General features: G+C 60.5%; 1 protein-coding gene and 2 long non-coding RNA genes across 5 annotated transcripts; 2 read left to right on the top strand and 1 right to left on the bottom strand.

Annotated features, from left to right (window-relative positions):
• The first annotated feature begins 7,278 nt into the window (after positions 1-7,278).
• SPSB1 (splA/ryanodine receptor domain and SOCS box containing 1) lies at positions 7,279-68,081 on the top strand. 3 transcript variants are annotated; one of them, XM_051858125.3, is made up of 3 exons: positions 7,279-7,462; positions 59,423-60,261; positions 66,108-68,081. In XM_051858125.3, exons 2-3 carry the CDS (start codon positions 59,568-59,570, stop codon positions 66,233-66,235), a joined length of 822 nt encoding a protein of 273 aa, XP_051714085.1. In that variant the 5' UTR covers positions 7,279-7,462; positions 59,423-59,567; the 3' UTR covers positions 66,236-68,081. The 3 variants fall into 3 exon arrangements, with proteins under 3 accessions (XP_051714085.1, XP_089157657.1, XP_089157656.1); XM_089301531.1 differs by lacking the exon at positions 7,279-7,462 and adding an exon at positions 15,815-15,961; XM_089301530.1 differs by lacking the exon at positions 7,279-7,462 and adding an exon at positions 45,402-45,557.
• Positions 68,082-85,022: 16,941 nt separating this feature from the next.
• Positions 85,023-94,162, top strand: LOC149125846 (uncharacterized). Its single transcript, XR_016236784.1, has 3 exons — positions 85,023-85,207; positions 89,309-89,455; positions 93,817-94,162. It is a non-coding gene; the product is annotated as an uncharacterized LOC149125846 (long non-coding RNA).
• Positions 94,163-119,062: 24,900 nt separating this feature from the next.
• On the bottom strand, positions 119,063-123,331 carry LOC149125845 (uncharacterized). The gene is made up of 2 exons (XR_016236783.1): positions 123,060-123,331; positions 119,063-120,978 (listed from the first exon to the last, which is right to left on the bottom strand). It is a non-coding gene; the product is annotated as an uncharacterized LOC149125845 (long non-coding RNA).
• Between the last annotated feature and the right edge of the window lie 4,093 nt (positions 123,332-127,424).

The raw sequence follows: 127,424 nt of genomic DNA, 5'->3' as shown, positions 1-127,424 counted from the left end.
GGCAGCAGAGACGGACAGTAATGGGTTTCTCAGGGGGCCGGGGACTGAGCCCGGATCCCACTGCCGGGAATGGGGTGTCCACGGCACCACTTCCGAGTTTGCTTGGGGTCAGGGGGCAGAGAGGTTTTACACACAGCCTTCTGCTTCCAGACTTGGAAGTCAAAACCAAGGAGAGTTTCTGGCACTTGTTGCCAGCTAATTTTGATGCCTTGAGCCAGGCGTTCACCTCCGTGTGCCTTGGTTTCCACACTCGGTTGTCACCGGGCTTTCTGGGCCATTGCCTCCCACCAGTGCGACACTGGACGGCCCGTGATTTGAAAGCTGCTCAGCCTGTGTTTCCAGCGGGTGAGGAAAGTGCTGATCCACTCCTGCCTGCCTCTGGGGAGGGGCCTGGGTCCATTCCAGAACCTGGGGACAGGTGGCTCTTTCTCCACAGGGACAAAGGGGGAGAATGGGTCGCTGCTGGGGAGCCCAGCTGGCCTAGGAACACGCTACTGTTGCCTTCCTGCCCTTCCGGCACCCAGGGCTGACGGAGCAGCAGTGGGGAAGTGGGGACATCAGCAGGCCGGCTGGTGAGGGGAGAAACCACCAGGGCTGCTTGGGGCGCTGGCAGGGAGAGAGCCCCACACCGGAGTCCCCTCTGGGGCCACTGGCAGGGCCAGCGTTTCTCATCCTGGGAAGCCGGGCACCTCCTGTCTTTCCACAGGAGCCTACCTCTGACCTTGACAAACCCCCAGGAGACCCCGTCCTGAAGACACCCCCCCCCACAGGATGTGGGGCCTGGGGGCGTCCACCCGCAATGCTCCCACCACTTCCCTCCCTGCTTCGCTCCTTGCTGTAGCTTTGTTTCAGAAGTTTGCTCAAGCAAATGTCTGCATTGATTCAGCAAATATTGATTGAGGACAGCGGGAGATTATATTACTACTAAGAAAATATTTACCGCTGCCCTCCCCTACCCGGCCAATTCCACACAGCGGATCTGTGTCCTTCTCTGTCCCGTGGCCTGGAGCTCAGACACATGACCTGGCCACTGCCAGGGTAAGAGCTCCCCTGTGTTACCATCACCCCCTACCTCCCGCCCAAGCCCCAAGATGAACATCGGCAGAGCTGATCTGTGAGTGGAGCCCAGGCAGTCCCACAGCCCAAGGCCAGGGTCACCGGCGGACCGGTGATTGCAGCTTGGAGCCCCTGAGTTTGGAAGTGGCTTGTCGGGCAGAGATGGCTGATGCCAGGGCCTCCGGTGTGCCAAGTCCAAGCTGAGCCTTGGGGAGTCCAGGGAAGCAAAGAGCCCCTCCTGGAATGCGCAGCGTGGGGAGCTGCAGATTCATGGAGGAGTCAGAGGAGGGAGGGAGAACTCGCCCAGGTCTGTGGGAGAGCTTGCAACAGACACTGATCAGGCTGGGAGGGACGAAAGCCAGAGCAGGAGCGGAGACAGGAGCAGGGATGGCCAGGGAAAGCAGGTAAGGAGATGGGTGGAGCCAGGAGAGGCGGGAGAAGGTATCCTGGGAGGCGGGAGGGGCCGCCGCAGAAGCCATTCCACTGAGAGCCTTGTGGGCTTCTTGCGACTTCTGGACTCTGTTTTAGGAGCAGTGGGTGGGGGTCCATGTTGCACAGATTCCCTCTGTGCTGAGCAGGAAACAGATGGGAGGGGCCAGGAACCCTGCTAGGGGATGGGGTGGGGAGGCTGGGCAGCCACTCGAGTGAGAGGCGAAGGTGGCTTGTCTGTGTTTCCTGGGGCTGCCAAGGTCAAGACCAAGGTATGTGCAGGGCCATGTTCTCTCCAAAGGCGCTGGGGGAGGGGTCCCTCCAGGGAGCCCCCAGTGTCCACAGCAGCCAACAGCCTGTGCTTGGCATCCGTCCCCTGCCCAGGATTTCTCTGGGCATCTGTGTCTAAATCCCCCCCGACTCAGGACGACTCCTGTGGTCAGATTGGGGCCCACGCTCTCCAGTGTGACCGCACCTTAACTTGAGTACAAGGTCACACCGCCAGGTTCCTAGTGGACAGGAATTCTGGAGGTGCACTATTTAGCCCAGCACAGCGTGGAGAGATCTTAGGGGGCCCCAGCTGGGGCCGTCGGGCACCCACACTTCTCTCAAGCTCCCTGTCTGACCACAGAGCAGCTCCCTGGGGCTGCTGTCTGCGCCTTCCCCTGTCCTGGGGCAGCCGGGCCATTGTCCCCTCAGGGGCTGGGATGGCGCACCCTCCCTTGTCTTTGCCACTCGATGCTGCTGATAGCGGGATTTCCAGTAACCCTGGGTGCAAGTCCTTGTTCTGCCACTCACTGGTTGGGCAGCTCTGGATGAGCTCCCCCTGCGTAACTGGAGAGAATGACAGCACCACCCAGGGAGGGTCGTATAGACGGCACGGACAAGCACAGAGCAGCAGGGCGCCTGGCACCTGGGAAGTGTGGGTTTGAAAAGGTTCTGTGTTCGTCACACGGGTTTGGCACCTTCATTCTTCCTGCTTCAATCTGAACTCCCCTTAAAGGAAGAGTCAGGATGACCCGGGCGGGGCGGGGGGGGGGTGGGGGGAGCCACCACCAGCTTCCCGGCCACAGGTGCCAGGCTCCATGCAGAAGCGGGCGGGATGGCTGCTCGGAGCGCCCAGGGGTGAAACAGCATGGGAGCTGACCTGGCGTCTGTCTCCACACTGATCCCTCTGTCCTGTGGGGTCACAGCTAACTCTATAGGACACAGGCAGGCATGAGATTGGTGCCCTGCGCATGCTCACCGAGTAAGGGGGCAGCGGTCCGCTGGCTGGGCACTGGGGCAGATCCAGAGGTGAGGGCGGCACAGAGGTCAGACCTGTGAATCCAGATCCATGTCATAGTGTCCACCCAGCACAGCCATGGTGTCCACCCAGCACGGCCACAGTGTCCACCCAACACGGCCATGGTGTCCACTTAACAGTCACAGTGTCCACCCAACACAGTCACGATGTCCACCCAACACAGCCATGGGGTTCACCCAACATGGTCACAGTGTCCACCCAACACAGCCATGGTGTCCACCCAACACGGCCACGGTGTCCACCCAACATAGCCACAGTGTCCACCCAACATGGCCATGGTGTCCATCCAACACAGCCATGGGGTTCACCCAACATGGTCACAGTGTCCACCCAACACGGCCACGGTGTCCACCCAACACGGCCACGGTGTCCACCCAACATGGCCACGATGTCCACCCAACACAGCCATGGTGTCCACTCAATGCAGACATGGTGTCCACCCAACATGGCCACGGTATCCACCCAACATGGCCACAGTGTCCACCCAACACAGCCATGGTATCCACCCAACACGCCCTGGTGTCCACCCAACACGGCCACGGTGTCCACCCAACGCAGCCATGGTGTCCGCCTAACACAGTCACGGTGTCCACCCAGCACAGCCAGTCCTGCAGTGGGGGAGCGAGCAAAGTGAGGTCACATTGTCAGAGGTTTCAGAGCCACAACTTGAAACAGAACAGTGACCCCAAAACAGGCTGCAGAGAGCATTCACATAACGATGATTCTTTCCCTCTAAAACTGTCTTGCTTGCTGTTGACCCCAGTGTCTCCCACCTGTATGGGAGCCCCCAAGCCTGGGCCCCTGGTCCACTGTGTTTACCACCCCCAGGCCTGCAGAACAGTACAAGGCTATGCATTGGGCTCCTCTGGTTTAACACAAAGCAAATACCCAGGGAACAAGTGAACGCATACTTGCAGGGGTGTCTTTGTGGACTTTCTATAGTAGTCAAGATTTTGTCCCATGGCGGGAAGTATACACTGGATGACTGAAGAGCTAAGGAAGGCTCCTAGGTCACAGCCTGCTCATTGCTAATCGTGTTAGGAATGTTTTCGAAGAACTTTGCAGTAATTTTTGTCACAAGCCCAAGATCATCTCCTTATTCACTTCTTCTCAGAGTCCTAGGAATTTTTCCCAAGACTGTTTATCACCCAGCGCCACATTTAAAACTACGAAATTGTCTTCGGAATCTGTTCACGCAAGTGTCTGATAGAGCTTTACTGCAATTTCAAATTTGGTCAGCAGGTGTCACCACCTAATAACGCAAAGGCACATTAGTCACCGGAAATGGAACTCAAAGATGTGTATTTTGGTGCAAAAATTTGAAATGCATGCAGTTTCTTCATAGTATGCATTTGGGAAACTACCTGAAGGCCACTTGTATGCATAGGTTTCCATTTCCTAGTACCAAAATAAACATCTTTTTTTTTTTTAATTTTTTTGACAGAGTGGACAGTGAGAGAGAGACAGAGAGAAAGGTCTTCCTTTGCCGTTGGTTCACCCTCCAATGGCCGCCGTGGCCGGCGCGCTGCGGCCGGTGCACCGCGCTGATCCGATGGCAGGAGCCAGGAGCCAGGTGCTTTTCCTGGTCTCCCATGGAGTGCAGGGCCCAAGCACCTGGGCCATCCTCCACTGCACTCCCTGGCCACAGCAGAGGGCTGGCCTGGAAGAGGGGCAACCGGGACAGAATCCGGCGCCCCGACCGGGACTAGAACCCGGTGTGCCGGCGCTGCAAGGCGGAGGATTAGCCTAGTGAGCCACGTCGCCGGCCTCTTGCTGTGCTTTTGCGTTACGCATCCCATGACTTTTCTAGAAAACAATTTGGAAATGACTCAAAACCCTGGATTTCCCCGTAACACTGTACTCGACGCCTGTTGGAGGGTTGCACGTCTCCCCCGGATCCTGGGAAATGTGGCACAATCGCACAGGTGAGAAACGGAAGCTGAGCAAGGCTAAGCAGCTTGCTCAGCTGGGGAAGGGCAGAGCTGGGGTTTGCATGAAGCCTGTCTATACCAAACCCTTCAGCCATTCCCAGGGAGTCTGCAAAAGGGTCTCAGAGAAGATGAGCCCCCGACAACCCCTGTGAGGGCAGCAGGATCCCCTAAGGGCCCCCAAGGACATCCGTGGACACACTCAGGGCACCCTCAGGGAAAGGAAGCGCTATCAAACAGTCCCTCTGTGTCATCTTCCCAGGACAGATGAAGAAGTGAGCAAATCGTACCAAGTGCATCAGTGATGCATGTGGGGGCGGGAGCAGAGCTGGGGGCTCGGGGCCCCACCACGGAGAGCCCAGGGCCACCCCTCCCTTACTCATCCCCAGTGAAACACAGATCTGTGGTTGAAGACTTGAGTCAGGCTTCAAATTCCTGGATAGCGTGTATCGGCTGATGTCACAGAATTGCAGGATCTGTATTGTTTTAATAAACAATCGCTCAGCTCTGATAAGAAGACTCAACACCTCTTTCACGCTCACGCTGGCCTCTGGGATTGCTCAACACGGGTCCATGCTTCAGGGTCACTGCCGGAGGACCAGCCTGCAGCACCTGCCCTACCTGCCCGGTGTCCTGGAGGGCAGGAAGCCCCCCCACCCCGCATTGCTTTGCAGGTCAGCGGGATCTGACTGCACAACTGAGAGTTCAAGACTAAACTGAAGGGGGTAGGGCCCGGATGCTGGGGCCTTTGCCACGGGAGCTTTTTCAGGCCCCTTGCATCAGAGGGATGGCTGTGGGGGAGGTGTCTCAGGCCCAGATGAGCAGACACTACAAGGACCTCTCCCCCACCCACACCCCCGTCTGTCCTGGAAACTCTGCCCACCCACCAAGCCCCAGAATGAGGGGCCAGGCCCCAGGAAAGCTGCCAGCCCTGGTCTCTGGCCGAGATGCTGCTGCACCAGGCCTGCGGGATCACAGACAGCACCCGGCAAGAGACACCCGCTTCCTGAATGACACGCAGAGCTGGGCCCCTTGCCTGCTGGCTTTTTTGTTTTCGTTTTTTTTAGATTTTATTTGAAGGTCTGAGTTAGAAAGAGAGAGGGATATTAAGGGGGGGGTATCTTTCATCTGCTGGTTCATTCCCCAAATGGCTGCAGCAGCTGGGGCTGGGCCAGGCCAAAGCCCGGAGCCAGAAGCTTCTTCCAGGTCTCCCACGTGGGTGCAGGGGCCCAAGGACTGGGGCCATTTTTCGCTGCTTTCCCAGACCATTAGCAGGGAGCTGGATCAGAAGTGGAGCAGCTGGGACTTGAACCACTGCCCATATAGGATGCCAGTGTCACAATGCCAGCTACCTGGACCCCTTTCCAAGTGAGAGACATGAGCCCAGCAGTGGCCAGCTGGGATTTGCAGCTGCTGGACTGCGTGGGGTCCACCAGCAGCCCCGGAAGGCCGTTGGCTATCCCTGATCTTCTCCCGGTGCCCCCATGGCCGGACCGTCCACAACCATTCTCACATTGCTAAGCTGTTGAAGGGAGCCTCTGGGGGACCCCCAGGCTGCCCACAGCGGCTGCCGCCACGGGCCAGGGCCCAGCTTGCCCAGACAACACTGTGGAAGGGCCACTGAAGCCACCCTGTCCCCCCGCACTCGGTGGAGCCTCTGCATGTTGACCCTGGGTCAAAACCACAGGGGGCTGCAGCCCAGTGGCGTGAGAAGACCTCCAGCTTTGGAATCCGGCCACGGCAGCCGGTTCCAGGCTCCGTCTCTGGCCCATCACCGTGTCCTCAGCCTCACAACAGCGGCTGCCGGCACGGGGCTATGGTGAGGATTAACCAGGGAAACACCTGGCTCATCACCATCACGGCTGTTCCAGGAAGGCCAAGCTACACACCGTGAGGGGCGGGGGTGTAAGGAGATTTTGCTCTTAAAACAGTAATTTCTGTAAGACCTGCCCAGTCCCGTGCCTCTGGGCTGGAGCAGGGCAGGACAGCTTCCTGTGGGTCCAGAGCCACAGTCCAGGCCGGGGGTGAGAAGTCCTCCGAGGCAGCACCATCATTCATTCATTCATTCATTCCACAAGCACTCAGGGAGCTGCCAGGCGCGCCTAGCGGTCTAGCACAGCGGGTGCCCAGGCGCCCGGGGGCCCTCGGGGTCTGGCGGTCCTGAGCCCCCAAACAGAGCAGCGGGAGGCTCCCCTGCGCCCCAAAACCGCAGAAACCCGCTGGGAATTTCAGACAAGGCAAGCGAGGTCTTGCACTTGAAACAACTTCCCATTCTCCCCGAAGACGTTTAAATTAGGAAGGCCTGCCCCCACCCCCCGGGCCTGGCACGGCCGCGCCCCTCGCGTTATTGCAACCCAGGCCTCCCTCCGGCCTCCGGAGAGACAGACGCCGCGGGCGGACAGCGCCAAGGCCGTGGCCTCGCTCGCCCGGGCGGCCTCCGGGAGGGGGCGAGCGAGCGCTGGGCCCCGCGCGTCCGAGGCCGGGGGCGGGGGCGGGGCCTGGGCGGGCCGGGCCCGCCCACGGGAGCCTTTCCTTTTTTTTTTTTTTTTTTTTTTTTGCACTTTAAAGCCCGCGGCTGCTTTCTCTTCCCGCACAGTCCGCGCGCTCGCAGCAGCGGCCAGGCTCCTGCGCTGGCGCCGGGGCCGCGGGGAGGAGGCGGCTTCGCTCCCTGCGGCGGGCGCGGCCCGGGCGCCCGAGCTCCTCGGCCCGGGAGAGCGGCGGCGGCGCCGGACACCGAGCACCGGTGGGTGGAGGAGCGTGAAGGGCACCGGGGACCCGGGAGGGGCGGGACGCAGGGAGGCGGCGCCCGGGGCCCGGTGGGGGTCCGGGCTGGGGACCTGGCGGGGCGCGGAGGCCCCGGGCGCCCTTCGCTCGCCGCGCGTCCCGGAGCGGGGCCGGGCGCCGCCCAGCGCCGCTGCCCGCTGCGGCCGCCCGGGTCCCACCTGCGGGGCCGAGGCCGGGCGGGGACCGCCGGCCGGGGGTGGAGCCGCGGAGTCCGTGCGCCCGGGCGCCCCGGGGCCTCCGAGCCCGCGACCGTGCCCGCCGCCTCCCGCACGGGGGGCAGCGCGACCCCGCTCGGAGAAGTTGGTTTCGCTTTTCCCGCCAGTTCGGGCCCGAGTTTGCAGAGCGGCCCGACTGCCCCTCAGGGCGCCTCCGGCCGGCCCTCAGCGCCTCCCCTGGGGAGCCCTCCGGGCGGCGCCGTCCTCCCGCGCCCCGGAGCCGCTGTGGCCTCTCTCGGCCGCAGAGGGCGAGCCCGAGGTTGTGTCAGGAAATCGATTAAAACAGAAAAGCAAGGGGAGCCTGGCTCTGTCGGTGGAGCCTCGGGATGGGTCGCTCGTGCGGGGCTTGGTCCCTGTCCCGCTCAAGTTCAGGGCTCCGAACCAAGTGGACCGGGGCGGCCGGGGACTGCGGAAGTGGGTGTGAGAGAGAGAGTGCGTGCGGGAGAGTGTGAGTGTGTATGGGTGTGTGTATGTGGGAGAGTGTGAGTGGGGGGGAGGATCGTGAGAGTGTATGTGCGTGTGTGGGAGAGTGTATGTGTGTGTGGGGGTGGGGGGAGTATCGAGAGTGTGTGGGGAAGTGTGAGTGTGTGAGTGTATGTGTGTGAGTGTGTGGAGGGAATATCGTGAGGGTGTGTATAGGTGTGTGTATGTATGTGGGAGAGTGTGAGTGTATGTGTGAGAGTGTGGGGGGGAGTATCGTGAGAGTGGGTGTGTGTATATATGTGGGAGAGTGTGAGTGTGTGTGAGTGTGTATGGGTGTGTGTATGTGGGAGAGTGTGAGTGTGTGCGTGAGTGTGGGTGGGAGAGTGTGTGCATGTGGGGGGAGTATCATGAGTGTGTATGGGTGTGTGTGAGTGAATCTGAGTGTGTGGGAGTGTGAGTATGTGTATGTGAGAGTGGGGGGAGTATTGTGAGAGTGCATATGGGTGTGTGCGGGAGAGTGTGAGTGTGTATAGGTGTGTGTATGTATGTGGGAGAGTGTGTGTGTGAGTGTGTATGTGCATGAGTGTGTGTGTATGTGCGTGTGTGTGAGTGGGGGGAGTATCGTGAGAGTGTGTGGGGGAGTGTGTGTTTGTGTATGTGTGAGAATGTGTGGAGGGAGTATCGTGAGTGTGTGGGGGAGTGTGTATGTATGTGGGAGAGTGAGTGTATGTGTGAGAGTGTGAGTGGGAAGGGAGTATTGTGAGTGTGTGTGGAACAGTGTGAGTGAGTCTGGGGGAGTATCGTGAGAGTGTGTGTGGGAGTGGGAGTGTGCATGACTGTGAATGTGGGTGGGAGAGTGAGTGTGTACATGTGGGGGGAGTATCATGAGTGTGTATGGGCGTGTGTGAGTGAATCTGAGTGTGTGGGAGTGTGTGTATATGAGAGTGGGGGAGTATCGTGAGAGTGTGTATGGGTGTGTGTGAGTGTGTGTGTGGGAGAGTGAGAGTGAGTATGTGTGTGACTGTGAGTGTGTAAAAGTGAGTCTATGAGTGTGTGTTGTGTGAATATGAAAGTATGAGTGACCCTGTGTGTCTGAGTGTGTGTGTGTGTCTTGGTCAGAATGTGTGTAAGTGTGAGTGCATGTGTCTTGGGAGTGTGTGTATGTTGTGTGTATATGAGTGTGTGTGTCTTGATGGGAATGTGTGTGTGTGTGTATGTGAGGCTGTGAGTGTGTGTCTGGTGTGTGTATGTGAGGCTGTGAGTGTGTCTGGGGTGAGTGCGTGTGTGTTTGCCAGTGCCGTGGGGGAGTGTGTGCACGTGTGTGCTTTGAGTGTCGCTTAGCCTGCCTTTTCCTGGTTGTTCTGGAAAGTGGGGCGCCGGCACCCCGGGGCAGCAGGCTCTCTCCTCCCCTCTCTTTTTCTCTGAAAGTGAACCCTGCCGTTTGGGGGTGAGTTGGCAGGGTTGCTTCCTGCATGAGTAATATTTAATTAAACACTCCCGGGGCAGCATCAGACACTGGTCATAAGCTGAGTTTTAACAGGTGTTCATGGTAAAAGCACCATCCGGGTGAGTAAGGGTTGGTGGCCTAGGAAGAATTTTCTCTGGGGTAGGAGGGTCGCGGAGGGGGAGCCCCAGCCTCAGCCCTGGCGGTGGGCGCGGGAGGGGTTGGCAAGTGCTAGGTGGAGGCTAGCCCTGCGTGCTCATTCCCCACCCCACCTCCACCCCCACCCCCACCGCTGAGGAACCAGAGCTAAGGAAGCCCTGTCTTGCTTCCAAGGCTTTCCTAGAATGGCCCTTTTCCTGGAGCTCAGAGAGGGTGGCTCCCTTAGCCAAACTGCACAGCCGGGGCTGCGACCGAGACCCCCAAGTCCTGGCTGTGACTGCTGTCGCCGTCCCTGGCACTGAGATCACAGCTGGGCAGCTGCACAGATCGTCCGGGGCCCTCCTCACCTTCCTCCTCCTCCTGTCTCTGAACCCCCTTCCTTCTCCAGGGAGTACTTGCCTTGGTGGATGGAGTGTGTGCGTGTGTGTGTGTGTGTGTGTGTGTGTGTGAATTTTTGCAGATGGGGAGATGTGTAGTTACCGAGTGTAAGAACTTTACAAGTCTCCCTTTTCCTGCCCAGCCTGGCCACCATCCCAGGAGCAGAGCAAGGGAAAAGCAGTTGCACGTTGGCCCGGGGCAGTGGGGCCTGGTGGTTGGAACTGGACGCGTCAGTGGGGGTTCAGAGCGCCTAGGCAGGAGTGGCCTTGCCTGGGGCTCTGGGTGATGTCACTTTGGAGCTGGGTGAGGCCATGCTTCGGCCCGGGGAAGGCTGGATCCGCCCTTCAGTGGGTTCTCAGGGCTCTTGCGAAAAACTTACCCCCTTGGAATCGGCACAGATGTTTAATTTGCTGGTGGAGCTGGAGAGCAGGGCGGGGCCCAGCTCGGGGAGGCCCCGCTGCCCCCCGAGGCTCACCGAGGAGCTGTGCCACACCAGCGCCAGCTCCCTTCTTGCACCTACTCCTCCCCCCAGGTGGATGGGAGCTGGTGTGCGGATGCATTTGCAGAGTTGGCAAAGCCTCTGATTCTTACCGGTGTTCGTGAGCTGGTTCTCGAGGGCTAGGCTGTGGCTGCTCGTGCGGGGACCCCTCGATCTTTTTGTTCTGCAGAGTTGTAGCCGATGGAAACGCGAGGGCAGGTGCGGGTCTGCCTCGGCCTGCCTGGGGTACGTCATCCCCTGCTCCCCCCACACCAGATAGATGAGTCCAGGCTTAAAGGGATTTAAGGCCAGGCGTGCCCTCCCCACCAGGAGTCAAGTTCAAGTTCTACTGGGAGACAGGCGCCAGGCTCGTGCTGCTGAGAGTGCCGTGTGCACTTGTCCCGGTGTGAGCCCTACTGATAATAATAGAGGAAAGCATTGTTTTTAAAAGGTTTGTTTATTATTTGAAAGGCAGAGTTGAGAGAGAGAGAAAATCTTGCATCTGCTGCTTCGCTCCCCAAAGTGGCTACGATGGTTGGGGCTGAAGCCAGAGGCCGGGAACTCTATCCAGGTCTCCCACGTGGGTGCAGGGACCCAAGCACTGGGGCCGACTGCAGCAGCAGGGAGCTGGATGGGAAGTGGAGCAGCCGGGACTTGAACCAGAGCCCGTATGGGATGCCAGTGTCTCAGACTATGGCTCAACCCTCTGGGCCACAGCGCCAGCTTGAGAAACAATTTCATGGCACATGCTTATACCAGGTTCTAGCTTGAGTCCTAGACCCGTCAACTCGGCGTGCATCCCGAGAATCCCGGGTGAGAGATTCTCCTCCATCCGGGTCCTCCAGGCGCTCTGGGCAAGCAGGTGATTGACTTGGCCAAGGTCTCCCTGCTCCAGATGGTGGACTGCAAACTCTAATCCACACTGTGGCACCTTTGACCCGAGTCAGCATCGTCTCCACCTCCATAGCCTTTCCTCCGAGAAGCACATGTTAGTTTCTAACAGGAGTTTTTTGTTATGGAATGTTGCAAACATGTACCAAAGATGAGCCCCTGGATTCCTTCACCAGCCTCGTATGTCACCACGTGCACACATGCACACAGATACATACATGTGTGCCATGTTTACACATGCATGATTATTCTAGAGCAAGCACACCGTGTCAGGCCATCTGTAGCTGCTTCCTACGAAGCATTTAAGGGAAGACCGGAGCCTGAGAGAGGCTGACTGCTCCTCCATGTGGGGGCGGGGGCAGAGGAAGCCCAGCCGTCCTGACTTAGAGACAGGACGGGCGGCAAAGCCTGTGGCTCTTGGAGGATCTGTCTGGTCGCCGTGCCTGGGAGCCTTTGGCAAGCTTCTTGCTTGTTTGTGTTCTGTTCGTTGCCCAACATTAAAAATAAATGAGTCTGCCGATCCCGAGGCCAAGCACACCCACAGCAGGCTCAGGCTCTGTGGCCTTGTCCTGGAGCCGGGAGGGAATCCGCCAGGGCCCGCCTGGCTTTGCCTGTCCTTGAGGCCTGGGCCTGTGTGGTGCAGGGCTGGGGACCCGCGGCCGGCCAGGCAGCTGGTGATGAGGGAAGGGTTTCTCACGATCTGCTGCACCAGGCCCAAGCCCACGCCTTAGCCTCCTGGGTTTCCCATGCAGAGACGGGTGAGAGGGTCTCGAGCTTCTGCCCCTCACAAGGTGCCTCTTGGAAGATGAGGGAGTTGGTGGGGGACTTGGGGGTTGGGAGGTGACCCCCAACTTGACAAAGGACTGCTGAGTAGGAGGGGCTCAGCATTGTGGGGTTGGAAGGCCCACTTGAGATGAGGCCCTGGCTGTGACCACACTTTTTTTTTTTTTTAAAGATTTATTTATTTGAAAGGCAGAGAGAGAAAGGGAGGGAGGGCTTCCCTCTGCTGGTTCATTCCCCAGATGGCCGCATGGCTGGAGCTGAGCTAATCTGAAGCCAGGAGCCAGGAGCTTCTTCCAGGTCTCCACAATGGGTGCAAGGGCCCAAGGACTTGGGCCATCTTTTACTGCTTTCCCAGGCCACAGCCGAGAGCTGGATCGCAAGTGGAGCTGGACCGGGACTCGAACCGGCACCCACATGGCATGCCGGCACTGCAGGCAGCAGCTTTACCCACTACGCCACAGCGCTGGGCCCTGTGACCACGCTTTTCCCTCTGTTCGGGGCCACCTTGTTCGTGGCAGGTGCAACCGCGTGTGGTCCGCCGCCTGTCCGTGCGGTCTGGCTGTGCCCCCCGTGAGGAGCAAGGCTGCTTTGCCTGAAGGTGAGGTGTGAAGTGTGGCCCTGAGGAGGGCGCGGTGCTCCACAGAGCCGCTTGCCATCTGGAACCTAGGGAAGCAGCAAGCTGGGAACCGGAGTGGCGCGGACCCGGGGGTGTGGCTATTGGCCGGAGGGTCAGAACGTTGGGTCAGGCTGCATTTGTTGCCCTGGGCACACTAGGCAGAGAGTCTGCGTTTACTGGTGCTCTCGGGGACCGTGAGGGGCCCCACAGTTTGGTTGGGTAGCTGGTAAGCGTGCATCGAGAGATGGCTGCCGTCAGTATGCTGGGGACGCCCAGCTCCCTGGGTTTCATGGAGGGGAAAGGGTTTAGAGGCTCGGGCAGCCTGGTGTTCTGGAGTGGGGTGGGGGTCGGAGATGCACTCTCCGTTCCACTTGGGAGGGGGTCCCAGCAGTGGGAAAGCTACGTGCACGGGGAATCCTTGGGTCCTGGGGCGGCCGTGGCAGCACGGAGCCTCCACGGCCAGGCGGGCCGAGTTACTGTAATGACGGCAGAGGCAAGGCCTCAATCAGCAGTCTGATTTCTGATCCGTGCGGACTCACGCGCCAGCCGGTTAATCATGGTGTTCTGGAAGTGGGAGAGAGAGGAAGGCTACTGGATTATTATACTTGGTAAAAGCAGGAAAACTTCCGGGTCAGTTGAGCAAAAATCTAACTCAGATGATGAGAACAGAGGATCAGGCCCTTCCATCAATGCCCAGAGCAGATCGATTTACAGTCCCGGATCCAAAGGGCCCAGGAGGTGTCATGCCTCCATCTGATTACAGGAGCAGCCAGATGGAGCGCTCATGCCCCACTTTGGAGCTGGTGGCACTCTGGCCCCCGCAAGGCTGCTGGGTTTGACTGGCGCCTGGAGCTGCGGGAGGCTCTGCATTGGCTCCAGGCTGCTCTGCGCTTGGGCTGAACGACCCAGCAGATGCATCCGTGGCGGGGCGGGAGACCCCGGGAGCCTCTGGCGAGTCCCTGGGGGTGAAATGGCAGGGCAGACACTGGGGATTTTGGAGCAGGGCCCTGCCATCACTGCAGGTGGTGCCTCTCCTTTTGAGAGCCTGCTCTTGGCCTGCCGCTAGGTCTTAGTAGAGACAGTATTTGAGCATGAGCTACCAAGTCCGCATGTGGCCTGAGCTGCCGGTCATGGGTGGTGTCTGACCCACTGAACCAAACAGCTGGGCGTGGAAGTGTATGTGTGCGATCGGCCCAAGTAGGTCCCGAGGCACAAGGAAGTCACGTGGGGAGTGGCCAAGATGCCCGTGACCCCCACCCTGCCCGCAGCCTGCACCTGTGGTCCCGTGGGCACGCCCCGTGATCGGTGGACAAAGAGCAGACTCAGGCCTGGCTGGCAGGCAGTTTTGTACCCCCTGAAGGGGGCAGCCACAGCCCCCCTGGGGGACGTCAGCGAATGGAGATCTCGGTGGACCGAACTTGGGGCAGTGCAGTGCAGTCGGCTTGGAAGGAGACCGGCTGTGTGGTTAGGTGTGGGTCGTGGACTGTAGCCGGGGCTTTGGCTGGGTGGTTGGGGTCTTGGAGAGAACATGACGGAAAAATCGATGACAAAGCCATTTGGAGAAGAGGTCTGTGGGTAGACTTCGCGGGGTGGACAAAAGATGTGAGGACATTCCTGTTCCAAGCGAGTGTTCATCCAAGTGTGGCATTGGCAGAGGAAGATCCTCGTTCTCTGGTCTGTGGTACCGGCCGGCCTGTTCCCCCAGCCACCCCGTCAGAGGCCGTGGCCGTGGCGGCAGGGATGGAGGTTCCACGTGGCTGGCCAGTGTCGACCAGCATGGCCACTGCTGACTGCTCAGTGCGCCAGCAGCAGAGGCACCGTTGCCTGGCGTGGCAGGCTGGTCACAGGGCATCGCTTCCATCATGGAGGGGCTGTGTTTTTTTTTTTTTTTAAAGATTTATTTGTTTATTTATTTGAAAGTCAGAGTTACACAGAAAGAAGGAGAGGCAGAGGGAGGGTTCTTCCATTTGATGGTTCACTCTCCAATTGGTCACAATGGCCAGAGCTGTGCCAATCCGAAGCCAGGAGCCAGGAGCCAGGAGCTTCTTCCAGGTCTCCCACGCTGGTGCAGGGGCCCAAGGGCTTGGGCCATCTTCTACTGCTTTCCCAGGCCATAGCAGAGAGCAGGATCAAAACTGGAGCAGCCAGGTCTTGAAACGGCCCCCAGGGCATTAACCCACTGTGCCACAGCACTGGCCTCTGTGTTTTGTTCTTTCTGGAACAGGCCCCTGCTCTGGGTGGCGATGCAGTGCTTCCGTCCAAACCGCCGTCCATGGTGCCCACTTCTGACCAAGGACTCATTTCACTGCCCAAGAAGTATGGCCGTGGGCCCATGCCCGTGAGCTCGCTGGTCTTGCCAGCTCCCCTGTTCTCCAGAACGGGGAGATGGTCACGGCGGCAGCACCAGCTAGGGGACACACTCTGCAGGGCTGCCGAGGTTCTCCGGCAGGCTGTGCCGGCTCTGCATCTGCCTCCGGTTCCTGGGGCCATTTCTCCCACACCCAGGAGCCTCAGGTCCAGGAGTCCGGGGTGGGGCCGGGAGGGGCGCCCCTCGCTGTCATCCCCAGTGACCTGCTGGCAAGATGCTGGCTTCCTGTTGCTGGGACTATATGCTCTGCTGGCCTGGAGGTCTTAGTTCCAGAGTGGGGGGTGTACCCCGCTGGAGACCCAACAATGATCCCATTGAACTGGAAGTCACGGCTGCCCCGTGGCTGCCGAGGCCCACGAGCCTCTGAGTCAGGGGTTGATTCAGACTCCCCGGGAGGAGGCCGGATGACCGCCACCCCCTAAAGGGGGCGTGCGAGGAGCGGGTCTGGAATACGGCTCTCAGTGTATCAGGCCCTGTGACTGTGGTCATCGGGTGGCTACAGCAGCCCAATCTAAGCAGCACCCCGCGTGGCCCAGACCCTGAGGAGTGGAGGTGTGGGTCACCCTCTGGCCAAAGAACCAGGACGAGCTGGGTGGCGAAAGACGGAGCAGGTGGTGGGAGAACGTGGTTACGAATGCCAGCCACGGTCCGGGACCAGTGGCAGAGCCAGGCTGCGGCGGCTGGAGGGTTCCTGCTCATTTTGGTAAGCGTGTGTTTGGGTGTGTTGTGCACCTGCATTTCTTTCTTGGGCCTTGTCGTGGAGTGTGACATTTCTGTCAGTAGGTCAGCCTTGTTCACTTCCATCATGGTGTTCCCGGCCTGGATGCCGGGCAGCAGACACCGGCAAGGGTTCACGTCCTCTTAGGGGAGGGATCAGTGCGTTCAGTCGTATCACGCTGGGTGCGACCGTGACCCTGCCACTGTCTGACTTTGGAGGTGAAGTGTGGTTTAAGGAGATGTGTGTGGATGCCAGGTTGGCAGGGGTGGACTGGGGTGGGCTGACTTTGGTGTTCTCTTGACTGGATTAAGGGATGCCCAGGGAGCCGGGGGAACGCCCGGCCTGCCCTGGTACTAGAGAGAAGCTCAGGGGTTGGTGTTGGATTAGAGCCGTTGGGTGGCACAGGTGTGTTCGTTAGTGGTGAGGATGGGTGGGCCTGGCGGGGACCCCGGCAGAAACACAGACGGAGGAAGGTGTCTTAGTCCATTCTGTGCTGCAGCGGTAGAATACTGAGACGGCTTCACTTCCCAAGGACAGAGGCTTACTGGGGTCAGTGTTCTGGAGCCGGCCTCTGGGGAGGGCCTCTCGCTGCTCCGGACGTGGCGGGGAGGGGTGTCGCGTGCTGGGACAGAGCGGGTGCACTGCCTCGGCCCTCCGCCCCTCCTCGTATGGAGTCTCGCTGTCATGACCCCGTCTAGTCCTGGTTGCACCCCAGGGCCGCGCCTCCAGACTGGAGACTGTTCGCATGCAGAGCTTGTGGTTTAAGCTTCCAGCAGGTGAACTTTTGGGGACCCCAGAAACTGCAGCAAAGGGTCATTCTGCTGTTTCCTGGAGCTGAGACCCCCTTTTCCCGCCCTGGGATACACCCGAACTCCAGGCTCTCCCGCCTGTCAGTGACCCCCGGCCTCGCAGGTCTCTGGCTTTGCACTGAGAGTCGCACTGGGGGCTTCTGTGGCTCTGAGGCCTTTGAACTTAGACGGACGCGGACTTCCAGCTTCTCTGGGTCTCGCGCTCACAGATGGCCCGCTCTGGGCCTTCTCAGCCTCCGTAAGCCCCCCTCCAGGGCTCCGTGTGCAGCTGCCCTGGCAGCCCTGACTCTCTGGAGAACCCTCACTAGAAAAGTCACGGGTGCCGGAAGAATCCAATGAGGGGTTGCAACTGGAGGGGGTCGTTGGGGAGAACACAGCCCCCCACGGCTGGAGCTGGGAGGATGGGTAGGCTTGCGTTGCCAGCTGCATGGGAGGTGGGAAAGAGGGTGGAGAATGGCAGACGCCACCCAGGTCCCTGGCTGGTTGGGGGTCATAGTGGCCGAGGGCCCCGCACACAGGACTGCGGGACCAGATCCATGGAGGTGCTTTGAGCCTGTGCAGGTGGGGGTGCCCCTGGCAGTCGTGTCCAGATGGCAGCCAGACTTGGGTGCAGGGCAGAAGCCTGGGCTGGAGACAGGAACTGGAACCTTCTGCAGAGGCTGTGTGGTGTGAGATGCAGTACGCCTGGGCGATGGGGGGGGGGGTCTCTTTCCTGGCACCTTCCTCTGGATGTACCCACCTCCCCCAACCCCCACCCCAGCAACTCGCTGACACTGCTGGGTGCCCCCGAGCAGTCTGGGAAGGAGGCCTCTCTTGGTTTAGGGGATTTGTGCTTCTCTTTGTTTAAAAAAGTTGCAGTAAAATACAAATAATATAAAACTTACCTCCTAGCTGCTTTTAAGTCTGTTGCTGTTATTTTTAAAGATTTATTTATTTCAGAGGCAGAGTTAGAGAGAGACAGGGAGAGAGAGCTGCCATCCGCGGTGCATTCTCAAATGGCCACGATGGCCAGGTTGAGACTGGCCAGACCAGAGCAAGGACCCAGGAGCTTCTTCTGGGTCTGCCGTGTGGACTTGGGCATCCTCTGCTGCTTTCCCAGGTGCATCAGCAGGGAGCTGGATCGGAATTGGAGCAGCCGGGAGTTGAACCAGTGTGGGATGCTGGCGCTGCAGGTGGTGGCTTTACCCACTACGCATGGCGCCGACCCTGGTTTTAGTCTTAAGCACATTCATGGTGTCATCCACCATCACCACCATCCATCCCCAGAGCCCTTTCATCTCCCGAACGGCGCTCTGTCCTCCCCAGAGCCCAGGCCGCTGCTGCCATCTGACTCACTCCTGTGCGAGGGGACACTCCCAGACTCGGACTCGTCCTTTTGTGGCACGCATCACCCTGAGTGCCTTGTCCTCAAGCCTCACCCTGCTGTCGCTGGCGTGGCATCTGGGCAGACCACATGTCGGCACCTTACAAATGGGACATCCCTTCCTTTCCCCGCAGCTGTCGAGGTTTTTTTACGATTTATTTATTTATTTGAAAGAGTTACACAGAGAGAGAAGAAGCAGAGAGAGAGAGAGAGGTCTTCCATCCGCTGGTTCACTCCCCACTTGGCTGCAACGGCCGGAGCTGCACTGATCCAAAGCCAGGAGCTTCCTCCTGGTCTCCCGCGTGGGTGCCGGGACCAAAGGACTTGGGCCATTTTCTGCCACAGCAGAGAGCTAGATCGTAAGTAGAGTGGCCGGGACTTGAACTGGCGCCTGTATGGAATGCCGGCACTGCAGGAGGCGGCTTTACCCGCCACACCACAGCGCCAGCCCCTCGATGGGCACTTGTCCCTTTGCATTTTCGTGAGTCCCTAAGAGTTCCAGGTTCCAGGGAGGGTGGCCTTGCCGTGGCTGTTGACATCCTTGTGGGGACGTGGGCTCTGCCCCAGCCTCCCTGGCTGCTGTGTGCGTCAGCTCGACCGCAAACGTAGAGGCTGCTGCCGGGAGCTGGCGGGGCCGGGAGCCAGGCTGTCAGCAGGAGGTGCCTGTGGCTCTGGCTTCTCGCGGCCTGCTACCAGGGTGAGAGGATCCGGCCCCCCAGCCAGCGGCCAGCCTCTGTGCCCCGGTCTCTGGAGCGTGGTCACCACACCTGTGTCCGCTTCCTCACTTCCCACTGGCCCCTGTCAAACTGCTCAGGGGTCCTCGATGACCCATCCCAGCCACCAGCATGTGGGGACACCTCTGTATTCTGACCCTTGTCATCCCCTGTCACTCCCCCTGTCATCCCTGGGCCCCTCTTCTGCTTTGACTCTGCTGTGGGGTCCTCCTCCTCCTCCCTCCCCTGGGCTCTGCTGACCCCACCTCTGTCTCTGGCACGGACGCCCCCACCCCACATTGCCACTCTTCCCCTGCTGTCCTGCAAGCCCTGCCCACTGCACTTCCCATAACCCAGCTCCCGGGGGCTCCTCTTTCCCAGAACTGCTTGTTCTGGTGCTGTTCCCATCACCTGCTGCCGCCAGCCTCCCACCCTGGAACCCAGGCACCCACTGAGGCCCTCGAGGCGCCAGGGATGGCCGCAGCGTCCCATTGGACCGGGGCCTCCAGGAGAGCAGGACCCGGCCATGCTGTTCTTGTTCCCCACTGCCTAGGTTATTGGACACCTGTTAGACAAGTGGGTGCAGTAAGAGCTGCAGCTTGTGGCTCCCGGCGGGGCAGGGAGAGAGCCAGGTGTGAGCTCAGGGTGGGTTCGGCGCTTCCTGGCTGGGGGCCCAGGCCCAGGCTTCCTCTTCCACCGCGCGGCACGGCTGCCACCTGGGGGGTGGCTGAGAGTCTCAGGGAGGCGGTGTGTGTCAGCAGTGGCGCTGGCTTGGGGCAGTGGCCCTGGCCCAGCCTCCCCGTGATGCTGGTCTCAGAATCCCGCTGCCAGGTATCCAATTCTCAGACCGGGATTCTCCCTGACCCCGTGGGAGGTCAGTATCTCCGAGCCTCCTCTCTCAGCTGTCATCGCCCTTGCGTTTAGACATTTATTGCCAGGCCGGGCTTGTCCTGGCAACCCTCTCCCGTCCCGTCCACCTCCAGAGTCGTTCCTGACACGTGGATCAGCTGGAGTTCTCTTCTCCCTGTTTGTTTAGAGTGTGGGAACCAGAGCCCTGGCCAGTGTCTTTCAGGAGACCCAATTCAACTCTTATTGCTTATTTATTTGAAAGGTAGGGAGAGAAAAAGAGCGAGCGAGCGAGTGAGCGAGAGGGATCCCACTTGCTTGTTCATTCCCCAAATGCTCACAGTGGCTGGGGACTGGCGGCTGGGGGCCAGGCCGTGGGAGCTGGGGGCTCAAGCTAGGTTCCTCAATGGGTGGCAGGGACCTAGCCAGTTGAGCCATCACCTGCTGCCTCCCAGGGGCTGTGTTCGCAGGAGCCAGAGTCAGGAGTCAGCCCAGGTGCTCCGTGTGAACTCAGGGCATCATGAAGCTGGACACCGGCTCGCCCGCTCCTTGTCTGCCGGTCGGGGACCCTCCCCACCAGGCCATCAGCCACCCCTTGGCAGTTCGACTCCAGGTCCCACCAAGGCACAGGGTTCTGGGGGTGGTGGGGGAGATGTTGTTCTGTTGTGCTGAGCTCTTCCTCTGTTGGCACTGATGAGGAGGCCTGGCAGGGTTGCCCTGCCCCCACCGTGGGAAGGCTGCACGGCGGGCAGGGCTGTGGTTTGTGGGAGGGGTGAGCACCCAGCGCATTCTTGGCACCTCTGTCAGTTGCTGGGTGATGAGCCCCTGGGTAGCTCTGGGAGACTCAGGGTCATGAGCTGCTGCTGGGGTCCTCTGAAGACAGGGGTGGGGTGGGGGGGAGGCCCTGGGGTGCTGCTCCTTGTCCAGGGATCCTCAGCTTGGCCCTGTTGAGATGAATTGCACTGTGCTTGGGAAGCTTGGAAAAAGTCATCCTGGGGGTGGGCACCGCCAGTGTTCAGGTTTTCCTGGTTATATGTAAATTTTATGTAAATATCAAAGATCCTTTGTTTTTAAATATTTATTTATTTATTCACTTGATAGGCAGAGTGACAGAAGGGGAGAGACAGACAGAGGTCTTCCATCTGCTGGTTCACTCCCCAGATGCCCACAGCAGCCAGAGCTGGGCCCAGCCAAAGCCGGGAGCCTGGAGCTCCATCCAGGTCTCCCGCGTGGGTGCAGGGGCCCCAGCACCGCCGTCATCTGCTGCCTCCCAGGAAGCTGGAGTGGGGGTGGAGTATCCAGGCCCTGAACCAGGCACTGCACTGCTGGATGTGAGAGCCCAAGGCAGCAGCTTACGCGGCCGTGCCACAACGCCCACCCCCAGGGCTCCTTTAAAAGGACTCCCTCGCCTTTGGAGAAACGTGATGTTCAAAGGAGATTTGGAGTAGGCGTTCAGCCTCGTGGAGTCCCGGCTCCGGCTCCCGCTCCCTGCTCATGCCCACCCTGGGAGGCAGCAGGGATGGCTCCAGTCGTCGGCTCCCTGCCACCCAGGCGGGAGCCCTGGCCCGAGCTCCTGGCTTCCAGCCGTGGCCCTGGCCCAGCCCCGTCTGTTGGGAGCATCTTGAGGAGTGAACCAGTGGTTGGGAGCTCTGTCGCTGCCTCGAATAAATAAATTTAAAAGCTTTGTGCAGGTAGATGCCCCTCCCTGCAGCCGTGGGCTGTCTTGTGTACACAGCCCCTTTTCTCCCCTCCTCTCGCTCTCCGGGGCCCCTGAGCGCCCGCTCCTCGCCCGCTCCGTGTCACGTGCAGGGCATCTGCACAGCGGGGGATAAAGGGTTGTTTTTAATGCCTTCGTCCTCGGCTCCTGCCCCCTGAATGCCTGCTCTGTCTCGCTGTCGCGGTCCCCGCGCTGAGAGGGATGCCCAGATGGGCCGCCTCGGGAGCTGGGCCCTGGCCACCACCGGGGTTCCTTCCTTTCCCCCACGCGTCTCTTCACGGCCAAGGTCTCGCTCTGCTGTCAGCCTGCGTATTTTCATGGCAGAAAGTTTCCGAGCCAGGCGAGAGCAGAGGGCCCGGGACCTTGAGTCCCAGACCCGCGCCCCAGCACCCCCTCATCTGCCTGTCCCTGGTGTGTCCGGGGCGTCCTCCCTTCAAAGGTGGGTCCAGCCTGGGAGTGAGAGCAGAGTCCCAGAGAGGACCACATGGGGCTCTGTGTTTTGGGGACATAAAACCGGGCTTCCCCACAACCCTGCTGGTCCCCAAGTCCCCGTGGGGCCTCAGGGCTCCTGGCCGTGGGGACCGTCGGCCGTTCCAACCTGAGTAGTTGGGCTTTTATCTTTCGTTTCTGTTTTGTTTTTTCTGTTTTTTTTTTTTTTTTGTTGTTGTTGTTTTGTTTTTTTTGACAGGCAGAGTGGACAGTGAGAGAGAGAGAGACAGAGAGAAAGGTCTTCCTTTGCCGTTGGTTCACCCGCCAATGGCCGCCGTGGCCAGCGTGCTGCGGCCGGCGCACCGCGCTGATCCGCTGGCAGGAGCCAGGAGCCAGGTGCTTTTCCTGGTCTCCCATGGGGTGCAGGGCCCAAGCACCTGGGCCATCCTCCACTGCACTCCCGGGCCACAGCAGAGAGCTGGCCTGGAAGAGGAGTAGCCGGGACAGAATCCGGCACCCCGACCGGGACTAGAACCCGGTGTGCCGGCGCCGCTAGGCGGAGGATTAGCCTAGTGAGCCGCGGCGCCGGCCTCGTTTCTGTTTTTTGAGGGGACAAGGGTTCTGTGTGAGATTTCACTTTGAGGGAAACGGTTTGAACAGAAAACAGATTTGGGGCTGCCCTGGAGGGGCTGGCTGGTGGGCCTCTCCCAGCACCCACCCCTTCCCTCTCTCGAGACGCTCCCGGCTCTCTGGCAGGAGTGGGTGAGACGGTAGCAGCCGGACCCAGCTGACAGCACCCTGCTTGTCTCTGCTGGCATTGCTGGGGGTCGGGTGCGCAGTGTGGCTTTATCCGCCACGTTTCGGGGCTGTGTTTGCAGCATCTCCCGAGAGAGTGAGTTTTCGGGGCGGTGCTGCGCTGGACTGTAGCTGCGCTCCGTAGAACAGGGGGCTGCTTTGCTGTCCCGCAGCTGTGACCAGGCGATGAGATACATTTCTGCCTTGGTGTCACTGTCACCACTCCTGTCTCTTTCTCTTTAAATTTACCATCAGGCAAAGCAGGTGTTACCTGGCCTGTCTGTGTGTTGTCTGCTGGGCGGGGTGGGGGTGGAGGGCTGGCTCTAAGGGGCTCAGTGTATACAGAAGGAGCCAATCCAGGACAGTTTTTGGTCTTCGTGTGTGGGTGCAGCCAGGCAGCCAGGGCCCCTAGGCTCGAATGCGTTTCCTCTCTGGAAAGCACCTGGGAAGGCTGCCCAGCGGAGCGGGGCCACCAGTGGGAGCAGAGGAGTGGTGACCGGCGGCAGCAGCTGCTGGCCAGGCCGGCCGCGACCGCCGTGGGCCTCTCGTGGGTGGATCGGTTTTCCTCCCGGCTTTAGGCCGCTCGGCATTTCTGGAGGCTCATGGCACATGCCAGGCACCATGTTGGGCACTTTCCCATGCCTGGATTTATTCGCTGAGACCGAGAGCCCTGTTGAGTGGGGATTATTGTGTCCATTTTACAGACAGGATCCCAGAGGCCAGGCCGGCCGCAGATGCAGGCAGGCTGAACTCGAAACCCTTGCCCCAGGGCCTCTGAGCGGGAAGAGGCTCCGGACCAGGGACCAGGTGTGTGGAGCAAGTACACAGACAGGGCTGGAGAGTTGAGGCCTGGGGTGGGGGGTGCTGGGCCGCCTGGGTGGGTGGGTGGGGCAGAACTGTCTGAGGGGGGAGCCTTAGCTGGGTACAAGGGAGGGTATGGGAGGGGGTCCCACCCAGGAGGCGGTGATGGCGGCCAAAGCGGTGAACGCTCACGCCAGGCTGCAGCGTGGGGCCGGGCATGTCCAGCCTGCCTGCTGCTGTGTCTTGGAGGCTGGCCCGCAGCAAGTGCTCACCGAAGGCTGAGTGAACCAAGGGGAGTCACAGGAGAGGCAGGGGCGCCGGAGGCCCCCGAGCCCTGTGCTTGTCACATCAGGAGCCAGCACGCCAGCTGCGACATGCTCCAAATGCCTCCTTGCCATTTTCAGTGTCAGCTGGACTGTGTGTGTCCTGCTGAAGCCCCACCCTGGCACCAAGGATACGGAACCCTTGGACTGGCAGCAAGGCGGGAGTCAGCCCTGACTGCCCGCCTTCCGCGCGTCCACAGGGCGAGGGCCCCAGGGAGGCCATCTTTGGTTCATCACCCAGGCCAGGGAGGGAGCCTGGAGCAGCAGAGAGCAGGACCCGGGATGCTGGCTTCTGCTCTGTGCCTCGTACATCAGAGAATCTCAGAAGACGCCGCCGCATCCCTGGCTTCCTCCGGAGAGCCTGGGGACTGCGTCTTCCTGTGGCGGCTTGTTTTTCTCTGAAGTCAGACTTTAGTTACCTCCCCGAGGGACACCTCCTGCAGCTGTCCCAAGGGTAAGTGGCCGAGGCCACGCTCTTAAATAAAATCAGGCTTTTTTTTCTTTTTAAGTATTATTTATTTGCAAGGCAGAGCGACAGGGAGAAGAAGAGAGACACAGAGAGACAGAGATCTTCCATCCACTAGTTCACTCCCCAAATGGCTGCACAGCCAGGGCTGGGGTAGGCCAAACCCCGAAGCCAGGGCCTCCAGCCTGGTCTCCCACGTGGTGCTCGGGCCATCCTCCGCTGCTTTCCCATTAGCAAGAAACTGGGTGGGAAGAAGAGTAGTCGGACCCTCACTCCCGTGTGGGGTGCAGTGTCGCAGCGGCGGCTGCCTCTGCTGTGCCAGCCCCCTCGTAGCTTCCCTTACCCCCATTTTACGGATGAGGAGACTGAGCGCCAGGGAGACTCGGCTCCTTTGGCGGAGTGGGATGCCCGCCCGGCCATGTGACCGGTCAAGGTTTCCCAGGCTGTGGCGCTCACCAGTGCGTTGCATTCTTGCCCTGGTGCCGGCTGCCTGGCCCGGACACACGGGATGCACTCAATTCTGACCCCCTGCCAGGGCTGGGAAAGCTGAGGGGGGGTGGGGGGCGGGGCTGCCCCACCCCCTCCTGGATTGGGGGGGCCTCGAGGGACTGCCCTGCTCCAAGGTTGCTGACCCTTCTCTGTACAGATCGGTCTCCCAGGCTCGAGTTTCCAGTAACTGCGCGGGTGGATTTGTTTCATTTGAGGGGGAAACAAAACAAAACATGGACGGGGTTTTCTTTCCTGAGAAGAGGCCTCACTAATCATGGGTTTAGCGCGTGCGGCTCCGGGTGTCCTGGTGCAGGGCTGCAGCCAGCGCTGCCCGAGAAATCGCTTAGTCATCTTTAAGCGGGACCAGGTGCCGCAGCAGGGGCGCCCGGCCTCCCTGAGCTCTTTGCAGCTCCGCCCTGCCCTGGGCCGGAGGGGAGGGGGGAGCCGAGTGACAGGAAAGGCTTCCTGGGGAGACAGCCGCCTGCCCACCCTGGGAGCGCCCTCGGCCACCTGGCCTGGCAGGGGGACAATTCCCGGCTGTCCCAGCCATCTCCTTGGGATGAGGTGGCTGGGGGAGTGCCCAGCTCTGCAGGCTTTGCCGGGAGAGGGGCCACTCGGTGCCCAGGGGCGGGGGAAGTGTGTCTGTCTGTCTGTCTCCCCGCGCAGGGGTGTTCAGGTAATGTTAGCCGGCTGGTTTGCTGCAGAACAGACTTTGGTGCTGGTGTTGGATGGAGACCTGGGGGCCCTCCGCGGGCCAGGTGTAACCCTTTACTTGCGGGATGCTCAGGGGGTGGGCTGTGGCCGAGAGGCTGCCCCAGGGGAGGGCGGGGAGGCGCTGGGGTGGCCGCTGCTCACCCACAGGTAGGCAGGGGCACAGGAGCCCGGCGGCCCCAGAGCACCCGCATGGCTCTGCCCCGTGATGTCCGGGGTGCATGCTGAGCGGGGGTGGCCCTGGCTCAGGCACGTGGCATCTTCTCGGAGGAGGCTGCCCCTGGAAGCTGTGTTTAGTCTGGGGCTGAGACCGCGGCGGTCTCGAGCCTGGCTGGGAGTTGGACGAGGTGGCTGGAGTCCCACGCTGCTCCTCGGTGGCCTGGACGCACCGGTTAACCTCCCCGAGCCTTGTCCCATCGGTGCCGTGGGGCTGTAGGAGTGCCCTCCGGGTGGGGTAAGGCTGCAGGTGAGCTGCCGGGCGCTGTCCCGGTAGTCAGGATCCACGCCTCGAGACGACGGGGCCTCACCGGCTGTGGAACTTGTCACCTTTACTCTTGGCCTGTGGGGGTTTGTGTCATGAGCTCCCTGGAAGGGAAGGAGTCAGGGATACGTCTCACGTAGTCTACTGGTTGGCAAAAGGCGACAGAGGCAATGAGAGGCCGGCAGAGTTCTGGAGGATTTTGGTGGGGATCAGCGTTTTATTGCCAGCTGGTGAATCTGGGAAGGCTTCCTGGAGGAGGTGATGCTGAAGCCGGGCCTTAGGATGTGTGGGAACCGGAGAGGGAGGCGGAAGGGAAGCAGGGAAGTGACTTGTCACCGGTGGAAGAAGGTGCGTGTGTGTGAAACCACCAGGGGCTTAGACGGGATCTGGAGTGTGGCGGGGTTGTGATGGTCATGGTCAAGTTCAGTATAACCCCAGGGCTGGGTTTAGGAGTCGGGGGGGGGGGGGGCGGTGATGGAGATTTTCAGGGGGAGAGGACAGTGACGAGGGAGTGGGGGTCGCTCGCTTGCCTGGCTGGGGGCTTTTCTTCTCCGAGCTCCATTCCTGCCACGTTTGTCAAGAGCCTCTGAGGTCCAGACTGCCCCAGCACCCCCCCAGGAGCAGAGGAAGTGGAGGGGACAGTCTCAGGCCTGGGGACGAGCCAGGTGGGGCAGGAAGCAGCTGGCTTGGTCCCGCTTTCCGGGCAGGTTGGGGAAGCGCGATTGTTCTGGGAATCTGTGGTTTGAGGAGCAAGGATGACGCTTCCTGTGGCCCAGGGAGGTGTGGCCGGCGGTGTGGGGGGGTGTCTGGGCTGACGGCAGGCCAGGCCGAAAGTGGCTGGGCCCCGATCCTCGCTGGGGAGGTGGCAGCCACAGGCCAGCGAGGGATCCTGCCCATGCCGGTCTCCACGGGCTCTGTGAGCCCTTGTGTGCTTTCCCTGGCCTTGGCTGAGCCGCCCGGGGAACAGACAGTGTCCTGTCCCGTGGCCCACCAGGTCTCTCTGCTGTGTTCTTCCTTGTCCCCAAGGCCAAGCACTCCCGGGCTTCCGGCATCCTGGGAAGACCAGGAGTTTTGATTCTGGCTTCCGACCTGGAGCCCAGGCAAGCCTTCTGGAGCCTCAGTTTACACATCTGTAAATGGGTCTATAGCTCAGTCTGCAGAATCGCTGTGGGCCTCACCAGAGACAGACGGTTCCATCCCTCAGAGAAGCGTTGTCTTGTCCACTCAACACTTGCGCAGCTCCCACAGACCAGTGCCAGACAGGCAGGGGGTCCCTGGCCCTGAGGACCCCTCCATCCGTGATGGGGGATGGTCACACAAGCTGGTGGTTATAACCCCGTGGGACGTGCCGGGGCAAGCTCCCCAGGGACCCCTGGCCGACAGCCCAGCCTAGGGGGCTTCCTGCAGCGAGTCATAGGCAGTTAGGACCTGGGGACAGTACAGGCGTGTCGCAGGGGCTGTGGGTCAGTGCCTGGGGCTCACACAGGCCCCCTCGACCCCCCCCACAGCTCCTCTTCCTCATCAGGAGCTTCAGCTGCAGGGACTGAGTGGCCCTGCCACCCCTGCCACCACCTCTGGACACGTGGCCACTGCTATTCCCCTGAGCGGAGGAGGAGGAGGCGGTCAGTGCCCTGGGGAGCCCCCTGCAGGCCTGCCCTGGGGCCTGAGGGGGGAGCAGCCCCGGGTCTGCCGCAGGGCTGCCTGGTGGGGAGAGGGCTTGCTGAGCTGGGGTGGCAGTGGGTGGACCTGTGTGGGTTTGAAATGTGAGCTCCTCCTAGGCCCAGGGGTGCTGGTGCGGTTATACTGTTGGTGGGGTCACCTCCCCAAGGGTGGGGCCTCTAAGACGGGCCACCCCAGCTGTGGGCCCAGCCACCCCTTCCGCCTGGGCTGCCTCCCTGCCCTTCCTGTCTCCCAGCACCCAGCCCCACACCTCCCAGCTGGGCTCTGGCCCTGAGCTGATCACCTGCCGGTCTAGTCCTGGGTCAGAGGGAGGACTCTGTCCACAAGGGTGGGTTGGGGGGGGGGCTGTTCTTTTAGCCCATGGGGTCTGGTGACTTTGTGCTCCCAGACCGAGCAGCTCAGGTCAAGGCCAGAGCCCCCGGCCTGGGACTCCGCATGTCCAGGGTGGTGTCTGTTCCCTGTCCTCACCCCTCACCACAGCGTCTTCCTCCTGCAAATATTTACCCAGCCCGCACGGATGCCAAGCAGGGATGGGACAGACCAGAGGGTGACAGTTAGCCCTACGTCCCTGGGGCCAGGTTTCTCTGCACCCCCTCCTCCCTGTGCGCTCTGGGCCTCGTCTCTCCTGCAGCTGAGGCCCGGGGAGTGACTTTCCTCCGAGCCCAGGTTGCTGGAGGTTCACGCGCAGCAGGTTGGCTCCGTGCACCTCGTTTGTTACGGGAGACCCCGGGAGACCCCGGGAGAAGCCTGTGTCCACCTACTTCCGTCCCGTGCAGGAGGCGGTGGGGCAGGGGAAGCCAAGGGAGCGCCTGGCGCAGAGCTGGCCCGGGCCCTGGCACGGCATGGTGACCGCCCACTGCGGGGTCAGCGGGCATCTGGATGAATGCATGAAGGAGTGAGCCAGCCAGCGGCTCACTGATGGGGAAGGTAGCACGTTGGCCGCGTTGCGCACTGTAGGGTGATCTGGTGATGGGGCTCTCGGAGGCAGGGGCTCTGTCCCCTCTTTCTGAGCCCCTGTGCCTGTGACAGAACCTGGCACGCAGTGGGTGTTGGAGCCAGGGATCTAGAAAGGCTGAGCCAGCTGGGCTGCCGCTGTTTCCCGGCTACGGGGTCCTGACCGTGCCCCTGGTCTGCCCCTCCCTGCCTGCTCTGGCTCACCGTGGCCGTGGACGTGGCCGTGCCTTTGGAAGCTGCCGTGGAAGGTGGGCTTTGGTTCTTGTTTCCCCGCGGGGGACTTTTTACTTCGGTGGCACTGGTGTTTTTGAGGCCGTCACCACCCAGGGCTGGATAGGGTGGGTCAGGAATGGCCGGGCTGAACCCTGAGCTGCGGTGGAAGACTCCCCCTTTTAAAACAGGCATCTTGCCTCGCTCACTCCACTCGCTTCTCGGAGTCCGAGCCCCGGACCCCCTGCCCTCCCGGCCGAGGCAGTGGCTTTGCTGGGGAGTCTGGCTGGGAGAGGCAGCTGTGTAATTACAGGTGCTGGAAATAGGCCTGTTTCCCTTTCGACCTTCTGCTCCTAGCCCCCTCCAAAAAAGAAACAAAACCAAAAAAATCCCCCAAAAACACGCAGCTGAAAAAAGCCCTTAAACCTTCTGAGTTTAGTCTGCAGAGGCGGCGGGCGGCGGCGGCCTTAACCGTCTGCATTGCCGGCGCCCAGCCGCTCCTCCGAGCGAGTGTCCCGTGTCTGGGTCAGGGGAAAGCCAGCGTGAAGCCAGAGCAGCCTGTGTGTGGTGGATCCCAGATGTCCCAATGGCGCAGGCAGCCTCCAAGCATCAGGGCCCATCCTGGGCCAAGAGCAGATCCCGCTGCACTTGACCTATCTGGCCCTCACCTGTTCTTGATCACCTTGGTCTCCGGGAGAGAAGCGTGTGTAGCTCGGTTCTGCAGACCCTGGCCAGCTTGGGGACCACCACCACCTGTGTGGGAGACCTGGATGGAGTTCCTGGCTCCTGGCTTTGGTGTGGCACAGCTCCCACTGCTGCAGGCTTTTGGGGAGCGAACCAGCAGATGGAAGATCTCTCACAGGATAGCCAAAAGCAAGGAGTAGGGCATCTGGGAGCTGGCGGAGAGTGAGGGAGACAGGTACGTGGATGCCATGGTCATCGCGTCAAAGACCCATCCAGGGGAGGAGCCGCCATTTCTTCGTGTGCTGCCAGGTGTCACTGCTAGGTGCCAGCTGTGGCCTCTGGGACCCGCCTCTGGGCAGAGGAGTTGAGATGGGAATCCCAGGAGGGACAGTGGATGGCGGCCGGGGGTGTTTTGTTTTGGAGGGGTTACTGCTGGGATCCAGAAAAGCTGTTAGCTGCACAGGATGTCTCAGGTGGAGAGGGCTGGAGAATGTAGCAGGTGCCAGCCCTAGGCTCTCGGTGCACCCTCTGACCCCACAGGACACAGCCTCGGTGTCTCTGAGTTAGATGGCAAGGCCACCCCCCAGGTAATGCACACCTGGGAATCACAAGCCAGGTGGTTTAGGTACCTGCTCTCCCTGAGCGCCAGTCCCTGATGGACTGCTTATTGACCGTCTGCACTCCCAGGACTCAGCCCCTGCTGGTCCACACTGGCTCCTTCTCCATCTTGGACCCACCTTTCTGGCTTCTCTGTAGCCAGCACATGGTCTGTAGCAGGCACGAGCGTGGTGGGCTCCAGCATCCTCTCACCTGGTCCCCCGACCAGCCCTGTGGGCACCCTAGGGCCCAGAAGTCTCACTTGAGAGCCACCTAGGTTCAGAGCTGGGATTTGACCCCAAGGTGGTCAATACCAGAGCCCCTGCCTATCTCTCAGTTTTGCAAACACTCAACAGGTTCTTGTTTGTGATTCCTGTCTGGCCTGCCCCTCCCTGCTTGCTGTGGCTGATCGTGGCCGTGGCCGTGGCCGTTCAGCTGCCCCATCTGTGTCGTGTGTCGCGTCCTCGGCGAGTGGGGTTTGCAAGGCCCAGCTCCACGGTTGGTTGAGAAGCCGGCCTCGGGGTCGTGGCTGGTGCATTTTCTTCTAAGCCTTGTGGCAAGTGACACTTTTGTGGGCCAGAGTGTGGGGTGGGCTGGGGAGAATCTGGGACTCCATCCCCGGGCCTTGGGGAGGCCAAGACCATCCTGGCTGAGAGTTGGCAGAGTATTCTGGAAGTCAGGAGGACCCCCCACACACACCCAGGTGGCAGCCGTCGCGGATAGATAGTGGCTTGTGTGCCAGTATCCCCCAGCCAGTCTGATAGCCAGCAGGCGGCAGGAGCCCCTGTCACAGACGCAGGAGTCCTGTGAGGTCACCAGACACCTCCAGCCCCTCTCCCAGCCCCACCCTTCCCAGTCCCGTCCTTTGTTGTCTGCGTCAGCCGTCTGGGCCTGCAGGGGGGTTCCTGAATGGGCCTTGGAAATAGGCCACTCCCTTCCCGTGCCGGCGGCACTGACCCAGATGTGACCTTTCCCCTGGTGCAGTGTCTGGCCATCACTCTTTGATGGCGGCGGTGGAAGGGCCTGGCGGCCACCTCTCCCCAGCTCTGACTGGAGTGCTTCGCTGCCACCTGCAGGGGGCCCCTCCCAGCGGCCCCCCCGCCCCGTGGCCATGGTGGGACTGGGCCTCCATCCCCAGGCCTTTCCGTCGGCGCCTTCAGCCTCTGCTCTCAGAGTTGACATGGATGGAGCAGCTCCTGCTGGGCCGTCACCAGGGGCGTGCACACCTGGGAACCGCACTGGGCACCCCTTGGCCCCCATCGCGCCTCGGGGGTTCCCGTCGCGCAGAGCCTGTTGGTCGAGAGCTCAGAGAACCCGGGGAGAGGCAGGTCCAGGAGGTCAGCAGTACGCGGCAGCCCGCGGTGGCCCTCGCCTGGGCCTGGGGCCGTCTGCGAGGGGCTACAGGGGCTCGATCCCCAGTCTTGGGGAACACAGGTGTGAGGGCAGCGAGCAGAGGGGCAGCCAGCATTGCTGTCTTTGCAGGGCTGCCCTCGCGTCTTCCAGCCCCGAGCACCCAGGGCAGGTGGATTCTGGGCAAATGGCCTTTGTGATTCCTTCAGGTGGCCTCCTCGGCCGTGGCCAGACGATGCCACGTCGTCCGTGGATGGCCCTCCTCTAGGTTTCCAGGGCGATGAGGGCTGTCCCTGCGCCATGGGCCTTTCTTCTCCCTTCCACCCTGGGCCAGTGGGAAATTCAGGGGGGGGCTTTTCCTACAGGAGGGAGGAGCCGGGCGCAGACCCCGGAAAACAGGCTGCGGGCACAGTCCGTCCTGGGGCTGCCAGTGCCCCCGCCGTGTCATGATGCCTGGTATTGGAGGCTGTATATTTTTTTGTGAGCCAGTGCCGGGGCCCATATTTCTGGAGGATGACCACCGTCCTCCTCTCAGCCAGAGTGCTGCCGCGGGCTCCTGACAGCTGGGGCTTTGCCCTTCTCAGCAAGTGGACCTGCCGCAGGCGTCCATGAATTGCATCCCAGTTGACCATCAGCGCCCTCCCGTCTGCCGCCCTGCTCTGCAGGGGTCCCCTGGCGCCCCTTGCCCAGTGCACAGCGGGTCCCAGGCGAGGGTCTGACGGGGGCTGTGCGGATGCTGGCCGCTTTGTCTCCCACCATCTCTGCGCCCAGCCTGGAAGGCTGAGGGTCCCCGACTCAGCTTGTGGGTGGGGGTGGAGCAGTCAGGACAAAAGCCTGGTTGTGCCCTTGGAGAAAAGCAAACCTGGGTTTCCCTGAGGCTGGAGCCGCCAGAGCCCGCCAGTCTCACTGCCATAAAGGGAACTTTGTGTGTGGCTCCTGGCGGGAGGAGGCAGCAGACAGCCGGGCCTGGCAGCCAGGCTCTCTGGGAAGGGCGTGGCCGCCTGCAGCCACCACACGGTGTCACGACAACTCTGGTGACCCCTGACTTCGAGCCGATCCCAGGCCAGGTGGTCACAGTCACGGTCACGTTTGGGACAAGTCTGCACACCCGGCTGTGGGGCCGTGGGGCTGAATCCAGACCAGCCGGATTTTCTTGAAAGACCGAGTTCGGTTGGGGAGGCAGAGGGGGGTACCCATGGGTGGGTCTGGGCTGGGTGGGCAGCCCCATCTGGAAGCCCCACTGTTGCTGGTGCTGCCATCTGTGTGGGGGGCTTGTGTGGCCGTGTCTGCAGCAGGCCCTGGGCTGGGAGCTGGGCTCCCTGGGACCTGCGTGTGGGAACTGAGGGACGCTGTGGACATGGAGTTCTCCACCAGGGGCTGGGCGTCCAGAAAGGCCGCGGTCTGTGTGTAATCTGGCCTTGAACTGTTGCCCCCCACTTCTGACCGTGTTGTGGGGAGGGGAGGGGCTGGCGCTGGTTGAGGTCTGGTGGCATTTAGGGCCTGGTTTTGCCAGAATGAGGGGCGTGGAGGGCAGGCTTGTGGGGAAGGGGCTGTAGCAGGCGGGGGACGCCGGCCCTGCGTGTGCGGGCCGCGCTTTCTCGGCGCCGTGGAGCGGACCGAGCCGCACGTTCATCCACAGCGCTCAGTGAGCACGAGCTGTGTGCAGGACAGCTCCCGGCCTGAGACACAGCACCTGCCCTCTCGCAGCAGGCGTGCTCGCGGGAACCGGTCTGCCTTTCCGCCTCCTTCTTCTCCCCTCCCCCCTCCCCCTCCCCCCTTCCTCCTTCTCCTTTTCTTCCTTCCTTTTTTTTTTTTTTTTTTTTTTTGCTTTTTAGGATTTATTTTGTTTACTTGAAAGGCAGAGTTACAGAGAGAGAGGGAGAGCTTCCATCCGCTGGTTCACTGCCCAAATGGCCACACTAGCCAAGGACGGATGGAGCAGGCTGAAGCCAGGAGCCAGAGGTTCCACCCAGGTCTCCCGCATGGGCGGCAGGAGCCCAAGCACAGGGCTGCTTCTGCTGCTTTCCCAGGAGCAGGGAGCTGGGTTGGAAATGGGGCAGTGGGACTAGAACTGGCATTCATGGGATGCCGGCATCGCATGTGGTAGCTTAACGGAGCCCCATGGGGACAGGTCCTAGGCAGGTGACCCAGTGACCATCTTTGTCAGGTGCCTGGAGACACACAGAGCATGCCGTGGGGCAGGAGAGCTGGCGGCTGAAGTAGAGTGGCTGAGGGGCTTAGCAGCATGCCTGATGGAGGTGAGGGGATAGCCCTCTGGCACCCAGGCCTCCATGTACAGCACCAGGAGGGGCTTGGGAAGTGCAAAGACCCTGCGGTAGGAAATTGACACACTCAGGAGCACAGCTGGATCCAGGGGCTGAAACCCTGGCATCGGCAATTATGTGTGTGTGTGTGTGTGTGTGTCTCCCCTCCTTTCTCCGACAGTCACTTAAGCACTCAGGACTGGTTCTGACGGACCCTGCATGTGGTCCCAGGAGCATGGGAGGCTCCCCCAGAGCCCACCCTGAATGCGAGGGAGAGGGGGTCGCCAAGTCAGCGTGCATGTGTGTCACAGGAACCAGCAGCCAGTATCCCCACCCCCTCCCCAAACAGCCGGTCAGGGACGCCGTATGTGCTGGGCATGGGGTGGGCAGTGAGGCTGGCGGGTGGAACCAGGTCATACAGGGCTTTTACGTGGGATGGTTTGGCCACTGTCCAGGTAGGTGCACAGTAGGCACTGGGCACCATTGCCAGGCTACCCACGTGTCGCATGGTGGCCTGCGGCGAGGGTGTAAGCCAGGCATCCAGTGCACCTTGCAGAGGCCGGGCCGCCTCCTGCAGCCGGCTCGCGCTCGCAGGGCTCTCTCCCTTGGGGCCGCCTGGGCACGTTTGGGTGGCGGAGCCCAGCCTATCATTAGCACACCCGCGTCGGCCCTGAGGGCGGCCGCCTTCACTTCCCCGTCTCAGCGGCCGGCAGCGTCTGCGGCGGAGGAGCAGGCCTTGTTTCTAAAAGCAGCAGTCGCCTGTGGAGGCCACCCTTGCTCTTGTGTGGCTTCCTGGGCTGGCACGGAGGTCGAGGGCACACGTGGCTTTTCAGCAGCAGAGAGCATGCCCGTTCCCGCCACCCAGAGGGACCTCCGGATCCGGTGTCCTCTGTCCCCAGAGATGGGGCAGGTCTCAGCGCCCTGGGTCCTGTGGGGTTCGTGAGGTCCCCTGGGTCCCACCGCATCCAGCACCTTTATTCTGCCTGTCCCCAGGAGCATGGCCAGGCGGGCTGCTGCTGGCACTGGGGGTGCAGGGAAACACATTTTGGGGGGCTGAATTTGCTCTTCCTGCCTTTGGTTGGCTGGCCCTGGTGCTCACGGGAAGACGTGTTGGGCCCAGGGTCACCGCCAGGGCGGATCGGGTGGTTTCTCTGAGCCTCAGTCTCCCCCTGCCATGAGCCACTCAGACTTGACCTTGTGTGAGGTGTCGGAGCCGGCGGGAGCGTCCACAGAAAAGTCGGCGTGGTGTCTGAGCCACCCCGCTGACCAGTGGCCAAAGGCCTGACCCGGTCGGGCGTGAAGATGGTAGGCGTTCTCCCTGGTGGCCGAGTGGGCCGGGTGTGGGGCTGGGGTGTGCACAAGCCCTGCTGCTGCCGCCCTGTCCCCTTTCCTGTTTTTTTTTTTTTTTTTTTTTAATGTTAAAGATTTATTTATTTGAAAGGCAGCATTCTTGGGGGGGTTGGGAGGGAGGAGATAGATCTTCTGTCCACTGGTTCACTCCTCAAATGGGCACAACTGTTGGGGCTGGGCCAGGCCGAAGCCAGGAGCCTAGAACTCTATCCCAGTCTCCCATGTGAGTGGCAGGGGCTCAGGCACTTGGGCCATCTTCCATTGCTTTCCCAGGTGCGTCAGCAGTGAGCTGTATCGGAAGAGGAGCAGCCGGGACTCGAACCAACACTTATCTGGGATGCTGGCATCACCTACTGGCCTCTGCCTTGTCCACTTTCCAGAAGGAGCCCCTGGGCGAACTGGGCCTGCCTCGGGCCGTGGAAGCCCAGCTGCCCCTCGGGGCTTTCCTGTGCTGCGGTCTGGTTGGCCTTGCTGGGTGGTTGTGCAGGCTTGACTGGCTCCGAGACCAACACGGAACCGCCCGGGTGTGCTGTGCTGCTCACTGTCGGGGAAGCAGCTGGGCTCCCTGGGGTCCCTCGGCCGTCCTTCCCTTTGCAGTCAATCCTCCAGGTCGGGGGCCGGTAGCCTCCTGGGTCCTAAGACCCCAGCCTCCTCCTACCACGAGGGCTGCCCTTGGGGGCAAGTGCCTGAGGCTGGGCACCGTGGATTCCTGGGGAGTGGTGAGCACGCCTCTGTTTCTGGGGAGGGGGTAGCACGCCCGAGGCTGTGGGGTGGTCCCTCGAGGCAGCGACCTCGAGGGTGGCCACTCAGGACGGCCCCCCTGGGGTAGGAGGAAACTACTTTTGTCTCGCCTGAGTTGCTTTCCATTTTAGGGCAGCGTGTTTGAGACTGCAGGGAACTGGTGGGTGTAGGAGCACATGAGTATAATGTATGCATAAGACTTTTGGGAGCTACAGCTTCACAATTGATTGCTATGTGGCTGCAAAACCACAAAAGGACAATAAAGTCTGCAGCAGATGAAGCTGGGGGTTGTGACGGGAGCGTGGTGGTGCCGGGGATCCGGGGAAGTGTGTGCAGGGGGCGGGGTGGGTGAGGGGACTGCACCTTACCAGGCAGGGCAGGTGGAGGGGAACAGGGGGCTGGCAGAGGCCGGGCCGACAGCAGGAGCCCAGCGCCTCTCTGTGCCCTGAGTGTAGCTTGTCGTCCTTGTCCTGGTGTGTGAGGGCGCAGGGACTGAGCCTGGCCAGATGACCCCTCGGAGGCGTGTAGGGGAGAGGCTGAGCAGCCATTTCTCCACCACTTCCTAAGGTCCCGCCCAGAGGTTGGCCAACTTGCAGGGCCAGAGGGTCAACATTTAGGCTTTGCGAGCACAACGCGGCCACCACGGCTGCGCGACTCTGCTGTCAGAGAGGCTATGGAGACATGAGCCTGTGTGCCAATAAAACTTTATTTACAAAACCAGGCTGTGGGCCAGATTTCACCCATGGTCTAGACCAAGAGGATGGGACCCCATGGGGCTCAGAACCTGCGAGCCCCTGATCTGCACTTTGTGGGGGTGTGGTCTGGGTGTGGTGTGGACCCCACAGGGCGCGTGTGTTTCTAGCCAGAGCAGGTGCGTGATCAGCTGCTTCCACAGCAGGTTCGGAGCTCTTGGCTCTGCTGCGCACTTGGGGGGCCCTCCCTTAGAGCCAGGACCACGTGGCTGTGATGGGGGCTTCGGTACCAGAGCTGAGGGAGGAGGCAGGGCCCTACTCATCCCAGGACCTGGAAGCAGCAGAGCTGAGATCCGGAGGCCTCCACACTGACGTCCCTCGGGCTGCTGTGAAAAGCTGGGCTTTGGGAAAAACTCCGCTTCTCTTCCAAACTGGGAACGGCTGCAGGTAGGCAGAGCCCGTGAGCTTCTGTCCTGCAGGACTTATCAGAGCTTTAAGGTGTCGTGGCCTCCCTGGGAGCAGTGCAGCACTGCCCCAGACGAAGACGTGGTTTTCAGGTGCTCACGAAACTGTGGAGCTGATCTCCTGAACCCTGTGTTGTATGAACAGGAGACTAAAGGCCCAGAGAGGCAGGGACTCGCCGCAGAGACACAGGGCTGAGGGCGGTGTTGGGGTGCACACCCGGCTCCTGCTTGCCTGCCTCCCTCCTGGCTGGGGAGGGGAGGTGCCCGCCTCCACCCTGACTTGTGATCCGGAGGCACAGGTGTTGGGGTTGAGACGGTGTTTGTGGCCATGTTGGGAGGGTTTTGTCCCAGGGTGCCCTGCGTCTTCCGTCGGAAGCTTGCTCTCTCTGGGAGGCTGTCAGCCGGCCCTGCCCACCTCATGGGCTGGATCACTGTTGGTGCCAGGGCCTGGCCAAGGCGGCGTTGCTGGCTGAACCCCATGGGGGCTAATAGCACCCTCTGCCCCCTGCTGCAACCATCAACTCTGTCTTGGACGTTGTCAAATGCCCCCTGGGGGAGGTACCCACCACCCTTCCTCCGTCGAGGTGGGCACCGTGTTTGCCAGCACTTGCTGGGTTCCGACAGACAAGCAGGAACATGCAGGGGACGGAGACAGAACGGGGCTGTGGGACTTCACTTGTGCACCAGGACCCAGCCCCCCAGTGAAGGCCCATGGGAGGGGGCACAGACAGAGGGAGAGGGAGGCAGAGGCCCTATGGGGGAGGCTGCTGTGTGTGCTACAGTCTGGGGACCTTGTACCGAGGGCAGTGAGGTGGGGGTGGGGAGAGTCTGGGAGGTCGTGTGGGGTGGGGGAGTACAGGAGAGAGGACGGGGGCAGGCAGGGGTCCTCCCTGACAGCCAAGCTGAAGTCACCTGCAGGGGCCTGGAACCCTCGGGCTGTAGCCTCGTGGGCTCGGCAGGTGGGACCTCCGTCAGACAGGGAGGAGGTGGGCTTGAACATTCTGGGGGTAGTGCGAACTGATTCTCAAACAATGAGTCTCTTTTCTGGGCCCGATTCCTGGAGCCCCGGGGAGGATGCTGCCGTGGGTGATGGGACAGGCGGCTCAGACGGGCTCGGAAGCCAGGGCCGCACACCGACAAGAGAAGCCTGGCGTATGGGGGCGGTGGGGAGCTGCTGCCGCCGTCACAGAGACGCAGATAACTTTTCTCACCCGAGTGCTTGGACCGCAGTGGCTTCCATAATTGCTGGGCGTCCGAGTCAGGGCAGGGGGCAAACGTCGGGGGTCTGTTTCTAAGTGGGACGTGGACTCCTGGACAAGGAAGGAGCTGCACCGTCGCGGGGAGTTCGTTGTTTCAAGGTGGCGGGGAGCTGGAGGAGGGCCCTTGCATGCACGGTGTGACAGCCCAGAGCCTCGGTTAGAGCGAGGGAGAAGAGAAAGCCTTGTGTCGTCAAGCCTGTGTCACTCATCTCGCAAATTCACACGCGATCTCAGGAAGGGCTTGTCCACCCAGGACTGTTTGGATATCTGTGACATTCTTCACGGCCGTGCAAAATGATCAGCTGAAGAGATTAGCCTGCTGTGGGTTTATTGAATGTTGAGTCCCACCTGCAGGAGCCTTGGCAGGGGCTTATCGGCCTGGACGTTCCCCACCCCTTAGGAAGCCGCGGCAGGCCTCTGGGCCTGAGCTGGTCTCCCGTGTGGACGGCAGGGACAACCACTGAAGCCCTCACCTGCTGCCTCCCAGGGTGCACGTTAGTGGAAGCTGGAGTCGGGAGCCGATCTGGGAGCTGACTCCAGGCGCTGATGTGGGGGGTGGGCGTCTCAGGAGGTGACTTAACTGCCAGGCCAGACCCGCCCAGCATCTGAACCACCTTGAAGGTGCAGATCAGAAACATTGGGTGCATTGACACCGTAGGGCCACTGTCACCACCATCCACCTCCAGGATGCATTTCATCTGAAAACTGAAACCGGGTCCCCGTTAAACCGCAAGTCCCCAGTCCCTCCCCCAGACCAGGGCAGCCGCCTTCGACTTTCTGTCTCCGAGTGTGGCTGCCCTGGTGACTTCGCATGAGTGGACTGCTCAGTCTTTGTCCTTTGTGGCTGGTTTGTTTCCCTTCGCCCCAGGGTCCTCTGTGCCGCGCGTGTGTCAGAGTTTCCTTCCTTTCTGAGGCTGACTGTTACCCCATGGCGTGACCGGCACACTGTGCGTCTGTGCCACTTTATCCTGTGGCTCTTGTTAACACGCGTGTGCAGATCTGGCCCTGGAAGCTTGCAGAATTGCTGGCTCAGGTGGTCCTTGTGTTTGAGTTTTCTGAGATCCATCCTGGTTTCCACAGTACCTGCACCCCTTTGCAGGCCCCGGCCACCACCACTGCCCAAGGCTGCCAGTCTCTCCACATCCTCACCCACTCTTGTCATCGGCCTTCTTGTTTGTTTGTTTGTTTTTTCCAACATAGACCTTTTACTAAAGGATAACACACCCAGAATAGTTCCATACCTTCCTGGCTGCCTTGCCAGTGTGTTTACATCTCTGGGGACACCATTAATGTATTAAAATGGGCTTGTCGGGACAAGCATTTAGTGTGGTGGGTAGCATACCACTCGGGACACCTGTATCCCATACTGGAGTTCCAGTCCTGGCTCCACGCCCGATCCCAGCCCTGCTAGTGCACACCCTGGGAGGCAGCAGGTGAGGGCTCAAGTAGTTGGGTTCCTACCACCCTACCACCCATGTGGGAGACCTGGATGGACTTCCTGGCTCCTGGCTTCAGGCTGGTCCAGCTCTGGCATGGCGGGCATTTATGGTGAGAACCAATGGATGGGAGCTGTCTCTCTGCCTTTTCAAAGATATTTTTAATCAGTGAGTTTGCTCCTCCCTTCCTCCCCTGCTCTGCTGGCTGCACGTGGAAGCCCCCAGGCTCCGGCAGGTTCCACCTCACGTCTTTCATTGCAGGCTTGTGTTTGCACTCGTCCACCTGGTTGACCTTCCATCAGGGGTGATAATTTCGTTTGGAGAAATGGAAGCAATGCCCTTTTACAGATACCCTCTGCACAGCCGTGCCTCTATTTTTTGGGAGCTCAGCCCGGCTCTCCGACTCGGGTGGCAGGAACCTAACAATGTTTGCCATCACCGCTGCCTCCCAGGGCACATAGCAGTGGGAAGCTGGAATTGGCTGCACAGCCAGGCCTGGAACCCAGGCGCTCTGATACTGGGTGCAGCCACCCCAACCAGCGACTTGGGCCAGAGGCCTGCCCCTGGTGCTTCTGCCCTTGTGGGCTCAAGCCCAGGAGTAGATCCTACCAGGGGCTAGTGGCTGGGATGCTCGTTCCTCCCTTTGCCCAGCAGGAGGCGCTATCTCTGTAGCCACTGTAGAAAGCTGGTGAGTGCCAAGTGGTGTCTCCTGGTCACTTTAATTTCGTTTTCCTCTGTCTACCTGGGAGGTGGACCTCCTCTTCCTCTAAGGTGATTGGCTGGCTGCGTTTCCCTTCTCCAAGCTGTCTGCTCAGAGCCCCTGGCTGTCTTGACTCTCCTGCAGTAACAGAACCCAAAGCAAACGTGACGAAGTGTTGACAGGCGTCCGTTTTAAGGGCAGACGATATGCAAATCATTTGTACATTTCAGTTACACATTTTCAAGAAGAAATTTCCGTGGGAGTTTTGGTCTGGGTGGGCCGGGGTCAGGGTGGGGGACCTGTCCGGAGGATGTGCTGTAGCCTTGGCGGTGACCGTGGCTGGAGAGGCAGAGTGGGCTCCGGGTTGCCAGACGTGGGGAGTTGACATTTGGTGCTAGTGAGGGAAGCTAAGAGGAGGAATCCAGGGAGATGGGGGCGAGGACGGAGACTGAGAAGGGTGCGGTCGGGCTGGGGTTACAGTTAGGAGAATCAAGTTTGATGGACGTGCTGATTGGGAGCAAGGTGCTCCCTGGGGGTGCAGAGGCGGGTGGAGGCGGGGCCCTTGGAGCAGGTGTGTGGGGCAGGCAGAGGATGCAGTGGGAACGCCAGTTCTTCAGGTCCAGGACGTGGTCAGTGTTTTCAGACGCGGTTGACGGGAAGCGAGCCTGCTTTTCTGGGCCTGTTCAATACATCGATCAAGAGGTGCTGACCTTGAGCGAGCCGTTGGCCTGACACAGGCCAGACCTGAAGTGGCCTGGCTGCTGTGCTTCTGCAGTCTGGAGGTGACAGACACCTCAGGGAGTGTAGGTGGGGGCAGGAGAGGCCTCGGGGGTGTGGAGCTGTCTTGGCGCCCGGGCTGGTGCTGGGCTTGGTTGCAGCTGTGACCCGCAGCAAGCGTGCGCTGAGCCGCTGCCCTCGGGGCTCTGTTAGTACCGCAGCCCCTGGGTGTCCACAGGAGAAAATGCCAGAAACACAGACTGCACCTTCCCGGTGGGAACCTCTGCCTGCCCCATCCTGTGTGTGCTCCCAGCGCAGCCCTGCGGGACTAGGGGAGACGTGAGTCATTTCCTGGACAGCAACCTGTCCTGGCTTCTTAGCCATCTGGGGCTTGGCCTTGGAGACATTGATCGGCTTTCTCACATCCCCCTCTGTTTCCTGCCAGTGCAGTCTCCCTGTCAGCTCGTGGGCACCGTGCTGCCCGAGAAGACCGGGTCCCCTGACTCTGGTGAAAGGAAAGAGGTTGGCAGAGAGGCCCAGGGGGCCATGGGCCAAGTGAGCGGCGTGGCTCCAGCTCGGCCAGGCTGCTGTTCCTCCCAGCATGGCCCCTGGAGAACAGCTCCAGGGATGGGTGGCCTTGGCCCTTGGGTTCCTTAATGAGCTGACAGGGTGTGGCCGAGAGTTTGAGCCACATTTTTTTTGTTGTTGTTAAGATTTGATTTGTTTATTTGAAAGGCAGAGTTAGAGAGAGAGAAAGAGAGATCTTCAATCCGCTGGTTCACTCCCCAGATGGTCTCACTGGCCGGAGGCTGGGCCAGGCCTAAGCCAGGAGCCAGGAGCTTCATCCAGGTCTCCCACATGGGTGGCAGGGGCCCAAGGAGTCGGGCCGTCCTCCGCTGCTTTCCCAGGCTCATTAGCAGGGAGCTGGATTGGAAGTGGAGCAGCAGGCACTGGAAGTGGGATGTGGGCATCGCAGGAGGCGGCTTAACCTGCTGTGCCACAACGCAGGACTCATGAGCCACATTCTTAACATATTTTAGCAACCAGAGGGACTCCTCCCTCATCACTCAGCTTTTGTGCACCTCAGGTGTAGAAATACCAAGCGTTGTGTGTGTGTGTGTGCGTGTGTGTGTGGCAATACATATAAAATCATATAAAATGTGTATATGTTTTATATGTATAAAATACATATATAAAATTCAGCCACTTGGAAGAGGTGGTTTAGTGCCACTGAGTACGCGTGCCTGTGGTCGTGCAATGTTACTTCTCAGGGCAGCGCTGTGGGCGGCGGGTTAAGCCACTGCACGGGTCGCCCGCATTCCTCATCGGAGTGCCTGGGTGGAGTTCACCTCCACTTCTGATCCAGCCCTGCTAATGCGCCTGGGAGGCACAGGTGATGGCCAAGTGCTTGGGCCCCTTCCGCCCACAGGGGAGATCCAGATGCAGTTCCAGGCTCCTGGCTTCAGGCTGGCCCAGCTCTGGCTGTTGTGGACATTTGGGGAGTGAACCAGCAGGTAGAAGATATTTCTCTCTCTCTCCCCCTCCCTCTTTGCAGCACGTGCATAGACTACCTTTTGTTTTTCCACCATCGGTCGGGGACACTGGGCGACTCCCATTGCTGCTGGTGGCGGGGGCTGCTGTAGTGCCCGTGGCTGTGTGCGCCACACATTCAAGATCCCGCTTCCGGTTCACTGGGGTGTGTGCCCAGAAGTGCAGCTGCTGGCTCGTGTCATCATTCTGTTTTGAGTTTTTGGAGGGATCGCCACACTGGTTTCCACAGCGGCCGTGCCGTTGCACAAAATGAGGCATTTGACGGTGTGGTCTTCAAGGCGTCTCTGTGCTTAGAAAAGCTGCCGTGGTTCCCTGGCCTGCTGGTCAGTGGCTGGAAGATGGTGTTTGGAGTTAAGATTTGGCCACTTGAATGTCACGTGGGCAGTGACAACAGCCACCATCTCTCACATGTATGTGCGTCACGTACAAAGTACTCAAAGCGCCCCCTGCATCCTGAGAGCAGAGGCAAGCATCTGGTATTGTTTGAGGACCTACTGTGTGCTCAGAGTGTTAGAAGTTTCTTGTTATTTGTTCATTATCTTGAACAGTTTTCCAGAGTAGTAATTTGAAAGGGAGAGAGAGATCTTCCATCTGCTGGTTCACTCCCCAGATGGCTGCAACAGCTGGGGCTGGGCCAGGCTGAAGCCGGGAGCCAGGAGCTCCATCCAGGGCTCCCATTGGGTAGCAGGGACCCAAGGACTTGAGCCGTCACCTGCTGCCTCCCAGAGTGCATTAGCAGGAAGCCAGAATGAGAAGCAGAGCCAGGGCTGAAGCCCGCTCACTCACGCGTGGGAGGCGGGAGTCCCAAGCCACGCAGCTGCTGCCCCGCCAGATGCCTGCCCCCGCTCTCGGTTTTGCAGGCGAAAGTGAGAGGTGCTTTCTCCTGCTGTCAGTGTGCAGCGTCGCTTCTCGGTTGTCAACTCACTGCTCGTTTTCTGTTTACCTAAAAAAAGGTCTAATTCTTCCTTCCTGGTTCTTAACCGCCCTCCCCAAAAGCCAGAGAAAGAAAGGAGGGGCCACCAGCAGGTGTTTTCTGCGGCAGGTGCCTGCTTTGAGCTGGTGGCAGCCTCGGCGGCTGTCTGTGGGGCCCCTGCCCCTTGCCACGCTCTGCCGTCGGTGGGCAAAGCAGTGGCTCCCTGGGAAGAGACACTAATTCCCATCGGCCAGCCCAGGGTAGCGTGAACTTCTGGGGCTCAGGGCAGGGGACTTTCTGATCTGTCTCTTCCCCACGAGAGACCCCTCCCCACTGGCTAGCCCTGACTCCCTGTGGTCTATTGTGTTCCCCTCCCTCCATCTCACCTACCCACCCCCATGTTTGCACTAATACTCCTGGAAACTTCCCACCCACTTGGGGCTGAATGTAAGGAGGCAGGGGGCTTTCTGGTGGTTTCTGCTTGTCCCAGAAATGTTCATTTACATTCCCGGCGTGTCCAAGTTGAATCAGACACTTGGAACCATGCTGGGCCTTTCCCCTCTGCCACCAGCACAGACCGGGGCCGGAGTGGCCCCTGAGGCCCAGGGACTAAGACGCTGACCCCTGACACTCAGGTGAGGTGAGGTCTCCTCTTCCAAAGAGATCCTCCCCCAACTACGGCGGCGCTGCTGGGAGGCAGCCCCGCCCCGCCCCCAGCCTGCCCTGCAGAGAGCTGGCCCAGGGCAGCCCCTGGCTCCTGGCCCTGTTGCCCCAGGCCTTCCTGCTCAGTGGGGCTGACTCCTTTCTACTCTGAGACCTCCCTGGTCCCTGGTTGGGGGAGAGGGACAGGACTAGGAGAGGGAGGCTGCCCTCCCCCAGCTCTCCTCCTGCCCTCTGTGGGTACTGAGTCCTCCATCCTTCCAGCGTGGGGTCCACAGCTCTGTGGCCGCTCTGTAGCAGCCACCCCACCCTTGGAGCCTCAGCCCTGCCCTCCTGGTGGGGACGCTGGCTGCTGGGGTCCCTAGGCTGGCACCAGGGACATATGGAGCTGCCATCCTCCCATGCACTGTCCTCCCTCCTGGGACAAAAGCCAGGTGGGCTCTCATAGCTGAGACCACTGTAGCCCCAGAAAAGCTGGGGAAAAGCCGAGCCACGTGTGCCCGTGGGGGTGGGCGTAATTGCAGAGGGCCAGACGGATGTCCTGCTGGGTCCTCCTTCGTGCAGGGCTTTGGGCCTGTTGCCCACGTTCCCCGCCTGTCCCTGGTGGGCAGCCTGTCCCCTCTGTGCTGCCGGGGAGACCTCGGCCCAGGAGCTGCGGTGTGCTGTGGTGGGAAGTGTTCCGGCCGTGTCTGAAGCTGCCCTGCAGGACAGCACTGGGCACAGCCTGGTAGCCTGAGCACTCTCTCCTTGGGGACTTTCAGTGGGTCCCAGGTTGCTTGGGGACCAGAGACGGCCGTGGCTGGCATGGGGCCGGGAAGGAGGCTACGCCCTGGGCTCAGGTCTGCTGGGGGTGGAGGGGCGTCACCTCTGCACCTGCCCGGCCTGGTGAGGAAACTTGACCTCACCGGTGGGAATTGTGTCCCGCGCCGGCCATGATCTTGCGTCTGCACGGCCTCTGAGCTCCAGTCTTGCTGCTCCCTGCTTTCCTGAATGGGAGGTGGGGGTCTGCGGGTCTGGGGCAGGGCACGGGAGGGGAACCGGTTACAAGCAGGCCTGCCTGGGCCCACAACCTCCATCCTGGAGCACTTTTCAGGCCCGGCCGATTGCCCTGTAATTGTTCCCAGCAGCGAGAGGAGTCCAGCGGCCAGGAGCGGCCTCCAGTGTTTGTTTTTGCCTTCTGTGTTCTCCCGGCTGTGGTAACCAAGGGCCGCTTCCCCTTGGTGACGGCGCGGGCCAGCGCTGAGCCAGGCCGGGCAAGGCAGGCCTGGGGCACCCGGCGGGGCGGCCGCTGGCCGGGAGAGCAGCCTGCTGTTCTCTTCCTTAATTCTCCCCACACCGGTGAGGACCCTCAAGGTTTTGCTCCTGGCGCTCTCCCCAAGCACTTGCCTGGAACATTCCAGAGCTCCGTTTCCTCTGGTAGGTGTTGGGGAGACTGGGAGGCCACTCGCTGGCCAGCCACGTGGAGGTAGGTCTCGAGGGGCAGGATCAGGGACTTCAGCCAGGACTCGTGCAAAGTGAGCACCCTCTGCTCTAGGTCCCCGAGGCACATGGGGTCCGCAGGTGGTCCTGGGGCAGGGGTGGAGGAGAGGACGGGCTGAGACAGCTGTTGCAGGGAGGCCAACCAGGGAAGGCTCCGCAGAGGAGGGGGCCGGGCAGATCTTGGCAGTCGGGGGCCAGCAGGGTGTGGGGCTGAGGGACCGGCAAGGCTGGCACGGCCGGCTGGCCTGCAAGGGAGGTTTGGAAAAGTAGAGAAAGCTGAAAGGTTTTGCTGGGAGCTTGGAGGGGAGCAGCTGGGGGCCTGTGAGCAGCTGGGAGCAGAGCAGGGGTCTCGGCGTGTGGTCGCCATGGCCTCTGGCTTCTAGAAGTTCCGGGAGAGAAAGCAACGGCCTGTTTCCTGTGCTCTGTGGGGTGGGGAGAAGGACAGGGGACCTGTCCTGGGGTGGGGGACACGGCTCCGCCTCCTGTCACTCAGCTCGGCCTCCAGGCGTGGTGGGTTCCAGTGTGCGGTGTGTTCAGGACTGGCTTCCCGGGGGCAGGTGAAGGTCTCGGCTGCCTGCTGTCTGTCCACTGTAGGTTCCCTCCAGCCTCCCAGGACCCACCGGGGCAACCCTGCCTCCTGGACATGTGGGTCACCTGGGGATGGGGAGGCAGGAGGCATTTCCCACAAGCTCCCAGGTGACGCGTGTGCCGCTGGCTGGTGGCTGTCACCAGGTACGGGCACGCGGGGCACCCAGCTCTGTCTTCCCTAAAGGCTCTGTTCTCAGGGAGAGTCAGAGGGCCCCGTGTGTAGGGGCTCAGTCCTGTCGGCGTTTCCCTTCGGGGGCCCGGAGAGCAGGTGCTGATAGGGGGCCCGGGGCCCTCGTGTGCGGGAGGAGCTCCGGGCTCCGTGGTCTCTTTCAGGTCCCAGTGGCTTGTTTTGTTGGCAGATCTCGCTGCCTCAGCAGAAAAGAGGCGCCTTTGATATGGGAACGGAAGCCCGGGACAGGGCTAGAAATAGCGCGTGCGGCGCGGAGAGGGCCCGGGGTCCCCTCCAGCTGGGGGCTGGAGGTGCCGCACGCAGGGGCCCCTCCGCCCGTGAGGGTGACACGCGCTGTCTTCCCTTCAGAGCGCGTGCTGGGCTCCAGGGCCCTTCCTGAGGTTGGGCTGAGCCCGTGCCCTCCTCCCCCAGGCTGCCTGCCCTCCTGCGGAGCCCATTAAATGGAGATTGGACCCATGTCTCTCGTTTCCACTTCCCTGTTTTTCCCTTTTGTGTCCTCAGGAGGCAGTCAGGGGAACAGACTCCCCCGATCCAAGCCGCCTTCCCGGAAAGCCTCTCCTTACCCCGAGGCCCCGTCACCTGGCCTCAGATGCCACCGCTGCCAGCCCGGGGTGGCCCTGGCATCAGCAGCCCCCGAGGGTGTCCCAGAAAGGGCCTCTGCGTGGCCGTGAGTGAACCTGAGGCGGCAGAGGCGGCCAACGAACAGCGCCACGGGGCCCGAAACAGCTGTTCCTGGCCAGAGAGGCCACGCTGGGGGCAGGGAGCAGGTTCAGGATTTCCCAGCTGTGTTCCACCCCTGTGAGACACCCAGACACCCCCTTCCCAGGAAGCCACCTGCCTGCCTGTCCCCCCCCTCCTCTCCCCACTGAATTCTAACACAGCACCGCTGTTGACTGCCTACTAGGTGCTCAGGTGCCTGTGAGATCCTTGTTCCATCCTTAAAGCAAAGAGTGAGGCAGAGCCCCCATTCCAGTGGGGGAGGGGCCTGAGGCCGGGGAGCTTGCCCAAGCCCACCCAGCGTGCGGAGCGGAAGTTTAAGCCCAGGTGCACCCCTGCTGCGTCTGCACATACTGAATACAGGAGTCTCGCTGCACCAGCCCTGTTTCAGTTCCAAGAAATCGTGCAAGGAGGCAGCTGGGCTTCTCTGATGAGGACCCCAAGGAGGTGGGCTGGGTCTTTGGATCATTATGGCCCCCAAAACTGAGCCCTACTCCCCTCCCCCATGTATGCACTGTTGATGCAGTTTAGAAATACCTACCAGACTCATGAGAGACTGACGTATAAACCTGAGGACATTTGTTTACACACAGTAAAGACTAGAAGTCTTTAGGTGTGTTCCGGAGGGTGGCAAATGGGCAGTGCTAACCACAGGTCAGGGAGACCGACGAGGGAGCCTAAGGGCTCGGCAGCCGGAGCCCGGAGTCTGTGGTCGCCATTGGGGTGGAGTGCTTGGGTCCGTGGGGTCGGCTGCCCTCTCTGGGCTCTTCCCTGCCTGAGTGTTCCCCAGGCAACTTGTGACCTCACCGGCCGGGTCCTGGCGAGCTGCCCCTCAGTGCAAGCTGTGTCCTTGCGTTGCCTCCCTCGCTGGCCTCCCCGTGTCCACTCCGGCTGCCAACGGCCCGTTCTCAGCACAGCAGCTGGAGCCTCCTGCCGGAGCGGAAGCCAGACTGCGTCCCGAGCCCCGCAGAGCCCGCGCCGGCTCCTCTGCTGCTGCTGCTGCAGCCCAGAGCCCGTGCTGGGCCCACGTGGCCTGTGCGCCCCGCCCCTCCCTCCCTGCCTGTGCTGCGCGCCTGCACTGTGTCTTGTGCGCCTACCTCGGGGCCTTCGCGTGTCCCGTTCCCTCAGAACACAGCCCTGACGTGGACACGTTGTGAGAAGAAGCTGTCGGGCGGCGTGGTCACTGTGTGTGCCCGTGGCGGGCGGGGCTCGCGGTGCAGGCAGTCGGCGTGGCCTCTCGAGGCCATCAGATGCAGGAATCGTGGGATGTGTGTGGCGGCTGCCGCGTGACAGCCCAGCTTCTGACGCTTATCTCACTTTGTGTAGAAAGGGGCCACTCTCAAATCACCCTAAAAAGCACAGAGTAGCAGGTGTGCCAGCCGGTGACGGGGCCGTGGTGTGCTATGCGTTCACACCCTCGGTGGGGCGGGGCCATGCTCACGCCGGCATCACCCGGGAGACGGCAGTCGCTTCCGGGAGCCCTGGCCCACGCGTGCTGCGTGGAGACTGAATCGTCACACATGCAGTTTTCTCCCCACTTCGTCCCGGCCTCACCCTCAATCGCCGCATCGGAGGGCACCCCCTCGCCGCCCTCTCCCATTGCTTGCTCTGTCCTTGCTCCTGATTCGCTTTCCTTTGACGCGTGCTCCCTGCGCCTTTATTAGATGTGCATCCCTCCATCACCTGCTGTGTGCCAGGCCCATCCCAGGCATTGGTGCTGCCACGGTGGACCCCACAGGAACACCCAGACCCACGGGGCTTGCAGGCATTGCTCAGATGCTGTGTGTGGCCTTTAGTCTGTGTATGTAGCAGGTGCCTAATGAGTGTCGTTCCAGCCCCGAGGTATGTCACTGGGGCTGGGGTATTTTCCGAGAGGTCATCAGCCAGGCACTGACAGCCGGGTGGCTCCCGCACGGGCTGTCACACCTCCGTCGTGGTAAGCGCACGGCAGCTTCCTCGTGGCGGAGATGGTTTGCAGACTCCCTGTGCCTCGTGGGGCCTCTGCCTGGGAGTCTTCGGCCTTGCCTAGGGTGGCGAGGATGAAGGGAGCACACGAAGCTCCAGAGAAGCCCGTCGGGCCCATCTCCCGGCCTGGCAGCCCCGCGCTGGGCTGGGTGAGCAGGCGGCTGGGAGCACAGGCCTTGAGCTTGGGCCTTGGGGCTGACTTGCTGGGTGTTTCCAGTGCTCCTGGCTGAAAAGGGTGTTAGGAGATGGGAGACCCCGTGTGAGGTGCTTGGGTGTTCACTGTGGCAGTCCCGGTGAACCGTCCCCAGAACAGTGCCTGGCGCGGAGCAGGTGCTCAGTTCTGATGCCCAGTGAGTGGTCCTGCTTGTGGCCAGGCAGCAGCTCACCGGCCACGACAGGTGTCCACATGGCGACAAGTCCAGTCCGCCTGTGCATGAAGCTGGGCCCTCCCAGGCGTGGGCACCTGCTCTGTTGGCCCCGGCATTGTCAGCGGAGGGGACACGGGTTGATTTCCTGGTATCAGAGGCTCGGGACACCGAATCCCAGCAAGCCTTGCTCCCAGAGCAGGGAGTGTGTGCCCGCAACCCGCCCCGATACCTGTGTCCCCCACCCCCCTGTCCTCCTCAGACACCCCCCCTCCCTGGGCCACGTCTTGGGCCCCGACACAGAGATGCAGCCACACATTGCAGAGAAACCCAATCTGCAGGTGCTGTGTCAAGGCAGGCAGGGGCCGCCGGTGTGCAGCTCTGCCCTGATTCTCCTGCAGAGGAGCGAGGGGCAGAGGGCGGGGATTGGCCTCCAGCAAGGCAGGGCAGGCTGTGTCCCTGTGTGGGGTCCTCGTCCCAGGCTGCACCTGGGGTCCTCGTCCAGCCCCCAGGCTCTGGCCACGAGCCTGTCCACAGCCGCTGCCTGCCGCTCTGGGTTTCGGAGGAGCAGGTGTTTGCCATCCATTTGTGATCTTTCCATTCACTGAGCTGAATGCCCTTCACGCAACCTTGACCTTTTCTGAGAGCGCAGCCTGCCGGCCACTGCCTGGGCCGCCCCAAGAGGGGCCCTGTCCCCTTGCAGCCTCTCCCTGCACCCCGGCCCCGGCCGTCTGCCGCACAGGCCTGCCGGCTGCCTCGGATCTGCCTGTCCTGTTATTCTAGGGAGTGGGATCGTGGAATACCGATGCTGGCCGTGAGCTGCGGCTTCCTCCACAGAGCACAGCGCGCTCAGGGTAGCAGGTGGCCGTCCCAGAACTGACTGTCTCGGCGGCTGGGCCCTCTTCCATGCGTGTGCTGGCTGACGCTTTGCTTTCTCCGTGCCGGCCTATGTACGGCAGCAAAGCTCCAGGAGCGAGACTGAAGAGGAGCGGGAGCTCGGAGGTTGATGCTACAGCCAGGGGAGGGGAGCGCCCAGCCCGACAGGCCTGCGAGATCACTGGCTCTGGCCCTGTGGGCAGCACTCGGAATTCTGCAGAGCTACAGCAGGCTCATTCTTAAGCAGGGGATTGTGTTTGGCCACGAGTGATGGTACAGATATCCACGTGGCCCTGGCTGGGAGCAAGGTTTCCCAGCCCTGCTTCTACACAGAGCAACGTTTTTGCTTTCCCAGGTTCCTTGCAACCTCTCTCCCTGCATGTGCTGGTATAATTCTTTCCACGCTAAAGGCTTAGGTGTGTTTGTGTCCTTTGCATCGCTCGCCATGGCAAAACCTTTTTCTTGGCTTCTTGTATAGCGGTCCCACCCGTTAGCATTGTTGCTGGCTGTGTAGTACTCCACCCATGCACTGGCTGGGGGCGTCACGTCCTCGCTCCTTGCTCTGCGGTGCCTATGAGAAGCTGAGGCCCGGGCAGTCTGGCCCCGCACTCCTCAGCTTGCTTAGAAGTTCCGGATTCCCTTGTGGAGGCCTTGCCCAGTCCCTCGTAGGCCCAGATGTCCAGGGCTGTCTGGGTTATTGCTGGGATTGGAGGAGGAAGGCCAGCAGCAAACAAGGAGACTTCAGAAAGGTCATGGGAATGGAATTAAAGGTCTGAGTTTAGGGACCTGCATTGTGGTGCAGCGGGTTAAGCACCACCTGTGATGCCAGCATCCCATATGGCCACCAGTTCCAGTCTCAGTGGCTCCACTTCCAATCCAGCTCCCTGCTAATGGCCTAGGAACACAGGAGGACGGCCCATGTACTCAGGTCCCTGCCACCCACATGGGAGACCTGATGGAGCTCCAGGCTCCCAGCTTTGGCCTGGCCCAGCCCTGGCTGTTGCAACCACTTGGGGAGTGAACCAGCAGATGGAGGGTCTCCCCCCACACCTCTCTCCCCCCTTCTCTGACTTTCAAATAAATAAACAAGTCTTTTTAAAGTTTATTTGGGTACAAAAATTTATTTTCATGATACATGGAAAATATGTATTATGAAAAAAATTGCACAAATTTCAAAACTGTTTTTGCACCAAAATGAGCTTCTACTTCCATGGGAGTGCACTGAGACCTCCCCGCCGCCAGCCGCCCGTGAGGCTGGGGCTCCGCGAGGCGTCCCCCAGGGACTGGCTATGAGGTGGCGCGAGCCGACCCACTGCCCAGTTCCCTTTAGACTCCTCTCCAAGTCCGCTGGCCGCTGGCCAGCCCACGACTAGTGGACAAATATCAGCCCAGACAGCGCCGCAGAAACTGCCTAGCGCCTTCGATCTGCCGCCGCCTGTGGGAAAGGTCAGGAAGCCCGCGGGGGGCGGCTCGGACCCTGGCTTTCTTCCATGAGAAGTGGACAGTGGGCGGGGCGGTTCTGAGGGTGAGCAAGAGTGGCTGTGGATGAGAGGAACTGGCCAGAGGCAAGTGTTTGGCTCAGCGGGCCCGATACCCACGGCTCCAGCTCCTGCTTCCTGCTCGTGCTGACTCTGGGAGGCAGCAGGTGATGGCTCAGAGTAAAGACGGGGTTCCTGCCATCTACGTGGGAGACCCAGAGTGAGCTCCAGGCTCCAGCTTCGGCCTGATGCAACCCTGGCTATTGCAGCCAGCAGATGAGAGCGGTGTGTGTGTGTGTGTGTGTGCATAGGTGTGTCTTTCTCCCTCTCAAAAAAAAATTACCTCTAAGATCATCCTGTTATGAAGAAATTTTTTAAAAGATTTATTTATTTGAAAGGCAGAGTTACAGAAAGGCAGAGAAAGAGAGAAATAATAAATATCTTCCATCTGCTGGTTCACTCCCCAGTTGGCCACAATGGCCAGAGCTGTGCTGATCTGAAGCCAGGAGCCAGGAGCTGCTTCTGGGTCTCCCACGTGGGTGCAGGGGCCCAAGCACTTGGGCCATCTTCTACTGCTTTCCCAGGCCATGGCAGAGAGCCAGATTGGAAGAGGAACAGCTGGGACACAAACGAGTGCCCATATGGGATGCCGGCACCGCAGGTGGCAGCTTCACCTGCTACGCCACAGCGCCAGCCCCCTGGGGAAAATTTTTAACTCCCTTACCTGCCCGCGCTGTGACCTTGTTGCATCGGACAACCTAGATGTGCGCTGTAGGAGACGTGGAGAGTGGCCGCCGTCACGATGCTAGCACCCCGTGGAACACGACTGTTACACAGTTAAGTGGAAGCTTGTATCTCATGCCTTGGAAACGGCTCCGGCTCCGGCTCCGGCTCCGGCTCTGGAGCAGTGTGCGCGCTGGGACCCTCTGCTGTGAGTGAGCGGCCCCTGTGTCCACAGCAGGAAGACCTGGAAGGACACAGTCACCCGCGCTCCCCGCTGGGCCCTGGGAGGGAGCGAGCACTGGGATGCTTGAGTTCTGTGCTGAGATTTCTTGTGCATCAGGATTGAGCAAGAGGTTTCTGCAAAACGACAGAAGCCCACGCCTGAGCACCGTCACTTAATGTGCATTTTAGATTCCAAGTCTTGAAACCAGTGGCTCTCGGGCATCGGCAGGGTCCTCCTAACCCCCTGCAGGGCTGCCCGGAAGGCAGGCTGCTCGCTGGGCCCCACCCGAGTTCTGATTCAGAAAGTCAGCCGGGGCCCAGAATTTGCATCTCTGGCAAGTTCCCAGGTGATGCTGATGCGGCGGGCCTGGGGCACCCACTCTGAGAATCAGTTCTTAGATGGCTCCGGCCTCTCACCACAACCCCCCTTGAAAGTTCTGGGGAACGTCTGCCTCTGCCTTTGACCCTGAGGGGTTCACAGGGCTGGATCTGGGGGGCTGAGCCACGCAGCCTCAGTCACACAGCGCCTTCCTGTCTTCCCCGCACCCACCCCAGCACAGAGGCTGCAGGTCTCGCCTGGGGCCTGCGCCCTCCCAGGCAGCTTCTCCAGGGGGCTCAGCTCCCCGGGGCCACCCCGGGAGCCGTGGGCCCCGTGGATGCTGCTCCTGCACCTGGCACTCGGGTTCCATGCTGATGTTGAAGGGGGCGGGGCAGCAGGGGGCAGCACCTATTGTGCTCCGACTGTGTGCCTGAGAGCTCCGTGTTGGAATCATGAGCGTGCTCTTCCTCTGCGTGTGGCCCCAGGTGGTCTCAGGCACCCACCCAGGTCCCCCCTGACTCTGGCATTGGCCGCCAGTGGTCCCTCCAGTCTGTCTGGAGACTGACTGCACCCAATGCCTGCCGTTCTCTGCCCAGTCTCTGTCCTGTGCCTTCTCCCTAGAGGGACCCAAGGTGGCCCAAGAGGTCACTCCCAGAGGTGACCTTCACGGGTTGGCACATCCCACGGGAAAATCAGTCACCTGCTCCCAGCCAGGGCTTTGTGCCCTAGGGGCCTGGGCCTGGGCACACATCCTGACCTCGGGCTTGCTCTGGCCTCCCTCTCTCCTGCACCTGAACTCGTGGGGCTGCTCCAGGCCCTGCCTTTTCTGCTTCCACTCCTTGGGGTACCCCAGCTCCCTCGTACACCAGGCAGGCCCAAGGCTGGGCAGTGTCGTGTCCACAGTCAGGCCTCTGTCCCCGTCCCTGCTTGATGGCGTGACTGCCGCTGTCTGCGTCACTGCAGGCCCTCCAAGAACGAGGTTTCTGGTCTGCACGGGCCGGGCCGGTGCTTCTGCGCTCAGTCTCTGTATGAATGTCAGGCTGGCTTCCCAGGGCGCGGCTCCCGGGCGGAAGCCTTTCTGAAAGTGTGAGTAATCTGGGCCCTTCCGTAGGTGTTGGCGGCAGGTGTGCTTTTGGTCTTTTGGGGTCAGAGGCTAGAACTCTGGACCGTGTGGGATTTTCTCTCCAAAATCGCTCGTCAGAACTTTCCAGAAAGGTCCGATCTATCTTCTTGTCGATTCTAGAGGCTCATGTTTACATCCCTGTTTGAGGGGCTCCTCCCCAGACGGGGCGGGGGCTGCACGCATGGCATGCACGGTTGGGGTGGGGGGTTGTACTCACGTGGCCTAAGTGCTGCCCGTGGAGGCAGCTTTGCCAGGGGCTCCATGGCACAGCATGCTCGGGGCACACCCTGAACACGCCCACTGCCAAGTGTGTGTCCGGGAGGGAGCGTGGAACCGTAATGAGCAGGCGGAGCTCAGCCCGGCCGGCCGCAGAGGGGCATCACGATGGCAGATTGCTGGGTCCCGGTGTCTCTTGCAAAATCCTGGGCTGCAGCCACCCGTGCAGGGGGCGGGGAGGCTGGGAGGGGGGGAGGGAGGGAGGGAGGGGGGAGGGAGGGAGCTTATTTGATCTGCAGGTGAAAGGAGTCTTTATAAAGAGGTCACCTTGTTCCACATCCTGAAGTTCACTCTTTCTCCATCTTGGGTGAAAACAATGGCTTTACTGTTCTGGGGTGGTCAGTCGGACGCAACGGGCGAGGGGCCTAGGTGTGAGGGGGTGGGTGTGTCTCTGCCACTCTCCAGTGGCCTCCCCGTGTGTCCCCCACCATCTGTCCCTGGTCACCTTGGACGTGTCGCCAGCAGAGCGTCCTAGTGCTCTGCCAGTAGGTCCTTTCTTACTGTGCGGAACAAAAGGACAACTTTGTATAGCAGTGGGGCTCCCCAGCTAATGGACCCGAAAGAGTCTGGGGGAACGGGAGGTCAGCAGACGGTGGCTTTCACTGAGGGACATCAGCAGGTCTTGGGCAGATGCTGTGCAGCCGCCTGGAGCCGAGAGCTGAAATCCTTGTCCCTCCAGGGTCTCTCTTCCAGGCCCTCATGCATCCTCGCCTCCCTCACCTCCTCCAGAGCTGGTCTGCCCGCCAGCATCGCCGGGCCCCTGGCAGGTGCACGGCCACAGGCCACCTGCCTACCTGGGTCTGGGTCGGAGCAGCTGTTGTCTCCTTGTGTGGAGACAGCTACCCCCTATTTACTGGGCAAATGAAGATCTGTGGTTGACAGTGTGAGTGGGTGGCCCTGGACATGTGTTGCAGAAATCATGTCCTATTTAGGATGGCCTTTTGTATGTGTCTTTCTGCCTCTCAAACTTTTTTTAAAAGATTCTTTTTGTTACAAAACATGGATTTTATATAAAAAAAAAATCAATGCAAAAAGAATGAGCCTGTCTTTCTTCCTACCTCCTCTCCAGGACTAACCGTTGTCAAAGGTTTGGGGCTTATTAAACCTTTCTCCGTGCCTACAAGCAGATCAACAGGCATGCAGAAAACACTGTTGCGCCGTTGCTCTAAAAGGTAGCAGCACCGAGTGTGTTGAGTCAGCAGGTCCCAGGGGCTGCCTCCTCTCCAGGCGTTAGGGAACCACCGAGCTGTGCAGCGGGCTCAGAGGCATGCTGGTTAGGGGCTGCCCCATCGCACCTGCGCACCAGGCGTCTTGTCCCACTTCAGGCCTGTCTCTCTGGGACACGCCCCCCCCCCCCCCCCCCCGCCTGTGTAGGGGCGACCTTTCCCCCACATCCCCTCTGGTCTGCCAAACACCACTTCCTCCGGAGACTTGCAGAACGAGAAAGCAGACGTGGGTACACCCAGCAGCCTCCTGCTGTGGCTCCTGCCCCTCCCAGCCCCTCCCCTTCAGAGCGAGTCACCACCTTAGATCCTCTCAGGCTTAGGGCGTAGATGGGTGCGCCCTGTCTGTCCCCCGGACAGCTCGCTCGCTCGCTTCAGAGTCCCTTTGACGCTCGGGCCCCTCTCGGGATCAGGGGCCAGGGCCGCTCCCTCTGCATCTCCCAAGGGGTGGTGAGGCCCCCCTGCCCCCACCTGGGCCACCAGAGGATCCTGAACAGGCAGAGGGAAGCGGTTTGTGAGGGTCTCTCTCTGCTGTGGGCCCCGGCAGCCCCTCTCCCAAGCAGCCCTCCTCTGATGTTGATGGCAGCACTGGTCCCAGGCCCCCGGACCTGCAATGTTTCTGGGCCAGCACCAGGAGGACCCAGCTCTGGGATGCTCATCCACTTAGAGAGGGCCCCCTGGGAACCCCATCAGACACATGGCTCTCTCTGGTGGGTTCTGGGGGGCCGGAGCCGCCCCTGGCCCTCAGTGGCTGTCAGGGACACTGGGCTGAAGGCTTTTGCCCCCTTGGGCAGTGAGCCCTGAATTGACTTCAGATAGCAGCAGGGTTGTGTGTGTGTGGCAGTGGTGGGGTGCAGTGGGGGCTCCTCCCCCTGGGATCGCAGCGCAGCCTAGCTGGGTGCAGACTGCCCTCCCCTCTCCCCAGAGCCGTCACTGTCATTGTGTGACCCCCTGCGTCCTCTGCAAGGCTGCAGGGGTCTCCTCAGAGGCCGGTGTCTGGCAGATCAGTGTCCCTGCTCTGGCTGGGACTGCCTCGCCCCCTCTGTGCCCTTTGCCCCCGCCCCACCCCTGGCTCAGGGCCAATGCTGCCTCCATGTGCTGGCTTTGGTCCTGGGGACAGTCCCCACTTCATACACACGCGAGTGCTGGCCAGGTGGGGCAGGCTGCTGAGCTGTGACCAGGGGAGAAGAAAGACGTGATGAGGAGTGGGCCGAGGCCCACCACAGACCCCGGTCACTGCCCAGCTACTCGTCCACAGGGATGACTTGACCACACGTCCCTGACAAGAGAGAAGTGTGTTGGGTGCCCTGGCTGGTGTGGGTGGTGTGCCACGTGAGGAGGGATCGATGTGACACTCCTGAGTGACTGCCCTGAGTCCCACCCACCATGGCGTGGGCTCTAGAACTTAGGCTCCAAATCAGAGCGTCTCTAAGTGCCTTTCTGACCTGAGCTGTAGCAAGTGGTGCTGGGAGAATCCCACTGAGAACGGCTGAGGGCTCCCTGCAGCCGCGTGGGAGGGAGAGGAGCAGAGAGCTGCACGCGCACGCCCCACACATGCACGCCTACACGTGTCGGGGGCTTCACGTTCATGGACATGGAATTAAAACATAGCTTTATTTGGGTAACAGAAAGACCCAAAATCCACGTCGACAACAGGTCTTTGGAAGTTCATGGAAAATGCTCATTATGAAATATCTTGGTGTAGATTTCAAGAGCTTTATGCACCACGTTACACTGATCTAATTCCACCTTCCAGGAGCTTTTAGAAGTCTGCTCACGTGTACACATGCATGCACACATGTGTGCACACGCATTTTCTCTCCAGTGACAATTCCCGTTCCCCAGGAGCTGTGTGGAGGGAGCCGCTGGTCTCGCACGTGCTCCTTGCACACTTGGTCTCCCAAGGGGGTGTCCAGACAGAGGGAAGGGGGTGGGTGCTTCCATGTCCCACCCCCACAGCTCTGACTTGACCTTGGACCGGCTTTGCCAGCTCAGACAGACACAGGAGGGGGTCAGGGAGGAGCAGAGCGAGGGAGCTCAGAGAGGCTGTAGCCGGCTCCGCTGTTGCTACCGTTAGTGAAACCCTGGTTCCACCCCCAGACGTGGGCTCCCTCCACCCGAGGCAGCCCCAGAGCCACAGGCTGCCCCGTAGCAGGGTCACGGAGGGCATCCTGGAGGTGGTGGTGCTCCCCAGAAGAGGAGACAGGGACTGGACTGGGATTGTCCTGGGAGATCCAGGATGTGAGGGCTGCAAGTCTACAGAACTTTCTAGAGCCTAGGCAGTTTCCACAGCTGCAGAGGGGTATGTCGGCTCTACGCTGTCTTTGCTGACACTGAACACAAGGGATCTATGCCTGTGTCCTGTGATCATGCCGATGGGGTGGTGTGGACCCTCTGTCTCACCTAAGGGAAGAGTCTGCTGCGAGCCAGCCTCGTGGGGCCTCTCCCCAGCACAGAGGGGGCAGTGCAGGTCACCCCACTGCCCATCCTGCTGCAGATCCTGCCTCACCTCTCAGCCTGCTCCAAGCAGGAGGCCTGTGCTCCAAGGTCCCTGGTGCCCGTGTGTCTGGAGCCTGCAGCCTCCCATGCTGGTCCCTCTTTGTTCTCTTCATTCCTGATTCAGGCAGCTCGGAACAAACGACCCAGCAGCCAAGGCCTGCGGCCTCCTGCCCAGCCTCCTCTGCCCGCTCTTTTGGCTCCATTTACTGAGCGGGGAGCCTCTCTTCCTTTAACTTGTCTGTGGGATCCCAGGAGCCCGTCCCCCAGACTGGCCAGCCAGGAGTCCCTTCCGGAGGCCAGGGAGGTGTGTCATGGGAGAAAGAACCTTTGCTCTTGGGTGAGGCCCAGGGACCCAGAACAGCGTGGTGTGTGCCCTCACCTGAGGCTGGACACCCAGGCTGGGGACGTCCTGCAGCCTCCACCGGCTCCTGGGCTGTTTGCTGGAGAGCGGGATGGAAGCTGGGACGGTGCCTGCAGCCTGCGGCCCCATCTTACTCAGAGGCCGGGGCCAAAATGCTGGCTTCTATAGTGGAAGGCGGTGGGTGGGAGCTAGAGGTGGTCTCTCATCCCAGGGTTGGTCCACGAGTGCCCGGGGACCCGGGGTGGTGCCCCCGTGCCCGGCTGAGTTGGGGCCGTGAGAACAGCATCACCAGTGGCAGCTGCCCCTGTATGGCAGAGACCTGCTCCGGGACGTGCTGCGGCCTCAGGGTCCCTCCCGCCGAGTGCACTTCCCCTGCCCCGCTGAGCTTTCCGTCTACGCCGAGGGGTCTGCGGGAAGAGGCGAGGGCCCGGATCCGGCATCGTCAGCCTGGGGCTCTGCCTTCTCTCCGCAGCCCAGCCAGGACGGTGCTTCCGCCTTTGTTTTGACACAGCACGTGTCCGCTGTGCTGTGACTGACTCCAGGCTCTGTGCCTCCTGGGAAACCCCGTTGAAGGCATTTGGGGGGTGTTTGCAGCGTGTCCCATACTGCACCCAGTGTGCAGGAGGGCGACTCTGGTCCCCAAGCCCACCTTTCCACGCAGACCACAAGGTAGAGGGCCCCTTCCTGGAACAACACGGCCAGGGGGACGGAGGGACACTTCATCTGTGCCCAGGCCCTGGCTGGCCCCACATCCGGTGTGAGGGGAGCCTGGCGCAGGCTGCCGGGCCCTGGGTGCGAGGCTGTGGCCCCATGCACCACATCACTTAGTCCTGCAGCCCTGCTCACCCAGCCTCCTATCCTTCTTTCTGTCCACCAGGCATAGCAGAACTGCACGGTGTACAAGGACCCCCTAGCAACCTCCTGCAGGGATTCTACTTGGTGCTGATCGGGAACCTGGAGACAAGACCCCAATTGATGCTAGTGCCCCGGGAGTGGGCGTGAAGGTGAAGCCAAGGGCCACCATGGGTCAGAAGGTCCCCGGAGGGATCAAGACCGTGGGCATGAGGGACCCCGTGTACCGGCCTCTGAAGCAGGAGCTCCAAGGCCTGGACTACTGCAAGCCCACGCGGCTGGACCTGCTGCTGGACATGCCCCCCGTGTCCTACGACGTCCAGCTGCTGCACTCGTGGAACGACAATGACCGCTCGCTCAACGTCTTCGTGAAGGAGGACGACAAGCTGATCTTTCACCGGCATCCGGTGGCCCAGAGCACGGACGCTATCAGGGGCAAGGTCGGGTACACGCGTGGGCTGCACGTGTGGCAGATCACGTGGGCCATGAGGCAGCGGGGCACACACGCCGTGGTGGGCGTGGCCACGGCCGACGCCCCCCTGCACTCCGTGGGATACACGACCCTCGTGGGGAATAACCACGAGTCCTGGGGCTGGGACTTGGGGCGCAACCGGCTCTACCATGACGGCAAGAACCAGCCGAGCAAAACGTACCCAGCCTTTCTGGAGCCAGATGAGACGTTTATCGTCCCGGACTCCTTCCTGGTGGCCTTGGACATGGATGACGGGACCCTGAGCTTCATCGTGGACGGACAGTACATGGGAGTGGCTTTTCGGGGACTCAAGGGCAAAAAACTGTATCCTGTCGTGAGTGCCGTCTGGGGCCACTGTGAGATCCGCATGCGCTACTTGAATGGACTCGATCGTAAGTGTCCCCTGCAGTGTCCTCCCACGTCCTGGCCCGGCGGGGGCCAAAAGTTCCCACCGGTGTTGGGATCGCATTGTCTGTAGGTAGACATCGCAGTGTGTTCACATGCTCAGAGGCAGCTCCTGCCTGTGTCTGTTAAATGAAGAATTCTGGCCAGGGCAGTGCGCCGTGGACGGATGGATTCATGTGTGGAGGATGGAGGGTCAGGTGATGGATGGATAGATGGGTGGATGATGGGCGACACACGGATGGACAAATGGATGGGTCGATGATGGATGGATGATGAGTGAATGGCTGGCTGGATAATGGATGGACGTATGGATAAATCGATGGCGGAATGGACGGATGAACGGATGGGTAGATGCATGGATGGATGGATGGGCAAATGATGGAGGCGTGGTCTTTGGTTGACCTGCCTCCAGGTTTGATCCGCACTTGACCTGATTCTAGTGCAGTGGCCAGTGTATCCTGAGCTGGGGTTTGAGCCTCGGTGACACTAGGACCTTCCGGATGCTTGAAGGCTCCTGGCCTCGTGCCCACTGGGCAGGGCCAGGCTTCTTCCCAGGTGCTGGAGGTTTATGAGTGGACCCTTTGAGACGTAGTCCCGGGAGCCCTGCTGTGGTGATGTCAGGAGACTGCCAGGGAGGAGCAGGCTGATTAGAATGATTAGAAACAGCTGAGCTGAGTCAGCAGCGACTTCTCCCGTCCCTTGGGAAAGGGGCGTGGCCTTTCTCAGGTTATGTCAGAACAGCTTGTGGGGTGGCTGTGTGCTGGTGTGGAGGTGGGGGGACCCATGGTGCCCTGCGGGGAGCCTGTGGTGGCAGGAGGTCCTGGTGTTCCAGAACTATCTGCCCCTGTGCTGGGCCCTTACTCTGGGGACTCCTGGCCTGCAAATCCCACTGGGATAGACCAGAAAGCTCTGTGCACCTTGCGGGCTGTCTGGAAGGGGCAGGTTTGAGCGTGCAGGCCAGGAGAGTGGAGGGTGAAACAGAGTGAGTTCTGTGAGTCCATCTCCCCAGGAGTCAGACACGCGCGGTCCTAGCCAAATTTGCGGGGGGGGGGGGGGGGGGATGGGGAGGGGAGGGAGGTGACGACCATTCTGTGCAGGCAGACAGATGCGGGGGTTGCCCGAAACTGGTCCGAACAGGCCGAGTGCATCTGCACAGCTGCACCCGGGCCCGCGTCGCCCAGCCCCGTGCTGGCCCCGGTGCAGCTGGGCGGGGAGCCAGGGCACAGCTCCGCGGGCTGATTCTGCAGAAACAGTCCCAGAGGCCTGGGCGTGGGCTGACAGGCGATGATGCCCCCTTAGGAAGGCGGGGCTTCCGAAACTTCCTCGGGGGTTTGGAAGCCGGGAGTGCTGGGCGGGGAGCCGACAGGAGAGCGGGAGCGTGGGGCTGGGAGTGCATCTGTGGGCTGGGATGTGTAGGGAGCGCCGAGTGTCGGTGACAGGACGCCCCCCCCCCCCCCCCCCCGCTGGCTTCCCGGCTTCTCGCCTTCCCCAGTCCAGGCCGGACAGCAGGGGCTCCACTCCACGTGGCCACTTGCCTTTGGAGAGGCCACAGGAGAGCTAGATGTGGCGGTCCCTGGGCACAGCAGCCTTGGGCGATGTTTCGTCATCAGTCCCACTGCAGGGATGGGCCGGACGAGGGCCCTGTGTCAGAACCCCCGCCCATACCAACACCTCGGTGCCTTTACTGAGGAGGTGGCTCATGTCCTGTGAGGGTCCTCTGGCTGCCGGGTAGAGAGGGGGTGGCCCTCAGCCGTGACAGTTGTCCAGGTGAGAGGCGACAGGGCTGGGGCCCGTGGCAGAGAGGGGCCAGGTCCTGGAAGGTGCGCATCAGTGGACTGAAGATGAGCGTAGGAGGGGAAGCATCGCGGTGAGTCCCGGTGTTTGGCCTGAGCAGGTGGGAGGGTGGGGCTGCTGCCCAGCAGGGTGGGGGAGTCAGAGCGAGGAGCAGGTGAGCAGCTGTGTTAAATTGGAGGTGTGTTTGGTGTCTGGGACAGTGGTGCATGCAACAGAGCGTGGAGGTCACGTGAGGAGGTCACATGAGGACAGGTGATGTTTAAAGCCGTGCCCTGCTTGGGTTCACCCTGAGAGTGGGGGTGGGGCAGAGCCAGGGCAAGAGGGCTGAGGCCCCGCCCTGTTTAGGGGCCAGAGGGCTGAGGAGGAGAGGCCGGGTGGCTGGAGGGGACCCAGGAGAGTGGGCCGGGAGACACAGGTGCAGACGGAGCTTCAAGGACAGGTCGACCCCAGGTCAAGTCCGTTGACAGCTGTTCTGGATACAAGGAGGTCACTAGTGACCTTGGCAGTGGTCACCTGTGTGGGGTGAGGGCTAAGCCTAAAGGAGGAAGAGGCAGGACATTGCATAACAAGTGGTCACAAGCAGCAGCAACAGCAAGTCCCCTCCCAGTGCTGGAGGCCTGTGTCCCAACTCAGGATGTCACAGGCATGGCTCCATCTGAGGCTCTGGGGGGGGACCCCCACTCTGTACCTCTCTGGGCAGCTGCTGCTGGCTGCTGGCTACGCTGGATTCCTTGGCTCACCTGTGCGTCCCTCTCTCCTGCTCTGTCCTTACCTGGCGTCACCCCGCATGTCGCTCTGTCCTCTCCTCCTGGAAGGCCACCAGCTCTGATTTAGGGCCTCTGCGGGACCAATTAGCTCTGCAAAGCTCCTATGTCCGAGTGAGGTCACGCTCTGAGGTTCCAGGTCAGCAAGAATTGGGTGATGGGGGTGGGGGTGGGCACACGACTACACCTGCTCTGGAGGTGACGAGGCTAGCCCATCCCCTGAGCCCTTCAAGGCCACCGGACTGTGTGCTTTGCTTCCAAGGCAGCTGAGGAGGTGAGCCCGGGTCCTGGAGTCCCTAAGGAAGCTCTGGCCAGGTCTGGCCAGATCTGTCTTCTCCCTGTTCAGCCTGAAGTCAGGCTTGGCTGTCACTGTCCGGAGGTGGCTCAGCTCCCTGGGATGTCTGGGACATGGTCAGCAGCCACCCCGTACCCCCACACTGAGGACATCTCCCTCCTCAGTCCCCTGTCCCTGTGCTGAGCCTGTCCCTGTGTGACCTCCCCACTGGCCAGCCCACTCTGACCACAGGCCGCTTTGGTGCCTCCCAGGAGCTGCTGTGTAGCCCTCGCTGGAGGCGAGATGGCAGTCGCTGCTGGGGTGCAGAGCCTGGCTGGGCCCTAGGCCTGAGATATGGAAGCAAAAGACCCCTTAGGGAGCCCTCCTGGGTCCTCCATCCCGTCCCCCACCCCCACAAAGGACACGGTTCCCCTGTGGTTCAGCACTGAAAAGTCTCTCTTGTGCAGCTCCCTGATAACTTTGGTGGTCGAGGGTCAGCGAAGGCTCAGCCCTTCTCCTCCAGAACCTTGGCCTCCGTGGCCCCCCCTCGGCCTCCTAAGACACCCTCCTGGGCGCACCCCCACCCCCTGCCCGGGCAGCTCCTTCAGCCCACGGTGGCATCCGTTTCTGTGGCCCTGTGCGCTGTCGTTTTACTCCTATAAGATCAGGGAGGTGTGAGCTGTGTGTCCTTGGTGCCCCCTGGGCGACTCTCATCACTGTCACATCACGCAGGAGTCACTGAGACATCTCATCACTGTCACATCACACAGCCTCCCAGGATGGGGTGGCTGGGCGTGACCCAAGCAGCCAGACTCCCCCACAGCACACAAGGGCTCCCTGCACGGCTAGGGCTCAGCCTTTGCAGTCCCAGGCACTCAGGCCTTGGGCCCCAGGCTGCCACCTGCCGGGGCCCGTTTCCCCGTCTGTAGGTTGGGGGCCGCAATCCCTCCCGGCACACAGCAGGTGCAGCCTCTGCTGGTGCCGTGATGGTAGCTCCCAAAACGAGCCCCTGGAACCGAGGCTCAGGCATTGACTGGAAATACAGAGAACACGGTGGTCCTGGGACTCCCCCGGCCCGCACTCCTGCAGCCTGGCGAGGCCCTTGGGCCCATTTAGGGGTTTAAATGCTTTCCCTGGTGCCTTCCAAGCTGCACGAGAGGCCCTTCTGCCTCCCAGAGGGCCCTCGGAAGCTTAGTTGGGTGGAATTTTGGGGAAAAATCTGACCTAGATCGGACGGTGAAACTGAGGCCTGGGCCAGGAGTGACCTGAAGGGAGGGGCCGGCACTCTCAGGAGGCAGGTGCGGGAGACCCAGCCTCCACTGCAGAGGGTCTGTGGCGCCCTGGGCCCTCGAGGACGGAAGGTCATTTAGCGCATCCTCCTGCCTCAGAGGCGTATCCACAGCTACCCAGGAAAGGCCCCGTCTCAAGCTTTCTGCTAAGAACGTTTGCCATTTCATCTCCTGCCCCCGCCTGCCTGGCGCTGTCCTCTGCTGCCCACGGGCGGGGAAGAGCCACTGTCTTCTTTCAAAGCTAAAACTCAGCCAGTCCAGTGTCAAGCATAAAATGGAGAGATATATTTTATTTGAAAGGCAGACAGAGAGAGAGAGAAATCTTCCATCGGCTGGTTCACTCCCCAAATGGCTGCAATGGCCAGGGCTGGGCCAGGCTGAAGCCAGGAGCCTTGAAGTCCACCTGGGTCTCCACGTGGGTTACAGGGGCCCAAGCACATGGGCTACCCTCTGCTGCTTTCCCAGGCCACTAACAGGGAGCTGGGTCGGAAGTGGAGCAGTGGGGACTCGAACCGGTGCCCCTGTGGGAGGCCAGTGTCATGGGCCACAGCTTGGCCCGCTGTACAATGCCAGCCTTGTGATTTTTCAACCCTTTTGAGCCACACTGGTTCAGTCCGCTTTATTGGCTGAATGGAATGTTTCTCCTATTTTGTGTTCTGTCCTCTATGTCGGTCACAAAGGAACCTCCTAGTCAAGGGGAGACCACAGGCCATTTGTTTCTGCTCCAGAACCCTGTGGGCTGAGCAGTTCCGGGCGCACCCCCTGTACCTGGATAGGGAAGAGAGCAGACGGGGCTCCACCTGGGGAGGCCATGTAGGGGTGACCCTCACCGCCGTGGGCTGCCACTGGCGGCATCTCCGAGCTGCAGGCTGAGCAGAGCCCTTGTCCAGCGCCCTTGTCTGAGGTGCTGTCACAGCCGCTCTGTAATCGGGGTACGTGGGTTCCCCTGGCTGTGAGTCGAGGCCAGCATGGGGGGAGGTGGCCTGGCAGCTCTTGGGGTCCCAGCTGCCAGGGGCTGGCAGCTGTTGGGCGCGAAGAAGCCCAGAAACCTGGGCCGTCTCCAGCTCCTACTTGGCCGACTGCTGTGGCCCTCAGGCTGCGTCGTCAGGCCAGGGTGACCTGACCTGCAGGGCCCGTGACCGTCATGTGGGACTCTGGGCCGTCCCCTCCTAGGCCTTCATGGACAGCACTGTTTGCTGGCCAGGAACGCAGACGTGGGGCCAGGCTGCCTGGCCTTGGATCCCAGCCTTGGCCCGGGCACGTCCCTTTCTGGAAGTACCTGGGGCGGAGGAGGGGGAGGGCACGTGCTGGGGGGAGCTGGCACCCGTGGACCCCAGACCCACACACACTGCTGGGCTGCTTGTCTGGGCAGGGCAGCGAGTGTGGCCCGGTGAGCAAGGGCAGGGGCGGTCATCTCCAGCCTCTTGGCCCTGGCACGGTATTCAGACTGCATCCATCAGTTTCCTCGTCTGTGAAATGGGCGTGACAACAGTGGCACCTCTGTCACCAGCAGGCAATGGCAGGGACCCTCCAAGGTGCCTGGCTGTGAGTGAGGACTCTGACTTCGCTCTCTGTTTCTGCTTAGAAATCAGATTATTGGGTTATTCGTCGTCGTAAGATGAATGTGCACTACTGATGAGCTTGCTCTTGGCCTTGGTCTCGGCTGTGCCAGCCCAAGCCGTGCTGACCTGAAATTCTCTCTGTGTCCCCAGCCGAGCCCCTGCCGCTCATGGATCTCTGCCGGCGCTCGGTGCGCCTGGCCCTGGGCAAGGAGCGCCTGGGCGCCATCCCCACGCTGCCGCTGCCTGCCTCCCTCAAGGCCTACCTCCTCTACCAGTGACGGACGCTGCGCCCTGGGACCTCCACCTCCACGGCCACCTGGCGCCAACTCACTGAGCCGCCGCCGCCGCCGGGGCCACCGTGCCTGCGCCTGGGACCACCGACCGCAGCCCCGGGCAGAAGTCCCTGCCCTTCCTCTTCATCCTCCCCGGCTGCCTCTGCCGGCCCAGGACCGATTGTGACCCAGGCTTCTCCTCCCCCCGCCTGACACTTCCAGGAGGCGGTGTCCCTGCATGTGAGAAAGAAACAGAGAATAAATTCCTACGCAAGCCGTGCGTGGCACTCCAGTCTGCTGCCGGGTGGGGCACAGGGCTCCCCACACCCTCAGGGACAGGCTGCCACCCGGGGGGGGTCCCAGGGTGGTGGGAGGTGCCCTGGCTCGGAAAGCAGGTGCCAGGGGGTGCTCAGCGGTGCTCAGATAAGGGCCAGGGCCGGGCCGTGCAGGGGAAGCTCAGGACGTCCGAAACGCACCCTGGACTCCCAGGCAGAAGCCACAGTGGAAACTTCCACGGCCGAGTCAGCCTCGACGCTGGCTGCTGCGGAGCCCTGGGCCCTGTATTTATTCTTGCAACATAACAGAAGTCAGTTATTTATTTCACATAGACAGGAACCTGTGCTTTGGTAGCCTCGCCCTAGCATCTTCTGTTGCTTTCCTGCAGCCTGCCCCTCCTTGGGATGTGTGTGCCTCCCCTGTCCTCCCGGGCCACCCCGGGTGTGTGTGCGTGCATGTGCTCCCCGAGCGGCCCCTCAGGGAGAATTCACCTCCTGTGCAATATGAGAGACCCCGGGAGGCCGTGGGAGAGGGCTGGGCACTTCCCAGGGGCTCCGGGCAGCCCCTTGAGCGCCGGCGTTCAGACGGTTTTGCACATGGCTGTACTTGGATTTGGCATTTGCTTTGCTGGCTGAGATTTCCCAAGTGCATCCTCAGAGGCTCTGGGCGTCCCCAGGGACTCCCAGAGAGAAGAAGTGAGGAGAGAGGGTCCCCGGCCCAAGAAGCCAGAGGCAGGGGGAGACCGTGGGAGCCAGCCCCCGTCTCTGGGCGTCCCCAGGGACTCCCAGAGAGAAGGAGTGAGGAGAGAGGGTCCCCGGCCCAAGAAGCCAGAGGCAGGGGGAGACCGTGGGAGCCAGCCCCCGTCTCTGCCCGGTACCCCCACCTCGGCTCCAGGCCTGCATGGAACAGCCCAACTCCATCGCGACCCTGGCGGAGCCCGTGCAGGGCTGCTGGGCGCCGGCGGGGGCGCGGAGACTGCCGGCCCGCCCGCTGCCCGCGGAGCGCGCCCAGCCCCTGCCGCCACACTCTGCAGTTCTTCTCTCGGTTCATTTCTGCATAGGTACAATAGAGAACTTTATTTGTTTAAATGTTTAATATATATACATATATATATGTTTGTCTGTAAAGAATTATGTTTTAAACAGCTGCTGTAGGTCACCTTTTTAAAAAATAAAAAATCTTCCAGTGAAGTATATTTTTTAAAGCACAAACTTGGTGCCAAAACTGGGTGAGGAATGTAAGTGACCCCTTGTTATCTGAAGGGTGTTTTCCTTTCCAGGGCGGGAGACCTTGCCTGTAAGATCTGGAAAGATCATCCTGGCTCCCGTTCCGGGATGGCTCACGCGTCCACGAGTGTCGGCAGAGAGAGTGCCACTTGCACAGATCACAGCCTCTGGCCCCCAGGGGCACCGGATAAATCGCTGGGCTCTCTCTGCACCGTCCACCCTGACCCAGGAAGCCCCCAACCCCGCCTCCTTTCCTATCAGCCCAGAGCCTTGTGGCTTGTACAGTTCTATCCTATGATGGTTGGTAATAGGCAGTAACCTAATAAAGGAACGTTTGTTAAAACAGAAAACCACTGTTGAGTCGCTCCTCTGTGTCTTGGGGGGAGGGGTGGCCAGCACCTCCTGGGTCCAGCCAGCTCCGGTTTCCAGCAGGTTAGGGGGTGACTCCCTGCCACCCCTTGGCAGAGGGTGGGATGCGAGCAGAGCGCCAGCGGGAGGAGGGGAGTCTTGCTTGGGGGGTGAGGGCGTGGTCCTAGATGGCCCCCATCCTGTGTCCGAGGTTGGTGACACCGGCTGACCCAAGAGGAGGGGAGCCTGCGCGTTAGTGAGCACCTCTGTGTTGGCAGCGCTGCGAAGCGTGCATTGACCGCGGGCGTTCTAGGCGCAGAGTGAGGCAGCCTGGGCGTCCTCAGAGTCCCGGCTCAGCCCCTGTCTCGTGTCCTCTCTGTCCGGGGCTCAGGGACGCTTGGTGACTTTGCTGAGTGAACCTGTTCTGGCCGCCATGGAGGTGGGAGTCCCTGGCAGAATGCCTGGCTGGGTGACGGGACCGGTGAGTGACCGACACGCAGGAGTTCAACGCAGTCGATACGGCGACCGGTTCCCAAGGAATCCGCAGAGCTCCTGCTCCGCGTGGGGGTTTTCCATCCTGCAGGGACGGCTGGATCTGGGGGTGCCCGGCCTGAGGCCCCAAGAGCTCTGGGACCAAACTCCCACGTCCCTTTTCTCTCGGAGCCCCCTGGCAGCTTCGTAGACTCCCGTCATCAACACGACCCGTGTGGTGTCTGTTAGAAGGCACATCCCAGGGCCCTGCCGGAAGCGCCCGCGACCAACATTCCCCGAGGTGACCACGGTGGCCGCGTCAGCCCCCTCCCCGGCAAAGCTGCTGGGTAGAGAGAAATTATCCCAGCGCACTGCTGGCGTGGCCCAGCAGCGGGCACAGGAGCTCCTGCGTCAGACCTGGGTTCCACACTGGCCTTGTGGCCGTGGACGGGCCTGTGGCCGTGGCAGTCCCTGCACTGCTGCCTCCCGGGCGGGTAGCACTGGGGGGACAAAGTCTCAGCACGGGGCCTGGCTACTCAGCAAGTGCGCACGCAAATGCTGCACACGGCAGCTCCCGCATCAGGATTTCTGTCTTGGAGTTTGACCAAACACTCCTATACCAACATCCTGATAAATCCTCCTTCCCACGGAAGGTCTGCAAAGACCAAGGTGGGTCTGGGGGAAAGGGACCCTTAGGTACCTGCCCCGGGTGAGGTTGCAGGAGCAAGGCAGCCTGAAACTATTCTCGGGTTGCAGTTCACGCCTGGGGCGCAGTTGAAACTGGCTTCCTTCGCAAAGGGTGGCAGGGGAGGAGTGGGGCCGGGCATTGGGGGCAGGGACGCGGGGGGCGGGGGGAGGACTTTTGTGCCGCCGGAAGGCTTCTAGGGGAGCCGAGTTTGTGCTGAGGGCGTGGTGTTAGCGAAACCATCTGTGTAGACGGGGCCCATGTGGTTGTGGTTAATCCCCTGCCTTGGAGCAGGTAGCAGCCCTCGGGACTTGGCCATAGATGGGGAGCATCCTCCCGCCCCCCCCCCGCCCTCCCTCCAGCTCCTCGGCAGGAGGAACGTGGACTCCACTGAACCATAGACTACGCGGGGGGAGCTGGGGAGGGGGCCGAAGACAGAGCAATTAGTTCATGCTCCAGTCCAGACACCCAAACATGGTTGGACTCCAGCTGCAAGGAATATTTGAAATAAATGAGCTGCCCGGGGCCAGGAGTTTGCTGTGTTTGCTGCTCGGGGCCATGGCAACCAGGCAGGAAACCATGAGCTGCGGACACAACACATGATGTCCTGGCCGGGCCTGCCCCGGGAAAGCCGCTCGCGGCGCTTCTAGGGTTTCTGGGGACCCGGCTGCTGGCAGCAGACGCGGCCTGGCCGTCCCGGGGCACTCGGGCCTCCGTGTCATCTCCTGGGCTCTGATATTTTTTTTCTTTTTTGTAAGAGAAGAGAAAAATGGACTCTCGTCGCTGCCCGTCTGATAACGATTTTCCTGGGCAGAGAGAGGGAGAGAAAGCCCAGGCAGGGGGCAGCTGGCTGGGCGGACAGTAGCACTGACCTCTGGCCTGGCCCTGGCCCAGTGCTCGTGCCCGGGGCAGCCTCTTTCTGGGCGGTGTCCCGATGGATGTACGTGTGAGTGATAGATCTAACAGCGGGTCTCGGCCTGAAATTCACCGAAGCCTCCTGTGTGTAACGCTCCCCCCCCCCCCGGGAATTTAGGGAGACGACAAACTCCCAGCAAGGGTGAGGAGCCTGGGATCCGCATCTTAGGGCACCCCGGGTGACTGGTGACACCGTGGGGTCCTGGATTGCCCTGCCATCCCACAGTCCTGCAGCGGCTGGGACCTGGAGATGTTGGAGACCACAAAGGACCCACAGGCGCATGGGCGCGGCCTGCCTGGCGCCATCTGCTCCACATCGGCTCACGCCAGAGCCCCAGAGCACGAGGTCACATGGCAATGCCGGCTTCCCCCACCCCCAGCACGAGAGGGCTCGTCTCAGAATGGACAGAGCAGGCCCAAGGTGGGGACATCCTGGAGTAGAAGCTGAGAACCCCCGGGCTGGGGCTCTGCCTCTGAGGCCCTGGGAGACACACCCGGGTCAGCAGAGCACTCCCCACTGAGACCCTCCCAACGGGGCCATCACCCGGAGCCGCCCATGGGGCCCCTAGGCCCTCAGCACTGTGCAGGACCAAGCGTGCCCACCCAGCGCCCGGCCCTGCCCAGCTCCTACCTCCCCTCTGCACAGCCCTGGGAGCCCACGCCCCTTCCATCTATAACCTGGGCCCCACCCCCCTAGTTTGATTGTCAAGCACCCCCTTTCTTTCCAGCGACTCCTGTTAAGCACAGGGGCTGCTGGGGTTTCGGACACCCACAGATGGACCAAATTCCAGCCGGGGGGCAAAGCAGCTTCCGTGGGCTGGGGCCATGTGGCGGGCGAAGGCTGAGGGTTTATACCCTGTCCCTGTTTGCAGTCAGGATGATAACTTGAAGCTCAGGAGCTTTGCTGTCCCCTCCTGTGAGGTGGGAACAACACTAACTCCCCCCACCCCGCCCCAGGGGCCACTGAGACCGGGCATGCATAGGGCCTGGCACAGCAGGACCTCCCCACGGCCGGTTCCCTTCCTCCTGCCCCACATCAAATTCAGCATTTTAGAGTGCACCCTTCCACGGCCTGTGGGACATCCCCTACGGTGTGCAGCCATCACCTCTCTGGTTCCCAAATATTCTCATCATCCCCTGTAGCCACTAAGCCGTCCCCATGTCCCCTCCTCCCGGCCCCTGGCACTATCTCGTAGGATCAGCGTGGTCTTCTCATCTGGCTTATTTCACTTCCAATTGGCGCTTTTTTTTTTTTTTAAGATTTGTTTATTTAAAAGTCAGAGTTACACAGAGAGAAGGAGAGGCAGAGAGAGAGAGAGAGAGAGAGAGAGAGATCTTCCATCCGCTGGTTCACTCCCCAGATGGCCGCAATGGCCGGAGCTGTGCCAATCCAAAGCCAGAAGCCAGGAGCTTCTTCCGGGTCTCCCATGTGGGTGCAGGGGCCCAAGCACTTGGGTCATCTTCCACTGCTTTCCCAGGCCACAGCAGAGAGCTGGATTGGAAGTGGAGCAGCTGGAACTGGAACCGGTGCCCATATGGGATGCCGGCACTGCAGGCGGCAGCTTTACCTGCCACACAACAGCGCCAGCCCCACAATTGGTCTTTTAAGCAGCTCTGCCCCCCACCCCTCCCCTTACGCCCCTGGGGTCAAATGAGGAGATCTCGCGCAGGGTGGTGGGAAGGGTTGGTGAGTCCAGGTCCGCTGTGCGCTCAGGACGCGCTCCGGCCCAGCCCAGCCCCGGCACCCAGAGATCGTTGCTTGTGCCTGAAGTCGCCACATGGCCCTCTCCTTGGAGGGCACCTCACAGGGCGACAGCCTGGGGCCCCTGGACAGAACAAGATCCGCGTTTCTGAGAACCGGTTGGTTCGTGAGCAGAGCCAGCGCAGAGCAGGGCCGTCAGGGTCTCCGAGGCCTTTCTCAGCCTCTCTGGGCCCCCGTGCCGCGTGCTGTTCATTTCCTGGGCTGCCGTGACGCCGTGCACGGTGTGGCTTCAGACACCACACAGTTATTCTCAGCTCCGGAGGCCGGAAGTCCCAAGTCAGGGTGTGGGCAGGTGGGCGGGGCTGCCTCCCCCTCCGGGGTCTCCCTGAGGCTCCTCCCCTGTCTCGTCCAGCTCTGGGTGGCTCCAGGTGTCCTTGGCGTGTGGTTGCCCCACTCCAGTCTCTGTCATCACGTGGCCTCTCCCGTTTCTCTGTGTGTCTCCTAAAGGCACTTGAAACCGAGTCAGGGCCGCCCTGATGACCCAGGGGGAGCTCATCTCGGGGTCCCTAACCCGTGACATCGGCTGAGACCCTCTTTCTAGAGCAGGCCACGGGGTCCAGGGTCTCGACTTCTTTTGGAGGCCACCGTACAACCCCTACACACACAACAGAGTCCCTGGTGGCACCCACCCCTGGGGGGCCCTGGGGATTTGTGGGGTGAAGCAGGTGGAAAGCACCCTGGCCCCAGGCCTGCGGCAGGTGATGCCAAACTGGCAGGAAACCCTCCCACCACGGGTAGCCCCAGGCCTCCTGCCTCTCGCCGTGGCCCCTTGCCCCCGTCCCACCCAGCCAGAGCTGCTCCGAACAGCTCGGGGTTCTCCGAGGGGGGTGCCAGGGTTGGCTTGCAGGCCACAGGGCCAGAAACAGTGAACAGAGTATTATTCTCTCTCTCTCTCTCTCTCTCTCTCTCTCTCTCTCTCTCCTCTCTGACCAGCACAGTGGGTGCACATCCCGGAGTCTGCAAGGGTGGGCATCGCTCAGAGGTCACAGGAAACAGAGGCTGAGCCCAAGACACCATTCCCGCCCCCGCCTCCCGCCACCCCACCCCACCCCCCGCCAAGCAACACACCCCCCCCCCCCCCCGCGACTGCGTCTTGCTTGGGGACCCAGGGACGCAGCCTGCATCCCCGGGGCTGCTCCAGCAGCCTGGTGCTCTGACTTGATCGTACAAGGAAATGGAATGTGAGCTCGGGGCTATTTAAAGCGCAGGGAGGCCGGAGGCGCGGCTGGGGCGGCCCGGGGCTCCTCCGAGCACATGGTTTGATTTACGGGAGAGCCGCTTCAGACAGAGAACTATTTGAAGCAGCTGCCAGACGTTGTGTCTGAGCTGCGTTTTCACAACTTGCTTACTGGCTGGCAGCTTGCCTCCCGCCGGAGTTCAGCTCGCCCCGGCGGGTTCAGCGCCCTGGCTGGGTTCCCCCGCTGGGCCCGGCCTGTGCGGCCTCCAGGGGAGCCAGGGAGGGAGCTGTGTGTCCAGAAGCCCCTGCCTCCCTGCGGTGGCAGCGCGGTCCTAGCGTCTAGGAATGTTCTGGACTGTTGAGCTGAGGCTCACTGCTGGGCCCCCTGGGAGAAAGCCCCACCTGCCAGGACTGTCCCCAAGCACCTGGTGGCCTGGGAAAGGTGACACAGACCCACAGGCCCTGCTCCCTTTCTTTGCTGTTCTCCCCTACTCTTCCCACTGGCTCATTTCACTTTGGTTCCAGCCCCTTTAGGTGGACCGTGCAAGACCACAGGGGACCAGGGCCGGGAGCACAGCTCAGCCAGGGGCTTCCGGAAGGTTCCCAGCCCTCTGGAAGTCCCAGTGAACCCGGGAAGCCCCAGGGAAGCACCAGGGACCAACCTGCCAATAAAGTTCTCTGCATTGGACCAGGTCAGCCCTGGAGGGACGGCCAGGGTTTTCCCAGCACCGACTATTGGGGTTCACTGGAGTTGGGGTGTTTCTCAGGCCATGCCCTGCCAGGGAGGCCTGGGGCAGGCCAGAGGCCCGTGACTCGGCCCCGGCTTTGTGAGGGCACGTGGACGGGACGTCTCAGGAGCTCTGCCCTGAAGCCGGTGGGTGACAGGAAAGGGGTGGGCCTTGGGTGGAGGCGGCGGGATCCATCTCGCTGCTTGTGCAAGCACCCGTGTCCGTCCAGGACCCACGTCGCTGCCAAAGTGGACAGAGTGTCCGGCCCCCTCCTGAGAGCGCCAGACATGTTTGTCCACTGGAAAGGAAAACATCCTCTGGACACACTAGGCCTTGGCTCTCCCTTGCATGAGGACCCAGCGACTACGGGGCAGGGAGGGAACAGCCTGCAGCCCCGGGGACCCCGCCCCGTCCCAGGGGATACAGAGTCCTCCAGCCTGCATTTCTGACAGCTCTAAAGAACTTCTGCAACCCCCTAACACCCAGCCCCAGAGAAAAGATCAGCATAGGTCACCCCTCCCACCAGCCAACCCAGAAATGACAGTGGAATCTAGAAAGTTCCAGGCTGGCCTGCTGCTGGGGTGAAGCCGGCCACAGCCTGCAGCCGTGCAAAGGCACATGGGCCAGGGCTCAGGAGATCAGGGATTTGGACTCCGAACACCCACCACTACCGATCTGGCCTTAGCCTCGTCTGCCTCTCCCGTAAAGTGGGCACAAGGGTGCCCTCCAGCCAGCTCATGGTGTTGCAAGGAACAGATGAGGCCTGGGGTGGGGCCTTGAAGGGCCCACACACACGCAAGGTCTTGCCACACTGCTTATTTGCAGGCAAGTGGGAAAAAACATTTGTCCTAAAAACGCCCAGACCCCCCACAACCTGTCGGCTTCTCCTGGCTCTCCCGCAGCCATCATGGAAGTTGGGGACACCCTCTGAGGATCGCCCAGCCCTGGCCTCCTGGTGGGGGAGCTGGGAATGTCATCTCCTCCGGCTTCGGCGAAGCCACGAGGCTGAGGCGGCAGCTCCGCTGGGACTCGCCTGGGCGGGAGGTGCTTGAGGACATCCTGTGACCTATGAGAGTGCAGAGGCCTAGCACCCAAGTTGGGAGGCCCTGTCGGGGTGCAGAGTGGAGGTGCTGCTGCAGACCCCCAGCTTGCGTGACTTGACCCCCTGGTCTGTGCACCTGTGGGTGCCAGAGTCAGAGACAGAAACCCCCAGGCTCCTGAGCAAGAGGCCCGGCGGCTGGGTGCCGAGCAGCAGAGCCGGGAGATGGAGCTTCCGGTGATGCAGGGCAGGAAGCGGTGGGCTCACCAGCCAATCAGGGCAGGGACGCCCAAGCAGGGTTTTGGAGGATGGATGGGGAGTGCCGGGGAGGGAAGTGAGCCCGTTTGTGCAAGTTCTTTGGTTAAATGGGGACCTCGCTGGTGACACTTAATAAGGAGCGAGGAATAGTGTTGGGCACATAATGCTATTTAAGTGTTGCAGGGGCGCCAACGCTGTGGCATAGCAGGTAAAGCCGCCTCCTGCAGTGCCAGCATCCCATATGGGCACCAGTTCGAGTCCTGGCTGCTCCTCTTCCCATCCAGCTCTCTGCTATGGCCTGGGAAAGCAGTGGAAGATGGCCCAAGTCCTTGGGCCCCTGCACCCACGTGGGAGACCCAGAAGAAGCTCCTGGCTCCTGGCTTCGGATCAGCACAGCTCCAGCCATTGCAGCCAATTGAGGAGTGAGCCAGCGGATGGAAGACCTCTCTCTCTCTCTCTCTCTCTCTCTCTATCTCTCTCTCTCTCTCTCTCTCTCTCTGCCTCTCCTTTTCTCTCTGTGTAACTCTTTCAAATAAATCAGTCTTTGCGTGAACGTAGTCACCATCATCACCACCATCATCACCAGAACCATCATCACCAGAACCATCATCACCATCATCGCATTATCATTGCCATCATCCCCATTATCATCACCATCCTCATCATCTCTATTATAGCCATCATCGCCATTATCACCATCATCATTGCCACCATCATCACCTTCATCACCAAAACCATCACCATCATTGCATTATCATCATTGCCATCATCCCTATCACCATCACCATCCCCATATCACCATCACCGTCATCACCTTCATCATCGCCATCCCCAGCACCACGGCACACATTGCCCAAGCTCACAGTGTCTCTGTTCCCACAGCCCCTTGAAGGAGCCTTCAATGCCAAGCCTCCAGGGCCCGGGGTCTTTTCTCCTGCTGAACTCAGGGTTCCCCAGGCTGAGCACTGCTCCTGGCCCCGGCTCTGTGCGAGACACTGGACTCATCTGCCCTGGGGACTGGGGAGCCGGCTGGTCCCCAGCTCTGTCAATAGATGTGCTCCGTGAGCAGAGGACGAGGCGGGGGCAGAGGGGGCCTTGGTTGATGGGCGGGGGCCCTGAGGCTCGGCTGCCTCCCACATCTGCGGCGCCAGCAGGAGAAACGCCTGGGCTTGCTGGAAGGCAAGGGAGAAGCAGGTAGGACTTGGAGCGAGCCTGCACCTCCACGGGGCCTGGGCGGAGCGTGGGGCAGGACGTGACCGGACCCCAGGAGAGGACTCGTGGATCTCTCCCCTAACTCAGAGGAGGGACTCCCTTTGCCCACGGGGCTGAGCCTCGCTGAGCCTGCCCAGTTTATCTGGCCAGCACACAGACCTGCTCACGGGAGGAGCCAGGACCCAGCGGTCCACACAGCAACCGGGCCTGCCTGAGCTCTGAGCCTACTCCATCCCCCAACTGCACCCGTTTCTCAGGAGCAGAAACTGAGGCTCAGAGGGGCACAGTGACTGCCAACGAGTAGCTCTGTGTCTCCACCCTGCTGTGCCCCGGGCCAGGGGAGCCCCCTGCCGGGTCCTGGCCCCTCAGCTCTGCCTGGGCTGGGTCCAGGGAGGAACCTCAACCACAGCTGCGCCGGCCCTCGGGGAGGGCTGGGTCAAGGCCAGCCCTGCTGCCTTCGCTTGCCTCCCTTTTCCAGGAATGGGCATTTCCTTTGGGAGCTGAGAAGTCCATCCCTCCAACGACGGGAGCAGAGGGAGGAACGCCCGGAAAAGCTGCTCCTCGTGCAGTCGGCCACGTTTTTGACTCCCTCACCTCGGGGCAGGCTCAGACGGTTTCCGGACATAGAAAGAGAAGGGTGATCATGGATGGACGAGGCTCTCTTACCCAGGGAGTCCTCACCCCAGACGGAGGCCCCAGGCTCATCCCCACTTCACAGATGAGGCTCAGGGCGGGGGTGCATGGGCCAAGGTCACACAGCCAGGAGCCACAAGGTCAAGTCCGTGGGGCTCACACACACACACATGCGCATGCTCGGCACCTGTCTCCACAGCACAGGTTCCCAGGAACCTGCAGGTGGCGAAGACCTCTGAGAACGGTGCCGGGGGCCGAACGAGAGCAGAGCATGATGGGCGAGGGCTCCCAGGACAGGGCAGGGTCCAAGGACAGGGAAGCCGCCCAGGTCGCCTCCACACCCTGGAGGTCAGGCTCCTGTGCGCACGTATCCTGTGCCAGGTGGGCCCCTCGTCCCTTCCTGCCCTGGAGAGGGTGGCTTCCGTGACTTTCCACATGTGTCTCGGCCCGGGGGCACCTTCCCGGGGTGACGTCACTCCTGTTTTCTCTGAAAACGTTCCCCTATCCAGGACAAACAGGGACCAGTGACCCTCCCGGCCCGGCCTGTATTTTACGAGCTGTCTGCTCTGCACGCTGCCCTCTGTTCCCAGGATGGCCTTGAACGATAACAGCAGCCGTCTAGACGGAGGCTGGCCCCTGACACTATCATAAATAAAGATAGCTCCAGGCTGCAGGCTCTGGCCCGAGCAGGCGAAGAGGAGCAGGCTCCCCGCGCATGGGCGGCCCGCGGAGGGGGCCCTGCAGGGGCTCTGCCACCCTAGAGGGGCTATAGGCGCCCCAGGGGTTTTAGGCGTCCGCCCCTCCTGGGCGCCCCCACGGGGGCTGCTTGGGCAGTGGACACTTGGGACTTCCGTTTTGGATTCCGGACCCTGCCCGGGAGCGCAGCGGGTGAAGCCGCCGCCTGCGATGCTGGCATCCTGTGTGAGTGCCAGCTGGAGCCCCAGTAGCTGGGCTCCCAATCCACTCCCTGCCGGTGCTCCTGGGAGAGCAGCGGAGGGCAGCCCACGTGCTCAGAGCCTGGGAGTCCTGGGTGGAGCGCCTGGCTTCTGTCTGGCCCATCCCTGGCCGTTGCAGCCATTTGAGGAGTGAGCCAGCAGGTGGATGATCTGTCTCTGTAACTCTCTGTCACTCTGCCCTTCAGATAAATAAAATAAAGCGTTAAAAGTAAACAAATAAATACTTTGGGACTGGAGCCAACGCTGTGGCATAGCAGGTAAAGCCATCTCCTGCGGCGTCGGCATCCCATGTGGGTGCCGGTTCGAGACCCAGCTGCTCCATTTCCAATCCAGCTCTCTGCTACGTCCTGGGAATGCAGTGGAAGATGGCCCAAGGTGCACCCATGTGGGAGACCCAGAAGAGGCTCCTGGTTCCTGGCTTCAGATCAGTGCAGCTCCGGCCGTTGCAGCCATTTGGAGAGTGAACCAGTGGATAGAAGACTCTCTCTCTCTCTCTCTCTCTCTCTCTCTCTCTCTCCTTCTCACTCTGTGTAACTGAGACTTTCAAATAAATAAAATAAATCTTTAAAAAAGAATACTTTGGGGGACCAGCGCCGTGGCTCACTAGGCTAATCCTCTGCCTGCAGTGCCGGCACACCGGGTTCTAGTCCCGGTTGAGGCGCCGGATTCTGTCCCGGTTGCCCCTCTTCCAGTCCAGTTCTCTGCTGTGGCCCGGGAAGGCAGTGGAGGATGGCCAAGTGCTTGGGCCCTGCACCTGCATGGGAGACCAGGAGGAAGCACCTGGCTCCTGCCTTCGGATCGGCGTGGCGCACCAGCCGTAGCGGCCATTGTGGGGTGAACCAACGGAAGGAAGACCTTTCTCTCTGTCTCTCTCTCTCACTGTCCACTCTGCCTTTGGGACTCAGCCAGTGCTGCTCCAGGGGCCCCAGGCTGAGAGGGGAGGGGCTGCAGGCCTCAGGCCCAGAACCAAGAGGGAAGGCGCTCGCTCCTGCAAGCAGGAAGGCTGGGGGGGGGAGGGGATTCCCAGCCCCCACCTCACCCCTTGTGTGGCCCCTCCCCCCTCAGTCACTCCAGCACTCGTCCCCTACTTGCTCCTCCAGTTCTGACTCAGGGCCAGCCCTGGGGAGCTGGGTGAGGGTAGGCTTGGGTCTGAGAGCAGTGGGCAGGCAGAGGGACCTTGGGGTCCCCTGAGCTTGGCGGGCGCAGGTATGCCAAGTGGGAGTATGCAGGTGTCTCCCTGAGTGTGTCCAGGCCCCTGGGGGGGTTATACCCAGGGAGCTCACTCTTCCAGGCTGGCTCACACACTGTCAGACGGATTTATGTCCACACTAAAAATAGTGTCCTTGCAGGGGAAGTACCCTTGTGCAGTGTGCAACCTGAACACCTGCACAAAGCAACCCCATGCCACCTCCCCTTCTTCCCCCAGGCTCAGTCGGATCAAATCTGTGGAACAAAAAGGGCTCCTCCTTGAGTCAGTGGCATCTTCCTTTTGGTCTCTAACAACACCTAGGGGCGCCGCGGTGGGGCGATGGGTGAGAGGAGATCTACACAGGGCAAGGAGGGATCTTTAAGCTGGACCCCAGCGGCAGCTGGGGCGGGGGTGCTGTGAGCTGGATTTGGGAGGATGTGTGTAAGCTCCCACCCCTGCAGGTCGGCGGGGCCTCTGTCTTTTCTTTTTTTAAGATTTATTTTACTTATTTGAAAGAGTTACAGAGAGAGGTAGAGATAGAGAGGTCTTCCATCTGCTGGTTCACTCCCCAGATGGCTGCAATGGTTGGAGCTGAGCCAATCCGAAGCCAGGAGCCAGGAGCTTCTTCTGGGTCTCCACACGGGTGCAGGGGCCCAAGGACTTGGGCCATTTCCACTGCTATCCTAGGACACAGCAGAAGCTGGATTGGAAGAGGAGCAGCCGGGACTAGAACCGGCGCACATATGGGATGCCGGCGCTTCAGGCCAGGGCGTTAACCCGCTGCACCACAGTGCCAGCCCTGTGGGGCCTCTGTCTTATTTGCTGGAGACCCGAGGACGTGATCACCATGCCCCGCCCCCTCCCCTGCACAGCCGGACAAACACAGGGCCACAGGCAGCACAGCAGGGTCAGCAGCTGGGCCCTCACACGGACCTGACACCTGCTTAGGTGTGGAGGATGTCGGGAAGGAATGGTGGGGCCAGGCTGGGAGGTGACAGCTCCGCAGTGCCCAGGAGGCAGGGCCAGTGGGCTCTCCCCAGGGGTAGGGGAACGACAGAGGGACAATATCTCCACCCGGAGAGGACAAGGCTTGTGACTTGTCACCCCTGCCCTGCTCAACACCCTGGAGGAGCTGAGACAGAAGCAGATAGGCAGAGTGACAGAGAGAGAGAGAGAGAGAGAGGGGGAAGGAGGGAGAATCTTCTATCTGTTGGTTCACTCTTCCGAATGGCCACAACGGTCAGGGCTGGGCCAAAGTCAGGAGCCTGGAATTCCATCCGGGTCTCCCACGTGGGTGCAGGGGCCCAACCGCTTGATCCATCCTCTGCTGCTTTCCCAGGCGCATTAGCAGGGAGCTGGGTTGGAAGAGGAGCAGCCGGGACTTGAACCAGCGCTCTGACTTGGGATCTGGTGCTGTCTCAGGCTGCAGCAGAGCCCACTGCACAGCAAGGCTGGCCCCAGGCTAGGCTTCTTAAGAGTGGAAATATCAAAGTTCAGGAAGGAGTTTGACCAGCCACAGGGAGTGGTGATTGGAACCAAATCAAAGTAGCCCGGGCTTCTGAATAAACCGGGGACAGAGGCAAGGACTTGGGGACAGTGACTGCGCCCCGCGCAAGTGCCAGAGCCCCCACCATCTCTTTAGAGCTCACGGCCCCTCCTGGGGTTGGATTTCTGCCCTCGCGTTGCAGGCACAGAGAGAAAAGGGCTTGAGCCACGTGTGTCTTGCAGCTGGCCGCAGCCGGCCCAAGATTCAGACAGAGACGGCTCTGATTTGCAGCCGGGCCTGGCTCTTGGGCCCTCCGTGTCGTGCACCGCCTGGCACTGCGCTGGCGCCGGCCGGCTGCTTTCAGGGCACGAGGAGGACAGAGCCTTGCCAGCCTCGCCCCGAGTTCAGCGCTCACGTGGTGTGCCGCAGCCCCCAAACAGGCGCTGGCTGAAGATGCCGAGGGTGACAAGGACAGCACTAGACCCGTGGCCCTGCCTCAGGGCCTCCAGCCCGGCAGGACATGAGCCGAGCAAAGAGGAGCAAAGACGTGATGATCGGGAGGGCGGATTGAGAGGGAGGACGCACTCCACGCTGGCCGTGCATCGCCCACGTCTCCACGGACACAGACGGCAGTGTCGGGGGATCTCAGGGGCCCAGGGCTGGTGATGGTAGAGCCCTCATCCACCATCGATGCCGTCTGACGATGGAGGGAGCAGGAACCACCACCCGGCACGCAAATGTGGCCATTTGGAAGACCCAGGGGACAGATCTGGTCCCAGGGGCTTCCACGGCTTGGGTCACAGCCCCAGAGGGTCCCACCCACCCCGAACCTCAGGTGTGACCTTACCTAGATCCACTGAAGGGTCTTGAGATGAAGTTGTGTTGGGTGTAGGGTGGGTCCCCAGTGACGGTTGTCTTTCTAAGAAGAGGGGAGAGGGGGCCGGCACTGTGGCATAGTAGGTAAAGCCGCTGCCTGCAGTGCCGGCATCCCATATGGGCGCCGGTTCGAGAACTGGCTGCTCCCCTTCCGACCCAGCTCCCTGCTAACTGCCTGGGAAAGCAGCAGAAGATGGCTCAAGTGTTTGGGCTCCAGCTACCCACTTGGAAAACCTGGATGAAGTTCTCGGCTCCTGGATTCAGACTGGCCCAGAGTTGGCCGTTGTGGCCATCTGGGGAGTGAACCAGGGGATTGGGGATGGCAGTTGCAGCGAGGAAGCCACAAGCCATGAATGGCCCAGAGCCACCAGGAGCCAGGAGAGGTGAGGACACATGCCCCCCAAGAGCCACGGAGCGTCCTTGGCCCCCTGGCACCTTGGTTTGAGACACCTGGGCCCAGAGCTGACAGCCACCCTGTTTGTGGTCATTGGTGTCAGCAGCTCCAGGAGAGAAACACAGGCCTAGAAGTCATCCCCCGTCCCAGCCTCCTCCCTCTCTCTAGCTGGCTGTGGGGCTCCCCAGCCAGAAGGTGGAGGTGGGGGAGCCGCTGGCGTGGTCCATACAGCTCAGCCTCTGGGGCAGGAAGCAGCGGGGATGTAGAGTGAGAGCGAGTTGACAGCGAAGGCAAGGTGGGCGTCTCTAATCCCAAAACCTGACTCCTGAACACTTCTGGTCCCAAGCATTTTGGGGACAACAAACTCAACCTGGGGTTACTGCTGTGATGCCAACTGGCCAGACGTCCCAGGGAGGCCGGGGACTCTGGCCCTGCTGAGCTGGGACCTCAGGGGCACCTCCCTTGCCTGCCCCGTCACCAGGTTGGGGTGACAATGAGCACGCTGGCATCCTGGGCTCCTCCCCCCATCCCTTGTCACATGTTGGTTCCTGAGACTTCGCAGAGGCCCATCCTGTGCGTTCTGACCCGTGTTCATACCCCTCTGTCGCAGACGTGAGAAAAGAGGGCTCCCCTTGCCGGGGACAGCTGAGGTCCGAGCTGACCTGGGGGAGGACAAAGCTGGAGGAGCTGCAAGAATTTTGCTTCTGTCTTTTGCCATCTCCTCCATCCAGTGCCGAACACAAAGCCCCTCACCCCTCTCCAACCTGGGACTCCGGGAGACCGTCCCAGCACCCCATGCTGGCCAGCTGGAGGGGCTTCCGCCAAGCCAGTGCCTGGGAGCGAGGCCACGCGCATTTCCTGACCACAAAGTCCCAGGGCAAGATGCCACGTTTCCCAAATCTCAGGCCTCCAGAGTTGTGGGTTTCCATTTTTCCTCCCGTGCAAAGCTCATAACACATGGAAGACACTCGTGCAGGGAGCACTCGCGGATTTTCATGGATGCTCCCAAAATGAGATTGTGGGGGGAGCAGCTCAGTAAATGGTGCACAGTCCTCCCCAGCGTCACCGACGTGGCTGTGGTGAAAATGACGTCAGCGGAGGCACCGCTGGAGGTCACCCCCTGCCGCAACCGGGAGTGACTTCCTCTAGGGCTCCTGGGGTTGCAAACGACAGAATCCTGCATCAAACTGACTTAAACAAGACGGAGGTCCTTGGTCCATGGATCAGAGAAGTTCAGGACCAAGTTCAGGATTGTCTTGCTCGGGGCTGGGTGGGGACTGGCGGGGAGCACCTGTCACCTCTCTCCCTGCACAGGGTCCCTGCACGGTCCCATCTGGACGCACACTCACATGGTGGGGGTGCAGTGGTGCCCGCTGGGCTGGGTTCAAGATGCTTAGCAACCTTGAGGGAGCACCGGCTCGCGTGTGCCCGCGGTGTTCAGTCCTGTCCCTCAGTGGGGCCCTGTTGACGCCAGGGGCCACCTGTGCTTCTGCTTCGGAGATTTCTGGGCCTGAGCGCCCCCAGGGAGCTGGGGGGGGGGGGCTGGCTGCACCCACGCCCAGGCCTGAGAGTACAGAGGGAGTTTCCCAAGGGAAGGAGCCAAGCTGCCGCCAGGATGAGGTGGGGGGGGATGCCAGGCAAGGCAGGGGTGGGGATGGGGGCATGGTGGCCGGGTTCCCGCGGCGCCCACAGACTCGCCAGCTTCCAACCACACAGCGCGCGAGCCCAGAGGTGCGGCTGGTGGGGCTGCTCCTGAGCTTCCGGGGGACTCTGTTTCCTGGCATTTTCCAAATTCCAGGGGCCCAGCCTCCATTTCCCAAGCAGCAGCCTTGCCCATCTGTGTGTCCCTCGGTCTCTGTGTCCCCCGGTCTCTGTGCCCCCCGGTCTCTGTGCCCCTCGGTCTCTGTGTCCCCCAGTCTCTGTGCCCCTCGGTCTCTGTGCCCCTCGGTCTCTGTGTCCCTCGGTCTCTGTGTCCCCCGGTCTCTGTGCCCCTCGGTCTCTGTGTCCCTCGGTCTCTGTGCCCCTCGGTCTCTGTGCCCCTCGGTCTCTGTGTCCCTTGGTCTCTGTGTCCCTTGGTCTCTGTCCCTCGGTCTCTGTGTCTCTCTCCAACTCTCCCTTTCCAGTCTCTGTCTGAGCCCCCTCATGTAGGACCCCTTGTGAGGACACCGGGCCCCCCCGGATGGTCCAGGGGAGCCCTCCTGTCTGCAGGTCCCTCACCTAATCACTTCCGTTCAGTCCCTTCCGCCAGGGGCCCCCACCCGCAGTCCCGCTATCCTGTCCACACATCCCGGTGAGAGCTGACCAGGGTGTTACCGGCAAACTCCCGCCCGCCACAGAGACCCATCTAGTGAGCGAGATCCTCCTTGTGGTCAGAAGACTGCCCCCTGACCTTTGACCTCAGTTTCCAAAAAAAGCAGCAGGGAGGGAAAGGCAGAGGCCCAGTGGCCAGACACAAGGGGACAGGGTGTCCGCGCAGGTCACCGCACAGGAGGGAGAACCGGCTGCACCGGGTGGGAGCTGCACTGGCATCCTCAGCCCCCACCCAGGCTCAGGGCCAGAGTCCCGATAAAGCAGGAGCTTCAGGATTCCCACAGACCAGGGGCCCGTGTTGCCGCACAGCACGCTACGGCACTGGCACCCACAGTGGAGCAAAGTGACAGTGGAAGCCCAGCTGCCCCACTTCCTATCCAGCCCCCTGCTAGTGCGCCTGGGAGGGCAGAGGGGACGGTCCAAGTGCCTGGGTCCCTGCCACCGACGGGGGAGGCCTTGGTGGAGCTCCAGGCTCCTGACTTCAGCCTGGCCATTTGGGGAGCAGACCAGCAGAAGGAGGACCTCTCCTCTCTCTCTCTCCCTCTCTCTCTCTCCACCTCTCTCTCCCTCTCTCTCTCCTTCTTTCCCCCTCTCTGTCTGTAACTATGCCTTTCAAATAAAATAAGTAATTCTTTTTAAAAAATTCCAAAGCAGGCAGGCAGCCAGCCTCGTAGCCTAGATGCCCACTGTCCACATGCAGATGTTCGGGTGTGATAACCTGCAGCGTCCAGCCAGTGCAGACCCTGGGAGGCGGCAGGCATGGTCAGGTGGGCGGGTCCCTGCCACCCGCTCCCAGCTTCAGCCCCGCCCAGTCTCTGTCACTGTGAGCATTTGGGGTGTGAACCAGCAGAAGGGAGGGAGCCGGCTCTCTGTCTCTGCCTCTCAAGAAAGAAAGAAGGAGGAGAGGAGAAGGGCCGGAGCCCTGACAGGGTCACCCTTCCCTGAGCTGGCATCGTGGGACTGACTCACAGCGCGGGAACCTGGCACTGCATGGTCAGCGGACTCCTGGCCTCCTACCCTGGGCTGTCTGGGCCCTGGTGAGCTGCTTGTTGACAAGCTGGGGCCCTGCCTAGTGTGTCCTGGGTTGGTCTCAGCAACCCCCAGGAAGAAACCAAAGGGAAAAAGCTGTCCAAAGTGCATGCGCCACAGAGGGGGCCACCCCACAGAAGCCAGGGCCTCCCCCAGCCTTGCTGACCTGGACCTGGGGGACTGAAGCTTAGTCACCAGGCGTAGCAGGGCCATTGCTGTGTTCCCTTGGCAAGGGCCGTGAACCTGGCCGCTCTGGGGGCTGGATGCTGGGCTCCTGCGGGCTTGTCCCCTGCCATGGACACCAGACCAGGCCCTCTGTGCTGGCCTTGGTGAGCCAGCGACGGGCGAGATTAAAGATGCATCCTTGAAGCCACCCTTTCGGCGGCGCCCTGGCCAGGGCCCTGCAGTGGTGCCACACTGGCGCAGGGCCTCCTGCCAAGGCACCGGCCACACCCCTGGACAGGCCAGGTTTTCCCCTGGTGGAATGCACCAGGCTTTTCCTGAGTGGAAGGGAGGTTCAGAGCCCTGTGCCCTGCAGGCCTGAGGAGCCCCGAGGCTAGTGGGGTCCCTAGAAGAGGTGGGGAATTCTGGTCGCCTGCTGGTGGGGAGTGGGGAGGGGCAAAGAGGATGCCTCTCGGCCCTCCTGAGTCACCTGGGAATGCTGGAGACTGGGAGGCAGGTTGGGGGTCGGGGGGTCCTCGCAGCCTCTGCCAGGTCACAGTGAGGGCAGGACGAGAGACGGGCCAGCCGCCGGCGGGCGGGCGAGGGAGGCCGGGAAGGCCGGCAGGAGGAGGATACAGCTGCAGCCTGGGCCCAGACAGGGCTTCCTCTCCCTGCCCCTCCCTCCTTCCCTGGGAACACAGGCAGGCCCCACCCACAAGGACCTGAGGTCCCCAATCCCAACTGACCCCAGCAGTCACCCCTGAGGGCTGCCACCCCACCTGCAGCTTTTTCTCTTTCTCTTTTTTTTAAAGATTTATATTATTTGAAAGTCAGAGTTAGAGAGAGGGAGAGAGAGAGGTGTTCCATCCCCTGGTTCACTCGCCACATGGCTGCATCAGCCAGGACTGGGTCTAGGCCAGGCCAAACCCAAGAGCCAGGCGCTTCATGTGGGTCTTCCATGCGGTGGCAGGGCCACCTTCCACTGCTTTCCCAGGCACATTAGCAGGGAGCTGGGTCGGAAGTGGAGCAGCAGAAACTTGAACAGGCACCCATACGGGATGCCAGCATCGCAGGCAGCAGCTTAACCCACTACGCCACAACCTCAGCCCCTTCTTCTTAAAGATAAGTGTATTTGAAAGGCAGAATTACAGAGAGCGGGAGACACACACACACACACACACACACACACAGGTCTTCCATTGGCTGGTTCACTCTCCAGATGGCTGCAATAGCTGGGGCTGTTTTAGGCCAAAGCCACGAGAACTCCATCCAAGTCTCCCACGTTGGGGGCAGGGCCCAGGTACTCAGGCCGGCCTCCGCTGGCCATCAGTGGGGAGCTGCGGTACGGGGGTCTCCATGCTGCTCTGACCTGGGGAGGGGCTGTAGAGACTCTTCCGGTGCCTGTAGCCTGAGGCCACCCACGAATGCACCACCTGGGGGACGGTGCTGCCCTCCCACCGTGAGCCGCTGCTGTGTCTGCCGTCTGGTGCTGCAGGAAAGCAGAGCCCTGTTTGCCAGCTGCCCCAGCGTCTCAGCCCATCCTGCAGCCAGAGGCCCAGGCAGGCGCCCAGGAGCCCTCTCCCTGCCCCCGCTGTGGAGTCGCCCTGACTCTGCTCTGAGACTCAGGAAAGACACGGGCCTCAGGCCCGGCCCTATAGAAGCCGCTGCACACAGGCCGGGGCTGGGACCGTGGCTCCCTGTACATGGACGTGGCTTTTGAGATACAGAAGGGGGCCGGAAGCTGCTGGGTGCCTGGCCAGGAACCCAGGGCCCCGCCATCTCTGCAGGGAGGAAACCCCATGCCAGCCGCTCCCTCTGCACCTAGGGTTGGAGGTCAGGCAGCTGGGGTTCATCAGAGTCCGAGCTGGGTCCTTGGCCAGCCCACTCGTGGGGCCCTTCTCCAAGTGGGAACTTCAGCCTGGGCACCGCCCAAAGTTGGCGTGTGATCTGGAGTTGGCCCCAGTCCACTGGCCGAGGTATCCATGGTCCACACCGTACCAGCCTCTGGGAGGCCATGGGAGAGGGCGTTCAGCTTTGGCTCCACTGGCTCCTGGAGGACGGCTGGGCTCCCCCTCTCCCCACCCCCACCCCCAGGACAGGTGACTCAAGAGGGACCTTGCAGCTCTAACTCGGCCATCAGCAAACCTCCCCAAATCCTGCTTGTGCCATCCCCGGTGGATGCTGGGATGCAGAGACAGACAAAACTCGTCCCAACCGTAGAGGAATTCCCGGACAGGCAGCAAAGACGGCGACAGCGTGTGTCTGTGCTGAGGCTGGGGCTGTGGAAGCCCAGAGCCACCTGGGAGCGCCTGAGCAGAGCAGCCTGGTTTTGCCGGAGCCGGCGGAGGATGCTGGGGGGCCTAGGCAGGTGGCCAGCCCTGGCAGGGGTCCTTTCACCCCACAGCGAGGGCCAGCACTGCACCCTGGGCAGCACAAAGTCCCTCGTGGCCCAGGAAGCTGTGGCCACTGCGGCACCTGCCCAACCCTTGGCCAGGAGACCACGCGGCTCCGCAGGCGGCTGCCAGGGGAACTCACAGGAACGAGTTCCCGGATTTTATGGCCACTGGAGTCAGCTCAGGGGAGGGCAGGGGCCAGGCCGGCCGGTTCTAATTAGGGGCTCGGGCTCCCTGTAGTGGCCGCGGGGCTGGGGGCTGCGCCAGGACTGCCGAGAAGCCAGGCCTGTTTTGCACAGTGTCTCCCAGCAACGGGCGCAGCTCTAATGAGGAGGGGGTGCCCCAGGAGGCGGGGAGGGCAGCCACCAGCTTGGCCGCGTGGCCCGTGGGTGGCGGTGCCCAGACCTCCACCCGTCCTGGGCTCACTCTTGCTGCCTCCTGTGAGGGGTACCCCACCTGCTTCAGCACAAGAAACACAGATCCCCGCAGCCCTGGCCCCGCCCAGGGCAGTGCTCTCGGCCCAAAGCCTGGTCCTCGGCTCCCCTCGCCTCCCATGGGTTCCCGGGCGAGCGCTGTAAGCAAGCAAGGGCCAAATGGCGCAGCAGCTGGACGCCTCGCACGCTGCAGGGGCGCCACCAATCCCAGGGCCTAGAGCCCCGTGGGGTACACAGCAGGTGCTCAATGTGTGTACTGAGCACATGAAGGAAGGGGCTTGTCTGTAGCGCCACGCAGGTGGCCTGAACCCCACACCTAACCCAGCACCCAGGCCTGCCCCAGGCTGTCAGGCCCAGCCCTGGCCCTGCCCCGGTGCCGGGGACTGGGTGCAGGAAGACAAGAGGGCGCTGGCTGTCAGACGGCGGGAGTCTGGCCTCTGAGCGCTGTTCCCGGCCATCCCTCTGATTCACAGCTGTCCCAGGAGCAGCCATGGCTGTGTCAATAAATCTGGTGACTCCTGCGACCTCTCCGTCTCGCAGGGCCCGCTGGGCCTTCCTGCCGCTCCGCCAGCCCCGGCCAGTGGCAATGTTCCCGGCCAGCGGGGGGGCCTGCGGGCTGACGATCTGGAAGGCACCGGCCATGTCTGAGCGCTATGGCCTCATGGGGATTCCTGACCCTGACCAGAGAGAGGGAGGGGCCCACGCCGACCCTGCCCTTCCCCTGGCGGCCCCCCCTGGGGGTCCCTGTCCCTCTGCATTCATGAGGGACAGCATCTCAGGCTGACACAACTCCCAGGCAAAGGGAGGCCCCCGCTCCCTCCGTGTGGCTCCCACTCTCCACGGCTCAAAGCATTTCCTCGACTCACCCCATCATGGGCTACAGGATTTTTTAAAAAAGATTTATTTATTTATTTATTTATTTGAGAGGCAGCGTTAAAGACAGAGAGAGGGAGACAGAGAGAGAGAGAGAGAGAGAGAGAGCGCACTCTTCCATCTGCGGGTTCACTCCCCGAATGGCCACGATGGCCGGAGCTGAGCTGATCCAAAGGCAGGAGGAGCTGGGGACTCCATCGGGGACTCCCACACAAGCGTCTCAGCCATCCTTCCTCTGCTTTCCCAGGCCATAAAGCAGGGAGCTGCATCAGAAGAGGAGCAGCTGGGATTTGAACCAGTGCCCATAGAGGATGCCAGCACCACGGGCGGGGGCTTAGCCCACTATGCCACAGCACTGGCCCCAGGCTGCAGGATTCCACCATGAAAAGAGAAGGTAGTTATGGCCTCACAGGTTTGGTGTCATCATTCTTCCCTTTTTAAAAATCCATGTTTTATTTATTTATTTATTTATTTACTTTGAAAGGGACATAAAGGAAAAGAGAGAGAGGGCTTCCATGTGCTGGTTCACTCCCCAGATGGCTGCAATGGCCAGGACTGGGCCAGGCTGAAGCCAGGAGCCCAGAACTCACTATAGATCTGTCATGGGGGGGCAGGGGCCCAAACACTGAACCAGTCCCTGCTGCCTCCCGCAGCGTACATTAGGGGAAAGCCAGAGCCAGGAGTGAAACCCAGACCCTCCGAAATGGGAGGCAGGTGCCCCATGCACAGGCTTAGCCACGGCGCCACTCGTCCGCCACCTTGCAGCACCTCTGGATCCAACTTCAAAACCTATTTGTTGTATGGTTTCTATACGCAAGGCACTCTGGGGAGTCGGGGACCCCTGCAAGCCCAGGGTAGGCTCAGCCCTGCCCTCCCAGGCCTGGCCGTCAGTGGGGCGCGGACCACTGAAGCCACCCCACAGAGCAAGAGCGGGGTTTGGTGTCAGTGCTGCCGAAGCCTTAACAAAGACTGGGGGAAGGTGCACCCAGACCCAAGGAGGGATTCTCGGCTGGAGCCGGCGCCAAGGCGAAGTGTGAATGGCAGCCACTTCAGGAGCTGCTGGAGACCTTCGTTACGGCTTGCACGGTATCTAACGTCCTGCATCAGAATAAAATTCCTGAGCGGGAAGCGGACTCTGGGTCATGCAGGAGACCAGCCGCAACCTTGGAAGGTACACGGTCACGCCTGCGATTGACTCCGGAGCTCGTGGGGGCAGGCAGCACCTGCAGGCTGAGGAGCGGGCAGCTGAGCCACCCCCAGGGGCCTCAGGAGGCTGTGCAGTTGGTGACGGTGGTACACGCGGCTGGGAGAACAGTGAGTGTGGAGAAACCGGGAGGCCTGGGCTGGGGTTCTCAGGGGCTGGTGTGGCTGGCACGCGGGGAGGGAGGGCAGCAAGCAGACTGGACTCCTGCTTCTGGCGTGAGACACAGAACGGAGAGGCCACTCTCATAGGCAGGAGATTCAGGCAGAGGCAGGTTCAGGGTGGGAAAAGGCGGGAGACCCGGGTGGAGTGCCAGGTTCTTGGCTTCAGCTGGCCCGGACCTGACTGTTGTGGCCGTTTGGGGATTGAACCAGCAGCTGGAAGACCTCTCTCTCTCTCTCTCTCTCTCTCTCTCTCCCTTTCAAATACATAAATTAATAAATAATAATAATAAACTAGACTTGCCTGGGGCTTGGGGCCAGGGTGGGGGGTGACATCTTAGGGACAGTACCAGGGTGCATTTGCTCAAATACCCGTGGAGCTGGGACTCTGGTCTCAGCCCGGGCCGCGGGGCTGCTGTGTCCTCTGGCAATGCCAGCCAGGCTCGCTGGATGTCATGAGGGCGGGGCTCATTACAACAGCGGCGGCCTTGCTCAGCCTGCACTGGTTGACCCAGCTCCTCTGTGCCGGCCCCAGAGGGCTGGATCAGGCCAGGGTTCATCCCAGCAGGCCCTTGACACAAGTCAGGATTCAGAGCTGTCACAGGACGGAACGGGGCTGATTTCCCAGCACTTGGCTGAAAGGAAGCCACACACTTCAGCCAGGCTTTCTGGGTTCCCACGTGTCTTGTTTATTTTCATGAAGGCCGCCAGGGTAGCCGGGTCAGGTGGGAGTGGCATGGGCCAACCTCAAGCGAACTGGGTGTCTGGCTAAGCAGCACCATGGAGGGACCAGGGTGTAATTATTAAGCACCTACTGTGTTCCAGCCACTGCTCTAGATGCTGGGGAAGTAACAGTAAGCAAAACACAATGCGATTTGTGCAGGACCTAATCTGCAACAAGGTGTGAGTGCGTGATCTGCAACAAGATGTGAGTGTGTGATCTGCAACAAGGTGTGAGTGTGTGATCTGCAACAAGGTGTGAGTGTGTGATCACGCCTTCTGCTTACAGAGCACTAGCACACACCAGGCACCATGCTGACTGCCCTATGTCCCTGGACCCTCACAACCACCTATGTACAGCTCTGGTTCCCTCATTTGACAGATGGGACAGGGGCTCAGGGAATGAGCGTGTGCCGGCCCAGGGTTACAACCTACAGACATCAGGGTCACAACCTACAGACATCAGGGTCAGGGCCTGAGCTCAGCCCCTCTGAGGCCCCCAGGGCCCTGGCTTGCTCTTTGGGGGAGAAAGCAGAGGGTCTGAGGCCTAATCCTGCTCAGAGCAGCTCTGCCTGGGGGCCTGGCCTGATCACCCACCTCCCTGTGCCCGCCATATCCTGGCTCCTCCTCACATCTCGTTCTGACCCCAGACTCTGCCTTCGGGAGGGGTTCAGCCTGTCTTGCCCAGCAGCTAAAGCATCCAGCTCTGGGATGGCTGCAGAGAGAGAGGGACACAGGCCCCAGACCAGCTCAGGTGGGCACAGCAGGTGTCAAATTGCCTAGAGCTCCAGGGGACACTAGAAACCCCCATTGTTTATCTGAGACCCACATTTTACAGTGCCCTGTTGTCATTTGCTAAATCTGGCTCCGGGGACAGGATCGGGGATGGGAGGGTTACAGAAGAGTGGGGGATCCCAGCCAGGAGGAGGCACGAGGAAGGGGATTCGGATGAAACACCGCAGGCACGTCAACCTTGGGATCTTTTACACAAAGCCGGAGCCACCGGTGCGAGTCCCGCGGGGCAGGAAGCGGGTGACCCCAGGGAGGACACGGTTTGGTTTTGCAGAGGGACAGCCCCTTAATGTCTACCTGGTGCAGGTGCAGCACTTCCTGCCCGGCTCATGCCGATTCTCAGGCATCTGAGATCTTCCATCCCTCCCGTGGCAGCGCAGGTGTGAGCTTCCGGTCTCCTGCGTGTTTACATTCAGCCAGCGCCCTGCCTCCGAGCGTCACTGGGTGGGCAAGGCTCCGGTTTCCTACTTACTTTGGTCCACTGATGTCTTCCAGGTCAGGCCCGGCTGTCCCTGCTGCCTGTGGTCAGTGCCACCCGCACTCCCCACCCCATCACTCATGCCAGCCACACCCTCGAGCGTCCAGGCCCTGTACCTCCTGCCTAGAACGCTTTCTCTCCACTCTGCCTTTCTCCCAAAACCCTCACGGACACCCTCCAACCATCCCATGGCATCAGCACTGCCTCTGTACGTATTATACTGTATCGCAGATATGTCTGGACTGTTTGGGAGGTGGGAAGTGAGGGTGTTCTGGCTTGGGAGCCTCTCATCACACACACACACACACACACACACACGCACACGCACACCTGTCTCCAAAGCACATGTGCAGAACCCAGTTAATGCTGAAACTCCCTGGTAACCCCATGTCTCCCACTAGACTATAAGCTCCATAGGCCCAGGCCCTCACAGAGCAGGACCTGGAACATAGTGTTTATGATAAGCTCCAATATCCATAAATGATCAGTAAAGATAAAAACTATAAAGACCATTTATCAAGAAAAATAACGATGGTAGCACCAGCCTGTGGTGGCACGGTCTGGATGCTTTCTGAAGGCTGTTTGAATGAATGAATGAATGATTCAGGGCAAACGACTCAGTGCCCCATATTCTTCCCGCTAAACTGGACTCGCTCTGAGTATGCCCCTCAAGGCCACCCTCCACCAACCCCCAAGTGGCCACCCAGGTCCTGTCCCTGCCCTTCCAACCTGTTCAATCCAAGCTACCTTGGAGTTCCTGGGCCATCTCCCAAGGCAGGTGAGAACTGGGTCTGCTCAAACCAGGTGGTCCCCTCCTTGGGCTGCCAGGACATGGGTGAGCCATGCCACTCCCAGGATGCCCAAGCCATGATCACAGGAGCCCGTTCCCATCTCAGCTCTACCGCGCCACGTTTCCCAGAGCTCCAGCCACAGGGCCATGGGCTGAGCCGAGGCTGGGGAGCGCTGCCTCCGGGCTGGGATTCCGCACACCCACGGCCCCACGCTGTGCCAAGCTGGCCACTGTTTCATGCCAGCTCTCTGGGGGAGGTGCGTTCCTAAACGCGTGTCCCTAAATGCAGCCCAGATCCCACCGTGAATGGGAGCCTGGTGACCATCCAGCCCAGCAGGTGCAGTGACCTCTCCATTTGTACTCATGAGGAAGGGAGAGTGAAACGAGAAGGATGCACAAGAGGGCTTTGCAAGTTCACAGAAAATGTGTGGGGAAAACTGGGTGTGGCTTTCAACTATGGTTTCGTTTTTTTTTCACTCCCAAATAGACTTACCTTTTCACTCCATTCTCCACAAGCTTTTTGAAGCATCTTCATACACCTCAACTTAGACTTTTGCTTCACTGGGGAACAGTGGTTGAATGTTGAAAGAATATTTCCTTGTCTTTTGTGCAGTTTAAGATGCAATGCTGGGGCCAGTGCTGTGGCATAGCAGGTAAAGCCACCTCCTGTAGTGCCGGCATCCCATAGGGTGCCAATTCAAGTCCTGGCTGCTCTACTTTCAATCCAGCTCTCTGTTATGGCCTGGGAAGGCAGTAGAAGATGGCTCAAGTCCTTTGGCCTCTGCACCCACGTGGGAGACCCAGAAGAAACTCCTGGCTCCTGGCTTCAGATCAGCCCAACTCCAGCCATTGTGGCCATCTGGGGAGTGAACCAGCGGAAGGAAGACTGACTGACCTCTCTCTTTCTCTCTCTCTCTCTGCCTCTGCCACTCTGTAACTCTGCCTTTCAAATAAATAAATAAACCTTAAAAAAAAAAAGATGCAATGCCTGGAGACATAAATCACTGTCAAGGTTGACCTGCATCTGTTTCTCTTTCAGTTTCTTAAATCCAGAAGATCAGCAACACAATAAAGCAAGCCCCAACTTGAAGCGCTTATCAATTTTCACACTGTCAATACGCCCCGCCCGGCTGACATCAAGGGACCAAAGTGATCTCACCGACAAGGAGTCCAGAGGAGACGCTCCGGGCCGCCATCATGGAATGGCATCAATCCATCAGCCACCTCAGAGCACAGACCACAGCAGGGTGAGATCAAAGAACCGGGAAGTGGTGGCTCGAGGATTCTTAGCTTTGCTTTTTGTCTTATTTGTCTGGCAGGCAGACGGACAGATGGGAGAGCTCCCACTCACTGGTTTACTCCCCACCCCCAAATGCCCAACAGCTGGGGCTGGGCCTGAGTGCCAAACCAGGAGCTGGGAACTCAATCCAGACCTCCTGAATGAATGGCAGGAATCAATGACTTAAGCCATCCCCTGCTCCTTGTAGGGTCCACATGAGCAGGAAGCTGGAGGCCGTGTCACACCCTGGCACCCCAACCACCAACGGAGCTGCCAGGCTCAATGCCTCCCTTGCTTTTCATATAATGGATTTGACTGTTAGCTGTCAGAGTCCACCTTTGACAACCGACTCCAAAGACTCTTGAACATCTAGCAACCAGCTCTCCTGAGCAGCTCCGACCAGCTCGTGAAGGCTGTCTCTCTCCCCGACAGCTGTGCGCCCATGTCACCGATCAGGACGCCGAGCCTGGAGCCCCGCAGGGCTGGGGGCCGGGACGGTCTTGCGCCAGCCGCTGGAGTTGGGCTGACAGCAGCAGGGACAGGGCCCCAGAGGTGTCTGGCAAACATGCACACGCTTTTCCGCCAGTCTGGTCTGGCCTCGGACATCACACCCCCGGCACGGAGACGCCACCAGAAGCTAAGGCAGTGGCAGAAGTCCCTTGTGCAGGCTCCACTGTGACGCGGTACAGGACATCTGCCCGTCCTGCTCTAAAAACAGGGGCCAAGCCTCCAGAGCCCAAACCCTAGGAGGCCGCGGCCAAGAGAGTTTCAGAGCTTGGGGCTGGGCATCAGGCTCTGTCCACCCCGGGAGTGGGGACACACGGGGCCGGGCCATTCTTGCTTTTGCTGGGAGAGGGGAGGCTAACCTGAGCAATGGAGGGTGGTGAGCAGAAACTAGATGTCAGATTACGACAACCAAAAATGCCTCCCGAGTTTGCAAAATGTCCCCTGGGGGGGAGGAGGAGGAGGGCAGCGTCACCCCAAATTGAGCACCATCGGGCTCGGAGGTAGGGGGAGCACAGCTTGGAATGGACGCACGAAGAGCCGGGACTCGGATTGAGCCGCGTGTGCCCCCAGCCCAGAGCCGGCCCTCAGTGCCGGCTGAGCAAGAGCTTGGCCAATGTGGGCGGGGCCAGGGGACTCTGAGTCAGCAAAACACACTCTGGCTGACTCAGCAGCCTTGAGACTCAAAGTCTGGGCGTCCTTCAGAGTGGCACCTGTAGGGGTATGCGTGAGGGTGATGCCCAGGTCTGTGGGTGCCCGGGCCCACACTCACTGTACCGTCCACAGACTCCGCACACATCTAGGCTGCCAGGCGCTGGGGAGACCCCGGTGTGCAAGGTGCAGATCATGCCTTCTGTGGCTCCGCTGTCACCCCGCCGGAACCAACACTCGGAGAGGGCCGGGCTGTTGGCTCCCACACAGCCCCCAGCAGACGCTCAATGCATCCCACACACCTGTGCAATGGAGAGAGGGAGAGAGGCGTTAGCCCGACTGAGGGGCAGGGCAGGGACAGACAGATAGCCACGGTGGTGCAGAGCCAAGGAAGACATCGTGGGCACCTGGCCTGAATCCTGAGTTGGACAGCTAGGAGCCCAGTGAAGGGCACGCCAGGTGGATGAAGGCACAGGTGAGGGACGGCGCTGCTGACTGGGTGAGTGTGCACCTGTCTCCCGTGACCCAAAGTCATTCGCTGGGCTTTGCTGCTCTTGCTGCTGTCTGAAATCCACATCTGCCTGGACATCTTCCTACTCTTGACCAGTTTCGTAAGAAACCACACCAGACTCGGGCAGGGGACCGGGGAGAGGAGGCTATCGCATTGAGAACTTCTCTGGAAGTCTGAAGTCGGCAGTGCAGTTTTAGCTTTCTACACTCTAACGGCTTTTGCTCTAAAACTGCTCACGTGTTTCTGAGCACCAGAAAACAAAAGTCTCGTAAAGCTAGAGTAAGAACACTGGGGCCGGCGCAGTGCGGAGCATCGAGCCGCCACCTGTGATGCCGGCGTCCTGTACGCGCGGGGACCCAAGCCCAGCGGCCCCACTTCCCAACCAGGTCACTAGTGATGCGCCTGGGAGAGCGGCTGAGAATGCCCAAAGGCTGAGGCCCCGGCCACCCACGTGGGAGACTGGATGGGGCTCCCGGTTCCTGGCTTCAGCCAGGCCCAGCCCTGGCCGTAATGGCAAGGTGGGGAGTGAACCAGCGGATGGAACACCTTTCTCTGTGACTCTGCCTTTCGAATAAATAAATCATTAAAAAGAAGAAGAGAGGGGAGGAGAGGAGGAGAAAGAGAAAAGAATGCTTCACCTTCCAAAGATTTAACTCTTACTTGGACTTACCTAGAAAATAAGTGATGATCCTCACGACTGAAGATGGTTAAGTGTCACTATTACATAGTTCTTATTTTGTTAAAGATTTAGTTCTTTATATTTGAAAGGCAGAGAGAGGGGGAGAGAGAGAGAGAGAGAGGTGTCTTCTGTCTGCTGATTCACTCTCTATATGGCCACAACAGCCGGAATTACGCTGATCTGAAGCCAGGAGCCAGGAGCTTCTTCCGAGTCTCCCACGTGGGTGCAGGGGCCCAAGGACTTGGGCCATCTTCTGCTGCTTTCCCAGGTCATAGCAGAGAGCTGGATCGGAAGTGGAGCAGCTGGGACTCAAACCAGCGCCCATATGGGATGCCGGCGCTTCAGGCCAGGGCATTAACCCGCTGAGCCACAGCGCCAGCCCCTACATAATTCTTATTTAATGTAGAGTTTTTAACAGAAGGTAAATCGGTTTCCTCCGGGGCCGCTACCAACAGTGTACTTCCTTAAGTTTGGTTTCATGATTATAAAGGGAGCTGCAAATGCTTTTGCCCACGGAAACAAGTGATGAGACAACTTGTTAAAAATTATACCGGCCGGTGCCGCGGCTCACTGGGCTAATCCTCCGCCTTGTGGCACCGGCACACCGGTTTCTAGTCCCGGTTGGGGCGCCGGATTCTGTCCCGGTTGCCCCTCTTCCAGGCCAGCTCTCTGCTGTGGCCCGGGAGTGCAGTGGAGGATGGCCCAAGTGCTTGGGCCCTGCACCCCATGGGAGACCAGGAGAAGTACCTGGTTCCTGCCATCGGATCAGCGCGGTGCGCCGGCCGTGGTGGCCATTGGAGGGTGAACCAACGGCAAAGGAAGACCTTTCTCTCTGTCTCTCTCTCTCACTGTCCACTCTGCCTGTCAAAAAAAAATAAAAAAAATTATACCAAAAAGAAGTGTAAACTTGGTTAAAATCCTTTCACTCTTTGTAATTTTTTTTGACAGGCAGAGTTGGACAGTGAGAGAGAGAGACAGAGAGAAAGGTCTTCCTTCCATTGGTTCACCCACTGTGCTGCACCGATCTGAAGCCAGGAGCCAGGTGCTTCCTCCTGGTCTCCCATGCAGGTGCAGGGCCCAAGTACCTGGGCCATCCTCCACTGCCTTCCCGGGCCACAGCAGAGAGCTGGACTGGAAGAGGGGCAACCAGGACAGAATCCGGCGCCCCAACTGGGTCTAGAACCTGGGGTGCCGGTGTGGCAGGCGGAGGATTAGCCCAGTGAGCCGTGGTGCTGGCCCACTCTTTGTATTCTTTTAACAGAGTTTTATTTCTTCAATGTAAAATGACTAATTTGGGGTTGTAAACTCATTAAATCCAGAGAGGGAAAACAAGGTGGGGATGGGCGGGAACCGGTTCTTTGGGTGTTGCAGCCATTAACCTGGGAGGAGCTACTCAGAAAGGAACGAGGTGGAGTCTAGAGCGTGGTGTTGGAGGTTCACAGTCCAAGATCGATGGCCCCATTGCTCTCTGGCGTCGGGGGACAGCAGAAGGCAGAACAAATGCCGAGGGAGGTGCCCACAGGGAGTCAGGAAGCAGAGAGAAAGCAACTGGGCTGGACTCTGCTGGCACAACCCTCTCCGGCCATGCCTCCAAGGACAGGCCCTCCGCCAGGCCCGCCTTTGAAACACCAACGCTGGAGCAGGTCTCTGCCCTCTCCCCGGAGCACCACCCTGGGCGAGCCTTGAACACCCCGGCCTTTGAGCCACAGCAGAACCAACAACCCAGCGGTGGCTGCAGGAGGGAACCCATTGCCTGGCCCTTTCCAGCCTCTGGAAGCCCCTGGCCTCGCACCTGCTGTGCCACCTCCTGCCTCTCACACTTCTCTCCCAACCCCTCCCCGCCATCACCCTGCAAAACCCCTCTGCCGGGAAGGTGTGATGTCCTGCAGGCTCTGGGTAAGGACATGGGCATCTTCGGGGGCCGTGATTCTCTGCCTCTTTCAGCAGTGTGTGTGTGAGCCTGAGCGTGGCGGGGCATGAGGATGGGAGACTCTGGGGTCGAGTTCAAAGACCCTGTCCACCACACCTGGGTCTCAGACTTCATCCCTTCAAGGCACAGCCACCTGGAGGGCAGGTTCTGAGGAAGGCCTGGGCGGGCCTCTGGGTCCCTGGAATGGGGAGAGCCAGACCGTAACCCCGCAGAGCCCCAGGAACAATCCCGGCATGAAGTTGGCGCCTACTGGATTCAAGGGAGTGCTGTAAAGGAAGTCCGGCTCGGACCCAGCACCCTGGCCGTCCCCGGGCCGTGTCTGCCACGCACATTCTCCTGAGGCCGTGTCTGCTGCCCGAGACTCTGCCCCGACTCCCGGGGGCGAGCGGCTGCCACCTGAGACCGCAAATCTCGAAGTCTGGGGGGAGGGGCCGCTGGGGTTTAACCAGAGCGTGGCCCCAACACACACACTGAAGCCCCAAAGTCACAGGTCGGTGGCACACGATCCAACGGTGGCATCCAGGACGCACGGAGAGGAAGGTAATTCTGGGTGAGGGGCTCGCCCAGGCCCCCCTGCGCCCCTCCCCATGGCTGCTGCACACCCTCCACTGTCCCTAGGGCACAGCCGTGGGCCACCTCCTCCTGGACTGTGAGCTGAGTAAACCTTTTTCTCTTCATGGTTAGTTGCCTCAGGTATTTCATTATAGTGACAAAGCCCTGAGTTATAGTGTCACTGTATTTCACTATAGTGACAAAGCCCTAAGTTACAGCGTCACTATATTTCATTATAGCAACAAAGACCTAAGTTATAGTGCCACTATATTTCATTACAGTGACAAAGCCCTAAGTTATTGTGTCACTATGTTTCACTATAGTGACAAAGTCCTAAGTTACAGCGCCACTATATTTCATTATAGCGACAAAGACCTGACCAAGGAGGGGTGAAGGGTGAGGTGACGAAGATTTCCCTAAAAGGGGGGGGGGCCTGTTCTGCACACGGTGGGTGCTCAGCTGACGCCTTTGGGTGGACTTCAGGCTTTTAGAGAAGGGAGCCGAAGTAACTCTTCCGGGATCACAGAGGTAAACCCGAGCTTGGGGCGGGGTCTGTGTGCCCGGCGATGGGCTGGCACTGCCCAGACGGCATTGCCTGGGGCAGGGCCCCCTGCTCCCTCTTCTGCCCTGCGCCTGCCCCTGCCCCACCCTCACAGGAGGCCTGGCGGGCCTGACCAGCTGTGCCTCCTGAGTGGAAACAGGAAAACGGGCTCTGGGCAGAAGCCGGTGGCTCCTGGTTCCCCTCTGACCTAGAAGGAGCACAGCTGTGGTTATCAGAAAGCAGCTGGGGGGGGGGGGCACCGGGAGCCGGGGGCGGGTGTGTGGGCAGGGGTGTCCTGAGTCAGGGACAGCTGTGGCCACCGCCGGGGACCCACCTGAGTTCATGGCATTTCCTAGGCAGAGCAAAGGGCCTGGGAAGGGTGAGGGGGCAGGGCCTGCAGGGGTGGGTGAGTCAACAGCTTGGGGAGAGGGTCCCCACCTGAGCCGGGCGGGGCCGGCCCCCACCAGAGCTCCCAGGCCCAATCTGCTGTTGATTGGCCAACCACGGAACCAGATGGAAAGTCCCCCACGGTGGCTAACGACAGCCAAAACCACTTGAAGGGAAAGTCTCCCTTCAGTTCAGGGTTAGTCTGCAAACTGCTGGCTTAGCCGTCCCGGGATGGCCTTGGAGGAGGCAGGACGGGGCCTGCAGGCTGGGGTGGGGGCAGTCCCCAGGTGTGCTGAGGTGTGGGCTCACCCCGGCCAGAGCTCCAGGGCAGGGAGCGCCTCTCACCCTGGGAAACCGCGCCAGGGCCTCACCTTTCCCAGAGCTGCAGGGGACTCCCAGGGACTGAGACCTCCCAGCCTAGCCCTTGTCAGATGACTATTTATAGATGTGGAAATATGCGTGGAGAAAGGACTGGAAGAAAATGACATAAAAATCGGAGCAGGCTCATTGTCTCCTTCTATTCATAGTATTTACAAGAAACAAACACGCCTTTCAAGGGAAGAAAAAAGATTTTTTCAAGTAGAATCAATCTTGATGTCAGGGATTCGCGCTTGTTCAAGTGGAAAGGAGAAATGAGACGTCGCTCATCCCGCTCGCCGTGAGCGCTCGCCTGTGCCGGCTCCTGTGCAGGCCGGGGTGTCGGGTGTTGTTTTCTTTAACACTGCCGAGTTCACGCCGTATTTTCATCATTGCAAAACGTCCTATGTTACCACAAAGTCACCAAAGCCACCTTTTAAAATATCCACTGAGTATTGATCCGGCAGATAACACCGTGATTCATTGAGTCATTCTCCCACTGCAGGGTGCTTTCCAATTCTCCGCGACCAATAACACTGCTATGAATATGTGTTTTAGAAAGGGGTTTTTTATTATGAACATCTTTATGAGAAAAATTCTTTTTTGAGATTATTATCTTCAAATTCTCGAATTTCCAGATGTGGGAATACAGGATAAGAGCTTGCCACACACTTAGCAAGACAATGAACTTGAACCCAAGTTAGTCTAAGTCCAAAATGCCCATCTTTAATTGTGCCAAATGGAGTGAGGCTTTGCTGGGGACAGGGATTGGGATCCCTCCTGCCTCTGATGTCCCATGCACCTGCTCGCCCACGAGGCCCACAGCTGTCACCACCAGCAGCCGAGCCCTGGCCACATTAGACAGGAGGGTGAAGAAAAAGACAGCCCGGTACAGGTGGGAGCTAAAATCTGCACAGACGAGCAGCTCGGAGTGTGGGGGCCGAAGCCCTTATGCCACAGCGGGGGGTGGGGGGAGGCTTCTGGGAGGAGGTGGGGGCACAGGTGCATCTTCAGGGATGGGCAGGGCATCCCTGGGCAGGGGACACGGGGTCCTGGGCAGGTCATCAGGGCTCATCCAGAAGAAGCCAGGGGGTGGGGGTCAAGGCCGCTCCAGGTGGGCACAGGTTTAACTCATAGCCCAGACATCCCCGGGGTAGAAGGCCAAGCCCCCTCCCCCACGTCTTCCGCCATCTCAGGGCATTCCCAGTGCCTTCAGCTGCCCTCTTCCAGCATCCCCCTGCCCTGCCAAGCCCCCAGGGTGCCTCAGCGTTTCTCCCACCACTCTCCCTCCCGGCCTGGTGCCCATTGTTTCTATGGCAACAACAGCATCCAGTCCTGGCCCAGGAAGGGTGCGTGGGCACCGAGGGACCAGGACAGCCAGACACTGCAGGGGTGCTGCAGGTGGAAAGGAGGGTGGCCGGCTGCTGGGGGCAGAACCCCCAGGCCTGCTGGAGAGGGAGCCACTGCCCAGCCTCAGGGGGGGAGCCCTTGGGTGGCCGCTGCTGGGGACCCAGCTAAGAGGAAAGATCCGGATTCAAATCCCAGTGCCACCACTTCTCCCGTGAGACCGGACTCTGGGCCTCCAATTCCCCATCTGTAGAGGAGCAGCGCCTGCACCCCGGGAGAGCTGGCAAGTCACATGATGTCATCGCCAACGCCTGCTAAGTCTCCGCCAGCCACGGACTGTAAACGCCGGGCTCCAGACTAAACAAAGCCTCGGGTCACCGGTAATGCAATCCCGGTTCCTGAGAAAGCTCCCTGCAGAGAGCGCTGTCACCCCACCACTGCCACCTGGACAGCCTCAGGGGCCCCGATAACTCTGCCCCTCTGTGCCCACAGCCACTACAGGCCCTGCTCAGCCTCCTGCCAGTCACAGACGCACCCAGGCACTCGGCTTCCTGGGACCCCTCAGCCCACCGCCAGCGGGAACCAGCTGTGATCCGCCACTGAAGGCAGCTCTGAGCGGTTGGTGACTGTGCCACTGGGCTGCAGCCACCACCCGGGGCTTTTCCTCTGCCTCCCCTCCCTCTGAACCCAGCCCCGGGCTCCCCTCCCTCTGTCCCCAGCCCCGGGCTGCTGGCTTCCACCTCACACTCCCAGCCCCACCGCCCCTCCTGCTCCCGCAGGCCCACTGCCCCAGCCTCTCTGCTCCCTCCGGCCTTGGCAGACCCCAGACCCCTCCCAACCTCACAGCCACCCCTCCTCCTGGTCCGCTCTGGCTCAAGTGCCCACACAGCCCTCCCCCTCAGCATGGTATCCCCTCCCCCAACCTGCCCGTCACCCCGGGACACCAAGCCAAGGGCCCTGGAATGCAGCCAAGGAAGGTCCTCGCTTGAGGGGAGTCACTCGGCACACTGGAGGTGACTCCCATGGTAGCTTCCGGAGGCCAGAGTGTGACAGTGTCCACCCTGCAAGAGGGCCAGACACCCTTGATGGCCCTGCCCTTCCTGACTGCGGAGCTGTTCTGGCCACACTGACAGTAGTGCCACCACCATGGACAGCACTGTCTGGCCACTCCTGCAGCGCCGTGAGCGGATCCCTGGCTGACCTGGCCCACGGCAGCTGTCTCCCCATCTCCCCAGGGCTGGGGCGGGGGCGGGGCAGAGGGGGCTTGCCCCAGTTGGGAATACCCGGCTCTGACCTGGCGTCAGAGCCCTCCCGTGCCGCAGCAGGCGTGTAAACCTCCCCTTGCTGAGCACGCTCCCCTGGGCTGGCTCCCTGGATGGCCATGCATTCAGTGCCCCTGGGTGAGACAGAGAAGTGCAGCTCGCTCTGCCCCCTACAAGCAGGGAAGCCAGCTTTGGAGGCCCCGCTGTGTGATGCTAGGCAGCTTGCTTGGCCCCCCTGAGCCTTGGCTTCCTCATCGACACAGTGGTGAGAACTGAGCTCAGCGTGTGGGCCAGGCAGAGGCGGGCACGCTGGTCTCGTGGGAAAGCGGTAGCAGAAGCTGCTGTTGTCAGCATTACCTCCTGCCTCCGTCTGGAGCGAGGTGTTGCCCCTAGGCCATGCTGGGGAGGGGAGCTCCGAGCCCTAGGCCATGGTAATGGGGACCAGTGGCTTCTGGCCAAGATAGATTTTCCCTTCTCTGCAACCTGGAGCCCACCCTCTCTCCAGGCCCCCGGGATACAAAGTCAGAGTGGGTCCACCTCCTCCAGGGAGGCCACTGTGGGCGGGCATTGGCAGGACAGCAGTGGCGACTCTGGCTGGGTGCAGGGCTGGTGAGGGGACAACACCCAATGTCTGCCTGGGAGGGTGCTGCTTCTCGCACTTCCGGGGGGGGGGGTGCCCACCCTGCATCTGCTTCTCTCCGAGGAGCCCCAGGTGGGAAGGCTGCAAGGATAAGCAGTACCTTGCAGGTGGGGCAGGCACTGGCCAAATTCCTTCTGTTTTCACTTTGCTTTCCTACCTGAGCCTTCGCCTGACGGGCCAGCTATGGAAAAGGCCATCTGCAACCCATCACCTCCCAGATCTATTTTTGAAATATTTTTAGCAACTTAATGGAGAGATAATTTATTTAACCAGAAGCTGCACGCACGTAGCATCCAACCCAGAGAGTTTCGCCGGATGTCTGCCTGTGAAGCCACCACCCTGCCGGCTTCCCCACGGCTGATCTGTTTGTTTTATTTGTGGCATTTTTATTAGAAGGTGCCAGGAGCTCTGCTCACACTGCCCAGACAATGAAGAGGAAGTACTGATTTCAGAAACTGGGAAGTCCAGGAGTCGATCAGTTACAGGTGTGGCTGGACTCAAGGCTCACGTGGGGAGTCCCAGGGCGCCCTTTCTCCCCTTCTGTCACACAAATGCTCTCCCTGCCGTTGGCACAATGGCTGCTGGCATTCCCCAGCCAACCCCCAATCTCTGAGCCAATGCTCCAGGCTTCCAGCAGCCTGCAGACTCTCATGGGCTTGCTGGACTGTGTGTTCACACAACCCTAGAATCAACCCGTGTGACAGAACTGGGAGAGCTCATCTCCTCTTGACTCCAGCGCAGTGATGCCAGGGTAGGAGAGTGCACACCATGGTAACCAGCAAAGCGACCAACAAGGCTGCACATGCCATGCCCAGAGCTTAAAACATGTAGGCACATGGGCCTGCCTTGTGCGCAGCAGCTTAAGCCACGGCCTGCAATGCTGGCATCTCATCTGCGCACCACTTCAAGTCCTGGCTGCTCCATTTCTGATCCAGCTCCCTGCTAATGAGCCTGGGAAGGCAGCAGAGGATAACACAAGTGCTTGGGCCCCTGCACCCACGTAGGAGACGCAGATGGAGTTCTGAGCTCCTGGCTTCGACCGGGCCCAGCTCAGCCATTGCAGCCATTTGGGGAGTGAAGGAGCAGATGAAAAAGACCTCTCTCTCTCTCTCTCTCTCTCTCTCTCTCTCTCTCTCCAGCCCTCTCGGTATAACTCTGCCTTTCAAATGAATAAATAAGTCTTGAAACACTTGGGCTTACGCTCAGCCAACCCCACCTAAACCAGTGAAATAAGGAAAAGATGTTTTGCCACCAAAACGAGTGGAGGCAGGTCAGACAGGAATGACAGGGAACGCGTCCTGCTGAGCACAACGCTGCCTGCATGGATCCCAGAAAAGCATCCTCCACGTGCCCTCCACCCCTGACACTGACCTGGCCAAGGCTGATCCCACTGCAGGGGCAGTCCAGCCAACATGGACTCCTCCAGAAGCAAGGCCCAGGCTGTGTCCGCCTCTCTCCTCCTACCCCCGCCAGCCGCCAGCCACATTGTGCAGAAAAGTCAAGGACTTCCTGAGCCAGCTGCTCTCTGCAGAGCCACTCCAGCCACCTACACCCATGCCTTTCAGCTTGCTCAGCTCTGTTAGCACAGAGCTCCCCAGGGGCCCAGCAATGGCGGCTGTGGCTTGCTTTCAGGTGAAGCAGGTGCGAGCCACTGATCCGCCAACGCTCTGCGAAGGAGCGGTGTCTCGTGGCAAACTCCCAAGCTTTGCACCCCAGAAAGAACACTGCCCCAGCCCAGCGCTCTCCACTTCCAGAGATGTCTGGGTCGCACTTGGCCGCGCTGTGCTCAGCCTGACCTTGGGTCTTCTTGGCTGTGTCGGTCGCCTGTCCTGGGGCTCCTCTGGGCGGCTGCTGGCTGTGTGAGGCAGCCACAGTCTTTCCTGGGTTTTAAGGAGGAAGCAGGAATGAGAAAGGGGCAGGGGAGACCCACATCATCAAGCCAAAGCCTGCTGTGCCAGAGAGGGCAGCTGAGCACCTTGGGGTGCAGGGCAGGACCTCTGGCTGGCTGGGGAGCGGGACAGCCCGCCCACCTGCTGGGATGTGGCCCACGAACAAGAGGCAAACTTCATTGTCCACCACCGCCGCCAGGGCTGTTGCAGAGCGGTGCCTGGCACGCCACGACCAGCACAGCTTCCAGGGTGCTCTGGGCTACTTTGCCATGTTGCTCACTAGCACGCGTGAGACAGCAGCCTTCGCCCCAAGAGTGCTCATGAGCGTCCATCTGAGGGCCTCGAAGATGTCAGGAATTTCTGCGGCTGGCGCCTGGGCCTGTCTATGCCTTCTTATATAGCACGTGGTTGAGCGCGAGCATACACGTGGACCTCTCTGATACTCCCCGGCATTTCACAGCACAAGGGATCTTCATGAGGGTCCCTGGGCTTGGTTCCTAACAATGAGAGCAGGAGAGGCGGCTTAGGACCCACATTCCTTATCAGAGCACAGGTTCAAGTCCCGTCTACTCCACTTCCCATCCAGCTTCTTGCTAATGCATCCTGAGAAGGCCACAGAGGAAGGCTCAGCGCATGGACCCCTGCCACCCACGTGGGAGATGCAGATGAAGTTCTAGACTCCTGGCTTTCGCTGCTGGGGTGGGCATTTGGGAAGAGAACCAGCTCATGGAAAATATTGCTCTCACTCTCCTTCTTTCTTCCTAGATGAAAATAAATAAACCTTAAAAAAAAAAAAAAAACTTTCCTGGGGCCGGCACCATGGCACAGTAGGTTAATCCGCCTGCAACACCAGCATCCCATATGGGCGCCGGTTCTAGTCCCGGCTGCTCCTCTTCCAATCCAGCTCTCTGCTGTGGCCTGGGAAAGCAGTAGAAGATGGCCCAAGTCCTTGGGCCTCTGTAACCATGTGGGAGACCCAGAAGAAGCTCCTCCTGGCTCTTGGCTTCAGATCAGCTCCGTTGCGGCCATTTGGGGAGTGAACCAATAGAAGGAAGACCTTTCTCTCTTGTCTCTCCCTCTCACTGTCTGTAACTCTACCTCTCGAATAAATAAATAAAATCTTTAAAAAAAAAAAAAACAAACTTCCTGCCAACCACCTGTTGCATGCCTCAAATTCTTCCACAACAGTCACTGCTTTGGGTTAAAATACAGGTACTTTGGGGCTGGCGCTGTGGCATAGCAGGTAAAGCCATTACCTGTAGTCCCAGCATCCCATATGGATGCTGGTTCGAATCCTGGCTGCTCCACTTCTGATCCAACTCCCTGCTATGGCCTGGGATGGCAGCAGAAGACGGCCCAAGTCCTTGGGCCTCTGCACCCACATGGGAGGCCGGGAAGAAGCTCCTGGCTCCTGACTTTGGATCGGCACAGCTCTGCCATTGTGGCCATTTGGGGAGTGAACCAGCAAACAGCTCATTCTCTCTCTGCCTCTGCTTCTCTGTGAATCTGCCTTTCAAATAAAGAAAGAAATCTTTAAAAAATAAAATCCAGGTACTCCAGGAACCCTCCAGGCCACCTGACAAGTTCACTTGCCAAGAGCAACAGCAACGCATACAGAAGGCACCCTGCAAGCAAGCACCGTGGAGAGTCAGGACCTCCTCGATCTGAAAGGCAAATAGCTGGAGGGCGCAGGCGATGAGACCCTGGACTGCAGGAAGAGGCCACGCCTCCGGCGCAGGTGGTGGAGGGTCCCAGGAGGGAGACGCAGCTGGGCAGGTAAAGACCTCACGCACCAGAAGGAGGCAAAATAGCCTAGCCTTGCTACTTACTGCCTGTGCGGCTCTGCAGACGCCACTTGGCCTGTGCCTGTTTTCTCACCTGTACAATGGAGCTAATAACAGAACCCACCCATGGGCAGGCTGTCACGAGTCAGTCACCCGTGCGTGGAACGGTTAACGTTTGTTGATCCTCTCCCTTGTGCCAGCTGCTGTCCTAAGGACTTTACATATGTTGACTCACTTAACCTGCACAGCTGCCTACCAGTGTGCCTGTTATTTTACAAATGAAGAGAGGCCCAGAGAGACGAAGGAGCAGGGCTAAGTGTCACAGTCGGCACTGGAACTCGGCCAGTTGGACTGCAAATGCAGCGACCCTAATGGCTCCGCATGTTGTAGCGAGCGGGGCGCCAGAAGGGACTTGGGGTAGAGCTGCAAGACGGAGCTGCCTGCTGCCCAGGTCCACGTGCAGACTAAAGCCGCTAGAACCACTCAGGTCATCCCCAAGCTGAGGGGCGGGAGAGCACTGTCCATGTCCCCTCTACACTTGGGGCACTGACCCAGCTCCACACCCAGAGGACACTGGCCGTTCCCCTCCAGAGCTTACAGCTCCTGGGACGCTGGGCCCCCTCCCTCCCCAGCCCACCCACCAGCCCTGGTCCTCCTGCGCCGCTGCCCCCCCCCCCCCCGGCAGCTATCCCGGGACCAAGGTCTGGGTGGTTCTGTTTCATCCTGCTTTTCAGGACGTCTCCTTAAACAAACTGCTGCAAGGAGAAAGGGAAACCCAGCATCCACGGAGTGGTCACCAAGGGCAAATCCACGCAGGGTGGCACACAAGGACTTCGCGACCTGGTGAGGTAGGTGTTCCTGTCCCCCTTTCACAGACGGGGCCACCAGGCCCAGAGGTTAAACTGCCCACAGCTGATAGCACGGTACTGTTCTAAGCCCTTGTCTGTCCAAATCCACAGTGGCGGATGAGAAGGGACGCCCGCCCCCACCCCGTGCAGTTCCCCCTTCCTCTTCCATTCCTTCATGTGTTGAGCGGCTGGCGTGGCTGGAGCCTGTGCCCGCCTGGCCTTGGCTTCACTCGGCTCAGCAGATCTGGAGGGGCTTCCCTGGTCCCCAGGTCCCGAGCACCGGCCATGGCCTCGGCATGAGGGGATGCAGCCGCTCCCTGGGAGCCTCCAGCGTGGGGATTTAAGGAAACTTGTGACTGCGAGGTTCCCGTGGAAGGGATCAGTCAGGCCGGGGGGGGGGGGGGCAGGCGGAGAGGCTTCCCGTCAGCCCGTCTCCGTCTCTCACATGAGGCCGAGACGGACAAACCACAACCACAGACCCCACAGCTGTGCAAGCACCGACAGGAAACCCAGAACATCTGGTCTCTGCTTCCGCCGAGAGCTGTGCTGGTCTGGCTGAGAGCGTCGCCCGCGTGCACGGCTGGGAGCTGCGACTCAGACGCAGACAGGGCTACAAACCACAGAGCTGTGGTGACAAGGACGCCAGACACCGGCCCCGACGCCCGGCGCAGGGCCCTCCTCAGACAGCCACCGGGGCCTGACCCGGCTCCCGGCCCAGGGCAAGCTCAGGACAGGCACTGCTCTTCCCTCGGGATGTAGATGGGTCTGGGGGTGCGGCGGGAGGGCCCCGCGTAAACACCACTTGGCCTCGGCACACAGGCCCACCAAGGCAGCGTCTGGGAGAAAGCTGTTTTTACAACACTTGGAGGAGATGGCACAGACCGTGAGCCTGTGTGCTGTCGGGAGCTGTCTTCCCACTGCTGGGGGCACCCTGTGGGAGGGTGGAGACAGACCCTTTTCTTTTCTTTTCTTTCTTTTTTTTTTTTTTTTTTTTTCATTCTTCTAAAAGGAAGAAACATAAGGAAGCAGAAAGAAAGGGCTCCCCAGGCCGGAGCAAGAAGCTGTAGCGCTCTCTCACCTTGGGAGGCAGGCACCACCACGCCCATGTTTTACCAATCACGAAACTGGCGGCAGAGAGTGTTCCTAACGCACCTAAAATCACACATCAAGGAAGGGGCAGGGCCCGGGTTCACCTTCAAATTCTCAGCCTTGGTGCTGGAGGTCCTTGTCTTTGCACAGGGAAAGAACTCCAGACATGAGAGACAGGGAGCAGCAGTAATTACTAAACAGAATACGCCCGGCAGGCCACAGGCAGGCGGCTCAGCAGAGCACTGAGAGCCCAGCGTGCCCCCAGACTGGGGCTTCTGCAGCTAGCCGCCCCCCCCCCCCCCCCCCCGGCCTTGTACTGCCCTGTCGCTGGGCCGAGGGTGTCCGGGCGAGCAACTTGCGAACTTCCGCCCAGGACTTCATCAGCACAGTGTTTCTGGAAGTCAGAGCCCTGACAGCGCGGGGAAGATCACCCGTGGGAGGGCTCAGACCCACCTAACGATGTCTATCTGCCTGCATCGCAGCCTCACGCTAGAATCATTTCATTCTCCCCAGGATCGGGCGTGACCTGCCCGTCCCCAGCAGTGCTGCCTGCATGGATGGGTGGGTGGATGGACGGATGGGTGGGTGGATGGGTGGGTGGACGGACGGGTGGGTGGGTGGATGGGTGGGTGGACGGACGGGTGGGTGGACGGACGGGTGGGTGGATGGATGGACGGGTGGGTGGACGGATGGGTGGGTGGATGGATGGACGGGTGGGTGGACAGATGGGTGGATGCACGGGTGGATGGGTGAGTGGGTGGGTGGGATGCGCTATCGTGCCGGCGGGGGCTGTGCACCCCACAGCGGGGGTCCTCAGTGAGGCAATGAGGAACTGAGCACAGGAATCCCAAGTGCAGGGCAGTGACAAAAAAAAAAAAAAAAAAAAAAAAAAACAAAACTTCGTGTTTCCGGAGTCCGTTTACTTAGCGAGTCCGCTGCGGGGGTCCCGGCTACAAGCAGGAACCACCACGCCAGCGAAGGCCGGGTCCTCGGACGCTTCGCTCACCCTGAGGACAACCTGATCGCCCCAGCGCGCCCGGGTCAGGGGCACCAGCTTGGAAAGCGGCGGCGCCTACAGGGCAAGGGGCAGGGAACGAAGGATCCAGGCAGGAGCCGGGCCCCCCAAACCCAGCTGCCGGAGACGGACGTGCTCGCTCGCGGCTGCAGCTTTAGCGCTGCACACGCGCACCGTCCCAGGTCGTGCTCCCCTTAGTACCTGAGAATTCACGCAGTCCCCGTTAGGGAGACGGGGCTGATACGTCACGCAAGCGCCGCCGTCTCGTGACGTCATCCTAGAGCGCCGCCAGCGGTCCGGACGCCGGGAGCGCGGACGGCACAGGTGTTGCTGTGGAGACGGCGCGCCGAGTTCCGCCCCGCGAGACGGGATTGGAGGAGTCCTGGTCAGCTGACGTCGGAGAGGCGTGGAAGGGGCGCGGGAGGCTGTGGGGGGCCGCGCTCGTGCCGCCCAAGTGGGCGGTTCCCGCATCCTCCGGGGCCAGGCGCAGAGCCCAGAAATCTATTTGAGCGACTTCTTGACCCAGTATCAGATGGTTCCTTTAGGAGCTGGCGCTGTGGTGTAGCCGGTTAGTCCTCGCCTGCAGCACTGGTATCCTGCGTGGGCACCGGTTCGATTCCCTGCTGCCCCACTTCCCTCCAGCTCCCTGCTAGTACACCTGGGCAAGCAGTGAAAGATGGCCCAGGTGCTTGGGCCCCTGCACCCACATGGGTGGTCTAGGAAGCTTCTGGCTCCTGGTTTTGGCCTGACCCAGCCCTGGCCGTTGGAGTCATTTGGGAAGTGACCCAGCAGATGGAAGACCTCTGCCTCTCTTTGTAGCTGCCTTTTAAATAAATAAATCATTTTTAAAAAAGTTTATTTAAACTGAGCCTCAGTTTCCCCGTTGTTGTTGCTGTTTAGTACTTTTTTAAAAAGATTTTATTTGAAAGTCAGAGTTAGAGAGAGAGAAGAGGCAGGGAGAGAGAGAGGTCTTCCATCCATCCGATGGTTCACTTCCTAGATGGTCACAATGGCCGGAGCTGTGCCAATCCGAAGCCAGGAGCCAGGAGTTTCTTCCGGGTCTCCCACATGGGTGCAGGGCCCAAGGACTTGGGCCATCTTCTACTGCTTTCCCAGGCCACAGCAAAGAGCTGCATCGGAAGTGGAGCAGCTGGGTCTTGAACCATATGGGATGCCAGCACTGCAAGCCAGGGCGTTAACCCACTGTGCCACAGTGTGGGCCCCCTATTTAGTACTTTTAAAGTTTATTTGTTTGAGAGGCAGACCAACAGAAATACATAGAGCTACCATCCACTGGTCCACTCCCCAGGTGCCCATAGTACCCAGGGGGCTGAAGCCAGGAGCCAGGAACTCAACCCAGGTCTCCCCAGTAGTGGCAGGAATCCAACCGCTTGAGCCAGAGCCTGCATTAGTGGGAAGCTGGAATCAGGAGCGGGAGCTAGGTATCAGCCAGGTACGCCAGCGTGGGACGTGAGCGTCTTTCCTGGTGGGCTAAATGCCTGCCCCGATTTCCTCATTTTCAGTGTGGGCAAAATAATACCTCATATTTTCATTCACCAAGATTAAACACCTCCCTGTGTGGCCACCAGGCACTAGGCTCGTCGCTGGAGGCGACACCGGACAACCTGAATGTGCTGTGTCCTTGCTGCCCGGGGGTCTACACTGGCAGACAGCAGCCATGTGGTCACCCAGACAAGTGATTGTCCCGCAGGTGTGACATGCGTGATGAAGGAAATGCGGATAGCGTGGAAGGAGCCAGGTGGGGGCGTGGCTTCCTGCTCTGCCAGGAAGAAGGCACACAGACTGGGACAGCAGAGCCGTAGCGCCCTCCAGTCTGGAGGCTGGAAGACCAACACCAAGGTGTGGGCAGCTTTGCTGTCCACTTACAGAATGGCCACCTGCTCATGGTGTCCTCACTGGTCTTTCCTCCATGTGTGCACACCCCTGGTGCCTCTCCCTTGTCTTAATTTTTTTTTTAATTATTTATTTTAAAGAGAGACAGCGAGATCTTCCATCTGCTGGCTCAGTCCCCAAATGCCTGCAACAGCCAGGCCTGGGCCGGGCTGAGGTCAGGAACTCGGAACTCCATCCAGGTCTCCCACGTGGGTGTCAGGGGCCCAGCTCTGTGAACCATCACCCTCTGCCTCCCAGGGTGCACAGTACGAGGAAGCTGGAACCGAGGCAGAGCCGGGACTTGAGCATAGGCACTCTGACGTGTTGCAAGCAGTCTCTTCCTCACTCGGCCAAATGCCCGCCACTCGGATGGCCCAGCCTCCCCGTACAGCCGCCTTCTGCCGTACCTGGGGCAGGGGGCAGGAGTAGGGCACAGCTCGGCTCCTAGCATTCGTTAAGCCCCGAAGGACACACGGGGAGGAGAGACAGACAGGGGTGTAGGAGCCCTCTGGTAGAAGGGCTGTGACAAGGCACAGGAAAGGCCCACGCAGCTTGGGCTCAGAGCAGGGCGTCTCCAAGGAGCTACCCCGGGGTTTGGTGGAGGAGCAGCACATAGAAGGCCTTGGAGTGGTGTGCTAAGAGTCGTCTTAGGACAAGAGGACTCCAGCCACAGATGGGATGGAGGGAGACTACCGCTCGCCCCACAGTTAGCGTGACGGTGAGAACCACGTGTCACACGGGGTCCCGTGAGGTTACCGGGGGGAGGGGTACTATTCACGATGGCCGCCTCCATGGTCGACGAGAGGACCAAATGGAAAGAGGCCAGGAAGCGCTTAGCAGCGGAGGAGCGAACCCAGCAGTTCTGCGTGCTCCTGCAGCTGCCGGGACAGGTGTAGCTGCTGGTGGGGGTGCAGTTTTTGATAAGACTGATACAAAAGAGAAAAGGCGGAGATAGAGCAGAGAAACACGTACCCCCGTCTGTCTTCGGGAAGCCCAAACCCAGGGGGATGGTCTGAGAGGAGGCGCTCTCGCCCGTCATTACCTTCCCGGGCTCAGCCACAGCGTCCATTAGGCTCAGCGTCGGGGAACCACTAATGCACCAGGCGGCGCTGGGCAGCGGGAAGGCTTCTGTTTCATTCCTGGAAGGGGGCGCCGGGCACTCCCACCTGCCTTCCCCTTGCGTGCCCACCCTGACCCTGTCATGGGCCCATACACCAGACGCGCGGTGCCTCTTTGAGCTGGAAGCGATCACGCCAGGCATCTCATCCCGACAGCTAAAGGGCTGTGTCTGCCCCTCCACGGCCCCCCACACGGCACCCGGCACTAGCAGGCAGCCAGCCCATCCTCTGCGGGGCGGAATTGGTGCCGAGCGTCTGTTCAGGCCTGATGGCGCCCTCCCTCGCCCTGGTTGGACTTCAGCTTCACGAAGCCTCATGCTTCTGTTTATGGCCTCAGTCCTTGTGTTGATGGTCACTGTGTGGTGCCCTTCTGAGGACGTCGCGGATTTCTGTTCCCCAGCTGAAACGAAAAAGGGCAAGCTTCCCCCTTTCCCACCCGCAAAGTCTATCTTCTTCTTGGAAGTGCTTTTAGGAGGATCCTAACACACGAATCCTTTCCTTACAGGTGCATTTCTGTAATGGAGCAGCGTGACAAAGGGTGGCTTTTTATCACCCTCCAGATACCTTCCGGAAGGTGCTTCTGTTTGCTTGCCCACAGCAGTTTGTGAGAGAGCCTGCTTCTCCACACCCGCCACCAGCATGGGCCGTTGTCCTGACCACAGCCCATCTGATAGGGGGAAGGATTATCTCATGATTGCTTTAATTTGCATTTCTTTGATTACGGGTTAGATTGGACCCATTTCCCAAACACATCCTATACTTTTGCAATCAAGGTTTGGAGCAACAGGCAAGACCTTACATGCATTCCAGTTAAGTTTTATCTTCTTGGATGCAACCAGCCATTCCTTCCTGTTGAGATAATTTTGGATTCTGATTCTGCAGCCCCAACACACTGGCCTTCCTCCCCGGCCTGGCGTCGTTTGCACAGTCGATAGGCAGTTATCTTTGGCCTCATCCCTGGGGCTGATGGAGTGCTACAGAGCTTGGCATGCCACTGGAGAAGGCCATGGGAAGGCACCTTCCCACTGCTGTTAGAGTCCCACCCGGCCAAGCTCTGGAGTCCCAAGCACCCAGACAGACGCAGGGCCTGAGCAGGGACTCCAATCCGAGCCCCAGTTGGCCATATGCCCTTGAGCAAACAGTATCCCCTTTCATGGAGATGTGCCTTCAAGCCCTGGCAGCCTCTCTGCCACTGTTTCCTCCTTAAGGATCCGTGGGAAACGCTCAGGTTACTCTCAAAGCCCTGGCACTAAGGTGCATGTGCCCCTCCCCCAATCTAGGGAGACATCTCCACTGCTGCGGCCCAGGCAGGGGGGCAGTGAGGGACAGGAGGGAGGCCCGAGCATGTGCCCCACACGAATCACCTTCAGTGCTGGTTCAACACGGCTCAGCACACCCGATCCCCGGCGTGCAACTGAGCCGCACTTTCCACAGGCCCCAGACGCCGTGACCCCTTCCTGCAGCCCCACCCTGTGCCCTGCAGCCCCACCCTGTGCCCTGCCCCCCACCCTGTGCCCTGCCCCCTTGGATCTGCAATCAGGCCCTGCCTCGAGCACCCCCTTTTATCCTACAAAACAGGTGAACCCAGGCTGGGTGGGGCAGTTGCCCGCACTTGCGTCTGGTGTGCACTGTCCCTGTCACTCAATCCCGCTGTTCTGTGCACCTCTACCTTCGTCACACACACAACTAAGTGTAGCTGGGGGCTCTTGGGGCCCAGCCCGGGCTCTTGATCCTCACAGCACAATTCGGGGATCCCGTCCCTCATAACACAAAGACGTCACTTTGAGAACGCAGCTTGGCCCTCATGATGACCCAATCAAGATTTTTCAATATTTTTAAAAAATATTTTTATTTATTTATTTGAGAGGTAGAGTTACAGACAGAGGGAGAGGCAATCCACTGGTTCACTCCCCAACTGGCCACAACAGCCGGAGCTGAGCGACCTAAAGCCAGGAGTCAGGAGCTTCTTCCTGGTCTCCCACGTGGGTGCAGGGGACCAAGCACTTGGGCCATCCTCCACTGCTATCCCGGCCCTAGCAGAGAGCTGGATGGGAAGAGGAGCAGCTGAGACTCGAACCAGCACCCATACGGGATGCTGGCACTGCATGTAGAGGCTTAGCCTACTACGCCACAGCACCAGGCCTGCTGACCCTTTCTTTCTGCTGGATTATCACGGTTTATCCTCCAGCGCTTTGCCCAGGATCCACACCCAGCTCCTCAGCCTGCAGTTCATCCCCCATAAATGTTTAAAAACAGGCCCGGTGGCCCTGATGCTCTGTGATTCCTCAAAGAACCCAGCGGAAGCCCGCAGCTCGTGGGCACTGCGCTCTGCCTGTGTTCCTCGTCTCAGGAAGGGGCCAGCCCCTCACAGGGAGAGAGGGCGGACACAGAGGGAGGAGAGCACTGCCGTTTTCCGCTGGTTCACTCCCCAGAGGGCTACAGTGGCTACAGGCCTGAGCCGGGCCAAAGCCAGGCCAGGAGCTTCATCCAGGTCTCCCTTGTGGGTGACAGGGGCCCAAGCACTTGAGCCACCTTCCCCCATTTCTCAAGAGCTGTAGCAGGGAGCTGGTCCAGAAGTGGAGCAACCAGGACTTGAACCAGGGTCCACATGAGACGCCAGCATTGCAGATGGCGGCTTAACCTGCCAGGCCACAACACAGGCCCTAAATTAAATTTTTTTTTTTTTTTAGAAGAAAGGGAGACAGAAGAAATGAGGTAACTGAGTCAACCGACAGAGTGAATCCTCACTTCCTGTCACCTGGCTTCCTGTCACCTGACTTCCTGTCACCATGCCTGGGGAGGAGCTGCTGACGTGCGCCTGGTAAACGCGTCAGTCGCGTGCACATGAGCTTCCCACGCGCTCTGCTCGTGCTCCTCCAAGCCATCAACAACGACGGCGTCGCTATACTCAGTCCCCACGGAGATGGCGGGCGGGGGGCGGGCCTTGGGGGCGCTGGTCGGTCACAAGTGGCGTCAGGTGCGCTTAGGAGCGTGAGGGAACACGTCCAGCCCCCACACCTTGCTGCCTTTGGCCACGTGAGCATGCGGCGGGGGGCCCTCAGCAGACACTGGGTGCCAGCACGCTGACCTCCCAGCACTGGGGCAGTGAATGACCCCGTCTGCCACAGCACAAAGCTCAGCACTGCCTGACACAGTCCGCAGCCAGCACCTCAGAAAGCAGGCGCTGCACCTGCGTGGGAGACCAGAGAGGCTCCTGGCTCCCGCCTTCAGATCGGCGCAGCTCTGGCCGTTGCGGCCATCTGGGGAGTGAACCAGCGGATGGAAGACCTCTCTCTCTCTCTCTGCCTCTGCCTCTCTGTAGCTCTGCCTTTCAAATAAATAAATCTTTAAAAGAAGAAGAAGAAGAAGTAAACGAGGAAAAGGAGGGATAATTGGAAATGATCTTACCCCCAGATTTTAAACCTCTTTGCAATCAGTGGTCCCGACTACAGTGGAATCACAAACTTTCATCCCGAGTGAACCACGCACAAAGGAAGGAGGGAGGCGCGACAGGGAAATCCAGGGCGTGGGTCAGCCGCGGCGCGGGCGCACAGCCTCGGAACAATCCCAGTGCACCCGGTGACCCTGCACCGGCACCCAGGATTCCAGCCAACATGGGGTCACAACACGGGAGCAGGCTGCACCGGCCGCCTCCCAGCGACAGTCCCCGAGGCCCGGTGCGGTTACCGCTGGCACGCTCAGAGCGCTACGGACGGGGCCAGGAGCGGGCGCCAGTCGGCGGATTCCCAATATTGTCTTCCAGTTGCTAGTCTATGCTGCTTTCCAGTGCATTATCTGGAGCCCAAAAACCAAAATGTAAGGAGAGCATTTTCATACAAATAATGTCGACCGCAACAAGGCAACTGGCTCCTGACGAGGCTGGCAGGCAAAGGTAATGAACTCACTGGCTCGCCGGCCCCAGCCGGCAGCTCCCTGACTGCACAGAGGTCTGTGCTACTCCCCCTCAGCGGGCTGGGCCTGCTGGTCTCTGATTCAATGTTTGCTTCACAAATGAGGTCAGTTCCCAGCACAGCTGGGGTTCCAGCTGAACACTCAGAGCCGCTGGCCCGTGACCGGTCCCCACTGGAGTCCAAACCTCGTGTGTCCACGGCCAGGGCCGCCTCCCCTCAGCGTGCTCAGGCTGGCCTGGCCCCTCTCACTGCCCACTCAGAAGCAGACCTAGCTGGGTGGCGGCCTCCTTGAGAGGAAGTCACGTCCAAGTTTCTCAGAGCACGGCGCTTCCTTCTGCAACCTGCCCCCTTGGTGTCGCAACATCTCGTTCCTGGGCCACCCCCTCCAGACCTTCAGAACTGCCAGGAAACAGGGTAGGGTGGTTGGGGTTTGGGTTTGTTTTTTTTTTAATTATTTGTTCCAGGATGGCTCCACTTGTGTGGCCGAAGAGTGACTCAGACGCCCCAGAAGCCACCTCCATAGGTGACCCTGTCCCACAAGCCAGAGCGTCTCGGCCAGCTCCCCACATTGGCGAGAACAGAGACCAGTGCTTGCAGGGCTCAGGACATGCGTTTATTTTATTTAATTTTTTAAGATTTATTTATTTATTTGAAAGAGTTACAGAGAGGCAGAGGCAAAGAGAGAAGTCTTCCATCCGCTGGTTCACTCCCCAAATGGCCACAACGGCTGAAGCTGGGCCGATCCGATCCAGGAGCCTGGAGCTTCTTTTGGGTCTCCCACGCAGGTGCAGGGGCCCAAAGACTTGGGCCATCTTCATCTTCCGCTGCTTTCCCAGGCCACAGCAGAGAGCTGGATCGGAAGTGGGTCAGCCGGGACTCAAACCGGCACCCATATGGGATGGGACACTGCAGGTAGTGGCTTTACCTGTGACGCCACCACACCAGCATCCAGGAAGTGCATTTATATACTGATGCTCCCCAGGTCCACAGAGGTTTCTGGGGAAACTGCCTAGGGCAGAAGGGCCAGCTGGCCCTCCACGACAGTGACCAATGACCTCAGACACAGCAAGAGGCAAGACGCCGCTGTCCTGTGCATCTGAGCCCTGAGCTGCTGCGGCGGGTCGAGGCGGGGAGGGAGCAGGGCAGGAGGCTACGGGATAGCGATTCAGTTCAGATTCCCGAATAATCAGATGCGCGTCATAGGCTGCGATGGTTCTACCTCTGGAAACCTGAAGCCACCGCTGGGCAGAGGGGAAGGAACTGGAGCAGCAGGTGGTTTAGGAACCGGAAGCAGAGGCGGATCTTCCTCCACGTGGACGGGCAGGGTTTGGCTGCCGTGTCAGGGGATACAGGCACAAGGACAGAGCACTGCGGGGAGGTGCAGCCCCAGGCCCAGGGAAAGAGCGAAGACTCCGCCCGCTGTCACTCATCTACAGGAGGGGTGCAGATCTCAGACCCTGTCTCCCCACTTGAGGGGTGCCCCCCCGCGGGGTACAAGGAGCCCACCGTGCCATGCACAGATCTCAGCTCAACCAACCTGACCCAGGCCCGAGGGGCCCCGCCTGCCTGCTCCTGTGACTCCCACAAACACAGGTTCTCAGCCATCCATACTGGGGCCCGTTTTACCCAATGCTGTCATGGTGCCATCGCTGTATAACCTTCGTCAGCAGTCTTTTTTTTTTAAAGATTTATTTATTTATTTGAAAGTCAGAGTTACACCAAGAGAGGAGAGGCAGAGAGAGAGGTTTTCCATCCGATGGTTCACTCCCCAACTGGCCGCGATGGCCGGAGCTGCGCCAATCCGAAGCCAGGAGCTTCTTCCGGCTCTCCCACGTGGATTCAGGGGCCCAAGGACTTGGGCCATCTTCTACTGCTATCCCAGGCCACAGCAGAGAGCTGGATTGGAAGTGGAGCAGCCGGGACTAGAACCAGTGCCCATATGGGATGCCGGTGCTTCAGGCCAGGGTGTTAACCCGCTGCGCCACAGCACCGGCCCCGTCAGCAGTCTTTCCCTTGGGTGGTTTTGAAAATGGGGCTTCTGTCTTTGTCTACTTTGTGCAGAATACCTGATACCAGGTAATTTACAATAAGCTGAAATCTACCTCTCACCATCCTGGAGGCCGGAGGTCCTGCCTCTGCCAGGGGCCCTATTCCTGGGTCATCCCATCCCTGTTCCTGGGTCATCCCATCCCTGTTCCTGGGTCATCCCATCGCAGAAGCCGAAGCGCAAGCACAGGGGAAACAGACAAAAGAAGACCAAACTCACCCTTTCTGTCTGTCTTTTTTATTTATTTATGTGAGAGGCAGACAGAGAGGGAGAGACACAGAACAAGGTCTTCCATCTGCTGGTTCATTCCCCAAATAACTGCAACAGCCGGAGCTGGGCCAATCTGGAGCCAGGAGCTTCTTCTGGGTCTCCTACGTGAACCCATGCCTGTAATAATGGCGCTAAGCTCCTCTTCCAGGCCCTGCCTCCCAGCACCTTCCCACTGGGGATCAAGCATCCGGCGCATGAACTCAGGGACATGTCCAGACCACAGCAAGTGTAACCAGAGTGGGTTCTTTGTGTCCATCTGCTCTAGCCTCTTGGCCTGTGCTCCCTGCCCACTCAGCTGCAGCCACACTGGCCACCACACACACCAGACATCCACCCCAGGGCCTTGGCATGTGCCATTCCCTCCACCCCTCCTCGGTCGTCCACCTGGCTCCCTCCCTCGCAGGCTTCACCCACAGGCCCCTTGTCGGTGGGGCCTTCCTGGGTCAGCCTTCCAGGTATGCTTGCCCCATCTTTTATCCCTAGCTGACATAACACACAGCTTGCCTTGTTCCTTCTCCGGCTCCCCAAGGGTTTGGGACCCTTCTCTCCACTGCACAGCCTGGTGCCCAGAGCAGTGCCCGCATATTCGCTGCACAGCCCTGAGCGTCCACTCCACACCAGGCCCTGCTCGCTCTGACAAACGTTTCTCCAGGGATGGGGGGATGCGCTCTAAGGAACTGAGTTGTCAGGCTCAAGGCTGATTGCTCAGCCGCGCTGGCCTCTGCCTGCTTAGCGCTGGCCCCTGCGCGGGTCAGACACAGGGGAGGGGCCTCATTCCTTCTATGACTTCAGGACACAGGTGTCTGCCCGTGGGGGCGTGGCTCCTGCGAACTATGAAGAAATGCATCTGAAATGCTGTCACTGGCCCCGATGGCTAACAGAGCTGTTCTGCGCAGCTGTCGGCAGTGAGGCAGCCACAGGCAGGCAGGCGGCCATCGCCTGGGCTTTCCAGAGAGAGCTGATGGCCAAGCCACAGGAGAGGGGACGGCCGCCTGCAGCCAACAGCCTGACTGGAAAATCCGCCTAAGGGACACCTGGAGGAAGTGGGGCCTCCACCCCTCCCCCGAAGCCTGGGACCCTGTGTTCCTTGATCAGCCGCCCTGGGTGCTCGCCAGCCGCACCCCAGAGACCCCGCGGGCTGGGGCTCAGGGCAGCGTCACCGTCCGAAAGCTCCCAGGTGTTCCTCCAACAAATCGGAGCTCCTCCAGTGTCTCTCGCGTGTGGAAGTCTCCTGCGTGCTTGTGAGTGACCCTGGCGTCCCCTCTCTGTTCCTGTTCAAAGGGAAAGCATTTTCAGATCAGAGAGCCCAGGGTGCCGTGCCAAGACAGCCTGCACGGACGTTGGGCCATGCCCTGCACCCCGTCTGCAAAGCCGCGTACCCCAAGGGGAGCAAAGAAGCCGCGAGTTGAGAAGCTCATTCTGAAACCAGAGTTTGCACATTTTTAAAGGTTTGACTCCTGAAATTCCCCAGTATGACTGTATTTTGAAAAACAGCCGTCGTGGGTATGTCCGTGCGTCCTAGAATGCGAGAGGTCTAGCACAGGACTTAGCCAAGCAACTCTTGGCGTCCCCAGCAACATTTGTTCCCGTGGCTTCCCGTGATGCTCAGGCAGCCCCGGCATTGTCCGAAAGCCAAGTGTGCATCTTCTGGGTGCAGCCGGACCTCAAAACGCCAGCTGCTGTCATTCCCAGGGCGATGTGGGCAGGCTGCACCCCCTCTGCCGCATCTTCCCTGCAAGAGGTCATGGTGACGGCCGTGTCTACACAGGGGCAGGCAGGCGGAGCTTTGACCTTGGCTGCTCTAACTGGGCTCAGCGGGCGGCAAGACGGCCCCAGACACTGTGGAGTGCGGGTGGAAGGAAAGAGAAGGGGTGGGGGCCGGCGTCGTGGTGCAGCAGGGTAACCTGCATCCTGCAGTGACACTGGTTCAAGTCCTGGCTGCTCCACTTCTCATCCAGCTCCCTGCTAACACACCCAGGAAGGCAGAGGAAGATGGGCTCCTCCCCCCACATGGGAGACCTGGATGGAGTCCCAGGCTCCTGGCCTCGGCCCGACCCGGAACTGGCTGTTGCAACCATTTGGGGAATGAACCAGTGGATGGGAGATTCTTTTTCTGTGTTTCCCTCTGCGTCTGCCACTCTGCCTTTCAAATAAATAAATATTTTTTGAAGGACAGAGTGGGGGTGGGGGTGGGAGAGGCAGACACTCAAAGTCTCATGGCACCATCCCCTGCTCTAGTGAGGCCCGTGGGCCAGCCCGGGTCCCAGGAGCCTACCCCAACGAATCCAGCTCTGGGGATGGAGGCGGACGCGAGAGAGGAAGGAGAAGCAAAGGGGGCGGGGGGGGGGGTGCAGCGAGGCAGGGAAGCTGGAAAATGGAGGGACAGATGGCAAAACCACCTCAGGAGCGTGGGAGCAGGACAGGGCCTGGGGCAGACGCCTTCGTGGTAGAGTGAGCAGGGCTGAGGGCCTCAAGGACTGGGTCCCCCCCCCCCCCCCCGTGACCTCTGCAGGCCCCTCCTCCCCTCCTGCCTGCCCCTCGCCCCTCCCCTGGGCACTGCCGGTCTCAGGAGGGCAGGGGCTGCTCCAAATGGCACCAGGACAGAGGCTCACTGAGGGGGTCAGGCCCGAGGTGCTCGGCCCAGAACAAGGCGGCCGCGGTGGCCCGGGCTCTCCCCGCAGCCACGGGCTGGCGCACAGAGGCGCGGAGGGGCGCCAGAGGTTTTCCATGCGCGCGCAGGTGGTATTTGCTCTGAGCGTTCCCAGGCATCGGAGGGGACAGGGACGGGGACGGCCGCGCTCTCTGTGCGCAGGGCAGCGAGCACAGGAGCCCCCCGCGCCTGGAGGGAGCCCAGGGAGGGGAGGGGGCTGCCAGAATTTCGCTGCTGCTCCGCTTTGCCTGCCACAGCGTCCCCTGCGAACACGGAAGAAGTGGGCAGCCCCCGGGGACAAGACGGACCCACCTTCCCCGAGGGGCTCCACGCGGGCCTCTCTGTCCCCTCGTTCCACTCGCGTCTACTCGTACACAGAGTCAAGCAGACTTGGTTGCTGTTTATTGGTTTAGTTGAAAAGCAGAGTTAGAGAGAGAGGGAAGAAGAGACAGAAAGCGAGGTCATCCATCCGCTGGCTCACTCCCCCAAACGGCCACAACAGCCAGCGCCGCGCCAGGCTGAAGCCAGGGGCCAGGAGCTCCATCCAGGCCTCCCCCGCGGGCCCAAGCACGGGGCCGTCCTCTGCAGCCTTCCCTGGGCGCAGCAGCAGGGAGCCCGTGGTCTCCCAGGGGAGGAGCAGCCACTTCCCAGAGCGAGTGGGCGGGAACTCTGGGCATGCGCAGAGCATCCCCTCCCCCCTACCTGGGATCCTCCTGCCTGCAGAGCGGGGACGGGTCAGCTGGTCAACCCCCGGCGGTGCTGGGAGAATCAGCACAGCTGGCAAGCCCCGAGCCGGGGACGAGGGCCATCTCCTGCGGTACATCCTGGGGGAGTCTGGGAGACCCCTCCCACACCTGACTACCAGGAGCTCGCCTAGTCCCCCTGCTACCCGTGAGGCTGGGGACTCAGAAGCTGTTTTGGGCCAGCGGGAGCAGGAGGCAGGGGAGCAGCCGTGACCCAGCCCGAGATGTCCTGCCTACTTTCTGGCAGTCATTCGATTCGGACGAGAAACGTGACTCAAAAACTAATTTTAGACCAGAAATTCGACTCCCTGCAGCCCACACAGCAGTTCTCTCCTGCGAGGTCTGCCCAGAACCAAGTGCCTGAGAAGTGAGACGGCCTTGAACGCAGGCGGGTCTCAAGGCTGCCTCCAGGGTGCGGCCGGCATCACAAAGGCCCAGCTCCCTCCCAGCCATCTGCACACCTGGTGTCCGTCCCAGGGACAGCCGGGTCACTCGTAACCTCCGAATTTTCTGAAGCTGAGGTTGGGAGTCTCGCTCAATGACACCAAGCGTGATCGTAAAAGGGGCAGTGCTTACGTGTCCACCTGCACGGGGCCAGCCGAGGACCAGGAGGAGCCCCTTGAGGTGGAGCTAAGGAGGACAGGGAAGGAGGGCTGCCCAGGAGGCAATGCTGCTGTCCCCTGACTCCCTCGTCACCGTCCCCAAGCCCCGCCCCCACTGCCGCCTCCACTCCGAGGCTGGGAAAGCCACATGCTTGGCTTGCTTCTACCAAAGGACGGCACGTGATGTCCCTGGAAGCCCCTCTGTGAAAGTTTTCCCAACAATACCTCTTCCCTGTCTTCCTGACTTGACTGTGGGCGTGACGTCTGGAGCAGCAGCAGCCACTTGTGATCACAAGGTGACCAACAGCCCCCGTCAAGCACCCAGTAGCCTAGTGCCCAAAGCTACTGCACCTGCCAACCTTCTCTTCCCTGGCCATGGTAGGCCAGGGCGAATGCCAAGAGGACATCTGTGCGAGAGAAACGGGGTGCTGCCTCAGCTGCTTGAATGGACAAATGGGGGGATCTCTCTTTCAGTTCTGGCAAAAGAGGCCAGAGCTGAGGCAGAAAACAGAACAGTGGGTGCCAGCCGCGGCCGTGTTCCCATGGGAGGCTCTGGAGCAGCTCCGAGGGGCCTGCAGGGGGGAGGGCGGCCGGGCGGGGAGGGAGGGCTTGGCAACCAGATGGACAACTTTTCTACAAGAGTTGCTGGGTGCTGCGGCGCCCCCCTGCCCGCATCCCTGCCATGGAAGTCCTACCTCCAGGTCCCCGCAGAGCAAGGAGGCAGGGCAGGGACTGCTGGTGTCTGTCCCACGCACAAGAAACCCTGAAGACAAAACGCCCTGAAGCCAGAACGGGGGTCGGTGACTGCCTTGGCTCCCGCGTCCCACCCCTGGGGACTTGGGGGACGCAGGGCGCGGAAGCGTTTACCATGGGCCTCATGGGAGCCACGAGGGCTGCCAGGAGAGAGGGCTGGGTGCTGAGAAATGCCACAGCCCCTCGAGAGGGGACAAGTGCCCGCCTTGCCGGGAGTCCCCAGGGAACCCCAAAGCCTCTCACGGGAGGAAGTCGGCTTTCGGTGTCTGCTGAGCCCAGAGGAAGCCACGGTGGTGCGTGAGTGCCACCTCCCTCTCGCCTCCCTGTGCAGGAGCCCAGGCCTCCCAGGCAGTGGGCAGAAGAGACCGAAAACATAGGAACAGGGTGGCGCTGGGCGCGGCTGTTAGGACCACACCTGGGACGCCCACGTCCCATTTTGGAGCAGCTGGGTTGTTAGCGACCCCTTCCTGCTGCCGCACACCCTGGGAGCTGCCAGGTGATAGCTCAAGTCCCTGGGTCCCTGCCAGCCACGTGTGGGAGAGCCAGACAGCTCCCAGCGCCTGGCCTGCACCTGGCCCAGCCCCAGCAGTGTGGGCATTCGGGGAGTGAACCAGCAGATGGGAGATTCTCTCTCCCCCCTTCCAAGTAAATAATTAAAAAAAAAAAAAAAAAAAAAGAAATGTGGAAAATCACGGGTTCTGGCTGCAAAGGACTTGACCTTCCCCCAGTCCCTGCTGCTCTGAGACCACCGTGGACCTGAAGTGACCGGAGGAGCGTCTGGTACCCAAGAGCCTCTGCGGGGAGCGGGGACCCAGCCCTGGAGACGAACGAGGAGGGTCTCCCCCTGCTGCCCCCGGCCCCTGTCTGCGCCAGACTGAGTCTCACAGATGCAGTGGGGGAGGGGCACCTGGGTCTTTCCCGCGTCCCTCTGTCAAACACCCGCCTCTTTAGGGATCTGCACAGGTTCTAGAGCAACCCCCGCCCCCTGTGGAATTTCAGCTTTGGGTTTATTCAATAGAAGCAGCTCCCAGGAGCATGGAGTGACCCAATCCCTTTTTAACTGTGCTTGAAAAGTGACTCCTCCCACGTCGTGCCTGCTGGTGGGAGGGGTGACGGAGCAGGGTCCTGTCCGCCGGGGTGGGGGGATGGGGGGGTTGAAAGCCCCAGACCAGAATGGGCTGTCGCTCCTCCATCTCCACAGAATCCCCCAGAATACTGCAGGGGGTTCCAAGCGACAGTCAGCCTGAGCCTGGAGGCTGGGGAGGTGGGGGAGGGCCTTCTCCGCCCCTCCCCCCACACTGCCCCATCGCTGGGGACTCGCCCTTCCCCTGTTCGCTCAGCCCCTGTGCCAAGGCAGGGACACCAGCCTGGCATTCCTACTGCTGCCGCACCCTGGGCCTGCACTGGGAGCCAAGGGATGGGGGCAGAGGGAGCAATGGATACAGGGAGCTACTGATACACGGGGCTATTGATACACAGAGCTATCGATACAGGGAGCTATTGATACGCGGAGCTATTGATACGGGGAGCTATTGATACAGGGAGCTATTGATATGGGGGGAGCTAGATGAATATGAGCCACAGAGAGGCCACAGACAAAGTCGCTGTGCTCTCAGTGCGGGGGGGGGGGGGGGGGGCTGGGTTGGGGAAGACGCACTTACGTGCACTTTCGCTGGAGGCAGGAGGCGTGGCCAAGGCTCCAAGCAGGAGGGGAAGCAGTGGGAGCCCCCGGAGCTGTGGTGGACAGGTAGGTGGGCAGGTGGGCAAGTCCCACCCCGCCTGTGTGTGGGGACCTGCAGTGGGTGGGTGGCCCACAGTGGGACTCAACATGTGACATCCTGTCCCGAGCCACAAGGCACGTGCAGACCACCCAGCCGCCCTGCCCACCTCTCCCAGCCAGACCCCAGGACCAGTCCAGGCAGAGCTGCTGAGAGGCAGCTGGCACTGCGGGCACCGGCTCCCTCCAGAGGGGGGCATCCCGCCCCAGACCCTTTGGTGGGCCCAAGTCCTCCCCACGATTCCTTCCCGGGCCGCTGTTGGCCCCACAGCCCAGCCTCTGCCCTGCCCCCACTCTGACTCTGAACCTGCTCCTGGACCTCCAAACAGGGAGCAAGCACTTTTCCTCCATGTGACAACCGAGTGGCAGCAGCGGTAACGACACGGGCAGACTGGACGGCAGAGCTTGTCAAGGTCTGGGAGAGTTTGCAAAGCAAAGCAGTTCAGGTGGGGTCAGCCTTCCCCTCGTCCCCCAGCCTCAGCCAGGCCGTTCTGGGCTCGCCACACTGAATCCCCAAGTTCTTCCTCATCCCTTCTCTTCCCAAATGCCTGTTCCTTTCTTTAAAAAACACTTTCCGGAGACCTTGGGCTTTTTTGTTGTTGCTGTTTGGTTTGTTTGTTTAAGATTTATTTATTCATTTGAAAGGCTGGAACTCCAACCAGGTCTCCCACGTGGCTGCAGGGGCCCAAGCACTTGGGCCGTCTTCCGCTGCGTTCCCAGGCCACAGCAGAGAGCTGGATCAGAAGTGGAGCAGCCAGGTGGCTTAACCTGCTGTGTCACAGCACAGCCCCCTGGAGGGATGGATTTTTGCTTGGGTTTGGGGTCTGCTTTGCTCCTAGCCCTGAGGGTCTCACCGGCCACTATATTTGCATAACAATCACTTGTGGTTCCCAAAGAGATCCCTGTTCTAGGTAAGATAATAACCCCCCTCCAGCTCCATCCCAGGCAGCAGGGAGCAGTTTGGAGCAGTTGACACCCAGGTCTGCAGCAGAGTGGACTGGGAAAATCAGGCCGACCCCAGAAAGTGCAGCTGAGAACTGGATCGCTCCTGGGGGAGGGGAGGACAGCTGTCAGGATGCCACTCGGGACGTCCGCATCGCACATCGCGGTGTCTGGGTCCGAGTCCAGCTCCACTCCCGATTCCCTCCCTGGGAGGCAGCAGGTGACTGCTCAAGTATCTGGGCCCCTGCCA

Source organism: Oryctolagus cuniculus, chromosome 7, assembly GCF_051225735.1.
Source record: "Oryctolagus cuniculus isolate XC-2025 breed Fujian yellow rabbit chromosome 7, ASM5122573v1, whole genome shotgun sequence".
Lineage (NCBI taxonomy): Eukaryota > Metazoa > Chordata > Mammalia > Lagomorpha > Leporidae > Oryctolagus > Oryctolagus cuniculus.
This window is presented reverse-complemented; position numbering and strand designations above follow the sequence as displayed.

What these genes read in the sequence shown, in the direction of transcription:
- SPSB1 (XM_051858125.3), top strand. Translation starts at nt 59,568, where the DNA reads ATGGGTCAGAAGGTCCCCGGAGGGATCAAGACCGTGGGCATGAGGGAC. An exon ending in CTACTTGAATGGACTCGATC is followed by an intron (nt 60,262 to 66,107) that starts GTAAGTGTCCCC and finishes CTGTGTCCCCAG; the next exon opens with CCGAGCCCCTGCCGCTCATG.